This window comes from Pinus tabuliformis, chromosome 6 (assembly GCF_031772625.1).
Source record: "Pinus tabuliformis cultivar Carrire ecotype Pingquan chromosome 6, CPIR1, whole genome shotgun sequence".
Taxonomy (NCBI): domain Eukaryota; kingdom Viridiplantae; phylum Streptophyta; class Pinopsida; order Pinales; family Pinaceae; genus Pinus; species Pinus tabuliformis.
This window is the reverse complement of record NC_142292.1, coordinates 806,677,991-806,822,169: the sequence shown is the minus strand read 5'-3', so window position 1 is coordinate 806,822,169 and position 144,179 is coordinate 806,677,991. Positions and strand designations below refer to the sequence as shown.

The following is a 144,179-nucleotide window of genomic DNA, read 5'->3' as shown; positions in this document are numbered from 1 at the left end:
AAGGAAGGAAGAATGTGAAATTCACCACTCCTATGAAGAATGAACATCAGCAAAAATATACTACTACCAATAGAAATCGGCCCACTAAATCAGCAAGAGAAGAGGCCCACTAACCCACTAAGAGGAGGGGTGAGTCAGTAGAGTGTCTTATTACCAAATTTTTCCTTTTATTTACTTTACTGAATCACACACACTAATTAGCAGCAACTCATTAAACATTTTCAGATCTATGCATAAATCATAAGTAGCAAATAAACCATATGAGCAACATAACCATGAACAAGAACACAAGAAAGCATCAACACATGAGACACAAGATATCTGGTGGAAAACCCTTCTCCGGGAAAAAAACCTCCCTTGTTGTTGTTCTGTTGATTTGAATCTTCTATTAATAAAAATATGTATTTTACATGTATTTGTTGACTCCCATCAGCATGGAGACTCAACCTCATATACAATTAGCTAACTTTGATCAGCTTGGAGACTCAATTCTACTGATCATCATGGAAGACTATTTTCTCCATAGATCTATGGACTACCATCCATTGAAAGCCACCATGATCAATCGATCCTTTCCCAACTCCGATTGGACTATCCAACTACCATTGGATTTAGAAATTGTTCATTTCGATGAAACTTCGCAATCACTACTCCAAGCGAAACTTCGTAATCACTACTCCACATCCATGAAGTCACTTCTCCTCTACTCTATGCAAACCTCATTTCATCTATTTTCATATTGGATCGCAAGACTTTCTTCTCAAACCGATTCAACTCTGCAATACGACCTCTAGCAATAAGATATCATCATTAAAGCAAATAGAAACACCACAAACATATGTGCTCTCCAAACTAGCATATAGTGGCCACAGTAAATCTGAATACTATCAAACCCTCACATCAATATAATGTTTCATAATACAAATAACATCATAAGACATTATGGCTATGTTCCAAATGCATCAGTATCTCCTGCAAAAACAAGTGTGAGAGTCACCAATCAAAAACATTGTCCAGCGACATATAAAATCTCTCCAAATAATCTCTACTATAGCAACTTCAAATATGATCTATTATGCAACATGCTTCAAATCTGCTTACTATGCATCCATTAACACTCATACACTGAAGCATTTATGATCTCCAATAGATTTGAAACATAATCACTCTATGCAGCCTTCTCTTACACACATACACTTAACATCAACATACCATCAACCACCACTAAGCTCCAAAGACAAGAATATAAACATGTAAGGCAAAATTGAGCTTGGGGCTAGGATCAAGGGTGCATAAATTGGACCAAATAAATCCACTAACATCACTACTTGTGCACTTAAGGTGTTTGCATCATTGAAGGACCTTTTCAAACCTTTTCTGACCTTATCCAATTAATTTAGAAGCTTCTAGGAATTACCAAGTCAATTTTTACCCAATCAATGTGAGGAATGCGGGAAAAAATCATTCCATAATGTATACGCTACTCCTGTGAAGTAAACCTATGTATGTACGTAGTTTCTTTGAAGAAAACTAACGTATGCCTAGAAAACTTCAAGTTTTCCACTCTTCTTAGCTCCAAACTTCCTAAAATTGATTCTCTTCTTCTCTAAGCACTTGTACAAACCTCCAAACCTTTGACATAGCTTCTGACACATCTACAAGTGGATCAAACATGTATCCCAAGTGTTATTCACCAAGTTGGCCTAAAATGCCAATAAAAAAGGTTGGCAAGAGTCCCAACAAGTCCTCCATTCTCCAACAATCATCTCCACAAGCCGCAACACCTCTGACAGGCTTGCGATACTTTGTATCAAATCTCCATCATCAACATATGGCCATCACACTGCAACAAGTCATCTCCATGACCATAAACATGAAGACCTAGATGAAGACCTCGTTGTCAACTCAACTAGTGTGCCATCAACCATCGTCAACCATACCAATGTTATCCTCTATCCATTAATACATCACAAGGTTGATATCATAAGGTTGACACCAATGCCAACACAATCAACTCAATCTCAACACAACCAGCTGCAACCACGCTAGAATAAATGGCATCCAAACATCAACTAGACTACATAGGGTTGACATCAATGCCAACATAAGCTAGTTGCCATCATGAACCAATGCCAACATCAACTGACCGGAGCCATGTACACCATAATTCCAACACATTGGACAATAGATAGGAGAGCATCAAGTTTCAGTAATCAAGATGGAAGGTACAGTCATTAACTAACATGTTTTAATTGTAATTGAACCAGGTTCTAATTTTAGTTATATCATCCAAAACTGGCAGAGACATGTGATGTACAAAAGAAAACCCATGAGATATTTTGGTTGGTTCAACTACCCATGGGAACCAAAAGACAAGTGACAGACATGGTGGAGTCGTTCCTCATGACATTAAGTGGCGTGTCTACTTCAGTCACTCTCAACCTTTTACCATTGGGCTCGTATGAAGTTTTAATTAGCATGGATTGTTTAGCAGCCCATAAAACCAAAATTGTTTGCTACAACAATTTGTTGGAGTGCCTCGAGATGATGGTAAGTAAGTGACACTAGAAGGAGATTCCTTATAAATTAGGATAAGTTCCTATAATTTTGGAATCTACCCCTAAAAATTAGGACGAGTTAGGATGCAGTTAATTGATGTGTTGAAATTGAAATTCGAGTTCTTAATTTTCTAGTGTGAATTGATTGAGGAAAAACATAAGTGATTGAGTTTCAAGTTGTGGGATTGAAATAGGATGAGTTGCATGAGAAGCTAACTCATTCTAACTCAATCAATCACAAAAATCATTCCTTAATTAGAAAACTCACTAATTTTAACCATTCAAATTGCCTTTAAAAAGAGGAACTAAGGCACAAGTTTAATCATTGTTTTGGTGAGCACGTGTTGGTGAGACCAAGCAATAGGAAGCACGAGTCTATGTGTGGATCTTGTGAGAGGAAGAGTGTGCAAGAGAAGTTTGTGCATAGGTTGGTAGAGGGCAGCAAAGGTCAACATTCTTGCAAAGGTTTCAAGATTATATCAAGCAAGAAAGACAAGTGCGTCTTTCATATTGAAACAATTGTATTTTGTAAGAGATCAATTGCTCAGTTTTGCTATCAATAAAATTCTCATCAAGCAGAGGGTTTTTCCAATTGGACTCCCAAGACAATTTTGTGTTGTTTAATTGGGTGACTGTAATTTTATTTTTGTTTTTATTCTGTTGTATCTAACAGAGAAATTTTATGTTTATGTGAAAAGAAATTTTATTTCAAATTGCTCATATTAACAGATCATAATTTCGTTACAATATAATAAAAAAATTAATCAACTCACATTTAATAATATATTTTTCTATAAACTCTATCCGCAAGAGAGAATAATGTTGTAACAAACAAGGATGACCCCATCTTTGTAAGAAGCTTATAACTGAACATAATTGCCCACATATCCAAGAGAGAGTAGAGTTATGGGAGTAACCTAGAAGGATGACCCCGCAATCTTTGAACAAGAACTTATGAATAAACATCGTTTTCAAAGTCACCCTTCATGGAGGATATATATATATTCACTCAGGGAGGACCATACATATACACACTCAAATTTCAACTTATTTAGGAATTCAAAAAATAATTTTCTTTAAGATCCCACCATTATGGTTGAATTTGAATCTCTGAACCTTAGATTTTTTATTTATTAAGGTTGTGTTAATCATTTTAATTTTTATTAATTAATTATTGTATATAATTTTGATGTTTAAAAAATCCTAATCTTTACATTTAAGGAATCCAAACTTGTCATGGAAAACATATAAATACATTAATAAAATATCAATTATAAGATCATATATAAATATAATGAAAATAATAATGATATATTTTTTAAAGAAATAAAATAAAATACAAATTATAGGAATTTACAAATATAATGAAAATAATAATAATATATTTTTTAAAGCAATAAAAAGATCACATAATTAACTGAAATAAATTATAAATGTAGTAGAAGTATTTAGATTAAATAGATTACATAACTGAATGAAATAACTTATAGATGTAGTATAAATATTTAGATTAAATATTCTTTGAAGATAAGTGATTTTCAAATACAAATTTAAATCTATAAATTTTTAAAACATAATATAATATTTTCAATGCAATTTATATTTTTGTAAAAAACTATTTTATATATAATAAATAAAAATTGTCTATGGGATCTTGGATAGATGATGATCCAGTGCATTGTTAAGGCACTTTTAGATGTTAAGTCACAAGTTCAATTCCCCGTCTTATTCGAGTGATATTCTTGGATTTGACCATGATATAGCCTCGCCAATACCGAACTTACCAAAAAAAATAGACAAGTTATTATCGACCTATAAAATAATGGACAAAGGTTATTATCAACATATAGAACAAAGCAATATATCTAATTTTTTTAAATAAAATAATTTTATTAACATGGGTTAGCAAGGTTGGAATTTCAAATTAATTATTTTCATCAAAATTAATGGATTAAAGGGGGAATATATAGTTTTGGAGGACAAATACAAAAATCATTTGCACGGATTTTAAGAAAAGCATCACATGCACAACGGTATGCTTTGTGGCAAGGTCTAAACCTAGCTTAAAGCTTTTCAATTCAAAAAATCATATAATAGGGGATTCCACTTATGTTATACATTATAATAGGAGATTATGATTGTGTTATACACTATTTAATCCAAAATCTAACTCCTTTAGACATAAGACTAGTTTAGATCCTCTTGCTCAAAGATTGCAAGGTCATCCTTCTAGGTTACTCCCATAACTCTTAAGAGACTTAAACACCAAGACAAATAGCCTTGCAAAATAAAACAACAAGGAGCAGCTATGGAACCCTGACGATGGATGGATCCATGACCTTCCCCCAATTCCATGACGCCCCCATGACCCCTTGGAACCCAACCCCTCATTGTTCTGACTTGCGACAAAGAGGAAGCAAGAGTGAGCGACCTCCATTCCAATAGAAGTGAAAAACCCTGCTTGGGAAAATCTTTAAGAGATCCGCAACGACATTGACCATCAATAGAGGCTCCATCGAACCTAGGAGAATGGGAAGATAAAAAATGCAAATAAAAAGTCACGTCCGAAACAAAAAGCCTTTGTCCTCCAAACATTATTAAAATAGAAATGTAATATTTTCCTTCTTTTACTGATACAAATTATCCACCATAATAATAATAATTAAAAAATAAAAATAAAAATAACAATCCCAAAATAAAACATTTTTGTTATTTTCTTTATAATATATAACAATCAAAATATCCCATAACATGCATTTTATCATCACAATCCATCCCAACATATATTAGAGAATTAATTTTAAAAGTTAAAAAATAACTTTTAAATTCTAAATATAATTTTTCCTTTAAATATTAATACTTTTGAAAAATATTTTATCAATATTATATTTAGTAAGTATGCATATTACACATATATTATATGTTAAAGTATTTTACTAGTTTTTGTTTTTATTGGCTAATTAATTTTTATTTACTATTTAGATATTCAATTAAAAAAATTAATTACACAAATAAATGAAATTATATTTAATACTTTTGAAATTATTTTATCAATATTATATTTAGTAAATATGCATATTACACCTATATTATATTGTAAAGTAATTTACTTGTTTTTGTTTTTATTTGTTAATTATTTTTATTTACTATTTAAAAATAATAATTACACAAATAGATGAAATTTAGTAAAAAGAATATATTTTTCTTAGTCATGACATGTAAAGGAATGAGATCAACTCCTTGATATCTTGCCAACAAAAAAATATCATTATCTTTTTTTTAACTATTTAAATCATTTATCATAAAGATTTTTTATCCATACTGAGATATTGTTTTCTTTATTAAATTAGATCATGGGTTGGTCTAATGAAATGATGAAGAGATAAATGGAGCTCTACAGCCACTGTGATTTTCTACAGGTACCTCCCCCACAGCAACATCACAACTTCATCTAACATTAATCAGAGATTGAGCTAACCCTATGATGGCTCATATCAACAAACTATGATTTTTCTAAGTGTTCTCACTACTTTTTGTGAGAGTCTGGGGTTTTGTTTTGTCTGGCAGTCATGGGTTTCTAAAGATGGACATCACGATTAGGAGAAAGAGGCCCAAGCAACACCATTTACAGTGAAGAAATCTCGATACCGGAGGGATTACCCATTGATGAATGTTATAGGGATCTTTTTTAGCTTATGGATGAACTTTTGGTTGATTTCTTTGAGTGTTAAGAAATTTACGGTAGAGTGATAAATTATTACTAAGATTTACCCAGATTTACAAAGACGAATAATAAAATAACCAATGAGATCTCATTAGCATTGGCCAAAACACTGGCCAATCCGGCCAAGTAAGCCTTCACCACTCACCTCTAGCCTACATTACAATGAAGTATTCCTAGCCTTTTATAGGCTCCATTACATGTAATACCATGGGTACACTATACCATATTCCCAAAACCACTACTATTTAACCAAATCACCCTTGACTCAAATCCGATTCAAGTTTGCCTAACATTCCCCTTTAAACTTGACTTGGGGTGAGACAACCCTGCTCACTCTAGCCCTTACCCCGTCAAAGTTTTTACCCAGGGTACTCTAGCCCTTACCCCCTCAAAGTTTTTACCCGGGGTATTGTTAACCTAACATCCCCCCTATCACCTAGGTCTAACCCAGACTTTACCGATAATTACCTAAGGGTTCGCATGCCTTATCAAGTCTTACAGCAATATGCCCATTTACATGCAAATTAAAAATTTCACTCCATTATAATAAATAAATAATAAATTGTTTACTACATATGACATCAATGTCCATATAAAAATAACCCATCTACCGAATTACATGGGTCACCACCCGCTATAACCGCCAGTTATCTAGACGTTATTTTCATGTACACGGTTCATCAATTAATTAATCCACGTGCACATATCCTCCTCATCCATTGAATCTATCATGACCCAATAGTGTGCATTTTTCTTTCACAATCTATGGCTTTTGATCCATATCTGCAAGCAAAACTTAATTATCTCTCTATCTACGAGGCCAATACAAACCCTTGGCAACAAAAAACATCCTTCTGAAGCCAACTTAGCTCTGATAACAATTGTTAAGAAATTTACGACAAAGAGATAAAGTATTATAAGATTTACTGAGATTTACAGAGAGGAATAATAAAATAACCAGCAACAATACACATAAATATTATCACATAGTATTTATCCAGGAAAACCCCAAATCTGGGGGAAAACCCAACCCAATGAGATCTCATTAGCATTGGCCAAAACCATGGCCAATCTGGGCAAGTGAACCTTCACCACTCACCTCCGCCTTTTATAGGCTCCATTACAATAAATACCATGGACCATAATACCATGGGTACACTATACCATGTGCCCAAAACAACTACTATTTAACCAGGTCAACCTTGACTCAAAACCAAGTCAAGTTTACCTAACACTGAGGACCCATATGAGGGTTTTTCTATTTTTACCATGCTAGTTGTTAGGTATCAAAATGAGGAGAGGATGCATAATGACAAAGGAGGAACAGAACTAAATGAAAGAGCACCTCCTTAGAGTTGGACATGTAGTGGAAGGCCCTTAATGGATGTCTCCAAGTCTAGGTGATGTGATGGCCCCTTCAGACAGCATGGGTGGAAATGAGGAAATCACCTACCCAAAATCTTGGTCCTCATGAAGTTATACAAGTGGGGTTCTCAACAAGTCATTTTTTGTCCCCTTCCTCTCACTCCCTGGATGGTTCTCAATGGACTAGGCACAGACAGAGGAGAAATTCACACAAATTTTCTCAGCACCCCCACCCCTCACAACCTTAGTTGGCGTTTTTTTCCCTATTCAAAGTCGTGAACTATTCTCCTCCAGAAGCCTCCTTTTAACACAATGGTTTCTGAGACAATTTTTCTTTCTCCAAGTACCATCACATTGGCGAGTCTACATTCTAACAGGGGTTTACAACTTTCATAAAATAATTATCGACAAGCATATCACAATTCAATTTTAGTCTTTCTACCCCCCTTATGTCCATAGGTGTCATTTTTAGATACTCATCTCAACCCTATTATCTCCTTTAAGAACCCCGGGGACCAAGGCACTATTCCATTAGAAAATATTCAGGGGGATGAATAGGGGACTGTGGCCCCCTTTAGATCCCCCACACTTTCTAGCCAAAGGAGGACTAAAGATAAATAAAACCCTTGTCTAAATGAACTAAAAGGGAAATCAGCTATGGTTCTTGGGGATGATGTAGAAATCCATCAAGTGGTGCATATAATAAAAAATTCTTAGGTGGTCTGAATGCGAGGACGATGATTCACTAAATAAAAATCTCGAAGAATGGGTCGACAAGGAATGAAATAATATTATAAAAAAAAAAAAACGGTAGTTCACTCTCTAGTTAAAGGTTGGTTTGCTTTGATTTTTCTAGACAAGGAGGAGGCCTCATGGGTCCTCCAAAGAATCTGGCACATAGATCCAAACAAGGAGACAATGGATAAAATACCTATCTGGGTTCGCCTACCATGCCCCCAATGATGTTCTTGACACAGGGTGATCTTACTGCAATTGGAAACAATATGGGTGATTTGTTGGAATTCGACATGTCCTTCCTCGAATCCAAAGAACTAAAGGTTGCAAGGTTTTTTGTCCTCATGGACATTTGTAGAGGACTATGGAGCAACAAGGAGATCATACACAAAAGAGAGTCTTACATATAAACCCTGGAATATGAAGGCATACACTTCAAATGTATACAATGTCATAAACATAGACACAACACTCTTCGATGTCAGCGTCCATTAAGGGGAAAACAGAGAGCGGAAAGGACACATTTTCCCTCAAAGATTGGATCTTATTTTTTGGACGAAGACAATGGGGGAACGCACAACTCTTAGCTAATGACAAAGGGAAGGGATCTACAAACACGGTCTTGGCTCATTCTTAACGAAATTTCATACAGGTCGAATTTCAGGCACTTAGAGCCAAATATATCATTTTTCTTAAGGACCTTCCACAGCCCATACACCCTCAGGATCAGCTCCTCATCCTGGTACTCCTTCTCATTCAAACATTTTTTCAAATTCAGTTAATAATATTGATGTATTGGGAATGGATCCACGTGTCGATGGGTTATCCTCAATTATGAATTATGTTTAAACAACCCCCATCTGACCAAATCTCCAATATGTTGAATGACCCCTCACTTCCCTTGCATCATTCGACCCCCCTTTTCCCATCACTTCCCTCGATGAATCCTCTTCCCTCTCAAGGTCCTTTGAACCTTGTTATAATTTCCACCTGATAACATTCAACCTTTATTTTACACTCAAAGGCCTTATGCACAATCCCCCTGAAATTGCTACAAGTGAGGGTATCAAAGCTATTCTTAGCCCAAAACAAGGCTCTTGTCGACATGAAAACCAGAAAAAAAAAACTCTCAATAGATGGGGCACTTAGATTAATGACAGGAATCAAGCGAGTTATCCCCTTATTATTCTATCCCTTAACAGTAGGGACCTAGCAAGACCTCCCAAACAACTATCTCTCTAAAGGTTTGTCAAGCTTGAGGGTGGAGTTGTCTTCCTCCTACAAGATATTATGGGTGAAGGGGATTTTATATCAATTTTACTAGAAATACTATTAATCAGATGGAACTTCACCTGTTCTGATGCTCATGGCAATTCGGGAGGCCTGGTGATAGGCTGGAACCCTCATTTCATTAAAGGCCTCAATGGTTGGGGCATGGAATTAGTTATTGGTTTAAACTTTCATTTGTGGAACTAAACTCTAATTTTCTATTTCTCAATATCTACAGGTGACCCCATGATAATATTCCCTTATGGGAGTCTATATCCAAAAAATCTTGTTTTATTGAAGGAAACATCATTATTGGCAAGGACCTAAATTTCTATCTTGGTGCTAAGGAGATCTAGGGCCCCTGAGCACAGGCCAACCCAAATGCGACCTTCTTCACAAGGTTGTTGACTAAACATAACCTCATCGACATCAAGCCTGTAAATCTCAACCCTACATGGAGGAACAAGAGAACAATTGAGGACAAAGTCGACAAACAACTGGGTCATTTATTACTTGTTGAACAGCAAGTGGAACAAATTCCATTATTCAAATAATGGATTGGGGAAGGCAGGGGCTCAAATCACTCCCCTATTTTTCTATAGATCAACGCAATAGGACATAAGCCACCTATCTCCTTCAAACTTAACTTCACCTTATTAAAATATGAATGCTTTTTGGAGCTATTAAGAACAACTTAGTAATCCTACAATCCCCTATTAGATGTTTCCGCTAGAGGCCAATTTGCATTGAACCTAAAATATGTAAAAGAGGCAACCATAAAGTGGTCAGTGAACAAATGGCCAAGGGATACACATTAATCAAAAGTTTTGAATCAAAGGAATCTAAATATAGATTGTTTTTTTTTCCCATGGAAAAAGTCGTAATTTCTATTAATATATAAGAAATTACATTTTGTAGATGCCAAGGCATATGCATATGGAGGCATGTTTGCCTATCAAGATACATGAAGCTGTCTAGATAATGATAAAAGCTTAACTGCTAATCGTTGTTACTCCACGCAAGGAGTCTACTATCAACCATATTGTATCAAAACTTCCCTCAACAGAAGGAGGGAAAAAGGTCCAAAATTGTATCATCTCTGCGCAGAGAGAGATATATTATGTACCGAAACCAATATTGTTGTATATACAGCCGTTAAGATAGATATGAGAAAAACATAATTTATACAATGAGATCAACAAAATATTGGGCTTATAGCCCAATTTGTCCATGTTCTACAAAAGGTCTGTGGTAGTATTGATGGTAAGTACCATCGATTTCCTCCTGAATCAACCAGTCATTGCCCTGTAGATGCACTGCCTCTTTTGAAAGTTGATCAAACTTCGAATTTTGTTCCCTGTAAATATGTCGACAGACAAAGGATTCAAAAGTGGCTATCAATCTACGAGCTTCTCCTAGAATATGCCTCAAAGTATATGCATTGCAGTGTGATGCATTGTTGAGCCAATTACACAATTTTTGAATCACCAAACAATTGAAGATGTCTGCACTGATGTTCTAATGAAAAGTATATGAGATGTTTTGTTGTACAAACTTCAACAAAGTTGTTAGTACCCCTGCCCAGATTTATTTGAATTTTAAACCTGTGTGAATCATTCAGGAAAAGTATGGCTCCCCCACCACATCCTGCTTCCTGAGAAAAACCATCAAAATATGCCCATGGTTTGGATTTGTCTATGATTTCAGGTATGATGGTGCGCGGAGGGGCAATGAAGTCATCCTCAGGAAGGAGATCATAATCAGCGATAGTATGAAGTAGAATGGAAGGCCAGTGAGGGTCCTTGAGATTGAAAATGGAGTGGTTTCTAGCAATCCAAATGGCCCAACAGGCTAGGAGAGGCATATTCCTGGCTTTTCCTTTGTAGGCTTGGCACCAGGAATTCCAGGCCTCATGAATGTTGTTACCATGCCAGGGGTGTAGGGAAGGGTAGTGTGTAGTAATACAGTTCCAAAACTCCTTAGTGGAAGGGCAGTTCAGGAAGAGGTGTTCGGTATTCTCTTCATCAAGTCGACAAAGATGACATCGAAAAGGGCCATGAAAGGTTCTTTTCATCAGATTGGCACCAGTAGGGATCTTGTCAAATAGAATGTTCCACAGTAATAGGCGGGTACGAGGGGCAGCCTTGAGTTTCCAAAAAGATCTCCAGTTCGGGTCAATAGACTGTGGTTTATGGGGGTCCATGAGTCTGATGTATCCTTCTTTAGGGGAATATGTTCCATTTTTTGCGAATGCCCAAATAATTTCATCTGGTTCCTCTGTCAGTCGGATATGTGCCTGTGAGAGAGCTTCAATGTATTGTTTCCAGTCAAGTCTCCATTGCTCAGGGATATCCAAATCATGTGTCGATTTCCAAGCCTGATGAAGAACGGTGGAATTATTACGGTCTCCAATGTGCTTGACGTAGATGATGCCCCTGTAATTTAGGAATCTTATCAAATCAGCTGGCAATCTGTGTGCGTTCCCACATCCCACCCATGGATCCGTGCCAATACGGACTGCATTTCCTTCATTAATTCTCCAGGTGATACCTTGTCGCAATAGAGGAAGCGCGTTCATCATTGCCTTCCATATGTTGGAGATATTATTGTTCGTGGGGTGTGTCTGCCTAAACCAATCCATCAAGTTCATGGGCCATATGTATTTTTCTTGAGCAACTCGAGTCCAGAGACTATTGGAGGTAATGAGTTGCCAGCCAAGTTTAGCAGCCAAGGCTTTTGAAAATAGATCAAGCCTTTTTATGCCCCATCCTCCCCATCGTTTTGGAAATGCTATTCTATCCCATTTGACCCAAGCAAAAATTTTCCCGGGTTGATTACCCTTCCATAAAAATCTGCAACACATACTTTGGAGTCTGTTCAGAATGCCTTTCGGTATCCATGCTAGAGTCATCCAGAAAACAGGTGTGGCCTCGATAACTGCCTTTATGAGAATTAATCTGCCGGCCCGGGAAAGGTATTTATGGTACCAGATCTGTAAGCGTTTTTCCACTTTTGCAATAAGCCACGTCCAATCAGCAATTCTATATCCGAGAGGCTTTAGTCGGAAGCCCAGGTATTTAAGCCCGTCTTCCAGGTTGAGTGCAGAGAAGGGAAAGCGCTGGGTAGTGTAAATGGTCTCATGCTGAGAGAAACCGATTATGGTAATTGTAGATTTAGCCTCATTAATCATCATCTCAATTGGCTATTGAAAGAGTTTGAAAATATTATGCAGAATGGTGGAGTCACCAATGCTACCATTTAAGAAGATCAGGACGTCATCAACAAACAAAAGATGGGTCAAATAGAAGTTCTCCGTAATCTTAATGCCAACCAACTGATTTTTGTTCCGAGCAGCAATGATGGATCTGCTTAGGCCTTCCATTATTAATAAAAAAAGTAGAGGGGAGAGAGGGCAACCCTGCCTGAGCCCTCTCTCAGATAGGAAGAAAGGAGTAGCTTCCCCATTAAGTAAGACATTGTAAGATACATCCTTAATGTAGCTCATAATCCATTTGATGTATGCGAAAGGGAAACCCAGATGAGCCAATATTAATCTGACATACAGCCAATTAGCTCTATCAAAGGCCTTGTAAAGGTCCACCTTTAAGATCATGCCCTTCTGCTTTTTTGTCTACAGGGTGTGGAGCAGTTCTTATGCAGTGGAAATCGCCTCATGTATCTGTCGATGATGTAGAAAAGCAAATTGCTCAGGAGATATATGCCTAGACAGAATGGGCTTCAGGCAATTTGCGATAATCTTAGCAATAATTTTATACAGACAGTTACAAAGGGAGATGGGTCTGAAATCATTAAAGGAGGTAGGGGAATCAGATTTCGGAATGAGGGCAATAAAAGTGGATTTGATGGCCGAGGGGATATTGCCACTTCTTCTACAGTCCTCCACGATCCTGAGTAAATCATCCCCCAAGATGTCAAAGAAAGCAGTATAGAATTCGATGGTCCACCCATCAGGTCCAAGGCTCTTATCTTTCTTAAACCATTTAATGGTGGCCTCGAGTTCTTCCTTCGACACTTCCATCGTTAGATTCTCCGAGTCCTCCTGTTCTACAAATCTAGGAAAGAGTTCTGCCACCCGCATTATCTCCAGGATGTTCACCTCACAAGGCGCCTTGTAGATGGACTTGAAGTGCTCATTGGCGAGCCTAGCCAAACCCTGCTGATCTGATACCACTTGGCCCTGATCGTTTTGAAGCTCCCAGATAGTGTTAATGGCTTTCCTACCATTAGCAAATTTATGATAGAACTTAGTATTGTTGTCACCTTCAGCCAGCCAGATAGCCCTGCTTCTGAGGCACCAGCTCTCCTCTCTTTCCTTCAGAATTTGGGAGCGTTTTGAGACAAGGGTGGTGTATAGGTCCTTGTTTGCTGGTGATAGAAAGGTACCATTTGTCGAGTCCTCATATGTGGCAATGGCTCGTTCTGCTTCCTTCAACATATTATCATCATTTAACCGTTTCTGATGTGCCCAGCTTCTGGAGATCCTCTTAAGTTCAGACAGCTTCCTAATAAAACCAGCAGTGTGATCTTCCCCGTCCAATATGGGATTGGTTCTCCAATATTCAGATACCAGTTGTAGATAGGAGGGGTCCTTGAGCCAGGAGGCATTGAATTTGAAGGGGCTTTTAATCTTCGGGATGTTATCTGACAGTTCCAAAAATATGGGCCGATGGTCAGATATGCCTCCAGAGCCTACCCACTGCCTAATACAGGGGTGGAGGGTAAGGAGGACTTCTTTGATAAGAAATCTGTCTAGCCTTCTGGCAAGACTGTGATCGCCGCTTCTGTTATTTGTCCAGGTATACTGGATTCTGACAGGAGGAATGTCAACCCATTGATGCTCTTCGAGTAAGGTAGAGATCGTGTCGGAGAGGCTGTCCACCTGGGCCAAATGACCCCAGGATTCACAGTATCCCAACGAGAAGTTCAAGTCCCCTCCCAGGATGATATTATCAGCCCGAAATAATTCGGAGTCAAGCAGGGTCCTCCAAAATGTTTCCCTCTCCACACAAGGGCCATATACATTAATGATACAGATATCAGATCCAAGAGAGTGGGCGAATAAGTCCATACCAATAAAACCTCTGCCTCCCCAAGAATTCCGGAGCACCATAGATTTGTTACAAAAACCAATAGCAGTACCTCCCGATCTCCCAGATGCGTCCATGGCATGAAAGGTCCAATTCGGCAGCCAAGAGTTGAGAATAGGAATGAGGGAGGCAGCCGAGCAGAGGGTTTCTTGTAAGAAAATAATATCCAATTCGGTCGAAGTGAGCAGTCTTCTGAGGGCTAGTTTTTTGGGGGGGCTAACAACCCCTCGGCAATTGAAAGATAATAATTTCATGGAGGGTGAGGCTGAGGGCCGTCCCTTGCTCTAAGGGCCCTGTCAATGGTTTGTTGTCGCCCAAGGGCAACTTCTTCATCCGCAGTGTGTCTGGCTTTTGAGAGCTGAGAGGGGCGTCCCCTAGATGATTTATGGGAAGCCGGGGGGCAAACAGGGTCAATACCAATCGCATCTACACCCTTATCCTTAGTTCTGGAGCGGAGAGAGTACCGGGGGGTAATAGGGGGTGAGAGGGGGGGGGATAGAAGGGGAGGAGGAGGAGATCAGGGATGGGATGCAGGGGGATGGAAAGGGGGAGGGAAGGGGAAGGGAGCATAGGAGAGAGGAGGAGGGGATAAAGCCCAGGGAAATCGGGGGCACAGGAAAGATCGATGAAGGAACGGAAGGGGGGGAGGTACCCATGCAAGAGAGAGATGCAATAACATGAGATAATCCAGTGACAGAAGGAGGGGCAGGGAATAACATACCCGCAGTCGAGGTGATGTCCCTTGTTGTACCCGAGCTCGATGGAGGAGGAGGCGAGGAAGGAATGGAGTCCGCTGGTCGCTTGTCCGATGCCGCTTTGTCGGGGGTACTCTGAGTATCCCTTGGTTTTTCAGGTACAAATTCATCCTTGTGCTGAGAGGGGCTCCCTCCCGTCTGCTCAGTCTCCTGTCTCTGCTCAAAACCCCTATTCTTATGCAAGAGAGGGCAATCCTTGTATAAGTGCCCTACTTTATGGCATCTGCAGCAACGATACGGGATGCCTTCATAATCGATGAGCTGCTTTCGGGATGTGTCCCTCCACTGGATGGTGATGAATTCCTGAAGCCCTCCTCTTGTGTCAAGATTGATTAGGATGCGAGCGTATGCCATCATACCCGTGTGAAGGTAGGACTTGTCGTACTCCATGTAGGTGCCAATAGCATTGTCGATCCATCTGAAGATGTCCTCAGACCAGTATTGTAATGGGAGACCCGGAAGCCGAATCCATACAGGCCCTATACCAATCTGTTCAGTCTCAGGATCAAAGAGGGGCGTCCAACGTTTCAGCAGAACCGGGGCATGCTCGAAGTGCCAGTAGGAGGATAGTACCCAATTTGTGTGATCGGCACGAGCGAATCTCAAAGCGAACCATCCCCTCACAAACGTCTGCACGAATGGGATGTCAACCAGATGGTGACCCCATACCTCTGCTGCCCAGGCCTTCAGTCGGGCGGCCGAGTAATTCCTTCCCCTGATGCGACCGACCAAGACTCTGTCCGCAAAATCCATAGCTTCTCCCCACTGAATGTCCTCTTCTAATCTCAGGAAGATGTCGTCTGCCTTAGATTTGAAGCACTTGTACTTCTTCTTGGTCCCTTGAGGGGGAGGTGGATGCAATGCCCTACTAGGAGGAGGGTCCGAAGACTCAAGGGGAGGGCAAGGGTTTGACGAGGAGGGGGGAAGACCATCAGCCGAAATATGTAAGGTACCGACGAGAGGCGGGACAGCGGAAAAACAGCTAGAAGGGGGAGCAAGGGTAGACTGAAAGTGCGAAACGACAGAAACCCCAGTCACCGGTGGGAGAACTTGAGAGATAGAGCCAGTGGTAGGGGGTCTAAACCAGGGTTAGGGTTTAGGCAGGCTGAAACGAACCTGAGTGATGACAGGGATGCCGGAGGGGTAGATAACGATGGCCAGGTAGGAGGATCGTCCGGCAGGACCACAGGGGGCCGGGAGGGTTCAGCCAAAGAGTAGCCAGAGCTGAACAGGCTTGCCGACGTGGGAAAGGAGGAACGCCAGATGGAAACCCCCTCCAACGGGTCTTCGGAGTAATCCACGGCATCTAAATCTTCCATGTCGACAGCTGCACCTTGAAATGGAGGATGCCTCGTAACTGCAGGAAAACGGAGAACAGAAAATCCCGGACCGGTCAACCAGGTACAGGAACAGACCGCGAGAAGAGGCGGTCAGTAACGGAAAAACCCCCGAGAAGCAAATTTAGGACAATAACCACCGGTGAAGTGAAACCGTATTAGGTAGAAAGTTGAAGGTGTAATAAGCGAAAACGACAGAGCAGGTTACAGCGGCCGTTCGTGCAATAACCGCTGCAGAAACGAAACCCTAACCGAAACCCTATCGCGCAGTCTCCATCCTGATAACTCCATCATCCCACCACATGCATGCTATCCAAAGCATGCTAGGAAATAATTGGTGCCTGACCCTGTTACCTCTGAATTAACTAGTTACAATGTGAGTTTCCCTTTATCAATTCTGAACTAACCTGTGAGTGGGTTACCATCAAGGACAACAACTGTCATCTAAATATAGATTGTTACGATTAGAAGAGAAAAGGAAAATCCTTCTGGCAAACATTGAAGCCACCTGGGGACTCGAAAGTAGGGTTATCTAGATGGAGGTTGGAGATGAAAATTCCAAATTTTTCCAAAATTACACTAAAGAGAGGAAAATGTACAATACAATCCTGAAGTTGAATGAATCTGCAGGGAATAGTGTCTCATCCTTCGAGGACTTGGAAGATCTTGGGAAAAACCACTTTGGCAATCTCTTCAAGCAAATACATGGAGTTTCTATTGGTGAGGTGGTTTGATTGGCCCTCTATTTCCCTAGATTTGTTAAAAATGAAAACAACAACCACATTATGGAGGTTGTTACAATGGATGAACTTAAGAAGGTGTTGGGAAGTTTTGGAGGGACAAAAGTCTAGGTCCATATGGGTGGTCTGTTGAATTTCTTCTAGGATGTTCGATTTCCTAAGCGCAAACCTGCTCAAAATTATTTAGGACTCCAAAATGGAGACCACATTCAAGCCTCATTTAACTCCATCTTCATTTGTTTAATCCCCAAAGTGGACTCCAATGTTCGATTAATTCCACCCTATCTCATTATGCGGCTACATTTAGATAGTCATTGCAAACATCATTGCTCAAATACTTAGACCCATTCTCTCCAACTCAATCTCAAAGGAATAGTTTGCTTTCTTGGAAGGGAGACAAATACATAGAGTGATTGATGTGGCAAAAGAAGGTCTCCATAGCCTGAAGCAGCGATGACTAAGGGTACAATACTCAAAATTGATCTCTCCAAAGCCTTTGACCATGTCAGTTGGTTCTACATTCAACTTCTACTCACCCATCTAGGATTTAGGTTGGATTTTGTTAAATGGATCATGAGTTGAATTTCCTATGTTTCCTTTGTTGTACTTATAAACAACTCAACTTCTCCTTTATTCTTGGCGGATGAGGACTAAGACAGGGTTGCCCTCTCTTGCCTCTTATTTTTACACTAGTTGTTAAGGGTCTCAGCAATCCCTACATGAAGCACATAGAAGAAACGGCCTTCAAGGAGTCAAGGAAGATCCTACCTACATATTACCCATCTTCTTTTTGTTGACAATATTCTCATCATTAGTTATGGCACAAGAAGCAATGCAAGAGAAATCAAGGATGTTATAGTCATCTTTGAAGCAACTACAGGCATGCTCACAAATCCTCACTTACCCCCTTTGGACTTACTGATGACGAGCTAAAATTTCATCAAGTCCTCTTTCCTTTTATACTAGACAATATGGAGAACAGCACTAAATACCTGAGATTCCTCCTTAAATCGAACTCTTATACAAATGTTAATTGGTTATGGCTTCTGGCAAAAATTGAATAGCGGCTAAAGTCCTGGAGCATGAGATGGTTATCAAGAGAAGCTCACTTGTTACTTATTAAATCCATCCTTAAGGCCATGTCATCCTATTGAATGTCCCTCTCTTGGACCCCAAAGGGAGTTCCTAAAAATATAATAAATTCCTACTACAATTTTTTATGGTTGAATTATGTTGAACAGTACGCTTTTCCTTGGGTTAAATGGGACAAAATTGCCATGCCAAAGGCCTAGGGGGCTAGGGTCTAATGTTGAAATTTTGGTGGCTCGGGCAGAAATTCCCTCCTTGGGGAAGCTCTTCTCACCCCAATGAGACCCTACTAGCCTTTGGAATAATTTAATTTTCACATGGAAAAATATTACTTTTAATATGGAACTGTGACAACACAAATGTACAAGTCGGCCTGGAAAAGGAAATTTGACCTCCTCAACCACATATAAATACACCTAATGTGACAGCACTTGGAGGCATCACATCGTACATCATTTCTTCCTTTGATGGTTCGATCTAGTCCAAAAATTGCAAGTACAAGTTCACATGTGCGCAGGAGAAAGAGGTAATCTGATTTGACTGCGTTGACTTTTTCTATTTTGGCATCTTTGACCAGCATTGACTTTGGAGGGTTTTACTTATTTTGACTTAGGTTTTGGATATCTTCTTGGACTTTGAATTCAAGAGCGATAAGGTCAAAATTTTATATGCATTTTGACCACATTTGACCGTAGACCTGACGAAGCTTTGACCACAAGTTTGACTTTGACATTAACTGATTTCTTAGGCATATTTTGTGACTATTTTGACCGAGTTTGGATAAGGTAAATGTTGAAAAGTGTAATAGGTTCGGTCTTCATAATGACATGTAATTGTGATTTTATGTAAGAGATGTAAAGAAGAAGAAAAATAAAATTATTGTAATACTTGTATCATGGGTTTCATGAGAAAGAGATTTTATTTTTAGTTAAGGCTCCCAAAGAGATTTTATTTTTAGTTAAGGCTCCCATTGACAGGTCTTAGGGATATTTTCATCTAGTCATAAAAGTTTAAAAGAGATTTTTATGTAATGAAGGCATGTTACACATTGTAAAGAGTCATATTTATCTTTGTATGTAACCCCCCAAGACCGTATCACTATCCCTCCCTCAAGTCGGCTTACAATGTAAGGATGATTGGAGAAAGATCATGTGAGCCTACTCTACAGATCATGTCGGCCTAATGGAGATGGAAAAACAAGTAAATATACCAATTCTCGACCTCATTTTGGATACAATAAATTCGGTGAAGGAAGTCTCTAATAAGAAGTGCACAATATATCTTAAAAGAAGCCTTAAAGCCAATGAACAAGGAAGGAAAGATAGCGAAGGAGAGGGTGATATTTGGAGGATTGTTTTGGGATAAGTCTACCCTAAAACGTGTGAGTATTGTAGGTTTGATGTATATAAAAGAAGATCGAAGGTTGTAGTCACATAAAGGTGACCTTGTTTGGGTGAAGAGCTTCATTGAAGGAAGCTGAGTAAGAGAGGAAAGAATCTCCTTCAAGAAGGAGACTATTCAAGACGCAAATCTGATCTAAGGTTTTTGTTTTCAAGAAAGGATTTGTAGAATGACAAGAAGAGGCGGAAATTCTAAGGGAAGCCGAGAAGGAGAAGAGGAATGGTCATGTTAGAGAGGAGGCTAGTGACTTGATCTTGGGAGGACTCTAGTGTCAAGGGTCCTTGTCATGGTCTTGGTATTTGTTAATTGAATATCTATAAGAAGAATTTCGTTTGGGATTTTCCTGTCAAAGAGTGAGAGGTTTTGGCCCTGGATGACAAGCCTATATAATGTGTCTCTTGTCTCCTTATTGTTCATGATTTGAAAATTTTCTTGATGAAAATAACACAATAATAAATCAAGAAGTAAAAAGTATATCACAAGCAATTATCATAAGTAGATAAATCACCTGACTATTGTTGCCATAGATTTCTCAACATGGGATCAGAGCTAAGTTTCTAAAATCAAGGAGGGGTATCTAATGAAGGAGACACACAAGGATTGAGTTTCAAGAAAGGGATCAAAGAGAGACAAAGAATACCAAAGTAAAATTTCAATATCCACATCATACCAAAACCCTAGATTGAAGAAATCTAAGTCAACAAGAGTCTTGGAATCATCATCAAGGAAGAAGCAAAGAAAAATTCAAAACCCAAGAAGCATTTCTAATCTACACTCATTCACCATCAAATAATTTGAAGTATGTTGAAGCCTAGAAGGCTAAATTCATTGCCATCATCTTATAAAGGTTCCAAGGCAGACTCCCCCTTATTGAAGCAAGGATCTCCTTATCCTTAAAAGAAGAACATCCAAGAAGCATTAAGATATCTTAATCAATCATCATCAACAAAGGGATCAAGTTGAAGATTCTATCTTCACTTAACAAATAAGTAATTTTTTCTTCTACAATCTAATCTTGTAAATTGACTTCATGTTGCAATGAGAACTATAAACTGATTGGGCCATCTAACTTCCTTGCATGGAAAATAATGATAGACATAGTCCTTGAAGTATATGAAGTCATCGATCGTATCCATGGAAAGGTCTCCAAACCATATTAAGATCAAGCACTATCTGAATACATGGAAAGGGATCTAAGGGCTCAAAATATTCTTACAGAATCTATCAAATATCCCCTCATTCCATGTATAGCCGAGTTGGAGACATCAAAAGAGATATATGATAAGCTGGTAGAAATATTCTCTGAAAGTGCAATAAGAAAGATCATATCACTTAGATCTGATCTATATGAATTGAAGGTATCAAAGGATGAAGGGATATCCATGTCTCTCAAAAGAATCTGAAATAAGAACTCAACTACAAGATCTAGGAGAGATGATATTTGATAAAGAAATGATCTCCATTATTCTAAATGCATTAACCGATGAACTCATACCTAATGCACGTAAGGAAGAGGAATTTATCCCATTCAACAACTTGTGGTCTCTATGCAAGACTGAAGAAAATAGGTTGAAGGGAGAAAGTGATGAAGGATCAAGTGAAAGGGGTCAAACAGTGACAAAACGAAAAGGGAAGTTTGGTAAATTTGGTCCTCAAAAGAAAAAGAAGAACATGGCTAAAGTTCAGTGCTATGTAGGTCAAGAATATGGGCACTATAGAAGAGATCGTCCTAAAATTAAAAGGGACAATAACAAGAGAAGCAAGGAAGAAGCCCATATTACCGAAGAAGTGGAATAACCTAAGACAAAGAAACCTAAGAAGGAGGAAGTGAGAGATATCTACTATTACTGAGATAATCTCATTCACTAAAAGGTACTCTTCTATTGTGTAAATTGTAGGAAGCATTGAAAATAAGATAGGATGCATCATATTAGATTATGGCATCATGGTAGAAGCATTAGAAGATCTCGTACCATAGGAAACATGAAGGATGTTTGGAACAAAACCTATGGCAGTCAACTATGTAGTATATAGCTCCTGGAAACCTCATTGAAATCTCAAGTGATACTTATGGAAAAAGGAAGAATTCATATAGGAAAAGGGTCATCATACATCTATCAAAAAGAAACGTTTGTTGATGGGTATACTTTAGATCCTCAAGATTCACTAATGGAATCTTCATTAAGGATCACCAATCATGAAGGGAAGAAAGTGTTTCATCAAGAATTCAAAATTTGTGGAATTCATGGGATGATGGTATGATGACATAACAATGAAGAAGATCAAGGGAATGAATCTCCTTCATTCAAAGGAAGTTATTGTAGGAAGTCTAGATGACCTAAAGGAAAGATGAGGTATGTATTCTTATATTTGATATTATAGAAGTCATGTCATATGATTGCAGGCATCATGGATCATTATTCTATCTTGAGATGCATGATGAAAGAAAGGATCTCCTTCATCAAAAGGATTCAAGAATGCATGGGTCACATATTTACTAAATGAAATCAACATAATATGTCCTCATATGGAGTATGAGGTGGTTTACTACAATTGAGGAAATCTAATTAAAATATAATGTGAATGAAAGATGTGACAAAAGGAAGGAATAAATCATGGAATATGTAACAATGGTAAAGGAAATCAACATTCGAAAGACCAAGAAGATTTGACTATGTTATCTCCCAAAAAGATATGAAGACTCTAATGAAAGTCTGGAAAAGATGGAGACCCTTGACAGTACATATCTTTATGATATGTGTCACAATGTACACTCAATGTTGATGCCTACAATAATATGTCGTGATGAAATACCGTTACAAAGGTAATTATGATTTAAGTGTACATTTCTTATTTGTGAACTAGTATATGGATGGGTGTATGCCAAGCTGCCAAAAGGAAGAACTATAGATGTCTTCCCTGAGAACCATGAAGAAGGTTGTAAGATCATTCCGAAGAGGTTAATATGAATAAGGCAGAATGACATGAAGCAAGGATAGATGAAGACTGATGGATCACTTTCTGATGAAAGTTGTTGAAAATTGCAACAAGAAATGTTAAAAATAGCATCTAGAAATTCTAATTTTATTTGTCCTTGAATTAAATTAGGAATTAAATTGAAATTATACTCATAGAAACTTGTAATAGTTAATTAAGATAAATTGACTTAATTAACTTAGTAAATTGGATTTGGAAGTCTATCTAGAGTCATGTAGAGTGATCACTAAATTTTAGGGGTCCAGGTTGAGTTCTTTTGAGTTGTAATTAGATAACTTAGTCTAACTAAGTTATAGTCAGTTAAACTAGTTCTAATTGTTGGAGGAACTAGTAGGAGTCTAGTAGAGGGGAAGTGCACTAGTGCATCCTCAATGCCACACCATTTAACTGAATATTCATTCATAAATAACTCATGCATGTTAGTTCATATGAAGACCCAATTGAGATTAGAGTTCAGGGATAGTGTACTATCAGTTGTATAATTTTCCAAGTTTTACAAATGGTGCATGCAATTAGTTGAGGGCCTATGGATTGATTGCACAATTATGGAAAGTGGATTTCCAAATTAAATATGAGATAATTCTCTCAAGAATTGCGCAAGGAAGTAGGGGCTTGGCAGGCAGCAAAATTGGTTGAGTGTTGGCTTGAGCTAGTTTGTGAAGAAGAGAGATAGATTGTACTAATGCAGGAATTATTTGGGTGTGAAAAGCATTGTATTTTCTTCTCAAATCTTCTGGTTAATGAAATATAGATAGTTAGGTTTTTTAGGAGTTGCTTTCCCCAGAAAAATATTGTGTTATGTGCGATTGATATTCTTCCTTTTCTTCTTATTGTTTTCATCGATCAATTTTGGTTTCCGTTGAAGAGTAGAATAGATTCTTGTCTTGTGTTTTAGCAAATCACATAAGTTGTTGAATCTACAGTAAAAAAATATACATGGTATTAGAGTTGAAGATAGTATAGAAGAGGAGAATTCGAGTTTTTTATGCAGATGAAATCGAATTTGCAATTTCATACTTCATAGTCAACAATATGTCATTCTATGGCTTGAGACATGAGTATGCCATGGAGGGAAGCACGAATCACATAGCTTAGAAGGATAGGATGGAGGCAGTTCTGGAAGATAATGCCCTCAAGGAATTCATAGATCATGACATTCCTAAGCCTCCAGCATCTGATGCTAAAGATCTGGTTGAATGGAGAAAGTCTGTGGCAAAAGCGAGAAGGATTATCCTGGAAGGAGTTCGAGACCACATTGTCTCGAGTCTCCACAGTAAGGACACTCCATACTTAATGTGGAAGGCATTGATGGACATGTTTAAAAATAGCAGTGACCATAGGAAGTTGGCATTGAAGGAAAAACTCAGAACGATCAAGATGGATAAGGGCGACTCAATTCTAAATTGCTTGACCAAGTTCACCCATTGTCGAGATGAGCTTGGAAGTGCCGGTATTACTATTTCTGAAGACGATATGGTGAGCCTAGCTCATCTAGGACTTCCCAAGAGCTGGCATAGTTACCAGGACTATGTTAATGCGAGAGATAAGCTACTAGATTGGGAGTGGTTGTGGTCGGATTTGGTACAGGAAGAGATTTTGTGGAACACCAGAGATGGGACCTCTTCCAAAGAAGTGGAAGAGGAATTTGCATTAGTGAGCAAAGAAAATAAATCCAATGGAAAGAAGTCCCAAGGTGAGGCGGGTGGAAAGAAGAAGGACTTGTCGAAAGTCAAGTGTTTTCACTGTCACGAGTATGAGCACTATGCCACGTATTTCCCACAGAAGAAAGCAAGCAAGAAGGATCCAGCAGTAATGGAAACAAGTGAAGCTCTAGCTTCACAATTTGAACTTGATTTAACTCTCATTACATGCATGACCATCACTTTAATGGGAAGCGTGTGGTATCTCGATAGTGGTGCCTCGTTCCATATGACGGGGAATATAGATCTCTTCAATGACTTTGAGGAGAAAGACCTCAAGCAGAACATAGAGTTTGGAGATGACGGGAGGTATAGCGCTACCGAGATTGGTATAGTTACCTTTCAAAGGGAGTCTGGCTCCCCTCTTAGAATCACAGATGTGATGTATGTTCCAGGACTAAAGAAGAATCTTGTTTCTGTCACGGTATTGGAAGACCGTGGCTATGATGTGATTTTTAGTAAGGGAAAGGTTTTCCTTAGACACATCGCCACGAGACAAGTGAAACAGATCGGTGTGTGAGTCAAGAACCTATATGCTCTCGAGGTCGAAGATGCATGCAAAGCCTTGAGGAGCAAGGAAAAGGTTAGAGACTTGGTGGTTGAGAGGGAGCATGAATTACCTCTCAACATGCAGCCCCAGAAGCAGCCCCAGAAGCAGCCTCAGAAGCAGTCTCAAGAAGTTGTGGAGCAGCCACAATTAGAGAAGCAGAGAAGATACTGAGTGGAGACATCCACTCAAGCAAAGACCTCCAGTAGGGGGGATTTTGAGCCAAGTGGGTAGAGGGAGCACATGCAGTCATACCTCCAGGTAAGAGGTGGGGACATGTGAAGTAATAGTCCTAAGAGTGCAGAAATTGAGCAGGGTCCATTGAGGTGTGTTTGTCTCATGGATCATTACCTTGCTATGGGAGCCCATAGTACACAGTAGCATGATGGATCAGTGGTGGTTGATGCAGTCAGATGTTAGAGTGACAGAGGTAGATGCTAGCAAAAGTCAAATACTAGGGAGTGCAGAGCAAAGTTGACAGCAGTGCAGATGGCATAGAGGCAGAGTCAATAGAAGCGCAGAGTTTTCAATCGACAAAGTCAAAGCTAGTAGCCGTCAGAGACTCTGGTGACAGATGCATCATTCTGATTCAGTTTGGATGTTTTTTGGTTGCATATGTTGCAGTAGCAACAACAACAGTGACAAGTGTTTCATGCAGAACATTCCAAAGGTACTAGATCGGGATAGACTTGAATTCCTTTCTTGTTGAGAGGGAGTGTTGAAAATTGCAACAAGAAATGTTTAAAATAACATCTAGAAGTTCTAATTTTATTTGTCCTTGAATTAAATTAGGAATTAATTCGAAATTTCATTCTCATAGCAACTTTTAATAGTTAATTAAGTTAAATTGACTTAATTTACTTTGGGAATTCGAGTTGGAAGTCTATCTAGAGTCATGTAGAGTGATCCTTAAATTTTAGGGTCCTGGGTTGAGTTATTTTGAGTTGTAATTAGATAACTCAGCCTAACTGAGTTATAGTCAATTAAACTAGTTCTAAATGTTGGAGGAACTAGTAGGAGTCTAGTAGTGGGGAAGTGCACCAGCACATCCTCAGTTCCACACCAGATAACTAAATATTCACTCATAAATAAATCATGCATGTCAGTTCATATGAAGACCCAGTTGAGATTAGAGTTCAAGGATATTATACTATCAGTTGTATAATTTTCCAAGTTGTACAAATGGTGCATGAAAATAGTTGAGAGCCTATATATGGATTCCGCAATTATGGAGAGTGGATTCCCAAATTAAATATGGGCTAAATCTCTTAGGAATTGCACAAGGAAGTAGGGGCTTGCCAGACAGCATAATTGGCTAAGTGTTTGCTTGAGCTGGTTTGTGAAACAGAGAGATAGATTGTACTAGTCGAGTAATTGTTTGGGTGGGACAAGCATTGAATTTTCTTCTCAGGTCTTCTCGTTAATGCAATATAGATAGTCGGGGTTTTAGCAATTTCTTTCCACAAAAAAAATATTGTGTTATGTGCAATTTATATTCTTCCTTTTCTGCTTATTGTTTTCATCGATCAATTTTGGTTTTCCTTGAAGGGTAGAGTAGATTCTTGTCTTTTGTTTTAGAAAATCACATAAGTTGTTGAATCTATAGTAAAAAATCTACAAAATTATGACATGGATGACTCATGGAATAAAGTGATGGATGGTTTGTACCCTATGAATAAGTCCCAAAAGATGAATACTCTGTGACAAAGAAGAAATTCATGACATCGAAGGAAGGAGTTCCTCAAGCAATTGGTTGTCCCATCATCTCCACCTGAAGAGATGTTGTAGGTCCCTAATTAAGAGGGAGCTTGGAAACAAGTTTCTTACTTGGAAGAATTTTGGAATTCCTAATCCAAGAGGGATATTAGGTACATTCCTTCCGTAGTAATGAGTACATTCCTTTATTGGAAAAGGTATGTCCTCCCTAATTAAGAGGGAGAGATAGACACATCATTGTGGTCTTCACCTGAGAAGACAGAATGGAGGATTGGATAATCATTTGGAATTTTATGCTCTTTGAGGATGAGATAGGGAACCCAAGATAAGAGTAGTCGTAGAGGACCGATATTATTTGAGGATTGGAAATCCAATATAAGAATAGTCCTGATGGAACACACCCTGAGAACTTGGGTGGAGTATGTTCCGGGAGAGACAATGATGAGAGTGTCTATAAATCATTAGTCTCGCCAGCATTGAGCTCAGATCTTGTGGAGAGATAGAGTTGTTAGTCAAGGCCTTGCTATGTAAAAATTTTGGTTGATATGATGCTAAACAAATGGGTTACCAATCTAATTCTTCTTATGAGAAATTATTCAGATTGAGAGTGACCAAGTACCATTATGAATACCTCCCTAGTTAAGAGGGAGTGTTGAAAAGTGTAACTAGGTTTGGTCTTCATAATGATATGTAATTGTGATTTTATGTAAGAGATGTAAAGAAGAAGAAAAATAAAATTATTGTAATGCTTGCATCATGGGTTTCATGAGAAAGAGATTTTATTTTTAGTTAAGGCTCCCATTGAGAACCCTTAGGGATATTTTCATCTATTCATAAAAGTTTAAAAGATCCATTGTCATGTAAAGAAGGCATGTTACACATTGTAAAGAGTCATATTTGTCTTTGTATGTAACCCTCCAAGACTGTGTCACTAGCCCTCACTCAAGTCAGCTTACAATGTAAGGATGATTCAAGAAATATCATGTCAGCGTAATGGAGATGGACAAACAAGTATATATACCCATACCTAGCCTCTTTTTGGATACAATAAATTCAGTGAAGGAAGTCTCTAATAAGAAGTGTGCAATACATCTTTAAAGAATCCTTAAAGAAGGAAGGAAAGATAGGGAAGGAGAGGGTGATCTTTGGAGGAATGTTTTGGGATAAGTCTACCCTCACACATGCAGGAATTGTAGGTCCAGAGTAGATAAGATAAGATCGAGGGTTGTAGTCACATAAAGGTGACCTTGTTTGGGTGAAGAGCTTTGCTGAAGGAAGATGAGTATGAGAGGAAAGAATCTCCTTCAAGAAGGACACTATTCAAGAGGTAACTCTGATCTAGGGCTTCTGTTGTCAAGAAAGGAGTTGCAGAATGACAAGGAGAGGTCAAAATTCTAAAGGAAGTTGAGAAGGAGAAGAGGAAGAGCAGTGTTAGAGAGGAGGCTAGTGACTTGATCTTGGGAGGACTCTAGTGTCAATGGTATTTTTCATGGTTTTGGTATTCATCAATTGAAGATCTATAAGAATAATATCGTTTGGATTTTTCCCCTCAAAGAGTGAGAGGTTTTGGCCCTAGCTGACAAGCCTATATACTGTGTTTCTTGTCTCCTTATTGTTTATGATTTGATAATGGTCTTGATGAAAAGAACACAATAATAACTCAATAAGCGAATATCATAATCAAGAAGTAAAAATTCTATCACAAGCAATTATCATAAGTAGAGAAATAAACCTAACTATTGATGCCTTAGATTTCTCAACAGGAAAGAGGCTAAGTTATTTGTTGCCTTGACGGAATTTTCCGGGGCACTTTGATCGTTGACTGTTGATTGGTTAGGACAACGTTAATTTTTGTTGACTTTGATAGAAAATTTCATAATTGAAGTTTGACTAGATTTTATTGTCTTGCTCATATTTGATTAGATATTAGTTGGTTGATTTGGTTGGTCAAGGCTTTGACCTTTAACTCATTGTTGATGTACTTGGACTATACATCTCTATATTGAACATTTGATGACAATTTAATAGAATAATAATTTGGAAAGAGTTTTCCATCTTGTGGTTTTTTTTCCCTGGTTTTTGGCCAAATCTCTGTGTCTCTCTTGTTCTGGTTTGTCTTCTATTGTGCATTTGGTTTATTGTTCTATCTACAATTTCTTACTAATATTGGCGGTCCATTGAAAAAATACTAGATAATCTATTTCTAATGGAACAAGAATTGATATAAGTGATTCTTACAATTTAGAACACTGGAAAATTAACATGGTATCTAATTTGAGGTGAAGACAAGCCCAAGAAGACAAGAGAAATCACCCCTTGAAGGAATACTATCTGCCAAAGAATGTTTGACTTGTACAGGATGACTACCTCATACTTCAAGATTGAGGAGAAGTTGAATGACTCATAAAACTATATTGTTTATAGAACCAGGTTGGATGTGACTTTGGATGAGAACAATTTATTGGAATATGTTGAAGGAAAGGTACTTGATCCTCCAACATATTCTTTTGTTGTTGTCAAGTCCAAATACAACAATGGTGAGGTCAAAGAAAAGAAAATTATTATTGATTCTTTGAGAGACCATTTGATTATTTATATTTCAAAGTTGAATAAGTCCAAGGAAATGTATGATAAGTTAGTTGGGATGTACAAAGTGAACAACTTGAATCATATTCTATCCTTAAAGAATCAACTCAAGGACGTTGAGATAACAGAGGGGAAATTGAGCAGGAATACTTCGTGAGGATATCCCAACTCAAGGATCAACTGCTATCTGCAAGAGAAATTACATTTGATAGATAGATGGTACTAATTTCTCTAGGAGGTCTTCCTCCAATTTGGGAGACATGTATTACCACCGTTAGCAACAATGACAGGTTTCCCACATTTGATGAGTTATTAGGCAAGTGTTCTCGAGAAGAGATCGGGATGATTTCTAGAGGGAGAATTCAAAAGCATGAAGAGGGAGAACCCACTGCATTTGATGCTCAAGCCAAAAGGAAGAAAGGAAAAGGAGTACCATCAAAATCAAGAAAGTAAGGTTAGGGATTCAAGAACAACAACCAAGGATTCAAGAATAATAATAGAGGATTCAGGAAGGACACATCCAACATCGAATTCTACAATTTTCATAAGTATAGTCAATATGCCTGAGATTGTCCGAAAGAAAGAAGGAACAAGCGAAGAGGAAAGAGAGGAGACCCTCTTGCTCATGAATAAGACCATTGTCCTTAAAAGAGGTCAAGGAACTCAAGGTATGATAATAATGCACTGCTACTCAATATAAATACTTTTTTATTTCTTCTTTTCCTTGCTGCTCTCTTTCGGATTCATTTGATAGTTGGTTAGTGGATAGTGGGGCATCCAGACACTTCAACAGTTATCGAGAAGTCCTCTCAAACCTAGTTGAGAGGGAGACAAATTTGAAGATCATTCTTGGGGATAATTCTACTTATCCGATAAATGGGTTTGGTTTTGTTTCATTTCATTTGTACTATGGTCAAACTATACATCTACAAGATGTTCTATATGTGTGGGGATTTAAAAATAATATCGTGTCTATATTTACCTTGGAGGAAAAATTAATGAAGGTTGTTTTATAAATGGAATGGTCCTTACTTGGCCCATGGAGTCTCACCTAAGGGATGCCTTCAATTTGGGATCAAGAATTGAATTCCTTTATAAAGTCAATGGAAGAATGACTGAGCATTAGTTCATGATAGTAATCATCAATGTGAGTTATGGAACCAAAGATTCGCTCACCTTCATTATGATTCCTTTCCTAAGATGAGGAAGATGGTATCTAGGATGCCTGAGGTTCAAGAAAATCATAATGGAGTTTTTCTGAGATGTGCAAGTGGAAAGAATACAAAGGGACCATTCCCTTCTAACAGGAGCAGGACAAACGAAATACTTCAGTTAATACATTTTGATCTATGTGGAACCATGTCGGTGACATGTCTTAGTGGCTACCTGTACTGTATAATCTTTGTGGATGAATTCTCCCGCAAGACATGGATATTCTTCTTGAAACACAAATACCAAGCATTTGAAATGTTCAAGGACTTCAAAGCACTAATAGAAAAACAAATAGGGAATAGAATCAAAGTATTCAAGTCTGATAATGGATGAGAATTCATTTAAAATGAGTTTAATGAATTTTTCAAGAAAGCAAGAATCAAGAAGGAGACCATCATACCTTATAACCCCAAAAAAAATGGTGTATTTGAGAGGAATAATAGGACTATCATGGAAGTTTCTCGAGCTATGTTGCATGATCAAAAGCTACCAAAGTTTCTATGGGGAGAAGTTGCAAACATTTTTGTTTGTGTTCAAAATAGGACTCCTCTTCAAGCATTGGGTGATAAGATTCCCGAAGAAGTTTTCAAAAGTGTGAAGCCCGATGTTGGACATTTGAGGATCTTTGGATTCCCTGTTTAATTTCATGTACTAAAGGAAAAAAAGAAACATGCTGGAAGATTCAGGAAAGAAAGGTACATTTGTTGGTTACTGTGAAAAATATAAAGCTTATAGAATATATTTACCATGTCAAAGGAGGATAAATTTTAATAGGGATGTGAAATTTTATGAATATATTTCCCTTGGGAAAACAAGGGAATCTCCTCCCCCTAACAATGTTGACAAAAAGGATGATGCCATCGAAGACTCTCCTATGCTTGAGCTAGAGACCGGTATTGGAACCCATGGAATCCATGGAACCCTTGGATCCACCTCCATGTGATCCTCCCACCAGGAAGAAGTATTGTGATGAAATTTTTGCACCGGTTTCCCGTTATACTACCATCTAATATATCATTTCTCTTGTTGCTAGACAGGGATGGACTCTACACTAGATGGATGTGAAGGTTGAGTTTCTACATAGCAAACTCAAGGAAGAAGTATATGTTGAGCAATCTCATGGATTTGAGGAGCACGATAGGAAGACTCATGTATGTAGGCTAAAGAAATCATTCTATGGATTGAACTAGGCCCCCAAGGCTTGGTATTCTTGCATTGATGTCTACATGATGAAGCTTGGATTTATGAGAAGCAATGCTGACCCAAATCTCTACTTCAATGTTGTCCAAGGCATGCCCCTGATTTTAGTATTATATGTTGATGTTTTATTCTTGACAACTGGAGAGCCTCTTATTCTTGAGTGTAAGAGGGAGTTGTGTAGGAATTTACAGGGTAAGTTCCTCAGATAGAACACCAAAGGACACTGCTCACAAACAGATCACAGATCAATACACCAGTATTATTGACGTGGTTAAAACCCTCAAAGAGGGAAACAGTCCACGGCCTGAGCCAATGCGGCCACTTCAGGAAATTTATTAATAAAAGAAAGAAAATTTACATAAGATTCTCTCATGAATGGTCACCTTACAAATGACCCTACATGCTCTTTAAATACAGATCATGGACCAATCGAGTGTTAAGCTATGGATCAAATGTTGGTAATACCGAAGAGAGAATGAATTATCGGATCACTTCATGTCTAGAACATATCGTGACCGTCAGATTGTAAGTTACAAACGTACATATTAAAAAAACATACTTTACCTAACTCTATACTAGACCAAGTTATACTTAACTATTTCATTGTTGCTTCCAAGGATTCCATCTTCTTAAAGCATTTAGATTCTAAGTGGCCATCTTGATTACAAAAGTTGCAATGTCTATCAGTATTCTTCCCTTTGTTTTTATTTTTCTTATCATTTTTTTGAATTTATTTTTCATTTTGAGACTGAAAATGCTTAGGACCCTTGTTTGGTTTAGGACCATTCTTTTTAGGATACTGCTTCTTAGGATTCTTTGAATTTGGTTGCTGCTGGGTGGCTAAGGATTTTGTAGAAGAGTTTCCAATATTAAGAAGACCAAGATGTAGGGTTTTTCTTGTTCTCTTATTAAATAATCACAAAAGGCATCAAAAGAGGGGGACTTGTAGTCTTGTCCTTGAGAAATAAAGGCTTCTCTAGTAGAATGGAAGGTGGAAACAAACACAGAGTAGGTTGGTCCCAACTTAGTAAGGATGGAATAGATAAGGCTACCATATTTTTTCTTAAGCTTAACACCTTCCAAGAGAAGTCTAAGGGTCTTGAACTTGGACAAAAAATCTTCAATGGAAGAAAAATTATTGGGGTCCAACGTAAGCAACTCATTTTCAAGTTGATGGGCTCTAATTTTATTTTTAATTCCAAAAACTTTAGTGAGTTGTTTCATTACTTCATTAGGGGTATCAAGTTCTGCGATATGGAATCTAAAGTCTAGATAAATAGACATCCCTATCAACCCACGTGCTTGATCTTGCCTATTTTCCCATTTGGCTGTCTTATCTTCATCTTTAGGTTTAGTTTCTTGGCCTGAGGCTATTCGGTAAAGACCTTTACTTCTAAGTAAATCCACAATGTAGGACCACCATTGGAAGTAGTTGGTGTTGTCAAGAATAAATTGGCATGGAATTTCCATTTTAACATAAACTGAAGTTGTATATGCTGAAACTAAGTGTTCCAATGGAAAGATCTCGAAAATTTATGCCGATTCAAAAAAACGACTCTGAAAACAGCTTCCAGATGAAGAAGTTATGGTTTTTTTAAGAAAAGTGGTTGAAAATGCCGACAAAGTGCGTGAATGTGCGGAAATGAATGATAATGTTATATTTAAAAAAAAATACCCACCCGCTCACCCCCTCTCCCCTTTCCAAACTTAATCTAATTATCTCACTTTAAAAAGATTTTATGTGACCCACTTTTATAAATAAGTGAAAGTCACTTTTACAATGGTACTTTATGAGCTACTCACTAAATTGTAACTTAAATAGAAGATAAAGAGACTTTAAAATTATAAGTGACTCACTTTTTATAACGGGTGATAACACTTTTACATAAAGTAACTTTAAAACATAAGGTACATGTGCTTTTTGAAAAAGTAACTCAACAAAAAGAAAGACTTGAACTCAAGAGTTTTATTTTCATAAAGTAATTTTGGATCAAGTGAGCTAGTTTAAAAGGTTAGTAATTTTTGGAAAAGGGAAAGGGGTCTTTTTTCTTTTCTTTCTTTTTTTTTTAGTCACTAAAGATTAGATGTGCGTGCTTACTTGAAAATTTTCTTTTTTCCTACAAAACAAAAGAACCACACAACCCAACACGGAGATACAAAAAAGAAAACAAACCTTATGGCTTGAAGTTAGCTTTCGCCAGAACCTAAATATTTTCCTCAGTGTTTTTGATTTTCCAAGATCACACTAAGGCGCAGCGGAAAAGAGCATACGCATGAGAAAAATCCTTCCTTTTGTTTCTGATTTGCCTAGATCACACAAAATCGCAGAGCAAAGAGCATACGTAGAAATAAAAGGTATAGATCCGGTAATAAAAAAATAGAGAGCTAAATAAACCAAAATAAACAGAGAGATGAATAACTAAAACTGCAAATAAAGACTGTGTACCTCCAGATCTTAAAAATGACGTATCTAGGGCTACCGAAAACCTTTTTGTGTGAAACGAAAGGGGTTCCTCACTGGAACATATGCTCCTAACACAATAGAGCAATCCTCTTGACCCGAAAGTAGTCAAAAACAGTAGATCTAGGACATGACAGTCAAATGCAATTATACTGACTTCAGATTTGGATCACCAATGGATGCGGCCCTCAAATAGCTCTGATACCATGTAGGAATTTACAGGGTAAGTTACTCAGATAGAGCACCAAAGGACACCGCTCACAAACAGACCACAGATCAATACACCAGTATTCTTGACGTGGTTAAAACCCTCAAAGAGGGAAACAGTCCACGGCCTAAGCTAACGCGGCCACTTTAGGCAATTTATTAATAAAAGAAAGAAAAATTATATAAGCTTCTCTCATGAATGGTCACCTTACAAATGACCCTCCATGCTCTTTAAATAGAGATCTGTAGGTTTTAACCCTGTACAGAAATTACCTGCATATGAATTCTAAAACACAAAAAATAAACAATGCGAGAGCATAACACATAAAACACATATACACAGAGATTTTCCCCTTGATCCCAAAATCGGGACTACCAACTTGATTTTTCATTATTTTCCTTTCAATGTTACAATACATATTTATACATGCTGAAGCATCCAATACCATGGACCGAAAAAACATCACGTCCAAAACCATGGACCGAAAACCATCGCGTCCAAAACCATGTGCGAAAAACATGCACAAAACCATAGGTAGGTCCGCCCAACCTAACATAGGGTCCAAAATTTTCCAGGGCGCTGCCCCAGACCCTATAGAGTGGGGTTACCTGTACCCCTCTAACCCCCCGGTTAACTACATGGGCTAGTCATGGAAAGAATATAACACAACCAAACATTGTCCCACTTATTGTTTTCTTTCCACAGAGGGCCACAAGAGAGCTTAGTCATTTATCCAGCCCTGCAACGCCCATTATTTCTCTACACCAAGAGAACTTCTCAGAGCTCACAGATTTTGTCAATGCATATGCAATATTCTTCACAGTGTCCACCTTTATCAGCAACACCCTTTTGTCTTCTATCATATCCCTCACAAAGAGATACTAAACATCAATGTGATTTGTCTTTGAATGATATGTAGGGTTCTTTGCCAAGAAAATTGCACTTTGGCTGTCACAATCTATCCTTATAGCTCCCTGTACTAACCCCATACTTGAACACAATCTCTGCAACCAAACTGCTTCCTTGCTTGCATGAGTGGCTGCCATGTATTCTTCCTCTGTAGTTGATAGTTTCACTATAGATTGTTTCTTACTCATCCAACTCACTGCACCTCCAAATAAGTTAAACACATACCCACTTGTAGATCTTCTCTGATCTAGATCTCTAGCCCAGACTGCATCAACAAATCCATGAATATCCAACATTCTGTCCAATATTGGCCTTCCTTGGTAGCACAAACCATAATCACTAGTGCCACGCAAATACCTGAAAACCCGCTTCACTGTTTTTCAATGATCCTTCCCTGGTTTTGACATAAACCTGCTCAATACTCCCACCGCATGTGCAATGTAAGGTCTAGTACATACCATCGCATACATCAGGCTACCGACTGCACTTGCATATGGAACACGGGACATGTCCTCTTCCTCTTCTTGTGTCTTGGGACATTGTTGAGAAGATAACTTTACACCTACAGGAATAGGAACCTTCACCGATTTACTATCTTGCATATTAAACCTCTGCAATATTGTCTCGACATACTTCCTATGATTTAACTAGAGCTTCCTCTTTGTCTGATCTCTTTTAATTTCCATGCACAAAATATAGTTTGCAGCACCAAGATATTTCATGTCGAATTTGGAGGACAAATGGGTCTTCAAATCCTGGATAGTTTCTTTGTCATTTCCAACCAGCAACATATCATCCACATATAAAACCAGATAAATAACACATTCACCAATTAATTTAAAATACACACAGTGATCTACTTTGCTTCTGGTGAAGCCAAGTCCCCGTATAAATGTATCAAATTTTTGATACCACATCCTTAGTGACTGTTTTAACCCATACAGAGACTTCTTTAACTTGCATATTAGTTCTTTCTTACCCTTCACCGCAAAGCCATCAGGTTGCTTCATGTAGATCTCCTCTTCCAGATCCCTGTGAAGAAACGTTGTCTTCACATCCATCTGTTCTACCTCAAAATCAAAAGCAGCAACAACAAATAAAAGTAATCTAATAGAAGTTACCTTGGCAACAGGGGAAAAGATATCACCAAAATCAATTCCCGGCACCTGGGAATAACCTTTTGCTACCAACTAAGCTTTGTATTTCTCCACCTTTCCTTCTGCATTTGTCTTCTTCTTGAACACCCATTTGCTGCCAATGGGTTTCCTTCCAACCGGCAACTCCACCAGATCCCATGCCTCATTTTTGTGCAAAGATGCCATTTCATCAACCATGGCCTCTTTCCAGAGTTTTCCATCCTCTGAATCTACTACTTCCTTCACAGTTCTGGGATCATCATGAGTAATAGATAAAGAAAAATTTGAATAGAAAGCAGATAGACTATACCTTTATGGCTGCCTTCTTTCTTGAACTGATCTTGTCACACCCGGATTTTGTGGCTCTTCATCTTCTGATTCCTCCTCTGTTGTAGAGTCTGATTTTTTCTCCTTTAGCTCAAACTTTATCTTCTTAGGTTCCTTTGGTTGGACTTTATGTTTAATAACATCTTTCACCTCTTTGAACATCACATCTCGATTGTACACAACCTTCCTTGTTACTAGGTTCCAAAGCTTATAACCCTTTAAACCATCCTTATACCCAATAAAGATGCACTTTTCATATTTACTATCCAACTTGGTTCATTTCTCCTTTGGAACATGTACATATGCATCACATCCAAATACCCTCAGATGTGAGAGATGGTTTCTTACCAGTCCATACCTCTTTTGGAGTCTTATCCTCCAACACTGATGAAGGTGGTCTATTGACCAGGTAACATGTTGTCTCCACCACCTCTGCCCATAATTCATGTCCTAACCCGGCACCACTGAACATGCTTCTTTCCCTTTCCATCAACGTCTTATTCATTCTTTCTGCAACTCCATTTTGTTGAGGTGTATATGGAGTAGTCTTCTTCCGTGCTATACCAGACTTCTTACGGAATTCTTCAAATTCCTTACTGAAAAACTCTCCACCGTTATCTGTCCTTAGCACCTTTATCTTCTTCTCTGTCTGGTTTTCCACCAGAGCCTTAAATTCTTTAAACCTGTCAAAGACTTCAGATTTCTTCTTAAGGAAATATATCCATGTATTCCTTGAGAAGTCATCTATAAATGATACATAGTACATAGACTTATCTAGTGATGGAACCTTCACAGGTCCAAACACATCATTGTGCACAAGCTCTAATATTTGTTTCGCCCTCTTACCACTAGAGGGGAAACTCACCCGATTCTGCTTCCCATATACACAATTTTCACAAAAATCAAAATCCAAAGAGCTATTACGCATACATTCTACCATACCTTTACCATGAAGTATTCGAAGGCCCTTCTCTCCAATATGTCGAAGCCTTTGATGTGACAACTTGGTCTTCCTCCAGAGACCACTAGATTTTCTGCTCCACTTTCAGGAACCACAGAACTGTTGCACCAATCAACAACAGTGCTACCTTGCAGCTTGTACAGAGTTCCAATCCAAACTCCCCACATCAATACCAGTGCTCCCCGAACCATCTTGCAGGTATCCTTCTCAAACACTATTTTTACACCTGTATCATCTAGCTTGCTTACAGAAATCAGATTTCGGGCTAATGCATGAATATGCAGAACACCCGAAAGTGTTCTAACCCTTCCACCTTGCAACTTTAACTTTACTTTTCCACGACCAACGATTCTAGCCTTCCTGTCATCCCCCAAGAAGACATCACCACCATCATATCTCTCATACTCGCAGAACCACTCTCTATGGGGAGTGAAGTGAAATGATGCACCTAAGTCAATCAAACATGCCTCATGATCTACATGTGTACTTGAAGAAGCCAAGTACACATCCCACCTTCATCTGAGGTGGTTTTCGCCTCTTCAGAAGGAGCATCATCAGATCTATTTCCTTTATCAGGAGATTTAGATTTATAGTCCCTTTTGTAGTGCCCTTCCTTTCCGCATTTCTAGCACACCACCTTTACAGGTTTTCCTAGAGATTTATATCTCCCACTCGATGACTTATTTTTGTTTATGTTCTGGGACCGTCCTCATACATACAAGGCATCACCATTCTAGCTCTCCATATTTTTCCGTCTCATCTCCTCTGTCAGCAAGGATGAGACTATTTCATCAAACTGTAAGGCAGTTGCATTGCTACCTATTGCAATAACCAGACTATCCCACGAATATAGTAGAGAACACAACAAATTGATGCACTTATCTTCATCTGAAATTTTAATATCAACAAATGCTAACTGACTTACCACAGTATTAAATTCGTTCAGATGCTCTGGCACCGAGTCTTCATCTTTCATCCTCAGGTTATACAGATTTTTCCGTAGGAACAATTTATTCACCAGAGACTTAGATTGGTACAAAGTCCCTAACTTGTCCCACAAAGCCTTCGTCGTAGCTTCCCCTGATACATTCAGCAATACTGAATCTGAGACACACAATGGTATTATGCTCTTTGCCTTCCAATCCAACTTCTTCCATTCTTCATCGGACACTCCCGTTGGTTTAGTCCCTGGATCTACCACGATCCATTCATCTTTATCCACCAACAGATCCTCCATCTTGAGTTTCCACAACTCAAAACTCTAACCATTAAATTTCTTGATCTCTATCTTTCCACTGCTCGCCATCTTTTTTCACTACCAGAAATGATCTCGCAGATCTCCCACTAAACAGGGTCTACCACAGGCCGAGTGAAACCCCTCAGCAAAAAAGGCATCCCCTTGAAGCCAAAACAACTCTGATATCAAATGTAGGTTTTAACCCCGTACAGAAATTACTTGCATAAGAATTCTAAAATACAAAAAATAAACAATGCAAGAGCATAACACATATACACATAGATTTCCCCTGGATCCCAAAATCGGGACTACCAGCTTGATTTTTGATTATTTTCCTTTCAATGTTACAATACATATTTATACATGTCGAAGCATCCAACACCATGGACCGAAAACCATCGTGTCCAAAACCATGTGTGAAAAACATGTACAAAACCATAGGTAGGTCCGCCCAACCTAACATAGGGTCCAAAATTTTCTGGGGCGCTGCCTCGGACCCCAAAGAGTGGGGTTACTGGTACCTCTCAAACCCCCTATAACTCCCCTCGCTACGTAATCAGTACAACAAAGGGGGGGCTCCACCCCCCCTCTAACCCCCTGGTTAACTACGTGGGCTAGTTGTGGAAAGAATATAACACAACCCAACAAGATCATGGACCAATCGGATGTTAAGCCATGGATCAAGTGTTGGTAATACTGAGAAAAGAATGAACCATCGGATCACTTCATGTCTAGAACATATCATGACCTTCGGATTGTAAGTTACAAATGTACATAGTAAAGAAACACACTTTACCTAACTCTACACTAGACCAAGTTATACTTAACTATTTCTTATGTGTCGGAATATCCTAACAAGTTAGCCTCTGAATTCAACATGAAAGACCTTGGTTTGATGCACTACTTCCTAGGCTTAGAGGTGTGGCAGAGACTTGGTGATAGTTTCCTTTCTCAAGGGAATTATGTTTTCAATTTGTTGGAAAGATTTGGCATGGTAGAATGCAATTCCATGGCCGCACCGAAGGAGATGAATTTCAAGAATTTATGTGGAGAAGCCACAAGACCCGATCTGGAAAATCCCTTTGAGTATCAACAGTTGATTGGGAAACTTATGTTATTAGTGAACACTTGACCGGACATACTGCCTGGGCCTCTACATGTACAATGGTTGTTGCTAAGCATGTGCTTAGATACCTGCACGAGACTATCAATCTTGGACTAAGATATATTGTAGGAGACGTGAGATTACATGGATACACTAATGTTGATTGGGCCATGGTGTTGTTTTAGCCTAGGACCACCATGATATCTTGGATGAGCGGGAAGTAGAGGTATGTTCCCCTTAGTACGACCGAGGTTGAGTACATTGCTACTAACATGGCTATTTGTGAGGCTATATGGTTGAGGAAGTTCTTTGGAGAGTTGTTTGAGCGGGTATTGGATACAACAATGATATATTGCAACAAAAAGAGTGGGATCCGACTCTCAGATAATCGTGTTCCATGAAAATTCTAGGCATATTGAGATCAGATATTCATATATCTGGGATATGGTGTAGAGAGGAGTCGTAAGACTCCATCACATTTCGACTAATGAGAAGATAGCAAACATTCTCACCAAGCTTTTGCTAAAACGAAAGTTCTTGGTTTTTAGAGAGCAGTGTGGACTAGTGGATGTGACCCTCCTAAGTCACGGTTGATCATGAACATTGAGTTATTCTCTTCCCCCCTGTTTGAGATCCCACTGAGGGAATAGAGCCGAAGAGCTCCTGGGGTTGAGGGAACTCTACACTATAGGGTTGGAAGATCCTTGTATTCTTAATAAGTTGATCTCCCCTATCACATTTGATACTTGTCAGAGTATATCTCAATATGCATCCTACCTACAAGTTGGGATTGTTGGGACTTCCACTCATCTAGCCAATGAGTGAGGAGGCACTTAGGTCTGCAGCTCTTTACCTATGGTAGACGCGTCTAGCAAATTGATATCCCTAAGTCCAGGATGCATGGTGTTCGACCAATTGGTATTTAATATCAAGTTGGGTGACATAGGGTCGACATATCTTTACCCTTGTGGTAAATTGATATCCCCTACCATCTGGATGGAGTATTTTTATCAACTGGTTGGACATGGGGTCAGTAGATCTTTGTCATTTATGCAAAATTGATCTCCCCTATTATCATTGATATAGAGTTTTCAAATCTTTACGCTCATGGTAAATTGATATCCCCTATGAAGATCCTTCCTATTTAGATCAAGAGTGCTTAGCAGATGAGTAGAGATGAGATATGATATGATACATCAATGATGATGACAAGACGTTCGAGATGAGACTTATGTTGTAGTTGGAAATTCCTCCTTATCTGAGAGGGAGTGTTGAAATATAGGCAACTTAGGGATAAATTCCCTCCTTGGGGAATCCCTTCTCACCCTAAAGAGACCCTACTAGCCCTCGGAAGAATTTAATTTTCACATGGAAAATTAAATTTTAATGTGGAACCATGACAACACAAAAAGTACAAGTCAACTAGGAAGAGGAAATTCGGCCACCTCAACCATATATAAATACACTAATGTAACATCACTTGGAGGCATCACATCGCACATCATTTCTTCCTTGGATGGTTCGATCTAGTCGGAAAATTGTAGGTCTGAGCTCACACGTGCGAAGGACAGAGAGGCAATCTAATTTGACCACGTTGACTTTTTCTATGTTGGCATCTTTGACCATCATTGACTTTGGAGGGTTTGACTTGTTTTGACTTGGGTTATGTTCTTGGAGGCCGAAATTAGGAGAGAGAAGGCCAATAATTTTTGTGCACTTTGGCCACATTTCATTGCAGGCCTGAGGCAGCTTTGACCGCAACATTGACTTTGACATTGACTAATTTGAGACATATTTGTGACTGTTTTGACCAAGTTTTACTAAGGGAAAGAGAATGAATTCTTTGTTTCCTTGACCAAATTTTTTATTGTTTACTGGTTATGTAAGCATTGACTATTGTTGACTTTGACATAAAATTAAATAAATGAAGCTTGACCAAATTTACTTTCTTGCTTATATTTGATTGGATATTGGTTGGTTAATTTGGTTGGTCAAAGATTTGACCTTTGACTTATAGTTGATGTACTTGGACTATGTATCTCTATGATGAAATTTTGATGACAATCTAATAGAAGAAGAATTTGGAAAGGGTTTTCCCCCTTGTGGGGTTTTTCCCTGGTCTTTGACCAAATCTCTGTGTCTCTATTGTCCTTGGTTGTCTTTTATTGTGCATTTGGTTTACTATTTTATCTACAATTACTTACTATTATTGGAAGATTGAAAATACATTGGATACTTTATTTCTATTGGAAGAAGAATTGATATAAGTGATTGTTACAACATAGAACATTGGAAAATTAACATCTAAACTAGCTCCATTTCTTCTCTCAAGCTCCGGTTGTGAAAGGAGTTTGGTGCCTAATCTCCACCCAAAGTTTTTGGACCTCCATGGGTTACAGGAAATATATCTTCCCCCTATCTACTGAAGATTAGATTAGAAGCCACAACAAGAATGGACATAATGTATCCATCATATGGCGGGTTGCCATCACATTCTTCACCCTTATTGAAAATGGCCTAGTCTGGAAGGTAGGGGACAACTCCCAACTTCGATTGGGAGTAGACCCATGGATTTAAAGAAACAATGCCCGCCATTTCCCTGAGGACCTCCTCGCTCTTCTTCATGAAAAAGGGATTTTACACGAAATCATGTTGCAACCCCTCTTCAGAACCTACTTAGAGAACAAGAGTGTCTCACTAGATGACAATTAAACTTTCTTCATGGTTCCAGAGAACATTGGTTTTCCTATATTCGTGCTTTAAGGGATGCCCACATCTGCTTGACTTATGAACCTGATGAATTGGTATGGATGCACTCCCCCTTTTGGAACTATACTCCTAAAGAAGGCTACTCTTTCTTCATAGCTGAATGGATTAGGGAATTACAAAAGGACTAGTGGTGGCATCTCTGAAAGCTAAAATTCCCAACCAAAACCAAATTATTTATGTGGTGTGCATTAGAAAACAAGATACCAACCTGGGATTTTCTACGCAAGAGACAAAAAAAGGAAGGGCTTGGTTGGTGCAGCGTCTGAAAAAACTCTAAATAATTTGTCTCGCACCTACTGATTGAATGCTTATACACGTAGGCCTTATTGTGTTTTCTCTCATCCAACCTCAACCGAGCATGTCCATGGACAGGGGAGAACCTTGGGGAGACCTGGAAATTATGGTACAACAATAGAGAAGTCAAATATTTCATTGCTCTTCCTCTTCTCGCCTGCTGGGGCATCTAGCTTGCAGAGACAAGATCATTTTCAATGATGTTTGATTCCCCCATAAGTCACAACAACTCAAACTCTTGCCATCCTCAATCTTTTTTCCAAACTCAAGGCTGTGAAGCACATTATAATTGTCCTCAACCCCTAGATTGATAGAACCAAACCTTGGGCTTTCTTCAATGGTTTTGCTCAGGGAGATCAGAAAGTTTGTATTAGGGGTGTGGTACAACACATAGATGAAAATCATTATTTTCACATCAAAATGGGTTTAGGAGAGGGAACCAACAATTTTGTTGAATTAATGGCCCTCAAACTTCTACTGCTTTTCGCTATTGAAAAATATGTCCTATCTCTTTAGGTTTATGGGGACTCCTAACTAACCATCATTTGGATAAACAATTCATACATGTGTCACAATCAAAAGATTCTGCCGCTAGTGGATGAAATAATTCATTTTAATTTTTCTCTTACTTTTTTCTCCGCCTCACATGTTTACAAGGAGCACAACACCATTGCAGACACCCTCTATAAAGAGGCACTCTGATGACTCGTGGGACATGGATGATTACAGAAACACAAAATGTCCCTTTCCTATGAATTCTACCATCGACCTTTCATCGAGGAAGTAAATTCAAACTAATCTATTTTTCTTCTTTATTCAGTGTTTCATTATCAGCTCATCTATAGCAGACGGTTTCACATATTTTATTCTAATTTATCACTTATTGGCACATATACAAGTTCTCTTATTGCATCGAGAGTCGGGCTCTAGCCTAGTATGGTAGAAATGTTGTAACATAATGTAATGTAATGTCACGTCATGTAAACATTAACACAATCAAAATAAAATAAATATAAAAATAAAACTACGTTAAACAAAAATTCCATATTATTTTGTTTTTTATTAATTTTGTTTGGCAGTAAGGTAAATTTAACTTGGTCAAGTTACGAGTGGTTTTTGAGCTCCAGGTTTATGATAACCCATGGTATTCATGTGGAATATAACCTTTTAAAGGCGGGGGTTAAACTAGCCTAGATACTTTGCATCTCAAAAAAAACCTAGTATGGTAGAGATGTTGTAAAGTGATGTAATATAATGTAAACATTTTAATTTGTCAAAATAAAATTTAAAAAAAAATAATAACAAACTAAAAATAACCCTATCAAAATAAAATAATAATTAAAATGGCATGTAGTATTGACCCATGGTATTCAGGTGGAATACAACCTATTTAAAGGGAAAATTAAACCAGCCTAGATCCATCATAACTTCCGATCTACCGAGCGCTAAGAGGGATCAAATCTCGTGACATACAAACCTATTTTTGAGTGAAAAGAGATTTGATCCATCTTGATGCTTGGTAGATGGTAGATCCGAAGTTAAGATGGATCTACGTTGGTGATAAGATTTGATCCATCTTGATGCTCAGAGATCCGGAGTTAAGATGGATCTACGTTGGTGACAACACTTTTTCAACAGATATTCATTTTTAACATTTTTGTATGATTGGTATCTTGTCACACTATGGGAAAGATCTATTAAGATATCCCTATCATCAAAGTACATGTTTGACATGTATCAACAAAATGTAATCTTATTTTATTTGATAATAAATTTGTGTTTTTTTCTAAAGGAAAAATAAAAATCATTTATCATAAAAATTATTACAACTCTTTCTTTTTTAATTTATATTTTTTATTTAAAAGGAAAAATTAAAAATCTTTTTTATAGAAATATTATTATTAAAAATAAAATTAATAAAATATTAAAATATTAAGGAAAAAAATTAATTGATTAAATTAACTTCATTAAATTACATCAATTAGTCCATGGGGTCTTTAAGGCACTCCTTGATGTGAATCCACAGGTTCAGCTCCCCCAACCCCGATCGAGGTGATATATTAGACATGATGAAGATATAGCCCTCCCAAACTTACAAAAAAAAATTACATCAATTTAAAAAATGGTTAAATTTTCTTCCTAGATGTTTAATTTTATTGAATTTATAATTTTCTCCTTAAAAAATTAATTTTAAGAAAAATTATTTAAGTATATAAAATTAAGTTAAATTTATATAATTATTTTTTATTTTACATTTTTAATATATTTTATATTATTTTTTTTAAATTTTTAATATTATATATTTATTGGTCCAAGGGGTTTTGGATAGACAGTGGTCTGGTGTGTCATTAAGCCACTCTTAGATGTTCTTCAATTCCCTACCTTTCAAGTGTTATTCTTGGACATGACCATAATGTAGCCTAACCAATGTCGAACTTACAGAAACATTATTATATATTTATTGTGATAAAATTATGATAAAGGTCAAATTTGTGATTTGCACTCAAAGAGATTGTATTAATATCTCGTGACTCATATACACAATTTAATCAAATCTCACCCCATGTTCTCCTCTAAAAGAGGGGTGACAAGTGCTAGGAATCGTATTTCTTACCCAAAGGAATCCTAGAGCATAGTTTTGCATGGTGCCTTTGTGAAATGACAAACAACCAAGAAAAGGCATATGCCCTAGTCCAAGCTATGCCATTGACACATTGTCACCATTGTGGCCTATGAAAGTTACTAGTATTTAGGGATTTCACAATTATCATTAAGCATATGATTCATGGTAGAAATCCAAAGGACAATGATTTGGCTCGGGTTACCTTTCAAATTAGATAACTCGAAGGAAGTATTGAAACACTGCAATGATTCCATGTCCTATGTGCCAACAACAAACAAGACAACGCACAAGCCAATCTTAGCACATATAGAAAGTATGATTAATAATTGATAGACATGAGTATCATCAAGACATTCCATAAACACATGTTTGATTAAAATGGGCTTTTCCTAGTCTAATGGGAAGAAGAATATTTTGTTTAGTATCTTTTATTGTACTTCTTCCTATTGGCCTCAGTGATAACTTTTATATTATAATAAAATTTTCCAAAATTTATGTATGGATGATAAATATCTCATAAAATGTGTTGTCATAAAATTATTATAAATGTCTTATAAAATATTTGTATAATGGAAAAAATTTAATTATTAATAAAAATTATATATTTTTAGAATTTACTCGTAAAATTCAAGTAACAATTCCAAATTTAATAGTCAATGGGACTTATCTCGAATACGGGAAGAATAATTGTTATCTTCCCCACCTAAGTTCAATTGTTATCCTCCCCACCTAAGTTCAATACTCATAGATGGCATGATAAGCTTTGTTGTAATGACTATGAGCCCCTAGTTATTGAGTCTGCCCAACCCAACGTGGATCTAAACATATATTTTCTTCATAGAAAATATAAAGATATTTCTCATGAATAACTAAAAAAATCCTAAAATTATCTATATAATATTTAATATATATATATATATATATATATATATATATATATATATATATATATACATATACATATACATATACATATACATATATAGCGTTACATTTGTGGATTTTTTCACATTATATTTTAGTGAACAAGCCATATCAAACCAAATTCAATCACTACACATTTATTAACACAATTATTATAATTAAATATAATATATTTGATAGCTATATGAAATCTTTGTATGATAAATAAAATGAAAAACAGTTATTAATAATAATAAAAATGTAATTTTTTTTGAGGAAAATTGTTTATTATAATTAAATATAATATATTTGATAGCTATATGAAATCTTTGTATGATAAATAAAATGAAAAACAATTATTAATAATAAAAAATGTAATCTTTTTGAGGAAAATTGTTTACAAAATAAAAGTAGCACCATTCAAAATAATGATAGTGACGAATTTGATGAATTACATTCATAAAATTAAATTAATTAATTTGATATATCATATAATCAAATAACAAGAAACATATGTTTATTTGTTCATTTGCTCTCAACCTTTTCATTGACTTGGTTTAAAGTAGCACTTCAAAATGTCTAATATAGACAATGCTACTTTTGGATCTTATCAAGGACCTCATCCTCGAGTCCTTCTCATAGTTTGTGTTGAAACCATCATCAAATATTTGAAGGATTGGAACCAGACTCAATACAAGGTCCTCAAAAAAAGTAAATCAAAAGATATCAATGGTTGTCATAAGCATTTCAGATGATTACTCGGATCAACTTTAGAACAAGTCAAAATATCCACCTAATGGTTGTCACAAGCATTTCTTAAATTATTAGTTGGATAAACTTTGGAACCTTGAGTCAAAATATGCAACTAATTATTTTGACATGTGGAAAAACCCTTTGTGTAATCAAAATTGATCTCCTTGTTGCTTCCCCTGGGAGGTCTAATCCTAACTCGTGTGTCATTTATAGAGTTGAATTGTAAGCCTTAAATTCTTTGTTAGGAGACAATTTACTATGTCTTATATTTTAATTGAAATTTTGTATGTGATTTGATTGAAACGAATGATATTGTATTTTATTAAAGCCCTACTAGACAAGATTTTTGCATGCACTCACAACACTTCTATTTGATCGCCATTAATTATAGTGCAAGTGTAAAACATAGATCTAGATACCACACTTACACCAACATCTAGATTATTTGGGATACACCATGTGCAAAGAGTGACACACTATCTTCTCAAGCCTCGCCACTCAATATAAACATAGTCGAGAGAGGCATCAGCACAACATTATAGTCGAGGTAGGCCTAGGCACAATGTTGGTTGTGACATGAGGGAGATGACAAAACAATGACACAATGTTGTATAAGTCTCTTACATGACCATTAAAAGACAAATTTTGGACTCTAATTGGTAATTTTTAAAAGCAAACTAAAATTGATGATTGAGTAGATGATTTACCTAACATGGAGTTTTGCAAACAAATAGTGTGGGTACTCTCAAAATTACAAGGATAATCCTTCCCCTAATGCAAGCACAATCCTAATAGAGACCACTTAATCTCTTTAATGTTTGGCACTATCCATTGTAGTTGCATAATGACAACCTTTCTTGACTCATCTTATGGTTTGTATGGCCAAGTGGCACAATAACTTGACACATTCATCTTGTGGTTTGCATGGACAAACCACAACAAATTTGTAAAGATATTGAGCCATTTGTATGCATTTATGCCTTTTTAGACAACTCATAAGGTGGGACATTTTTGTAAACACTTTTATAGCAATAATTTTTTTCCATATTTTACGAAGTTCTTCATGTGAAAGCAATTTGAAGATGTTTTTAAACTGCTCTTCTTCCTTTCACACAAATAAATAGAGTAGACAAAAAAGCAACCAAAAAGCTAATTATTATAATGCAATTGATATACCTTTAAAACTATAATAACACAACTCCACTTATTTGCATTGAGCATATAATTCGCATTCTCAAAATATCTTAGTTCTCTTATTAAAACTAAAGCTTTTTACAACTCGTACCAAAGATCTTCTACAATCTTGATACCCAATTATGCACTAATGATATTAATTTTGGATTAAGAGTGTAAGCCATCTCATTCAAATCACTTAATTTGTTTTATATTCTAATTCCATAGATGTCTCTTACTGAAAGCAAGTTGTGGCAAACCCAAGTAGGTGCATGCATACAATAGAGAAGGGCCAATCTTAGTCCCCAACAAGTGACAGCCTTAAATGTGGTTTGGCAAACCCCTCTTTAAGGGGCATTGTTGGCTCAACATGTTGAAGTTACTATGTGTCTTATATGTTCTAATTCTACAAAGGTCCCACTGGACCAAAGTGGGTGTCACCAACCTTGGCCCCAATGTCATGTCCATGCCTCAAAAAGACAATTCTCATTCCCCAATTGCGGGGTTCTAATCATGTGGAGGTCTCTTAACTACGATAGCAAACCCTTTTTAAGGGGCGTTGTTGGCTCAACATGTTGAAGTTACTATGTGTCTTATATGTTCTAATTCTACAAAGGTCCCACTAGACCAAAGTGGGTGTCACCAACCTTTGCCCCAATGTCATGTCCATGCCTTAAAAAGACAATTCTCATTCCCCAGTTGCGAGGTTCTAATCATGTGGAGGTCTCTTAACTATGATAACTTGTAGATCACCTTCACACAACAAGAGTGAGTAGTTGTTTATGCATTATGAAAAAGATATTATTGTTTACCCAATTAGGTGTGGTTTTAACTTTTCTCTACAGACCATTCCACTTTAATTTAACTTATATTGTATCTCATGCTATACCCCCACGGAGACAAAGCAAGCATAGCTTACCTTAGCCTAACAAGAGTGAGTGGATGCATACATTGGATGGAAAAAGCTAGGTCATGGTCCTAATTGGAGGATGCTAATCCTATGCAAACAATCCCCTTTTTAACAATTCATTGCCTTAAAATGATAAAAGCACCCATTGAAGTTAATGTTGTGTCTCCTATTTCATGTGTTTAATATTTTCTATCATTTGATTAGCATTTCACTATCCACAAAAACAAACAAGATTGGAAACAGATAAATCAAAATCCCACGATAGTCTAGCTATCAAACTTTTACCAAAAGCTTACTAAGATTATTTCTCAAACAATTGAGAAAGAGAAGCAGCATTTGAAGTGGATCCTTGAATGGTAAGAAGACAATATGTTCCACAATGAGTACTCTACTACAAACACATTTGATAAGAGCCTATGGTATGGTTGGTCTACAAACATATTAAGCAAACTTTACAATCTACTCCAATCCATTTGAAAAACATTGTAACCCATACCAACAAAGCACTACACATGGGTGCGCATGGATTTTGGTATTGAGCATGCCATTGCTAGCCTTGAGATTGACACATTTAGAACTCATTTTCAAGTCATTACAAACCAATGGTGCAACTCAAGGCACCAATCAAACTATACCAAAACCCTCGTGCTAAGACTTCAAAATACTCGATTAAGAAAATAGTTTAAGACCATTATCTTCCAAAGAGAAAACATCCCAAACAAAGGGTTAGATCTTAACCATTACCAAACAGTTGAAAACATTACACAAAGAGGAAGCACAAAACCCTATATTTGTGCTAAAGGAAACGTGTTGATTGGGAGCATACCATGGCATTTCACTATCCACAAAAACAAACAAGATTGGAAACAGATAAATCAAAATCCCACGATAGTCTAGCTATCAAACTTTTACCAAAAGCTTACTAAGATTATTTCTCAAACAATTGAGAAAGAGAAGCAGCATTTGAAGTGGATCCTTGAATGGTAAGAAGACAATATGTTCCACAATGAGTACTCTACTACAAACACATTTGATAAGAGCCTATGGTATGGTTGGTCTACAAACATATTAAGCAAACTTTACAATCTACTCCAATCCATTTGAAAAACATTGTAACCCATACCAACAAAGCACTACACATTGGTGCGCATGGATTTTGGTATTGAGCATGCCATTGCTAGCCTTGAGATTGACACATTTAGAACTCATTTTCAAGTCATTACAAACCAATGGTGCAACTCAAGGCACCAATCAAACTATACCAAAACCCTCGTGCTAAGACTTCAAAATACTCGATTAAGAAAATAGTTTAAGACCATTATCTTCCAAAGAGAAAACATCCCAAACAAAGGGTTAGATCTTAACCATTACCAAACAGTTGAAAACATTACACAAAGAGGAAGCACAAAACCCTATATTTGTGCTAAAGGAAACGTGTTGATTGGGAGCATACCATGGCAAATGTAATCAACCAACAATTTGGAAAGTGCTTCGATGAAGAGGGAAAGGTCAATCAATGAGAAGGTACCGAAGAATAAAATTCACGACACCGTCATAACATAGAAACCAAACCCTTGGAGTTTTCCAAGCCATCGAAAAATATAATGTGCTATCAAAGTTTTACTTACTATCATTAGCACAATCTCTAATATTAAGTTGCCAACCACATAAAATTGGAAAACTTGCTCTTGACCACTGACTAGGCCAACTCGCCAACAATATTTCTTTTATTGCTTTTGAAATATAAAATATACATATTAAAGACACACTGCCTTTGGTTTGAGAGTTTGATGTTACTAAATAATAGCATCATGTTTCATGGGTGTGTGACTGGAGGGTGTATCAAAATCAGATTGGGCAAGATCACTATTAAAAAAAATGATTTGGGCAGAGTTTTTTGTTATCAAATACCAAAAATTCACCAAAGTTTAATGTGTTTTGCTTTAAAATATTGCTCTGAACTTTAATGTATAATATAACATGAACTATAACACACATCACCGTAACCTTTAAAATGGGTATACATGACTGTAAACATCAAGAAGATTTCGACTATTGTTTAGCATGACAATAAGTATACAGTGTATATAGTTTTCTTCCATTCCTTCATAACATCATATAACTTGCAATTACTTGTGCCATTCCATAACATCACAGAGCAACCTATCCTGTCTTATACCACATCTTTAAAGCTCCCAATAATTTAAAATTTACCCTTCTAACTCCATTTCCACCCCCACCTCATACACACAATCTCAAGAACTTCAACAACTACAGCAATTTTCAAGAATGCATATACAACCAATATAAATTAAAAAAACAATAATTAAAACGTGGTATGAAAAATGAAATAACTAGAGGCAATTTCCAACCACAAAAATAGAGGGAAAGTACAATCTCGGTAATGTTAATATCTCCTCAAAAGTAACATATGGAGGACACACACCTAGGCATAAAATAAAAATTAATAACAAGTCCAATAAAATTGTTGACCTAACTGTTTTGGTGCTTTCACACAAAATTTGTTTAGTTAAAGATTCAAAATTCATATAACGACATAATACCCCAATCAGATCGTTTCACCTCCGCAAGAAAATTCTTTCCTTGCTAAAATCACACTTATATAGGTTAGAAATCCCAGCCTGTAAACAAAATACATAATGATGGTAAAGCTCCATTCTACTATTTGATCTCACTTGTCCTACAGAAAAAGAACACCACAAAGCACTTTTTCCATGTCTCACAAAGAAACATAACAATGAGTCATGGACATGGACCAGACTCATAAATGACACATGGCATTCTAGTTATAAGTGAGTTATTTCAAAGAATTCCCTACAAAAGAAGTGTTCAAAAAACAAAAAGAAAAAAGAAAGAATACGTGGTTGATGCCAGATTCAGATGCCTCGTCATGCCAAAACATACTAGATTAATGCATGACGAAACCAGATAATATCAATCAACTAATCCATCCACAAATTTCTCAAATCATCGGCTATGGCTGAAATATTGGCAGCTTGGTAGATACATAATGATCATCCCCAGGTCCCCTTATTTGGTATCGCCCTCGTCATACTGATAGCTACCCAGCGAATATCACATGCTGAATACAAATGCTGTACAATTTCAAGAATTGCAACAAGACGTTCTTTCTGCAGCTTTTCCTGGACCTTTTGCAGGGTCTGGTTTGCTGATCTTGATGGTTGGGGGCTGCAACACAACCAAGAATTTTTGTGCCACGCCACTCATTACTACGACTTAAGGAAAAATAATTGTCAGACTACAGATCAACCCAAACAAGAATGCAACAACCTGACATACCTCAACTTTACTATCACTTTCTGCAAGCCTTTGTTTGATATCCCTTGCAATCGTAAAGAAAACTTGTTCTACATTTAAATTTGTTTTGGCACTCTGTAAAACAAATTTAATGTTTTTTCTTCAGCATGTTAGGAAGGAATAAGTTAATCAGGTCCAAAGGTCCACAACTCACAAATCAGAAACATGTTGCTTATTTCAAATGACAAAATGATACAAAAATACAGAAAACATATAAAAAAGTTCACATCTTACAGTTTCAAAAAACTTGATGCCAAACTCATCTGCCAAAGCTTGACCCCGTGCAGTTGTGACAGCCTAACAATTTCCAAGCAACAGTGACTCATCATTAAAGATATATGATATACCAAATAATAATCAACCATATTAATTTTGATAATAGCTGGAGAAATACAGAACAGCTGTGAATGAAATCAACAAACTTACCCTCTTGCTCTCGTCCATGTCAGCTTTGTTGCCTACTAATATTTTATTCACATTGTCGGATGCATGTTGCTCAATGTTTCTAATCCAGTTCCTAATGTCTTGAGAGCAAATGGGTTATGGATGAAACTAAGATATAGAATTTGTTTACCATATTTATATACCCTGTATTGGGAGTTTGAAGGTGCAACATGCTATTACATAATCCTTTTTAAGATGGGATATTTTCCAAATGTCAACTTTAACAATGAAACGGCATAAGAAGAATTTACGACAAAAAGCTAGAACTGAAATTGGAATACAAGTAAACATGAGCTATAGCATATCACATGGATACTGTTGAAAGACGATTCGTCAGTCACATCATAAACCAGAAGAATGCCCATTGCACCACGATAGTATGCTGCAAAGTAATTGTCTATCAGTATGACGTAGAAGTAGAACCCAACATACAAAAATGCCTGAGACCAATAACTAGCCCAACAAGGTTGGCACACAAGTAGAGTCTATTCAAATTCCAATAAGAAATAAAATCAAAATGCTACTTATGGACCTACCTGTTGTAATAGTGCGGAAACGCTCTTGACCAGCAGTATCCCAAATCTGCAATTTGATACGCTTCCCATCAAGCTCAATAGTCCTAATCTTAAAGTCGATCCTGAAAACATGATCTGTGTTAGAAATTATTAATTATCTTCAGGGAAACTTGCACTATGAATGAATGTAGTAATGAATACTACGTAGCTTATAATGTCATACCCTATGGTAGTTATGAAACTGGTGGTGAAAGAGTCATCTGAAAAACGGAGGAGGAGACAACTTTTACCCACACCTGCACAGATTATGGATGTATCAAATTTATAATCAAAATTTAGGAAAACAATTCCTCCTGTATATATGATGCTTTCATCACAGATTCTAAAATTAGATAACGCATAAAATCCATCTTGAAATAGAGGAGTTCAAAAAAACCACAAGATTAAATTAATAATTGACAAGTTAAACAATGTTCTTGTGTTGTCTAAATAACAAGTGTAAGGCTGCAGTTATGCAAAGTATTAAAACTGGAAATGCAATTGATTTAGACACTCCAGTTGCAGTTCTATGCAATGTATTAAAACTGGAAATGCAATTGATTTAATCAATTGATTTAGCCGCTCTAGCTGCAGTTCTATGCAATTGATTTAGCCACTCCAGTTAAGGTAATTACTTTGGTTAATTACAATTATTCTGTTTCCTGTTTGATATTTGGCAAACTGGAAGAATCCAGTTATGAGTTGGTCATCTTTTCAGTTATTCACCTCTAAAGCTCAGTGGACCAAATACTAAAATGAGTCACAAAAAATCTATCCAAGGAGAAAGTCAAAAATCAATCCATCTGCACCCGTATCATTCCAATCAACACGAAATGAAAAATCTTACAAAGTAGTGCATTTTGGGATTCCAAACTTACATTCAACAAATAAAATAATCAGATTCAACAGCATCCATCTCGTTATCATCCATATCTTCTTGAAATATACCACATTCAGTCATTTGTGTGAAATTTCAAATTATGTCGGGATAGTTCATCCTTTCATTTCCTTACAATGAACCAGTCTGGCCCGTTTCAAAACATTGACATAAAATACTGAAGACCAAATTCTTAGAATGATAATGATAAAATCAATCTCTTGCTGTCAAAGAAATTCTAATTTTACCGCAACATAAAGTTTTAGACCCAATCCATTTCAATTGAAAGTTGAAGCACAGCCCCAGAGGATAGCTTAAGCAGTCATGAGCCGGATGTGAGATCTCTCTCCCAGACTTGGGGAGGTCAAAGGTTCAACTTTCTTGATCCCCTTGGACTTTCTGCAAGGTTTTCCTTGAAAAAAAAATAAGTTGAAACACTTTCCTGCGAGGTTTCCTTGAATTAATAGTATTTAAATAAATAAATAAAAATTAAACACTTCACTTGCCAGCAGGAGAAAAAGGTAAGAGAGTAAAGAGCAGGTTGCAACTGGGAAAGGAAGCCTCTATAAATCATGTTTAAGTAAAAAAATCAAATTGGATGGAAGGGGTAAAAACCAAAATATAAAACACACTATACATACAAAAATGTACAAAACCAAACAATTGAATGAAGGTTAACAAAAAGAGATTAATCTCAAATCTACCAAAAGACAAACTCAAGAAAACTCAAAATACAAATTAGAGAGGATTAAAATAAAAGTGAGAAACAAAATAATGAAAATAAAATAAAAAACTTAGTCATGTGGGCAATTGAGTAGTTGAATGCTTTGAGTAGTAAGAGGCCTCAGGGTTGATCCTCCAAATGACTGCCACTGTTGCACACCTCACTCGATGCCCCTACCAGATCAGGTGTGTAATCAGCACCAACAGGTTTACACTAAGTACCATCCGCAAGGTTTTATTTGGAACAAAAAATAAAGAAAAAAAGAAGCAAGGATCATATAAGAAAGCATAAGGGAATAAGAGGGAAGCAACAATAAATAGTCAGAATAAAGACAAACCAAAAAAATAACATATATATGGCCATGGTGAAAGCAAAAATAAGATTACTTCAATAAAGGTCAAAGTCAAACCAAAATAAGATATAAAAATGAATAAAATAGAATAACATAAACATTAGTAAAAATAATGTCAAGTCAGTCTAGCAGAGATTAGTTGAAGACATATTGTTTCAACTGATTCTCTAAGGTGACTCCTTCACCTATCATAGTGCTGCATCTCGTCCATTTGCTGCACCTTACCGTGTAGTACCATCATGTTGCATCATGCATCATCATGCTGCTCCTGCTCTCATCACTATGTTGCCCATACTCATGCTGCTCATGATCTACATCATGTTGTCCATACATCATGTTGCTCATGATATACATCATGTTGTCCACTGCCATTATACATAGTGTGCCTTCCATGCCATGTTATGCCATGCCATGTCAATGAATATGCGGACACAATTCCATTCTAGATTATACCATTGACTGCTATCAACATTACTGCCCATCAAGTCATAGTACCTGAACAGGTCATAATATTGAGCCGCAGATGTATATGTGATCTCAATTATTATGGCAGCGGCTATATGTCAATCCATGAGCAAAGGATGAACATGTCTCTTCTAACTGCATGAACATGTTTCTCATGACAATGATTGTGTGAACATATCTCCCATCACTGCATATTAGTGTCCCTCGTACCAGCATATAAGTTTATCTATATACCAGTGTATAAGTGTCTCTACAACTATGTTAGGATGACATCATTGACAGCATATCTGTCTTCAAGGTCATGAGTCTTCATGACTGCGTATTAGCGTCCCTCATTTGCTGCGGATATGTATCTTCATGATCTGTACATAAAAGTTTCTATAACTGCGTATTAGTGTCATCATGTACAGCATATATGAGACTCATTGATATGCGTATTAGTGTCAACATGTACAGCGTGAACATTGACTGCGTGAATATCTCCGATGACAGTGTGAACATTGACTGCGTGAATATCTCCGATGACAGTGTGAACCTTGACTGCGTGAATATCTCCCATGACTGCATAAACATATTTGTTATGACTGCGTGAAACCAGCGTATAACATCCACAGCGTATCCACTATGAACAGCATATATCATTCACTATGAGCAGCGTATATGTACAGTGTATAAGGTCTCCATGATCTGTGTATAAGAATCTTTATGACCTGCGGCCAGGGCATCATACACTTAGCCCAACTTACTCTTTTGTGTCTCTCCTTCACCAAAAACCCAAGATGTGGAGAGGAGATCACATAAAGAGTGTGTGTGTGTTGCAAAATGACTTCAAGTCCTCTATATTTATACTCAAACGTAGAGGTTGAATAGACATGACCTTTGGGCTTCTTGAGCCTACATAAGTTGCTGGTCGGCTTGATAATAATTCCATAATCAAAATAAATTCATATCTCCATAAATATTTATCGGAATCAGATGATCTTTAGATTAATCCTACACCTCTCGACGAGAGGGATCCAATAAAAATATCAGCTGCCATAAGTAAGCTGAGCCACAAGGAGTTTGGCCCTAGTTTCCAATTTTAACAAATCATCTAGGCAAAAGTTTATATAAGAAGAGGTTGAGCACAGGAGTGAAACCAGAGAGTCTCCTTCATGTACAAGACCAACCATCTCAGATTGATATATATGAGGGTTTGTGCCCCACTAAAGAGACAATGGAACCACCAACCTTGAATCTTATAGTAGATGGGCATCAAAAAATGAAAAGCTTATCTCTCTAGACCTCTCAAAGATGGCATAGCTCACAAATCCTAACCAGTCAAATTAGTGATATGTCTCCACTTAAAATCTATTAGAACACACTTGAAACCTGCCCAAAGGAAATACAAAGAGTATGCACCCAATGGAGTGTGTAAGAAGATTTGGCAATGATTTTATCCCTCACCTCCACATAGTGCTCCACATAGAAAGTCATCTTCAAACAAAGCCCACCCTATGGGTTTGTCTAGGTGGCTATACAAACTGCATGTAAATAAATGACCATTAAAGTAGGTCAATGGGACTGTTGGGTATAATCATACCATTACAAAGCAAACGCGACAAAACAACTCTTGTAAAAAGCAAGATACAAATACTAAAGTATCAACATAATGTTAAAAGTCTGGAAAACTCTAGACTTCGAAAGCTGGAATACAAATAATGATGCAAATGAGTCATGGTGCATCTCTCCTAACATCTAAAGGTTGAATGAACAAACTCAATACAAAAGGTTATCTAGAAGAAGAATTGGAAAATGAATCGTGTTACGTAGTGTGCTACTTTCTAGAAGAGGTCAATGGCCATATGGTCTTAGATGATCCCACATGCCTATTGATATGAGATTTGGACTGGCACTACCATTGGGCCCTTTGGGATGTGAGGACGTCCCTTGGGTTTGATTTATTCTAGGGTATGAAGCCATGTTGTTATCAATTTGTCTCTTAACGCCCCTAGCTGAAGCGATCACTTTGAGAAAGGAAGTAATCCTCCAGGCAAAATTTCATATAAGAGGACGTTGAAGAAGAGGATGGGAGAGAAACCTGAGGGCCTCCTTCATGTACAAGGCCAACCATCTCAAGTTGATATATCTCAGGGTTTGTGCCCCACTATCGAGACAATGGAACCAACCTTGAATCTCATAGTAAATGGGCATCAAAAAATGAAAACCTTGTAGGAATTTACAGGGTAAGTTCCTCAGAAAGAATACCAAAAGGACACCGCTCACAACCAGATCTCAAATCAATACACCAGTATTTTGACGTGGTTAAAACCCTCAGAGTGCAAGGAGGGAAACAGTCCACGGCCTGTCCCAACGTGGGTACAGACAATTTATTAATCAAAGAATGAAAATTTACATAAGCTTCTCTCATGCACGGATTACTCGAACAATGACCCTCCATGCGCTTTAAATAGAACTCATGGACCAATCGGGTGTCAAGCCACGGATCAAGTGTCGGTAATACCGAGGTGAGAGTGAACCGTCGGATCACTACATATCGTGACCGTCGGATTGTAAGTTACAAAATGTACAACGGTAAAGAAACACACTTTACCTAACTCTAACCTAACTCTATGCTAGACCAAGTTGAACTTAACTATATCCTATGTGTCGGAATATCCTAACATCCCCCCTTAAGAACAACTTGGGATAGGATTGAAGGATTTACAAATATGACACAATAGGAGAAGGAAGGAGGCACTAGAGCCTATCCCCCCTTAGTGACAACTTCCTGAACTCCAAGCATATATCGAAGTTTAGTGAACTTCGCCTCTGTGAGAGCCTTTGTGAAGATGTCTGCAACCTGATCATCTGTTGGACAATATTGCACTTCAAGAACATGGTCATGAATGAGCTTTCTGATGAAGTGCATGTGTAGTTCAATGTGTTTGCTGCGCTGATGCTGGACTGGATCTTTGCATAGCTGAATGGCACTTTGATTATCACACCAAAGTGTGGTTGGATGCTGCTGCTCAAAGCCAAACTCTGATAGGATCTGACGAAGCCACAAGGCTTCCTTACTAGCTTCCACGGCACCACGATACTCTGCTTCTGCTGACGAAAGAGAAATGGCAGCCTGTTTCTTACAAGCCCATGTAATAGGTCCTGAACCAAGAGTGAAGACATAACCGGCAGTAGACTTCCGATCATCAAGGTCACCAGCCCAATCAGAATCAGTGAAACCAACTAACAGAGGAGCTGCTTTGGCACTGTAATGAATCCCAAACTGTACTGTACCTCGAACATAACGAAGTATTCTTTTAGCTGCTTTCCAATGACTTTCACGGGGGTTTTGCATAAAACGAGCAACAAGGCCAACAGCAAAGGAAAGATCAGGACGAGTATGGGTTAAATACAAGAGTTTTCCGACAAGTTGACGGTATAAGGTAGCATCAACTTCAGGAGAAGTACAAGAGACTGAAAGTTTGACTCCAGACTGAAAGGGAGAAGGGGCTGGCTTACAGTCTTCCATGTGAAAATGACGAAGAATATCACAAGCATACTTGGACTGGGAAAGGAAAATACCTTCTTGGGATTGCAAGACTTGAAGACCGAGAAAATAGTGTAAGTGTCCTAAGTCTGTCATTTCAAATTTCTTTTTAAGGCTGGACTTCACATGGTTTATAAGGTTGGGATCACTACCAGTAAGAATAAGATCATCAACATAAAGAACAAGGATGATAAGAGAGTTGCCCACTTTCTTGGTGTAGACAGTATTGTCAGAATGACACCTAGAAAAGCCAGATTCTAAAAGAAAGCTATCCATTTTGGCATACCAAGCCCGAGGAGCTTGCTTGAGGCCATAAAGGGATTTCTTAAGTCGACAAACGAGGCTGGAGTCTGTTTGTATGAAGCCAATGGGTTGTTCCATATAGATTTCTTCCTGCAAGTCCCCATGCAAGAAGGCAGATTTAACATCCATTTGATGGACTTCCCATTTTAAAGAGGCAGCAAGGGAAAGAACAAGGCGGATAGAGTTCATTTTGGCAACTGGAGAGAAGGTTTCAGTGTAGTCAATGCCTTCAACCTGTGAAAAGCCCTTAGCAACTAGACGAGCTTTATGTTTATCAACTTTCCCATCTGGTCCATACTTGGTTCTGTAAACCCATTTGCATCTAACAAGTTTGCGTCCCTTTGGTAGAGGAACAAGATCCCATGTATCATTTGTCATCAATGAATGATATTCTTCATTCATAGCTGCTTCCCAATGTGGATGGCCTGAAGCTTCTGCAAAAGTGTCAGGATCATGATTTACTGGAGCTTGAGCCAGTAAAGAAGAGGCTCTTTCAAACTGAGAACGTGTACGTCGCTGATCTGTAGGATCACCGGCAAGATCACCTGCTGCATCCCGAGTAGCACGGACCCATCTTGGAAGTTGAGGATCCTGAGAAGGTGGGGGAGGATTATCATCCTCGCTTTCATCATCAGAAGAAGAAATGTTTTCAAAGATAGAAGAGATAGGAAGAGGTGGCACATCCGCCGGACTAGGCTCGCAGGCCGATTTATTTTCATCAAATTTTACATCTCTTCTAATGATAACATTTTTGGACTTAAATGGAATAAGTCTATAACCTTTTACATCTTCAGAATATCCAACAAAAGTACATTTCTCACTCTTAGGTTCTAAAGCTTTATGCTTTTCATCTGGAATATGGGCCCATGCTTCACTTCCAAACACACGAAAGTGACTTACATCTGGTTTAATGGAACTCCAAGCTTCTTCTGGAGTGATATTCTCTAGAACCTTAGTAGGAGTGCGATTGATTATATAATTTGCACAATTAATTGCTTCGGCCCAAAAACTAAGACTGAGTCCTTTAGATTGCAGCATACAATTAGCCATTTCCTTTAAGGTGCGATTTTTCCTTTCAGCTACACCATTTTGTTGTGGAGTGTATGGAACAGTATGTTGCATTTGAATTCCATTTTCGGTGCAAAAGTTGATGAATGCGTTTTTAACATATTCTCCACCATTATCAGTTCTTAGCTTAAGAATTTGATGTCCAGATTGTTTTTCAACAAATGCTTTGAAGGCCAAAAAAGTGCTAAATACTTCGCTCTTGAGTTTTAAGAAGTATACCCAAGTGCGTCTAGAGAAATCATCAATGAAAGTTAAGAAGTACTTGCAGCCAGAGAATGAAGCAACAGGAAGAGGACCACATAAATCACTGTGCACAAGCTGTAAAGGGGCTGAGGCGTGCCAAGAGGCACGTTTGTCAAAACTGTCCCGATGATGTTTTCCGAGTACACATCCGGAACAAACACCATCTTTGCAAGATACCATAGGAAGACCTGTCACCATATTTTCTTTACATAGATGCTGAAGGGAGCGATAGTTTAAGTGACCAAACCGCTCATGCCAAAGTTTGCTCACTTCATCATTATGAGCAACAAATACTGAGGGAAGATGGGATGACCCAAAGTTGTGAAACTTATACAACCTTTTGGAATCATCAGCAAGACCAGTAGCTAGAATCTGTTTAGGATCTTTTAGATCCTTGATTACAACATCATGAGGTGAAAATTCAACAATTTTACCTTCACCTGAATGAGTTATCTGATAGACAGATAGAAGGTTGCAGGATAAGTTTGGAACACATAATACATCATTGAACTGACCATTGTCTAGATGAACAGTTCCAGTCCCTACAACATTAAGAGATCTATCATCACCAACATATATATTTTTGGTGTTACAATCATTTAAAGAAGAAAACATGGCTTGGTTTTTGGCCATGTGACAAGAGGCTCCAGAATCAATGAGCCACTCATGAGAATGAGAAGAAGAAGAAGATACATTTAATGCATAACCAGACTGAGATGATTGACGATGACATGCAGAAAGTGCCGTTCCGGAAGTTGAAGTTGAAGTAGGCTCCAGATGGATGTTATGTTTCTTCATTGCGGCTTCCAAGGCTTCCATCTTCTTAAAGCATTTAGATTCTAAGTGGCCATCTCGATTACAAAAGTTACAATGTCTGTCAGTCCTCTTCCATTTGTTTTTATTGGTCTTGTCATTTTGCTGAAATGATCTTTCATCTTGAGGCTGAGTTGGTTTAGGACCATTCCTTTGAGGATAAGACTTCTTAGGATTCTTTGAATTTGGTTGCTGCTGGGCGGCTAACGCTTTCGAGGAAGAGTTTCCAAGATTAAGAAGACCAAGGTGTAAGAGTTTTTCTTGTTCTCTTATTAAGGAATCACAAAAGGAGTCAAAGGAAGGGGGTTTGTAGTCTTTGCCTTGACAAATGAAAGCTTCCCTTGTAGAATGGAAAGTGGAAACAAATACAGAGTAGGCTGGTCCCAACTTAGTAAGGATGGAATAAATAAGGTTACCATCTTCTTTCTTAACTTTAACACCTTCCAAGAGATATCTAAGGGTCTTGAATTTGGACAAGAAATCTTCAATGCAAGAAAAATTATTAGGATCCAAAGTAAGCAACTCATTCTCAAGTTGATGGGCTCTAATTTCATTTTTAATCCCAAAAACTTTAGCAAGTTTTTCTAATGCTTCATGAGGAGTTTCAATTTCTGCAATGTGGAATCTAAGATCAGGAGAAACAGACATTCCTATCAAACCACGTGCTTGATCTTGTCTATTTTCCCATTTTTCGGCCTTGTCTTCATCTTTGGGTTTCTTCTCTTGGTCTGTGGCTATTCTGAAGAGACCTTTACTTCTAAGTAAATCTCCCATGTAGGCTACCCATTGGAAGTAGTTAGTGCTGTCAAGAATGACTTGGCATGGACTTTCCATTTTTTGAAAAAAAACTGAAGCTGAAGATGCTGAAAGTAAGTGGTCCAATGGATAGATCTCGAAAAAATAGGCGGTTTTAAAAAAAACGGCTCTGAAAAAGGCTTCCGGATGAAGAAGTTATGGCTTTTTGAAAAAAAAATTGTTGACGTTGCCGGCAAAGTGCGCGAATGTGCGGGAATGAAAAAATCCGCCCCCACAAAATGGAGACTTGAACCCAAGACCTCTACTCTCTTAAAAAGTCTTTGAACCAATTGATCTATACAAAATATTTGAGAGAGAGAGAGAGAGAGAGGGGGAGGCCTCGATTTGCGTGCTTGCCTTGGGAAGGCTCTTTTCCCCTACAAAACACAAAACACAAAACCCAACACGAATATGCAAAGAAAAACGAACCTTACGGCTCAAAGTTAGCTTTAGCCAAAAAACTAGAATTTTAAAAAAAAATCTCAAAGTTAGCTTTTAACCGAAAAACTAAATATTTTTCTCAATGTTTCTGATTTTCCAAGATCACACTAAGGTGCAGGGAAAAGAGCATACGCATGAGAAAAATCCTTTCTTTCTGTTTCTGATTTGCCCAGATCGCACAGAGTCGCAGGGCAAAGAGCATACGCAGAAATGAAAGGTATAGATCCGGGAAAAAAAAAAAAAAAGGCTAAATAAACCGAAACCGAAATAAGCAGAGAGAAAATGACAGTAAACTGCAAAAAAAACACTGTATACCTCCCGATCTGAAAAATGACGCAGCTAGGGCTACCGGAAACCTTTTCGCGTGAAACGAAAGGGGTTCCTCACTGAAATAGATGCTCCGAACGCAACAGAGCAGTCCTCTCGGCCCGAAAGCAGTCAGAAACAGCAGATCTAGGAAACGACAGCCGCATGCAGTTCTACCGGCTTCAGATTTGGATCACCAACGGACGCGGCCCTCAAATAGCTCTGATACCATGTAGGAATTTACAGGGTAAGTTCCTCAGAAAGAATACCAAAAGGACACCGCTCACAACCAGATCTCAAATCAATACACCAGTATTTTGACGTGGTTAAAACCCTCAGAGTGCAAGGAGGGAAACAGTCCACGGCCTGTCCCAACGTGGGTACAGACAATTTATTAATCAAAGAATGAAAATTTACATAAGCTTCTCTCATGCACGGATTACTCGAACAATGACCCTCCATGCGCTTTAAATAGAACTCATGGACCAATCGGGTGTCAAGCCACGGATCAAGTGTCGATAATACCGAGGTGAGAGTGAACCGTCGGATCACTACATATCGTGACCGTCGGATTGTAAGTTACAATATGTACAACGGTAAAGAAACACACTTTACCTAACTCTAACCTAACTCTATGCTAGACCAAGTTGAACTTAACTATATCCTATGTGTCGGAATATCCTAACAAACCTCATCTCTATAGACCTCTCAAAGATGGCATAGCTCGCAAATCCTAACCAGTCAAATTGGTGATGTCTCCCCCATTTTAAGTCTACTAGAACACACTTGAAACCTACCCAAAGGGAATATGAAGAGCATGCAACCAATGGAATGTGTAAGAAGGTCTGGCAATGATTTTATCTCTCACCTCCATATAGTGCTCCACATAGAAAGCCATCTTCAAACAAAGCCCACCCTATGGATTTGTCCAAGTGACTATACAAATCATTTGTAAATATCGCCAGAAATAATCCAATTCAACTCTTTCCTATTCGATGAGAGGTGGCCAGGATCATGCAAAGAGTATCAAAATAAAAAGCTTATCTCTCTAGACCTCTCACAGATGGCATAAGCTCACAAATCCTAACTAGGTCAAATTAGTGATCATGATATGTCTCCACTTGAAAACAAGCAAAACACACACAAAACCTACCCAAAGAAAATATTAAGAGTATGCAACCAATGGAGTGTGTAAGAAGGTTTCGCACAAATTTTATCCCTCACATCCATATAATGTTCCACATAGAAAGCCATCTTCAACAAAGCCCACCCCCCTATGGGTTTGTCCAAGTGACTAAACAAATTGTCTATAAATGCCATTAGAAATAATCCAGTTCAACTCTTGCCTATTCGATGAGAGGTGGTCAGGATCATCCAAAGAGTATCAAAAAGGATGAAGATAGTCCCTCAAAATACTTGCATGTTCAAAAAGATCTATGACCCCACAAATCAATATCAATCCTAATGAAGAGCGCTAGATAAAGCCATAGATTTTGATGAACAATGAGCCAAAAACATATGTCAATCCCCCCCCCTCTGTGAAGTCCACAAAACTCCAAATTTGATGCAAAAGTAAGACAAGGCTACAAAAGGTACCAAGTCAAAAAAGTCTTGGCACCAAACTCTGGAAGTATTGTGGGTTGAGGAACTGTCTATTTACATTTGATGACGTGTCTAGAAGAAGACTTTGTATTCACTATTATAAACATAGTTTTAAAACCCAACCAAGTTGAATTGATACCTTGCCAAACCGACCAATTCATTAGGCTCGAAGGCCAACCCTACCAATGACACTGGTTTGGGCCAAGGAAGACCACGATTTGATACTAGACCGAACATGAACCAACCGGTTTGGTACCAAATACATGAACCAACCGATCCCATCATAACACGATCGATTCATTAACCACTTGCACGTGAGCAACCGCAAACCCACACATGGCAGTTTAGGCTAGTTGTGAGTGGTATTTTTTGAAAACTAAAGGTTGTTTCCCTCAAAAATAGCCCCTCCAAGTCTATAAAACCATTCCCCATCTCATTTGTCTCACATCTCATTTGCAATCTTCATTGTGAGATTGGAGAGTCATAAGTTTTTGCAGGAGCAATGTAATAGCAAAGGGTTTAGGTTGTGTTTGTCATCTTGGAGTTGCTTTGGAGCTGTCTAGTGGAGTTGGCATCTTCAAAAGGAGGCCAAGGCAGCTAGTTTTCATTTTTGTGTAAGGCTTTTCACTTGAAGAAATCCATATCTCATTGTTGTCCATGCTTTTTTTCTCTTTCAAGTTCCAATTTGCAGTTTTCAAGTTTTAAAAATCATCCTATATAGGCTAGATTTTCCCAATTTCTTTTCCCAAATTTATCTTAGGTTTTCCATTTTACTTAGCTACATTTTTTTAATTTGCGAATTTATTTTCTTTACAAATTTCAAGCATCTCATCAACCGCCATGCCACCAAAAGCAAAGGATATGGCATGGCCTCATTGTGGTATGATTGATGGCAAAATGATTTGCAAATATTGCCAAAAATGTGTGTGTGTGTGTGGGAGGGGGCGAGGGGGGGTTTTTCACATGTTGAAACAACACTTGGCTCGGATAAGGACCCAAGTAAAGCTATGTAAAACACCAAATCACCTGATAGGGCCTAATAGGCTAGAATTCCTTGAGAGGTTTGAGAAGGTTATCCAAGAAGAAATTTCAAGGAAGAAGTAACTTGTACAAGCCATGAGAGTAGGTGGTTGCAAAGATTTTGAGATTTAAGACTCCTCTTCTATCCCTTCCACCAATGTCCATGAACCTTTTCATTTTGTTCCTTCTACTACTGGGTCTTGCAATCAAGACCAAAAATCTAAAGGTAAAAAAAGAAGATGAAAATCAAGGGTTATTTCACACCTTCCCCTACCACTGCCTTTACTAATGCAACGTCCTCCCAATCAATTCTAATTCAACCCACTTTAGATAACCATTGGAAAAAGCAATGGAAATAAGTTGCTTTTCAATACAATGTCAAATGACAGTACGACGCAGATATCCCCTTTAATGTTGCCCACTCACCTTATTACCAAGCTATGTGGGACTGCCATATCTACAAGAAAGGGCTTCAAAGGACCTAGTAGGGCCTAATACGCTAGAATTTATTGAGAGGTTTGAGAAGGTTATCCAAGAAGAAATTGCAAGGAAGAAGGAACTTGTACAAGCCATGAGAGTAGGTGGTTGCAAAGATTTTGATATTTAAGACTCCTCTTCTATCCCTTCCACCAATGTCCATGACCCCTGGGAAGTCTATAACAAAAACAGTTTTTTCCCATTGAAGAATGTTTGATTGAGTACAAGCCATGAGAGTAGGTGGTTGCAAAGATTTTGAGTTAAGAGTCAAGACTCCTCTTCTATCCTTTCCACCAATGTCCATGATCCCTTTTGTTATGTTCCTTCTACTCCTAGGTCTTGCATTCAAAACCAACAATCTAAAGGTAAAAAGAAGACGAACATCAAGAGTTATTTCACACCTTCCCCTACCATTGCCTCTGCTAATACCACTTCCTCCCAATCAAGTCTAACTCAACCCACTTTGGATAACCAATTGGAAAAAGAAATGCAAAGAAGTTGTTTTTCAATACATTGTCAAATGGTGGTACGATGCAAATATCCCCTTTAATGTTTCCCACTCACCTTATTACCAGGCTATGTGGCACTGCTATATCTACAAGAAAGGGCTTCAAAGGACCTAGTATGCATGACTTGAGGGGAAGTCTATTGCAAAAACATTTTTTTCCGTTGAAGAATGTTTGATTGAGTATAGAGAGTCATGGACTAAAAGAGGTTGTTCCATCATGTCAAATGGATGGATTGATGGAAAGAACCACACTATCATTAATTTCCTTATTTCTTGCCCCCAAGGAACCATGTCTTTTAAACCAACCAGTGCATCTAATAGGGTGAAGGATGCAAACCTTCTATTTGAGGTTTTGGATTAGATGATTCAATGAGTAAGTAAAATGTTGTGCAGGTCATCCAAGATAATGCATCAAACTATGTTCTTGCTAGCAAGATGCTAGAGTCTAAATATAGGTCCATGTTTTAGACCCCATGTGTTGCACATTGCATAGGCCTTAAGCTTGAGGACATAAGCAAAGGGGAGTAGGTAAAGAACATTATACTGCATGCCAAGGGTATCACAAAATACATCTATGACCACTCATGGGTGTTGAGCCTAATGAGCAAAAACACTGAGAGCAAGGAGCTTGTTATGCCCCCCATTACAAGATTTGCAATTCGCTTGCAATTTCTCAATTCTCATAAACAAAACTTGCAGAAAAAGTTTTTCTTGTGATGAATGGAATTCATCTTGGTGGGCTCTTAGACAAGATGGCAAATACACCAAAAATAAGTCTATAGAGGTTGTGAAAATTGGCGAACCTCTTGTTAAGGCATTACAAGTAGTGTATGGGGAAAAATTGGCCATGGGCTACATCTATGAGGCTATGGATCAAGCAAAGGAGCAAATATAGGGAGCCTACAATGATAAAGTAGATAAATATGGGTCGATTTTAGAGAAATTGACAATAGATGGAACAATCAACTCCATCGTCCAATACATGCAACCAGTCACTTCCTAAACCCAAAGTAACATTATAGAGCTCAGTTAAGAGAATATCGACTTGGGGAGGTCAGCGAAGATTTGTACGACGCTTGAGCACCTGGTCCCTAATGAGTCTGAACAGTTAGAAATGCATAAACATATGTCTTTTCACTAAGGCCTCAAGTACCTCTGGCAAAGATGGCAAGAGATGTGGATCAACCAAGTAAGCAATTCCAATTTGTTTTTTTTTAAGTTCAATTGTTTACTCCCCAATCAGCGTGTTGGAATTCAAGTCAATGGAGAGGACGAGGGGGTGAGTCAACCTCCCCATCACCTCCCATCGCATTTAAGAGGTAATTGTGTGGCTATTCCACCCCATGCAATCACACATGTTAACTAGTATTCATTCCCTTCACAATCATATGGCAACCTGTTCTCTATATGCAAGCTCCTGGCTGGGTAACCTTAGCTCCGTGTTGTTCTAGTGTGTTTACGCATTCCGCGCCACAAGTGGGATATTTCACCCGTGGAGCATGTTATGTGGAGCTTAACTTCTACTATCACAACCCCATGTCATGTGGCATTTCTTGTGATTCAACTCTTCAAAAGAAAGCTCTCTCCCATGGCACTGGCTCAGCTGCATTGCAAGGTGGTTCTAACTCTGAGAACGCTAGCCTTCACTGCATGCACCTAGCGTCGAGCATCCGTGAGAGGAATAAGACAACAATGGCAGAGTAGGCAACCCTTGGGACATTGGTGGTGGCTACGATGAAAGCTCGAGCAAGCGAGGCAATGACCGGCAAAGGCTTGTAATCAACCTGAAGCATTTCCAAGCCTAGCGAACCGACCATTGCTCAATAATTTGTTCTATGACCAACCTATACAACTCCTTCAACTCTTTCAATTTGATAGCTTTTACATGGTGGCTATTGGTTCATTGTCTTCAAAGTGCTTTGGTTATGTGCATTGGTATTGGTATTTTTGGTTTCTTATGGTTGTCAAACCCTGCTTGGAGTCCCTCCATCTCCATTAAATTGTTGTTTCGTCTTGTTAGAGTCCACTCTAAACCTCCCCAGAAGCTAAGTCTTTATTGGGCACCCTTTTTACTCTATATTCTATCTTACGGTCTTCTTGGTTTCTTTGTCTTTATGGGTCATCCTCACTTTGGCCTATTGTGACCCAACGTACCATGCCTTGCCAGAGGATATGTTGTCGCAAGTGATCTAGTGGCAAAGACCCTCAAGGTAGGCAGCAAGCTCAATCCCGGGGACAAAATAATGCAGCTATTTTCCACTCCTACACTCCTCTAGAAATCCAAGAGGAAATCTACCAACTAGAAACCTTGACCACTAGTGATGGCCAAGCTTACTTTGATTCCAAAATCAAAGCTGAAATAGCTTATTGTGTTCCTAACCCTAGGCATATCAGGGAAAGATGAAGGCAACATCTTAAATCCATTACCCTCCACTAGCAAATAAAGATACTCCTAAGCAGGATCCTGAAGGAAAAGCACGAGGACTGCAAAGATGGAGGCAATATCTTAACTCCATTACCCTCCACTGGCAAATAAAGACACTCCTAAGCAAGATCCTGAAGGAAAAGGACAAGGACCACAACAACATCATCTCCTTTCTAAATGATATTCAACAAATTCAACACCAACAGCACACTTGTCTCGTTAGTCTAGATGCTCGGCCAGCTCACATAGAAGGCCATCTCCAATGCGGCCTGAAACCTCCAACCCCAGCAAGTACCAGTACCCGAGATCTTACCCCAATCACTTCATCAAATACTTGATGTCTCATTCAACCTTTTGGCTTATGTTTTTTACTTTTAATAGTTAATCTTATTTCAGTGGTTATGAATTTAGCAATAATAGTTGTTTATAATTTTGATAGACCTGGACCATTGTCCATTGTCAACAGTACTGGTTTCCCTTGTCACAAACTATGACAGGACTTAATTCACATTTCAAACAATGTTATCTAGTTTTGTATTTAGTCATTGTGAGCCATTAGAATCTTAAATCAATAACAACAAAAAACAATTATTTACAATTCAAACTATAAATACTTGCTTTTTTAGCCAAACTTATAATCTACATTGATGTGCGTACTACAATGAACTAACTATAATTTTTGTCTTTGCAAAACATTAGTGGGAGTCATTTTGCAACAATTGCAAAAGTTTGCAATTAGCGTCCTCAACAAAACTTGCAAATGCTTCTAGTTGTTTGCACAAATGGTCCATTTTTTATCGGATTCTCAAGAAGAAGAGAAATTGTTTGGAACAAAAACGATTAAATGATCTCATCTTTGTGTCGTACAACCTTCAACTAACGATAACCAATTGAGGAACAAAAAACCTTAACTATATCCCATTGTAATGGAGGATGTTGATCCAACATCAAAATGGGTGGAGGAGACTCAATCAATTGAGTTTGATCCTAATTTTGATATTAATGCTATGGAGTTAAAGATGGTTGGTCCCAATGCCGATCTGGTAATGCCAATGGAACCAAAACCAGTAGCTAAATCAAGCAAAGAAAAACAACCAATGGAAAGCACTAGTCATGTAGATCAACCAACTTGTGCTTTTTTAGGTCTAGTTTTGTTGCTACTACTACTACTGAGGTTGTAGAGGAGTCTGAGGAGTCCTCAAACTCTAAGACAGATGATGTTTATGTAGCTCTTATTGATGATCCCATGTCTAATAGTGGTAATAAGTTTGATGAAGAGTGATCATGTTGACCACTAATATGTATACTTGTAGTAGGCCAATGGCCCAATAGCTTGTAGCAATGTTTTTGGAATCCTTAGCTTGTAGCAACTAAAATTGGGTACTAGTTGTTTAACCTTCACCACTAGATTCTCACAATTGTGTTGAATACCTTGCCATCTTTTAACATAAACGAGAAGCTTATTTTTCTTTTGGTTCATGACACTTTTGTTTTATGGCAAGAGAAAGTAATTCATGTATAAATCTTCTCAATCAAAATCATGAACCAATTTACCAAAAAAATTATCATAAAAGCAAGCACTATGTTTGTTATTTTTCATATATTTAAGAATCTAGGAGGGAAAAGCCATGCAAATTGTAGCTTGAGTCAATTCTACTTATTACTGCACAAACTAGCAACTTTAGATTAAATTCCAAAGATAGGCCACTAGCCTTGCCAAATTTAGGAGGTTGGCCACTATGACTTCACCGTGCCTTTTAGAGTGAAGAAAAGATTCTTAGAAAAAGGGGGCTTCCCTGTTAGTTACTAGGTTCACTTTGGGCACCCTAAAACATGTCCACACATGTAGAGATTGTACATAAATAAAACCAAAACTTACATAAGCAAGAGACCACATGGAAACGGATCTTGAATGGTGATGGGAGTCAAGGATTTGCAGGCGTTTTAACTAGGTTCTTAGGGTTTTTCACAGAGTGGAGTCAAAAATGATCTCAAATACAGAGTTTAGATATTCCAGAGCAATCACAAACTAATTAGGGCTCCCTCGAAATGGGGTATGGTTACCTCAAGAGGGCATGTATCAGAGGAGCTCCAATCTTCTGGCTAGGTGATACGCGATCATGGGTCAAACTTCAACGATTTCTTACCACAAGCTACTCAAGGTTTTACCCCTCCCCATGTCAATGGCAGAGTTTCAACATCAATAGAGTCACAAGTTTTTAACTTACTAGAACCCCCTTTCCCTGGAGGGCTTATTATTTCTACTCAAGGGGTGCTTTTGGATGGGATTCAAAAAACTGGGTTTGAAAACACTCTGGTTTTTTCTATGGGATAGGTGGACTTACCATTTTTTACTGTGGAAGGGGGTTTTCCCTCGTTGGCCTCGAACCAAGTCTCGGAGGCAGAACAAGTAGCGGAATCCTTTCAACCATCCACAAGTAGTTTTTTAAGGCAATTCTAGAGGAAGTGGATCGAGGTGAAAATTTGGCAAGGCCTTAAGAATGTGGAGAGTAAGTTAAGGAAGGTGGTGGTGAAGAAGACTCACACACCCACTAAAGGAATGTCTGACTCAAGGCTTAAATCAAAGAAGAACAGGGTTTTGAAGAGTGTGAAAAGCCATGTCGCTTACAAACTCAACATGGGGTATAACAGGAAATGGTGCAAGCGGAGACATTGGCAAAGAAGTCTCTGGTCGACGGGCCAATGAGCACAAATTCAACATCGGGACTTTGCAGGAATAGCTTAGAGTCGAGATAAACCCAAAAGTAATAAACCCACCTGAAACTTTCATTTTTGGCAAAAAGGTTGGATTCAAATTAATTTTGGCTCTCACAAGGAGGTAAGACAAATAGCCAAATTTGTATGGTCCATTCACTCAACTCCAATAGTGTTCAAATTTTGGACCATGCTCCTTGATGAAAGCCGAGAGCAACTTGATGTGGACCCTATTTGGGTTCGACTGTCTAGCCTACATTCCCATATGTGGAACAAGAAGAGTTTCAAAGATCTAGGAAAAAAATTATTGGGATTTTACAGGAAGTTGATTACTCGTTCAAAGAGACCAAGGACATGTCAATGGCCAGAAAACTTGTGAGTTTGGACTTACACAATGGTCTTCATTAAACCATCAACATTGGCAAAGGAGTTTAGAGACTTCAAGTACACAATTATGAAGGGATGTCATTTTGGTGTAAGTGTTGTAACAAATATGGGCACAATGTCAGACATTGCAGTCTCCCTTTTAAAAAAGGCTTGGCTCAGGGGTAGGTCAAGAAAAAGTTGAAGGTGGATACTCTGTTAGATCTAGGGGTGAGCTCAAAGGAAGGGGAAGTGAGACAAGGTGGGAGTTAAATGTTGAAGGATCCCTCAAGCTCAAGTCAAATGGAAGCAAGGACAAACTCTCAAGATCAGCGTGTTGGTGACGAGCTATCACCTTTGGCCACTGGCGGGATGTCAACCACGATTTTGCATCCTCCAGATTTTCCTTCATCCCTTCTTAATGTTACTTGCAATTTATTTTTCAAGTTTTGGAAATGATTAGGGTCCTGCTTCTGGGGATCTGGGATTTGAAATATCACATCCAGTTTCTAGGTGTGTTTGAAATATCACAAATTGTCTTGTCATGGCCCCGTCGATGGACCTTTCTTCTCCGAGAGCCTTTATATCTTCGTGTTGTTTTGAGGAACCAGAAGTAGAGGAGATCCTTTATATCTTGTGATCTAAATAGATTTTCCCCTTTGTTGAAGGTCAATCAGGAGCCCTATGACAAACTATGCACAACTCTCTTAGTCCTAAGACATGTAGGAGGAAATCAATTTTGTACAAAGCCACAGAGAAAGCCAGAGAAGAGATGGTTGCAGGTAGATAATTATCCATTACAGGGGTGCTTAGAGCTTTGAATGCCCAAAGGTTAGTTTCCTACTAAAAATTCTATCTTTCAATTGTAGAGGTTTCGCAAGTTCCTCCAAAAAACTTATGCTCAAGAAGTTGATTAGTGTCAAGTGCCTGGATATTATTTTTCTCTAGGAAACCGTAGCAACTAGGGAGGCAGTCTCAAAAACATTGGAGTCTTTATTGGGAAGTTGGTTTTGTATTGTTTCGGATGCTCGTGGTCGTTCAGGGCGTCTTACTGTTGGTTGGGAAAATCGCAATGTTCTTGTACGTAATTTTTGGAGTATGAGTTATGCGATGGGGATCGAAGTTTTCTCTTCGGAGTTGGGGCTCCACTTACTTGCATAAATCTCTATGGGCCTTGTAAAGGCAACATGGATTTCTGGAACAACTTTTTTGGGTTGAAGATAATGGAAGTTGAGAATCTGATTATTGGGGGTGATTTAAACTTCTCCTAATGTGATGTTGAGTCTTAGGGGGGTGAGCCTTGTAAAGGCAACATGGATTTCTGGAACAACTTTTTTGGGTTGAAGATTATGGAAGTTGAGAATCTAATTAATGGAGTAATTTAAACTTCTCCTGATGCAATGTTGAGTCTTAGAGGGGCAATAGAGTTGATAACCTTTCTGATTTCTTTGTCAGTAAGATAGTGGCAAAAAAATGTTGGATGTAGACCTATAAAGCTAAAACCTTCTTGGAGACGCGATTCTATTGGGGAGGATCGAATTGCAAAAATTACAAAAAGGATTGACAAATTTTTCTTTGCAAAAGCGTTGATGGAGTGTTTCAATAACCTTCGACAATGGGGTAAGCTTTGGGGGAAAGTTAGATCACTTGTCATTCTTTTGGAGCTTGAAAATCATGGCCCCAAGCCTGGTAGTCCATTTACGTGGATAAAAGATGAAGAGTTTGTAAAATTTTTCAATGAAGGTTAGATCCCATATGATCCAAATAATGGATCTTCAACTACTCAATTGTTTGAAGAGAACCTCGAGTGGGTCAAGAGTATAGTTGTGGATTGAGATAAGATGAAACGTAGGAGAGAGGAGGAGGAACTCGTTGACATAGAAAGGGAGATTCTTCCTATCTCTAATTCCAAGGAAGGGGGCTTTCTGAATCTGAAATCTAGAGAAACTCTGATTTGTTTGGAATCTCGCAGGAAGGTCATTCTAGAGGGCACAAGAAGCTTCTTGGAGATTGAAAAGCAAAGCCATCTGACTTAAAGGCAAGGATGAGAATACAAAATTCTACGAAGTTTATGCACTAAGGGAAGGAAGTTGTGCAATACAATATGGAATCTTCAAGATGGGGAAGGTAGGGAGGTCTCTAATTTTGAAGGCCTTGCTTCCTTAGGTTGAGATCATTTTCAAAATTTGTTTATGGAGCCTATAAGGGCTAGTATTGCCAAAGTCATCAGGGTTGCCCAATTATTCCCTAGGATTGTGGATGTTGAAGACAATAGAACTCTGTTGGAGGAGGTCTCTTAAGAGAAATTAAAGTTTGTTTTGGCCAGCTTTCAAAAAGACAAAAGTCCAAATCTCGATGGGTGGGGGATAGAGCTTTTTGAAGGGTTTTATGAACTTATTGGCAAGGATCTATTGGGAGTTGTAAATGAATCAAGAAGGAAAGGTAGAGTCATGGCGGCCTTCAACTCTGCTTCCATAGCCCTTATCTGCAAAGTGGACAAGCCTCCTGAAACTTTCGTCCTATTTCTCTTTGCAACTATATCTCCAAGGTCATTGCCAGAAGATTAAAGCTTATTCCGTCAATATCTATATCAAAAGAACAATTTGGTTTTCTTAAAGGGAGACAAACTCATGAAGCCATCGGTGGCCCAACAATGTCTTCATAGTATAAAAACTCTTAGATTAAAATGAGTTGTAATAAAAATTGATCTCTCAAAAGCTTGTGATCATGTTAGTTGGATGTGTATTAGACTCCTACTAACTCACTTGGGTTTTGGTATTTATTTTATTAACTAGGTCATGGGCCACATTCGATCGACCTCTTTTGCAATTTTGATAAATGGGTCAACCTCCCCTTTTTTCCATGCTCAAAGAGGTGTGAGCCAAGGTTGCCCCTATCTCCTTTATTGTTCTTGTTGGTAGTTGAAGGACTCAATCGATTGTTGTAAAATGCTAAACATAGAGGTGATTTCCTCAGTGTAGTTAATACAAATGTTGCTGCAATCACCCATCTATTATTTGTTGATAATATTCTAAATTTTTGTAATGGTTCTTCTAGAGATGTTGCTAAATTATCTATAATTATATTGCTTGGTTTGGGAAAGCCACAGGGATGGTTGTAAATGACAAGAAATCTTCTATCTCTGCTCAAAACCTAGAAGGTCATGAATTGCAAAATCTCAGGAATGTTTTCCCTTTTCACCTGTTAGAGTTGGAAGCAGGTTTAAAATACTTATGTTTTCATTTGAAACCAAATTGTAACAAGGAGGAAGATTAGTCTTGGTTAATTGCAAAACTAGAGAAAAGATTAAAAGGATGGAGCTTAAGGTGGTTGTCAAGAGCATGGAGGTTAGTTATGGTTAAATCGAAGTTGGAAGCCATACCTATGTTCTGGATGTCAATGGCATGGATCCCATAGAAAGTCTTAGAAAGAGCTAGAAGAATTTGTTTCAAATTTTTATGGGTTGGAACTCAATAACATTGTGTTCTCCCTTGGGTTAAATGGGACCATAATGCTTTGCCAAAAATGCTTGGTGGCTAGGATATCAAAAGTCTTTTTATGTTTTCAAAAGCTCTAGCAGTAAAATGTGGATGGAGACTTTTGTCCACTCACAGCCTGTGGACTTTGGTGGTATATCAAAAGTACATTCATCCTTCGTCACCCCAAGGTAGAAATCGTCCAAAGTGTGAGAACCCTCAAGAAATGGCATAGAAATATGTGCAAAGCAACCTCATCACATGGTCCAAGAAGTGGCACACTCAAGTGAAATATGGTCAATCCATGTAGAATGTGCATGCATGATCCCAAGGTAGATGAAATGATGGAAAGACAAATAAACATGAGAACAAATGAGTATCTACATATAAAGGTGAGCAAGGCACGTGTTATCATCATCTCAAAGTAGAAATCCTTTAAAGTGTGAGAAACTCGAGAAATGGCAAAGAAATATGTGCAAAGCAACCTCACCACATGGCCAGATGCTTAAAGGAGCAAAACACTAAAGTGGAATATGCCAAATCATCAAGTCCAAGCACCAACCTTAAATGATGTGTCACTAAATCCTCCAATCAAATGATAAGATGTCATCAAATCATGAATGGGCAAAGTACTCTATGAATTTGAGTGTCTATCCAATAACAGATGTCTTTAAAGCTTCAATAGACACAAGAAACCAAGAACACTCTCATCTTAAAGCACCATATCATCACTCAAATGGCCTAAAGATGACCAAAAAATGGTATCTAGTGCTAGAAATCCATGGTAGGAGCAAGGCATTCACTCAAAATGGTCTCTAATCTATCAAATGTGATAATAGGAGCATGATAGACAGAAGACTAAAAAAATGGTACCAATGCTAGAAATCTATGGTAGAAGCATTTACTCAAAATGGTGTCTACTCTATGAAATGTGATCACAGAAGCATGATAAACATAAGAAAACCAAAAAAAACTTCATCTAGAAAGTCTTAAACCATGATCAAGTTGAAAACCCCATCTGTGCGAAGTCAAATGCTAAAAGTCCCTAGAGAAGGCAGGGCATTCAACCAAGATGGTATCTATTCTATAAAATATGGCCATAGAAACCAAAAAAACAAGATAACTAAGAGCCTTATGTCCAAGATATGTGATCAATTAATCATGCCCAAATACTACCTTAAAACCCTAGGCCAACAAAAAATATGCCAAGGAGGTGAGCACTCACTAGAAAAGTTGTCTATCATGCTAAGTATCACCATAGGAGTAAGATACACACTTCATAAACAATAACGCACAAGAATAAGATCCACCACCAAATCCTAGCCTAATCCCCTAGGGTGCTCCAAAAGGTGATGAAGAAGATAGTGCTCTGGCAAAAAGGTTTTCTAACTAGTTACATATCATCATGGAAGTACAACAGACACTAGAGTTGCCTATACTTGGATCCCAGAATTTTCTCGTGTTTTCACATATATACTCATGTTTCTACTTCACTTCTTGTTCTTTATATAACAGAGTTCTTAGTACTCCTACTTTGTATTGACATCATTGTACTCAACAATCACATTGACCTACTTTAGTGGTTACTTGTTGGACATTAATATAATTATCTTATATTATCTTATCGAGAATATCAAGCAATGTTGCAAACATCGTGATGTTACACAATGTCATGATTTTTACCCCGAGACATTATTATCACAAGTAAACAACATGATATTTTCGTTCTCGAAAATATCGCAATGATATCTTAAAAATACAAATATTATCACAAGATGCATAAAAATATTACCCTACTCGCAGACAAAGGCACACAAAGTATTTTTTTTTTGTTTTTTAATATTCTTATATTTTTTTTAATTTTGTTGATATTTTCCCAGCATTGCCAATATTTTCCTTTTTGGACCCTTGGTAATAATTTCATCGACACGATGTTTGCAAGATTGATATCAAGAACCAAACATCATACAAAGCCCCCCTCAAAGAATCCAAACAAAGCATGAGCAATACCATGAACCAACTAGCATCATCCAAGGAGCATATCACAATGATATCTTAAAAATAGCAATATTATCACGCGATGCATGAAAATATTACCCTACTCGCAAACAAAGGCACACAAAGTAATTTTTTTTGTTTTTTGAATATTCATATATTTTTTAATTTTGTTGATATTTTCCCAGCGTTCCCAATATTTTCCTTTTTGGACCCTTGGCAATATTTTCATCAACGCGATGTTTGCAAGATTGATATCAAGAACAAACATCATCCAAAGCCCCACTCAAAGAATCCAAACAAAGCATGAGCAATACCATGAACCAACTAGCATCATTCCAAGGAGCATGTGATCATCAAGAAAGCAACCAAGACCACCAAAAAGGAATGATCTGCCAAACAAAGACTTCAGCCCTACAAATATGACTTTAACACTCAATGTCAATACGAGCTATAAACGCTACCTTAATCATCTTCTGAACCGAAAAAAATGACAAACTGGTGCTTCTTCTTAACCAAAAAGAAACTGCAAACTAATATATCTTCCATTATCAAACAACTTACTTGCAAAGTCACTGCATTCAAGATTGCCTAAAAATGTCAAGTTCCCTTGAAGCATTCCAATATTTGGGATGGAACAACTTCAACAATATACAATAAAAAAGGTAAATGAACAACAACAAAGAGAATAAGGGTTTGGCACCTACACACCCAATGTTGGAAGGCACCTACAACCACTAAAAAATAGACCACGACATAGTCATATGATTGCAAGGAAACAGTGAAAAGGATAACATTACTATCCAACCGAGACGAGACGAGTGAATACGGAGTGGGCGATGGCGGGGATGGCTGTTACAAGGGTTCACAGAGCGACCGAGCTGCAAGAAAATAGCAGCACAAATGGCCGCAAGAAGCTCACGGCCTCAGCAATGAAGTCCATGGCTTGGATCTATGAACGATTTTCGGGCTCATATAATCCCCTGGGCAAATCGATCCCCATACGGCAAGAAATTCGCGGAGCAACGCAGAGAAGGGAGCCGAAGGGCTGCAGAGAAATTACCCTAAGCGGTTGGATCAACGATAGGCATGTAGGGTTCAATGATGGAGTGACAATGCAGGTTCCTGCCACAACAGTCTTCGCGCCGGCACAGATCCATGGACAAGAGGCCCACGACGACCAAAATACAGAAGCAGACAGGCAATACAACATCAATCTAGACGTAAGGGAAAGAAATCATATCTTATACCTTGTATGCACAAAAGAATTTGGCAGCACTACCCTTGGTTGGATCTGGAATGGATCTGGGATATCTTACCTTGTCATGGAAGATGGCATTATAGGTAGATCTGATATCATACAGCTCAGGCACACAGAGGACGAAAACCCACGCGAAATGCAGATCTGGGTGACCACAAAGGCCACGATACCCCACCTATATGGCACCTGGGGCAATAGCGCTGAAGAAAGAAGGAAAGGCAAGCTGATTGGCGGTGAGTTAAAGACACGGAGCAGAATCTCAGGGTTAGATCTATCGCAGAAAGCTCCACATCTTATAACGTTGGACAGGACAAACCACGCACAGCTGAAAACAAGATCTAGATCCCTGGTAAGAGCCCACAGCTTCCAAGTATTTGTTAAAACCCCGGAGGGAAAATCGAAACTAATTTGGGTAAAAGAGACAGACTCTGTTAAGCAAATGCAGAAAATTATAATGCAACAGCTGGGATACCCCATCAGATCACAAAATCTGATACATGGGGGCAAAGTACTTCAAGACACAAAGTATCTTTGGGAATACAAAATTGCACCCCTGTCAACAATCATTCTCAATCTGAGAATAAGAGGGGGCGCAACCGTCAACAGCAGAAATCCTCACAGGGCTGAAGGAAGTGGCACTGGTACAATAAAATTCACAGGAACACAACAGGGGAAAAAATCAGGTAGTATTTCCTTCAAAAACATTCTACAAGGGAAAAATATAGATGGAGCAGCACCAAATCAATCTGGTATGGACGCAAGGCCATACATTGTGGAACCGCTGAATCATACCCCAGAATACAACATAGATATACCAGAAACAGATGAGCACTGCACTATATATGAAAGACAAGCAATAATATGTAGATTTAATTACTTTTGGCCCAAACTCGCTAATCTATTTCATTGGATCTTCACGAACTGGACCACACAATGTGAAATACATCTCTGTTCTAAGGGTTTCTTCATAGTGAAATTTCTATCGGCGCAGGACAGAGACATAGTAATACAGGAAGGACCTTGGTTCTAGGGATCCACAGGACTCTTCATCACACCATGGTTCCCAGATTTTGATGCAAATACAATGGTTGTCTCTAAGATGCCAGTTTGGGTGCGGCTACACAATCTCCCAATTCATCTCTGGAATCATCAAGTACTAGCTGGAATCAGAAATACTATTGGGCGCTACATCAAAATGGACACCCAACGAGTGGAGGAAAGAATTTATACTTTTGCACGAATATGTGTGGAAGTAGACCTCAGCAAAGGCCTGCCAGACCAAATTCAGCTGAAGCATAGACAGAGGAGTTGGACACACGTTCTAGATTATGAAAATACTGCATTAAAATGCAGAATATGCCAACAAATAGGACACCTACAAAGCACTTGTCTAGCAGCCAAAAAAGACAACCGTAGAAAGAAGAAAACGGGAAAACAAGCAAAGGGGTGGCAATTTCCTCCACCTCTCTCGGATGACGAGGAGGAAGAAGAGGTGGAATATGTAACCCCCAATGAGACCAATCAGATGAACAAAGAATCAAAAGTAGAAGACACAAATCCACAGGAACATATAGACACAGAATTGGCAAGGATATCAGATACTATGGATATGGGCAGAACTAAACGTCAACACATATCAGACACATCAGACTCTGATAAAGACAATCCACAACCTGTGGCTGAAACAGCACTAGCACTTATAACTCCAACAGAGTCACAAGGGGGTTGGAGAAAGGTTGAGAAGAAAAAAGGGAGAAAAGTTTGACTTTTCCCCACCTGTACATTAATATTGTTTTCATGTTTATTTTCCTAAAATCCGTACACCCTACGTGGTGATGGAGGATCTATGCATCATTCTTTGAGCACCATTTTTGAATCTATTTACAGAGATGGCAAAGGGCAAACACAACATATGCCGAAAGGCATCTACAACATGTAATTTTTCAATCATAATGAAAGATTACGGTTTTTCCAGTGGATGAACCAAAAGAAAGAAAACAAATTTATAACAAAACAATTAAAAAAACAAACAATTATAAATTAAAGAAAAAAAAAAGATTTCAAGGAAACTCAAAGCCAGATTAATTAGACCTTAAAACACCTAGTGCATAGTTCCAATCGAAGTCATAGGAAAAATGCATAATATCTTTGAACACATGATTGCCTTCTTATTATACACCTCCATAGACTTTAAAAGTCAAATCATTGCATGGAGGCAAGTCCCTTGTCCTGCAACCAAGGAGATTTTGTAAACCAATTTATGTTTAGATTGGTTGAACATTATAATTAGATTATTATTATAATAAATGACTCTGATACTCCAATGTCTCCAAAAATATCAATCATCAATAACTCATCAAGCTCATACAAACAATGTGGAAATTGAGGCAATCATATATTAGAGGAGCCATCACCTTGATGACTATTTGTTGCAAGAGCCAAGTCATCTCACAGTTAAGGGAGTCTAATACCCATGTAATTGTCAAACACACACATTGATCAATCTCTTAGTGCAAACATTACTAAACATATATATATATATTTTTTAATTACAATATTCCAACCATTGAATTGAGACTTCTGTGATCCATATCAATTTTTTGAAGAATCTTCGGTGAAAATCACATAGAAAAACTTTTGTCGACGCGTTTCGAACCATCTAGTGTGGTTCATCGAACCACACTAGATGGTTCGAAACGCGTCGACAAAAGTTTTTCTATGTGATTTTCAATCTCTTAGTGGTTTAGACAATCATGAATTGAATTGAAAACTCTTGCCAAATCATTCTATTTGTCAGACCACAACACCACACTAGGTCAAGTTCGCTAGGAAACATGGATTTGAGTAGACTACACACCTAAATCGAGTTGGTTTGACTAAAACTAGTTAGACCTAGAGCTAGCACGGTCTAGTAAGACCCATTATAACAACGGTTGACCCAATCACTTCTAAAAAAATCAACTATGTTTGATGAGATAAACCAAAGTCATGACTCGTTTCACATAATAAACATCTATCTTATTATCATTAACATGGGCAACCTAGATGCAACCTCAAAGGGACTACTTAGCAAAGGTTAAGAGGCCGAAGAGCCATTGTATCCAAAAAATAAGTTAACACAATTGGAGCAACACTACACAAAAGCATGAGGGCCTTCTTTGCCACTCATTCCTAAGGTATTATATTTGTTGTGTATTATCATATTTTGAAATATGATTTTGGATTTGACTCTAAATTTTATTTCACAACTTCATGCCATGCTCCCTAGCAATTTTGATGTATGTTGATATGATCCTATGATATTGTTGAATATGTTATTTTTACTTCATACTCTGTGTTATGATGTTTAACCTTCATGTATAATCTAAACAAAGTAAAAAATAATTATTTTTATAAAATTTGTCCTTTTTGTTTTTCTCTATATAGTAAGTCATTGCAAGGCTAATTAGTGAGTCTTTGTCAAGCCTTAAGGCAAGTTTCAATGATGAGAGAAGACAACTTCCAAGTCGAGTCAAGTCTAGAAAATCCAATCAAGAACAATTTCCAATCAAGTGACAATTGGTTCTACCTATAGTTATAGTCTTAATATTTGGCTCTATCCTTACTCCACATAGTACAAATATTTGGGGACTATAACTCTGATAGGGAACGAGTGTCCCTACCTACAATTTTGATCATCCAGCCTCCCATTTGCAATCTTAAATCCACTTAATGATCAATGCTCTAGTCCATCCTCTTAAAAGACATTACAACAATCCTAGCAATCTGCTGAGTCTTCATGATTTCAATTTACAAGCTAGTCATGACAACTTTACATTATACAATGGCAACTCTTGAAGTCTTCACAATCTGCAACAACAACTTCCCCACCTACCACTCAAACCTTCAAGTTCTAATCTCAACGCTCCTACATCCACATACTAGTCAATAGTCACTGCAAATCACTCAACTTGACAACTTGAGGATTGTCATTTTGCAATGGTGATTAATCTGGTGAACCATGAAGCCTAAAAGGATGCAATAATGCAAGTTGCAACACAACAAGGTTTATTTAGTCTTTGGTTTTTCATTGAATCTAAAGAATATAAGTTACAAGGCTAAGTGCATAGGAAATGTGATGCCTCTTTTAAATTGTTACTATTCGATGTTAACAAGGTTCCCCAAGCAAGGTGGCACTAATTAGGAGGCAAAACCTATCAGCTCTAAGGTGTTGGGCGTTTTGATATATCATATATATAAGGACTACAACTAACATGTGACAAAAACCTACAAGCTACAAGTATGTTTAATTTTTATTTACCTCTTTACATTTCATTGGAAACTTGACTCCATTTTAATGGAAAGTAATTATTTTCCAATTTATGTCTCAATGATAAAATATCAATACAAATAATCATGAAAATGCAAAATATTGATCTAGATTAAATGGTTATGGTGCCTCGAAAATTCTTAATTTTAGGTATGTTCTATGCTGAGAGCAAATTTACTTAAATTTTCCATATTAACTCCATATCAATTCCAGATTAGCAATCACATTTAGCATGACAGTAAAATGAAGATAGAACATAAACATAAATCGCAAAAAACAAGCCAAGACAAGAGGAAACAATATGTGAAGCCAACAAGAGGAAACAAGATGTGAAGCCAGCAAGGGACAAACCCCAAGGTAGTTGATCTGAACTCAGGTGAAGGCAAACTGCTTCAACTGATCCTCCAAGGTGATTCCATCACCATGTTGCACCCATCACTGTGTTGCACCTCATCACCATGCTGCACCTCAACATTATGTTGCACCTGTCACTGTACTACACCCAATCACTGAGCTGCTCTCATCACTGTGTTGCTCCCATCACAGAGCTGCTCCCAATCATTGCTATGTTGCATCCATCATGCTGCACTTATCATTATGTTGCACCCAACATACATATGTTGCACTTCATTACACTATGCTGCACTTATCATTATGTTGCACTATGTTGCACCCATCATGCTTATGTTGCACTTCATTACACTATGTTTCACTTATCATAATGTTGCAATATGTTGCACCCATCATGCTTATGTTGCACTTCATTACACTATGTTGCACTTATCGTTATCTTGCACTTCACTGTGTTGCACTCGTCATCTCTATGCTGCACTTCATAGTCATGCTACGCTAGGTTGTACCCTTCATTGCACTAGGTTGTACCCTTCATTGCACTATGTTGCACCTCACAGTCATGTTGCACTAGGTTGTACCCTTCATTGCACTATGCTGCACCCATCATACACTCAATGCATACTGCAATACATCATCATCATGTTGCTATAATACATCATGTTGTTGCTATACATCCATGTTCCTGTAATACTTATGTTGCACTTCATTATGACTGTGTTGTACCATGTTGCACTTCATCGTTGTTGACATCATAGTTTCCTTTATTATCATAACAATTATTGTCATTATTGCTTCCTCATCTTGCACCACTTGACACATCTGGAAACCCTCATCACTGTTATGATACCAAAACTACTACAAAGATATCATTTTGGATCTCCTTCATTGTCAGTATGTCGAGACTCTAGTAATAGTGCTTCTTCTCCTTATGCCGAGACAACGGGATTGTGACTTTGTCTTATTATGAGATCATCGATATGCATATATACCATAGTTTTAAAAAACGGTCGTTTCGAAATGGAAACAGCCGAGTTGGTCCATTCCATTGCCCTCCGGAGTGACTCGATACAAAAAACGGCTCGGTTGGCCGAGTCATGGAATGACTCGGCCGAGTCATGGCTGACTCGGCCAACTCGGCCGTTTCCCACACTGACTCGACCGAGTCACAAACAACGGCCCGTAACCCGCTAAAACAGCGATTTAACATTATTGTAATGAAATTTTAAGGGGTTTTATGATTGGTTTGGACTTCAAGGTGTTTTATGAATTAGCTAAATGTTATTTGGGGTCCATTTCCCCCTCCCAAACCCTATTTAACACACTCAAATGCTCTCTACTATTGATATGCTATTCAAATTTCATGGTAATGTTAAATTCTTAAAGTAAAAGTGACATTCTCCTTAATCTTCATTTTCATCTTTTTACTTAAATTTTTAACATTACCATGAAATGACTCAGAATGTTTGAGAGTGGTTTCGGCCTCATTGGATTTCATATGGAGAAAGTAGAATTTTAGATTTCATTCAAAATCCAACAGACTTATCAGTTTTTCAGGATTTCAGGATTAGAGGATTGCAATGTTTCCATTGAATTTTGTCATGTATTAGGGTATGGAACTCGTATTTAATCAAGAGCACCAATCCCTCTATGTACCTTGATGTTAGTGACATTGGTTGTCGAACTCCTCTGGGATTCGCTCCCAAACCAGGAGCTTCTGAAAATGTCGCTCCCGCTCCCGTTTTCGCTCCTGCTCCCAAGTAACGCAAATAAGAGAAACCGTTTGGATCAAAAACGGTTAAATAATCTAGTTTATGTCCAATACAACCTCCGGCTCAGATGAAACCATTTGCTGAACAAAAGACCTGATTCAGATCCCATTGTGTTGGAAGACATTGATCCAACATCAGATTGGGTAGTGGAGAGTCGTCCAGCAGAGTTTGATCCTGATGAGGATCTTGATTTAGATTTAGATATCGAGACATCAGTTGAACTTGAACATGTTGTTCAGTTGAATGCAGATCCCAATCCACCAACCTCAGTCTCACAGCCAGCAAGGACTCCAGTTGTAGGTGCTTCCTCTGCTCAGCCACGACAGAAGTGCAGCCGCATATCTCCTCTATCTCAGCTTGCATCTGCTGCAGTTGCACAGCCTGCTAGTGGTACCACTTCTACAGCTGCAGTTGGAGATGATGATGATGAGGAGCCATGGGGCCCCCTGTCTGACTCTGATGATGATCCAGAGATTGATCGACATGATCTTGGCTCCTCTGGCAGTAGTTATTAGCCAATAGTTGTAGTACTAGTACTGGAGTCTGGTCACAATTTACTTTTGTTGTAGAGGCCATTTCTAGCCTCCTTGGTTATGTGTTTTTTGTTTTGAGTCTTTGATCATGTATGACAGTTGACTACGTATTGCCATTGGGTACCATTTTGATATAATGGATTGGTTCATGAGCCTACTTTGATCATATGTTGTCTTCCATCTATATTATAATGTTGTGTGTTTGGAAACATGAATGAAAATCTTTAAAATTATGTTTAAAATCTTTAAAATTATGTTTTTTTATTAAAAAAAAATATTTAATGTATTTTTTACAACGACCGAGTCACTGAAATCGAGTCGGCCGAGTCATTACCGTTTCGGAGTCGGAGTTTTAAAACTATGATATATTCAAGATTCTATCACAGTTATGTCGATACTGTTAGGGCTAGTGTAGGATTCGAAAATCCCTTCCTTCCATCAAAAGATAATCATTGTGCTTCCTTTCATTGAGATATGCACCAATGAGGAGGAAAGCACTACCCTCTATATCACTCTAATCATCACCAAGACTTTATGTAATTTATCAATGTGATGATCATCCTCTATTAGGACAACATTTATATAGCTCCTTCCTTGACAGCGAAGAGCCCTCATTATTATCTACAGGCTAGGGTATATCCTCTCATTAGGCCTATGCATGGAAGCCTTTCTAAAACAGTGAATAGGTTTCTTATAGGCCAATGTTTAGGCTTCTCTTGCTGCGTTGAGGAGGCCTCCTTCATAACAGTGTTAAGGTCATGACAGCGTTGAGGGCTCTCTCTTCATGACAGCGTTAGGATCTATGGCATCCTCTAGGGCAGCGTAACATCTTAAGATCTCTCCTCCCACCAAAACCCAAAGATAAGTGGAGAGGAAGAGATTACAAGAGGTGTGTCTAAAATGACTTGCAAGGCACCTCTATTTATACTAAAATGTGGAGGACAAATGAGGGTAATTTGGTTGTTGCCAACCTTGACGAATTGTCACATAACACAAATAAATTCATATCTCCATGAATACTTGTCGGAATCGGGTGATCTTTAGATCAATCCTACACCTCTCGACGAGAGGAAGCCAAGAAATATATCAGCTGCCATGAATAAGAAGACCCACAGGGAGTTTGGCCCTAGTTGCCAATTTTAACACTCCCTCTCAACTAGGGAGAACTCCATCTGCCAGACTGTACTATCTCTGCCATCAGTGCCCTGAACTTCTCTGCTCTGCTCTACTCTGTTGAACTATGAAGAAGAAGAAGTGATTGAGAATGTATCATACCATCCTCTACTGACCCGAAGTCAATCCCATATAAAAGAGAGTGTCTCACACCACTCTTAATGATCTGAAATCAGTTCCAAATAAAGTGAGTGTATCATACCACTCTTATTAATCCAAAGTCAATTCCAATTGATCCCAAATCAATATCATCCAAGCATAGAGAATACGGTAGTAACATGATGCGTCCATCGGTACTATTATGGTCCCTATCCTCATTTCCCTACTCATTGGCCAAATGAGAGGTACTTCCCATGAGTCCCAGACTGCATGGGTAGGATGTCTCAGCAGGAGAGGGATGAACCACTCATCCCGCCTACATGTCGCCAAGGGTATCCCAGGGGAAGGTTGAACCACTCACCCTGTACACAACAAATCATTAGGGGAAGGCTAAACCACTCACCTTGTACACAACAAATCACTAGGGGAAGGCTAAACCACTCATCCTATAGTTGCTCATCGCTCCAAGATGTACCCCAAGCCCCCCAGAACTCCCAGAGCTCAATGTCCATATCATACAGGAGAGAGTCTCTCCACGACTCCTAGTCGTTCTGGAAAAGTCAAGAATTTGACCTTTCCGAGGGGCTTTGATAGAATATCGGCGACCTACACATCAGTCCCAATGTGATGGAGCCTTCGTGCTCCTCGATGTACCATATCCCTAATAAAGTGGTACCTGATGTCTATATGCTTGGAGCGATCATAAAACATGGGATTCCTCAATAATCGAATCCCCCTCTAGTTGTCACAGAAGATCACGATGGTATCCAGCACATGTCCAAACATCTCACTAAAGAGCTTCCTCAACCAGGCAACTTCACACGAGGTCATACTCGTAACTATGTATACAAGCTCGGTGATGCTTAAAGCAACAGACTTCTACTTCCTGCTCATCCAGGATATCGAAGCAGAACCCAAAGAGAACCAACGCCCAGAAGTGCTCTTGCGATCCTCCACATTGCCTACCTAATAATCATGCAGCTTCACATTTCTATAATGTATCTCAATCCATGAGAGGTTGTGCCCTAAAGATATCTCAAATGATTCTTGGCACCAATCGAGTGAGGCTCAACCATATATGAGATCAACATGTTAACTGCAAAACATATATCCAGATGGGAGTTCACCAAGAACATCAATGCTAGTATGAGTTTATGAAACTTAGAGGCATTTCCCAAATCAGGTCTGGCATCACTACCGCATGACTTCTTAAAGTTAGGCTTCATCAAGGTAGTCACGGGCTTGCAGTTACACCATTCCAAATCCGGAATCCAACTCCCTCTTACTTTAGCAAAGGAGAGGGTCTGCACCTGCCAGAAAAAGGTCGTCCTCATAAGGTGCCAGTATGAGAGGTCTATCATCCACAACCTTCAAGCAATGGTTTGGATCAGCTTCACTCCTAGTGAATCTCGATTCTCAGCTTCATCAGATAATTGTCAATCCTCTCATACCAAGCTTAAGGTGCTTGCTTTAAATCATAAAGAGATTTCCTTCACCTAAATACATGAGATTCCCAATCATGAATCCCAAACCCCTCAGGTTGTTCCAAATTTGAGGACTTGCTACATGAGGGGAATGGTCCCCTTGTAAGTTTTCCTTCGGTACATCTCAGACATGTACCTCCATGCTCTTCTTGAATTCAGGCATCCTTGTCACCATCTGAATCACATCGGGTAGGGCCCCATAATGAGCAAACCTCCAGTGCTATAGAAGAGATGTGTCAACTGACATGGTCCCCATTGGACTTCCTGCAACTTGAAACAAATTGCTAACCCTGAACCCAAAAAATTCCTCATCCACACACGTAACTTTCCATTGATGAATGCCACCTTTGTCTTCCATTGCCGAAAGGGACCCCAGGTTCTTCTTGAGATAAAGAACTTCTTGAAAATGAATCGTGCTACCCTCATTCAATTTAAGGGTAGCAGGCCAATCTAAGATAATACTACTTTAGCTTATCAGAAACAACATTTGATTCTTCATACATGAAGTTCCGAGAAGAGTCGGCCATTTCCCTGATGACCTTCATTCCTTTTTCCTTTGCCATTGTACCTATCATTCCTTTGATTATTGAATATGACCCTGGAATGATTGTTATCATCATCAAGTGATGTGTCCCTTCTATTCAGGCACTCCTTCGCATAATGGCCAAATTTATTGCACGCAAGGCATCTACCTTTCCTTCCACCCTTGGTGTACTTGTTCTTTGTAGCTGATGCATTTTATGGCGGCTCAAGGATTTTATCCTTCACTGAGGAACCCATTGAGCCTTTTCATCCTTTCCAACTGTATTCGGTAATTGCTCTTTCACTCTTGCTTGGGCTTTGTCTTCACCTCAACTCTAATACCATGTTAATTTTAGGTATGTTCTATGCTGAGAGCAAATTTACTTAAATTTGCCATATTAGCTCAATATCAATTCCAGATTAGCAATCACATTTAGCATGATAGTAAAATGTAGATAGAACATAAACATAAATCGTAAAAAACAAGCCAAGACAAGAGGACACGAGATGTGGCGCCAACCAGGGACAAACCCCAATGTGGGGAAACCCTTGATCAATTCTTCTTATGTTCTTCAATAGTTCAACTGAGAGAGAGATAGTACATATACATCAGAAGTCAAAATTTTGACTTGTCATAATAAGAGAAAAGATCTTCTCTAAGAAGATGACACATGAGGTAGCTGATCTAAACTCAGGTGAAGGCAAACTGCTTCAACTGGTCCTCCAAGGTGATTCCATCACCATGTTGCACCCATCATTGTTCTACACCTCATCATCATGCTGCACCCATCACTATGCTGCACCCAATCATTACTATGTTGCATCCGCCGCGCTGCACTTATCATTATGTTGCATCCATCACACTGCACCCAACATACTTATGATGCACTTCATTACACTATGTTGCACCCATCATGCCTACGTTGCACTTCATTACACTATGTTGCACTTATCATTATGTTGCACCCATCATTCTTATGTTGCACTTCATTACACTATGTTGCATTATGTTGCACTTCACTGTGTTGCACTCATCCTCACTATGTTGCACTTCATAGTCATGCTGCACTAGGTTGTACACTTCATTGCACTATGCTGCACTAGGTTGAACCCTTCATCGCACTATGTTGCACCCATCATACACTCAATGCATACTGCAATACATCATCATCATGTTGTTGCTATACATCCATGTTGTTGTAATATTTATGTTGCACTTCATTATGACTGCGTTGTACCATGTTGCGCTTTCATTATGCACTTCATTACTGTTGACAGCATAGTTTCCTTTATTATCATAACAATTATTGTCATTACTACTTCCTCGTCTTGCACCACTTGACACATCTAGAAACCCTCATCACTGTTATGATACCGAAACTACTACAGAGATATCATTTTGGATCTCCTTCATTGTCAGTATGTCGAGACTCTAGTAATACTGCTTCTCCTTATGCTGAGGCAGTGGGATTGTGATTGTGTCCTATTATGAGATCACCAAGATGCATACATACAAGTCTGAATCTCACTATGATATATTCAAGATTCTATCACAGTTATGTCGAGACTGTTAGGGCTAGTGTAGGATTCGGAGATCCCTTTCTTCCATCAAAAGATAATCATCGTGCTTCCTTTCGTTGAGATATGCACCACTGAGGAGGAAAGCACTACCCTCTATATCACTTTGATCATCACTGAGACTTTATGTAATTTATCAATGTGATGATCATCCTCTATTAGGACAGCGTTTATATAGCTCCTTCCTTGACAGCGAAGAGCCCTCATTATTATCTACGAGCTAGGGTATATCCTCTCATTAGGACTATGTATGGAAGCCTTTCTAGAACAGTGAATAGGTCTCTTATAGACTAGCGTTTAAGCTTCTCCTGTTGTGTTGAGGAGGCCTCCTTCATAACAGTGTTAAGGTCATGACTACGTTGAGGGCTCTCTCTTCATGACAACGTTAGGATCTAGGGCATCCTCTAGGGAAACGTAACATCTTAAGATCTCTCCTCCCACCAAAACCCAAAGACAAGTGGAGAGGAAGGGATCACAAGAGGTGTGTCTAAAATGACTTGCAAGGCACCTCTATTTATACTAAAACGTGGAGGACAAGTGGGGGTAATTTGGTTGTTGGCCGACCTTGACGAATTGTCACATAACACAAATAAATTCATATCTCCATGAATACTTGTCGAAATCGAATGATCTTTAGATCAATCCTACACCTCTCGACGAGAGGAATCCAAGAAAAGTATCAGCTGCCATGAATAAGAAGACCCACATGGAGTTTGGCCCTAGTTGCCAATTTTAACAAAAATCTAATATTGAGGCATTGAAATATGTAAAGAAAGATGAGGTGGACCTTGAATGATTGTTATGTGAGAAAAATTTCACCAAATCCTTAACAAGAGCAATGGACCAACTTCTTGGTATAATTGATGACAATCAAGGTGGTGTGGAACGATGTCGAGAATCTTTGAAGAGAAGAAAACTATAGTGAATGGAGACTATGATAAGTCAAAAGCAAAAAGGGGAAAAATGGAAATGAAGAGTCAACAAGTTTGGGGAGAGATATGTGTGCCTTATCAACACCCATCACTTCTTTCAACTCAAACATTAACTCTAGTACTTATGTCCGAACAAAAACTAGCAAAACAAAAACATTAAAATCAATTTGAAAACATGCACAAAAGAAATATGTTGATGATGTTATTGCTGAATTATTTTATGCATGTCCAATTCCATTCAATGTGGCTAGAAGTTTGTATTATCAAAAAGGAATTAGAAAGGTTAATGAATTTAGAAAGGGGTATGTTCCTCTTAGATTCAAGGCTCTAAGGACACTTATTTAAATAAAATAATGAAAGGAGTGATAGAAAGGTTAGTTATATTAAAGCGTCTTATAAAATTACAAGTTGCACTTTTCTCAACAATTGTTGGTCCAATTTGTCTCATCAACCATTGATTGGTTTTTGTCCTTAAGGAGTGTTATTTTTTAAAACGATTGATGCCATTGAGCATGAGAAGGCATCATAATATATTTTTAGAGTTATGGATGACACAATTAGGGAAGTTGGGGAGGAAAATGTGGCCTCAATTATCATTTGATTATTATGCCCAAAATTGTGACAATGCATGGAAATTGATTTTGGAGAAGAATAAAACCATTTATTGGACACTTGTGCAACCCATTGCCTAGATTTATTGTTGCATGATCTAACCAAATTTCCATGGATCAATGAAACAATCCAAGAAGAAAAGGCAATGACAAGATTCATTGAGCTTGTTTAGGAAAAATGCATCGAAAGTGTTATTAGCGCCTTATTAAGGTGTAAGAAGGTTTGCCACATGTTACACAACTCTAAAAAGAGTCATTAAGGGAAAAACATACCCAAGTGTTATTTTTTGCAAATTTGCGTACAAGAGATCTTGCCTTTCAAGGTAATCAAAAGGAAAGCAAGAAGAGCGAATAATGTTAGGCACTAATTTTCACGTAAATTCTGAGAAATTTCTAAAAGTGTGTGTTCCAATTGTTGTTATAATTCACATGGTAAATGATGGCAAGACTTGTATGGGTTTTGTTTATGAAATCAAGGATCAAAAGACAATGCAAATGCTTTTGATCATATATTGAATGCTCATTATAGGGAGATATAGGAAGTAGTTGATAGAAGATAGAAGATGATGAAGAGACCTTTGCATACAATAGCAACCTATTTGGGCCCTAGATTGTTTGGGATGCCAAGGCATCAAGATGAAAAAATCATGAGTGATCCTTATAAGGCTACTTACAAGATATATATATATATTGGTCTACAACAACTTTGGTTGGGTGCTAGCTTAGGGCACCAAAGCAATGAAGTATGATAGGCTCAAAAGTGCACCAATAGGATGGTGAGAATTTTATGCATCAAGAGCACTTAAATTGCAACATTTTGCAACTCGTGCTTTGAGCCCAGGATCAAGTCCATTGATGTGTTTTGAAAAGAAATAGGTTATTATCTAGTATGGTGAGAATGTTATGCATCAAGAACACTAAAATTGCAACATTTTGCAATCCCTGCTTTGAGCCAAGGATCAAATCCATTGACATGTGAAAGAAAAGAAATAGGTTATTATCTAGAAAATTAGAAGATCTTGTTTTATGTTCGTAGTAACTTGCAATTTTAAACAATGTTGCTAAAGATTCATCTAATTCTTCTACTCCATGGTTCAAGCATGTTCTGGATGCACTAGGAAAACAAGATGATCTTGACTTTGAGTGTGACACAATGAGTAGTGAATACAATAGTGAGGCACACTGCCTAAAGATCAAAAGACATTGCAAATGCTTTTGATGATATATTGAATGTTCATTACAGGGAGATGTAGGAAGTAGTTGATAGAAGACAGAAGATGATGAAGAGACCTTTGCATACAATAGCAACCTATTTGGACCCTAGATTGTTTGGGATGCCAAGGCGTCGAGATGAAAAAATCATGAGTGAACTTTATAAGGCTATTTACAAGATATATATATTGGTCTAAAACAACTTTGGTTGGATGCTAGCTTAGGGCACCAAAGCAATCAAGTATGATAGGCTCAAAAGTGCAGCAAAAGTATGGTGAGAATTTTATGCATCAAGAGCACTAAAATTGCAACATTTTGCAACTCATGCTTTGGGCCCAGGGTCAAGTCCATTGATGTGTTTTGAAAAGATATAGGTTATTATCTAGTATGGTGAGAAAGTTATGCATCAAGAGCACTAAAATTGCAACATTTTGCAATCTGTGCTTTGAGCCAAGGATCAAGTCCATTGACATGTGAAAGAAAAGAAATAGGTTATTATCTAAAAAATTGAAAATCTTGTTTTATGTTCGTAGTAACTTGCACTAGGAGATCAAGATGATCTTGACTTTGAGTGTGACACAATGAGTAGTGAAAACAATAGTGTTTGTAACTCTAGTGGCTTCACTGCCCCAAGTACTCTTGATGATGTAAAGCCTATTTGATGTAACAAGTAGGCCACAAAGACCACCAAGAATAGAACTTGTGTTCTCAGTTTAGTTTTGTTTTTTGAATTCTCAAATTTGTAAAACATTTTAATGTTTAGTTTGTTGGAAATGTTTCTAAATTTTGTAAATATCATCATGTTTTGAAATATATGTTGAATCATGAATATTACCATGCAAATTTCATTTTTATCATGTGACTATAATGACGCCTTTATCATATTTCATTAATTTTATTATATAAATTTTTTAATTTTGAAAAAATTAAATTTTATAGTTTCTTAAACTTAATGCCAAATTTTACATCAAATTTTATTGCCTAATTTACATTTGTTGAATTTTTGTATGATGCCAATTCATTTTTAAATTTTTATATGATGCCAAGGTCATCAAATTTGAATCTATACTCAAACCAAGTGACTTACCCTAGTACATACATAGACACTAGATGCACACCATCCAGGTCCCACTTGGGTCATTTTGAGTGGGGTCTCACCAACTCCTAATTGAGACCAACCACCATATTCCATGACATACCCTTACAACGGCCGAACACTAAGGAGTATTTCATCTTCTACTACTCCCTTTATTACAAGATCTATGGGAGGATATGCTACCTATTTCAAATCCCCAATGGCTCCCATTCTACTTTCTTCCGTTGTTGAAACCAACAATGTCTTGCTCTCTACATGAAAGAAGCACTCAAACACAAAGCTCAAATACTTCATACCCTACCTTTATTGGAAACCTTCAAGGGGGATAACATCTTTATTCCAAGAGCTCTCTTCTTAATGGAGTCAACAACCACCAAGCAAAGACACAATTAACTTCAATTGCACCTCCAAAAGATACTTTAATTTCTAAAATGGTGAGGCCTCATCTCTCTTGTAGACGACTAACCCTAAGGGAGGACCAATCCCCACAAGACCTTTTTGAAGTTATGGTTTCAAGCCAAGTGTTACACACCACTATAGTTATAGATAGTCCAAACAATCCAATCAACAACTCAGCTCTAGGCGACTCCAAAGTAAAGCCTTCCTCCTACAATGCAACCAAAAGTGCATCCAAACATTCCTTTCCCATGATAGTAGTCAATGTTATTGTGTACTATAGTATTCTACAAAAATATTTTAAATGTTTTTAAATACTCCCATGGATAGGAGAAACAATGAAGAAATGGCATTTCATTGTGCTTCTGTTTCTTGACCATATCTTGGAAAATATCCTGTCATTCCATTTATGTTAGCAGAGTTTGGCCACTTACAGGGTTAAAAAAAAATGACTTTAGTACCCAACAATTGCATGCAAAAAAATTGAAATTTTGCACAACAAATTGAAAACAGAAAATTAAACATAGAAGGTAGCAACAACCTTCAAATTTGACCAGCCCGTTCGGTTATTGCCAATTGCAAATCGTATTATGCAAACAGACACACCGAACACTGCAGTTCAATATGAAAATACAAAATTTTGATCCACAATTCAATATTGGAACCTAAAATGCAAATTTGACTATTTACATGATTGGCATGCATCATGATGCTATTTCAAATTGCCCATATATGATAGGTGAAGTAAATTATCATTCGTGCTCATGGAATATAAAGCTTATAAGTTATAACTACATTCAATGTCCTTTAAAATAAAATCTTTTCTAGAGATGTAATTTTAAAACAAAAAATATCATTGGCTTCAATGTCCTTTAAAATAAAATACTTTCTAGAGATGCAATTTTAAAACAAAAAATATCATTGGCTTCAAAGGTCAAACGTTTATAACAGCAAGTTTTAGAACACTGAATACTTCTAGGAAAAGAATCTTGAAAGACCAAAAATTGGCTTAATAAGATCCTTGGTATAAAAGAACGTGAGATTTATGGTTACAGCAAACAAGATTGCCCGGTGCAAACATTTTTCAGACACAACGTGTTGCATAATTAGATGTAGTGATTCTCATCCTTGCAGCCATCTTAAAACAATCATGTGTGCAAAGCTGTATTCCACACGTTACGACCACCAATAGACTGTGCCATCAATTGCAGAACGACAGACCACAGCGAGAATTGAATCATCGTGAACAGTTTGATATTCCATCAACCTCGTCAGTCAACTAAGGCCTCGGGCAGGATGTTCATTTTTTTATTTGATTACCTTAAGAGATCCCCCCTTCTGCACTATTCCCTTGAACATTTTTCGGATCGTCGCACTTCCACGCCAACTGCACCCTGCAAGGTGCTCCTGTACTGATCTACTGGTAAATCACGATTGTTTTCTCGGAATAATTACATTTTCGTGTCCTCTTTATAATATTAGATCAAGCTTGCGTCAGTTTGGGATAGGATTCAAACTCCGCAAACCGAATGTTGTGGAATACTGAAATTTAGATTGAGCAGCAGGCCAAGATCTTTCCCAGACCATTACGGTGTTCGAAATAGATCTAAATGCCACAGGCAGGCCTAAGTCGTGCCAAAACCACGCATGGGAATAGATCTAACCCTCATTTTACTTCTATGATCTCGGGCTTCCTAAACCTAGATGCAAACCGCTCAATTAAAACCAATTCTCCGATCCAATGGCTTATAAGACCCTCGGGACCCCACTTATTTAAGTTAAATTTAAGTGATCAACAGCGTTTAGCTTGTATTATTTCTCTAATTTCACCGAAAGAAATATGCTTTTGAAACCGTTATTGTAAAATAAACTCTGATTTCAGCAAAATGAAGGACATGTATAGAGAAAAAAGGGTTAAAAACCTACCGCTGTCACCGATCAACAGCAGTTTTATGAGATAGTCATAATCCGCTCGACCTCTCGCCGGTCCCGAAGCCATTCCTGAGACCCTGAGCTACGCTCTAGCAGGCACTCACCCGATCCTTTAAATCCTCTCGTTTCAACCGACCAAATCGGGGGCAGAATCGGACCTTAATAAAACCCTAACCCAAACATACAAACCAGAGCTGGATTGAAGGTAGTAACAGAGCAGCGGATGATATTGCCGATTAAAATATCGCGCTCCTCCTTCCCTCCCTGTGCGAGCCGATCCTCGGATCGAATTCCACGGGATGGCGGAGGCTTTGAGGGCAGACACAAAGGGAAATCTGGATCGTTTCGTTTGAAAACTTTGACGGGGGTTTGATACTGAGACCTATTTGAGAATTTCAATATGAAAAACGACTCCCGTGCAATCTCACCGCTATGACAAAAAAACGATGGAGTATTGGAAGCAAAAAAACGGAGAAAGAGGCCGAGACCTTTTCCTTCGTTCGCATCTAACCCAACCATGCTTAGTTGTTAAACCGTGGTTCAATCCCGAACTAACCCCATTCGCCCCAAAGAATTTGCCAACCCAATTCTTTGCATCGTTCACTGGCAGGGATTTGGCTAAGCATCGAAAGACATCCAACGGTCATGCGACACGGAGAACGGGGAATAATTTAAGATCGTTGGATTTCCTGAAGATGAGTAGTTATAAGTTTGGAATGAAATCTTATTATGTTGAAAAAAAATTCAATCAAGGTATCATGCAATTTGACAAAGCCTTCATTCTACTATTATATTTATTTTTGTACCCTATTAGCTGGAAGGGTTAAGTGGAGTTGAATAATTACAAAATGATTTATTTATTTTTTAAATAACATTTTATTGACTTTTATTTAGTGAAATATATTTAAAATTGATTGAATCATTTTTTTTTAATGTATATGTAAATTTATAAGTATTAAAAACCTTTTCCATAATTAAATTATGAAATTTCCATTTAGATGGTGCTCACTTGGCAACTACACCTTATTAAGTAATTTAATGCTCACATGATCACCATCAATAACTGGCAGCGATGCAACATCACTATACTTGTTTATCAACATGTGAATAGCTTAAGTATTTAGAAGAGTAATCTTGTCCTCTGCATCTACACCCTCTCAATGTTAATTCTCTTGTTCAGCCTCAAACGTAACTTAATGTTCGCCGTCATGTTAACTCCTCTGCTCGATCACCATATCTTGCATTCCTCCTTGCAACCCTTTGAAGCTCAGGGAAGTTGGCTTTACCATGCTCCCATTGTTGTTGTTATCCAAGTCCACGTCCCCAGCATTTATGTTCTCCAGCACACTGTCATGGTGAGGGAACGAGGCCATGCTCAACGCAATGGCAAGGGCAAAGGTCGCCATCTCATCTCTCCATGGCGCGATGACCACATGGTTCTCTTTGACCATGACATCCCTAAGCATATCAGGTGTAATGTAGTTATCCTAGAAGTAGTTGAGAGATGAAGAATTGGTGACACGCTTTTGGTTGTTCATAATATACTGGCTAGGCGTCTCTTGAACATCATGTGGCCGCATCTAACGCCTACGCTAGTCACATCAGAACAACGCTTCGTCGTCTCTCGCGAAACATTGGTATCAATTTTCCTCCCAACATGACATCTTCCACTTCCTCCAACACTTCGGGCAGGTCTACAAAGCAGCAACCAGAAGACTTGCTCTCACGTGAAATCTGCTTTCCCTCTCCTTCCATCATCTTGGCAGGGAATGGGTTTTACAAAAGCAATCTAGGCCATGAGTATTTTTTTGCAGGGATAGGCAGCTCTAAGAGGCCTCCAACCATTCATGTTCAGCATGTTGATCAACAACCCTCTCCCCGCAGCCACAACACCTATGGTTGCCTTGTCGTGGAGGAAACATCTGACATGGACTACCCAAGCAATAAAAGAGGTGACACAACTGACCTCACTCACACTTAGCCAACATATTATGAGCTCAAAGGCAACCAACCAACATGAACAGGTCTTCCACCTTGCTTCTCTCACCCATGTCTCTTGTTCCTCTCCACTCTTATCTCTTTCAACCTCAAATGCAAACTTCTTGATATAGATCTTGTTGTAAATTGTTTGGGTTTTTTCTTTTTTCTTCACCATGACTCATAATCAAACTCTTATTTTGCTTAATAGCCATTCTAGTTTCCCCTATAGGGGCAGATGACAAGGTTCAGTCATCTAGACCCACAATAAATCTTTGGATGTACTCTATGTAACAAAAAAAATTGCTAATATAATGTTCTTTGTTTGCCTAAAAAAAAAATTATGAAATTTCAAAATTTATAATTTTATGATTTCATGAAATAAATTCAACTTAAATCTATCTTAACTCTAGATCTACTAAGCTCTGAGATGGATCAAATCTCTTTTCACTCTCAAAGAAGTTTGCATCTCAAGAGATAGGATCTTTATCAACACTTAGTAGATCTAGAGTTAAGATGGATCTAGGTTGGTTTAATTATTAATTATAAATATATTTAAAATTAAAATTGTGAGACTCTTATTAAAAAAAGTTATGGCCATTTTGGCTCTAGAAAGGAATAAAATGTTAATAGTTTATGTCAAAAAATTAGGAAATAAGTAAACTTGTTATCATGGAATATTTTTCAAGAATATATTTGTTTATATTTTATTAATTAATTTAAAAAATTAATAATGTTTATTTAATGATGATGATGAGGATGATGATGTTATGAGATGGTAGGTGTGAGGCTTATTTTTCACCCCAAAGAACCTATAGAAACATTTTATGTTTGGGGATTGGGACCTAAACCAAACAATCAGGCAAAGGCATATGTGCTTCTTTAAGGCTTATCTCTAACTCATGCTCATAATTTAAATGCTCTAATAGTTATTCTATCCCATATGGTGGTTGACTCTCTCCCAAAAGATAGTAAATTAGAAAATATCTTAAAAAAAAATCAAAGCCTTCCTTCCCAAATTCCAATCTTGTAATATATTTCGTGTTCTCCGACAAAAGAATAAAGAGTGGATAAATTGGCCAATAAAAAGGTTAGTTTGGGAACAAGAATGTTTTGGATCAATGAGCAAGAGTCAATATGCCCTATCCACTAATGCTTCCCCTGCCCCTTAAATGAGTATGTCAGTTAGATTTTGTAAAATTTCAGGTGTCTTTTTTGGAAAGTGTACACCTTTAGATATAATTGGTATGCTTTAGAGGTAGTGTGGCTTTTTTAGAGTATTGGTAGCTAGGAAGATTTCGTTTTAGTTTCAATCTGTCATTTAGTTCTTGCCCTATTTTGATGTAATGTTACGTCCAATCACAAAATTCCTTTTAATACAAATTTCTCATTGCAATTTTAATTCAAAAATATATGATAACGTTTATGTTATAACGTTAAATATTATATTCATAAATGATATTTTTATGTTCTTTAAGAACTGAAGTAGTTACATTTATTTGAGGTCTCCACACAATTTCTAATAACCTTGCAAAAGTCTACAATCCACCACAAGGCATACAATTAGGCAAGGAAATAAGGAGTAAACCTCTAATCATGCTAGGAGATTCCTTGGTGAATATCAAGGCCATGATTAAGTACACCATGCTAATGAAAACAAAGTTAGCCATGATCTTATCCAAGGCCAAAGAAGAAGCAAACAATCTATACAAGGTCTCCCATTGCCATCTACGATAAGAATTCAACCAAATAGCAAATATGAAACAAAAAGGCATCAACCTTACCATTAGGCTCTCTATATCATCCCTTAAGCTATGAATTAATGGCACATAACTCGTTTTTTATTATCTACATAGCTTCTCAACAAGCCAACATTTGTAGTGGTATTGGGACAAGAACTCAAAGGACAAAGGGCACCTCATCTTGCATGTAAATAACACTCCTTACATTAAATATTGAATTTTGTCATTTAATTATGTGCCAACATTATGAGATTAGGCAGTTTGCATCCATTAAAATTCAGAACATATGTGGGTGAATGCACCTAAAGTCAAGTCTTCGGGATAGAGGATTCGAGCAAAAGGTCAAGACTTTTGGGTTATAACAAGATACTAGGGATGCATTTTGCATCGGTTGCATGGAAGGGTGGCATTTTGGGTTATTGATTTCCTTGTTCTCTAATATATTAGTTGTGCCCGTTTGCTTTCAAATCATTCAATGTTTGTGTATCTCTTTATTGTTAATTGGTTTCTTTTGAGCTTATGTTTCATTGTCTCCCTCAAGTAATTTCAAAAAACTAATGAAGGGTATGACCTCTAATGTGGATTAAAGCTTGGGTATTAGTCCTTTCACTTGTTTTATTTAGTTTTCGAGTTGTAATTTCAAACTTTTGGTTGCTTTCCTTAGTTCCATAGTGTTCTTGGTTGCTTCAAGCAATTTAGGTTGTGATAATCTTATCCTAATTGGTCATCCACAAAGGGAATTGGTGACCTTCTCTTTCACATTTATGGGCCAAAGTTATTGTGCAGTTGCAACTATACAAAGCCTAGTTTGGTCTATAGGTTTAAGGAAACGCACAACAATGGATAAAAGGGATGTCATGGAACTTAGGAGATAAGGAGGCATGAGGAACAAATCCAACCCAATAGATCTTTCTTGTTCTTTATCGCCTTCAAGGTGTAAGAGAATGAGCATCATTATGTCACTTAATACACAAATATTATGAATCTGCTAGCATAATGTGGACATCTTGGAAGCCAAATGTAATATGATCTAGAATTTAGTATTAAACCTACATAAGGACTCCTTTTGATCTACATCCAACAATGAGGATTGTGCCAGTCCTGCTTATGTTGAGCAAAAAGATGAAGACATGGTTCATTAACTCAAAGAGCCAACTAAAACCGTAAGTAGCAACACCTCCACTCCTAAAATGTTGGTCAAGAAAAGGTCAACAATTTTCATGCATTTTGTTGAATCATCAATTTATGAATGTTTACAAAGTCATTGAAATCTAAGATCTTTTCGTCAAAATGGCAATGTGTAGAAAAAGTTGAAATGTACTTTTTGAATTTTTTCGTAAGTTATTTCTTGTAAAATAAAAATAAAAACCCACTAACTCAAGGCTTTGAGCTGCTAAAGCAAATGTATACAATATGTTATTAACACTAAATACACCTTTTTAAAGTAATATAATTTTCTCCTATTATACTTAAAACAAACCAAAAAAAGGAAACTTTACATTCATAAATAAATATTGCTATGCAAAAATTTGATAAAAACAAATTATATTTAACATTTAAAAGTATATGTCAAAAGAGGTTGGATCTACTAGTGGAAAGTGAGGAGTTTTTCACTATTGGGCAAGGTTCAATTACCACGGGGACCTAACTTGAAGCCATGGGGGCACCTTGAGGTAGTGGTCGAATGTGTGGTTCCACCAAAAGAAATTATATTAAATGATATTGTGACCCACGCACACATAAGTGGGTCAAGCCCACCCCGTGTTCTTAAAAAAATTATGTCAAATCTCGCTAGTGTAGTTGGATTTCAAAGGTTTCATTTTGTAAATTGACAAATGTTTGAAACTCATAATAGTGAGGAAAAAACACCAAAAAAAAATCTAACCATATTAAAGATTAGTATGACCCAAGCCAAATGTAATCCTTAAATAATTTCAACAACTTAATTACCTTTAAATTACAATTTCTTAAAACATATATTAATTTCACATATTCTAAACACACTGAAAAATAAATAAATATATATATAAACTAATAAAAAAATTTAATAAATAAATATATATATAAACTAATAAAAAATTTAATAAATAAATATATATATAAACTAATAAAAAAATTTAATAAATAAATATATATAAACTAATAAAAAAAATTAAATAAATATATATATATATATATATATAAACTAATAAAAGAAATTCTTAAAATAAGAATTATACTCCATTCCTTAATTTTTTTAATTTTACTTCTCGCAACGGATACTCCGTTCCCGAAGTTTTTGGCTTCTTCCAACTGACGTTTCCTTGACTCTATCTCAGAAGACAAAAAAGTATCCATGTCATTAGTTTTTATATTCTAAAAACAACAACTTGCGCGAGCATAGAACGTTGCGTAAAGTTTACATCAATTGAAATCCGGTGGCACTGCACTTAAAGTGTGAGGTCTTCACTTGACCTTCTTTTGGCTAAGTTTGTGTAATGCAATTATTGGAAGCACTAAAAGTGGGACAAGTTTGAGATCTAAGGAAGGAGGGACATGGAGTGGACCCTTACTCGTTGTTCCCCATGATTATACCAAAACACTTTATGTTGTTCGTGTTTTTTTTTGTGATTGTTTGGGTTTTTAAATTTTGTCCACCAGTGAAATGCTTATTGGATTATTTTATAGCACATTCTATGATTCTAAGCCTCGGAATAAGTAAGAGTAATGGTTAATAGAAAAATATTTGGGAATTTTGAAATATAATTATTTTATTAAAAAATATATTGTTTTTCAGATTCATCATATTATAAGATTTTGTGGACATTTTGAACTATCTAATATATAAAGTATTTGAACGAGTATATTTTGTATAAAAAAGGGTAAAAATATTGATTTTTCTTATTTTTTAAAATATTGTTTTTCAAAAAGGTGATTTTGTAAACAGGGGATTCAAATGGTTAATTGAACATTTTTCTCTTGTTGGTTTTGAAAAATGTGATTTTGTAAATAGGTGATTCAAATGGTTAATTGAATATTTTTCTCTAGTTGGTTTTGAAAAAGGTGATTTTGTATATAGGTGATTCAAATGGTTAATTGAATATTTTTCTCTAATATTTTTTTCTATTTGATTGTTTTGAATTTTAGATTATATATAAATTACATTCAAATCATAAAGTCTTACCATGTTTGTGTTTAGGAATTTAAAAGAACCAATCATCGACTTTTTAATTCCATTAGGTTTCTTTGATGGTATTAGTCAAGGTACCTTTGATACCTATAGAGTAGGGGTTGTCCTTCATTTCGACTCATATCATTATATTACTTTGAAATATGTTGTTGGTCTTAAAACCAATAATAGAATGGAATTATATGCTTTGTGGATTATATGCTAAAAACAACTATAAAATCAAGGTATTAATCATTTAGAAGTGTTAGGTGATTATGAGTTGTTGAGACATTTAGCAATTAACAAGCATCAAATTATAAACCTACCTTTATGATCAATCATGAATAGAGTTCTAGATATGAAAAAATATATTTGTATTCATTTCCTTTTCACATAACTTCAAGGAATTCAACTCAAAAGTTTATTTACTTTCCAAGGCATCTCTCTCTTTGTGTAAGAAGGTATTTTGACAATGGATGAATTTAGAAGGGAAGTACTCTCTTCTAAATCTATCTCACATAGCTTATGAATATCTCAAGTGTTATGGATCAAAGCAATAAATGTTGAGAATGTTTCTTCAAGTTTTTTTTTTTTTTTTTTTTTTTTTTTTTTTTCGGTTGATTTCAAAGGTATTTTATGAAGAGGAAGTCTCGGGAACATGCATTATTCATCAAACAAGTATAATAAGTAGTGTTGGGTAGGATGGAAACATTTTTGGGTGTTGAACTTTGTTTCGAAAAATTATGATGATGTATACTTTGATTTTTAGAATGAAATACTAAATGTATAGATTTTTTTTCATGAACAAATAATTGTTATTATATAAAAAAATATTAAATTGTAATGTAGTAATTCAAATGAAAGTTGTGATACTAATGCAAAGGAAATATATGCTAATACAATGAGACATAAAATTTTCATTAAAAAAATTGTGAATAAGTAATTCACCCTATTCAACTTTTTCTCTATTAATGTGCACACATCCTAACAGTAATTTTAGTACAACTTTCATTCTTAGCACATTGATTTATACATTATGCATTTTTGTTGGGTGTGTTGTTGTTCAAACTCTTGGTGTAGGAAAAGTCCAATCCAAGGAGAAACTGCTACGAAAGCCACCTATGGTCACTTCAATGGCCCTACCTCTCACTTTAAGGCCCCGAGAGAGATCCTAAATCTAAGGGGGGGATCCCTAGATAGTGAAACTAAGTCACAATCACTAGAAATATAGAGAGATGCCACAAGGTTTGTCTTCAAAAAAGTGAATCAACTCACATAACCTTACAATAATGAAAAGGAAGATAAGATGGTAGATGCGCGTAATATGTGGACAAGGCATTGGAAAAATTATGTTTACTTGACCTACATCACAGGCATGTATTAATCTGCTACAAGTTAATTAATCAATTCATTATGCATTACAAACACTTGTAACCGATATTGAAACATGCACAAAGTCCAATTCAAGGTTGCTTACAATTCATGAGAGAAGATATCATGATAAATTTATCTCTTACTCTAGACAAACTATATAATATGACGATGAATCTAAAAAAGTCAAACATGAGTTATACCAACATAAGATGATTTGATACTCATTGTTCTAGGGTTATCATATATCATAAATACTTTTCAAAAGGATACAAAATGTCAACATGCAAAATTCCAACTTGGAATGCAAAAGCATTGACCTTTACTCAACATTCCATAATGATCATTGTTACCACACAATCCAGCAGGGCCCTAAGGAAGGGAAACCTAAGGGACAACTACTAGACTAAGTGACAACAATGGGACAATGACCCATTGTCACCTCAGTCAAGGTCCCCTACTCTTTACGAACTTTCACTGATGGGAGGAGTCCTAGTAGGAAAGGAATCACTTAGGATGGATGGATCAATGATTTAGGTATGAAGTGATTCCACCTAGCTCATTAAAGGAGAGACACAACAATGGCTTGATGCTTCAAGGAAGATAACACACTCTCCAAGAAAATATATAGAAATCAAGACCTAGGGTTTTAGATATGATGATGGTAATAGGCATTCCTAAGGTCAAGACTCTAGGAGATGAGGTAGGACCTTTCAAAGGAGCTATATGTGATGATTTAACACTTCCAAAAGGATCTTTTCTCCCTTTAAAAGAGTAAATAAAGACTCGCGCTAGACCTAGGGTCTAATGAATAAGCGTGGGAAGAAATGCTTCCAAGGTACTCACTAGGTCAATGAAAGGGAAGTGAAATGGTTTCTTGTGATTTATTCCATTGAATATAAAGCACATAAAACCCTTAAGAAAGCCACCTACCCAAGGAAATACAAGCTAGGTTTCCCTTATAGGGCACGCCTAGGGCACGAGAATTTATGGATGAATTACTGTGAGAAATCAACCAAAATTGAAGATGCTCTAGACAAAAACTCAAATAAGAGTTATATCTTAATAGAATTCAAAAATTTCCTCTCTAAAGGATTTCGCTTGATGCCCTAACTAATTATCCTAGGAAAAAGGGACTGAAAATTTAAAGAAGAGAAAAGACAGAGAAAGGAAGAGTTGATCACCTTCTTGGATCGACGCCTAGTCATATGGGCTATGGAGTCTAAGCTGATTCAAAATTGACCAAAACCGTCCTTAAGGAGGCTAAAGATTGATGCATTAGAAACCAACCTTTAACATTTACCCACCCAAGATTTATGGAGTTTCATGGAAGAAAAACAAAATTTCATCCACTAGGAACATTCATCATTTGCCATACAATGAGTAACATATGCAATTGCCCACCAAGAAGCTTTCCAACAATGGTTTTCAATAATTAGGGCGCAATAGCATTAGCCTGGTTGCAACAATTCTATACATTAGACATGTTTCCAAGAAAATATTCAACAAGAAGCATTTACAAGATGAAAATATGATATATCCATCCATAAATCAAGAAGTAGCTCCAAAGAAGATCGAAAATTTGAGCTCCAAATGTCAAAATGCGTCAAAGAGTCTCCAATAATGTTCAAAGAAAAAGTGTGAGTTCTTTTATAAGAGAAGAATCCAAGTGACGAGGATGAGTTATAAAAAAATGAGACTCTCTTCTATTATATGAGTCTCTCTAAATCGATTTAGCTTAATGAGCCCCCAAAATTATAAAATAATGTGCTAGAAACAAGTCTTGGCAACAAGTCAACCAAGTAGTTATCACAAATCATGAATTATCCATCTATAAGTAAGCCAAATTGATGATGTCATGATGATGTAGGGCTATTGGAGCCCCATGTTGAGTCCTTTAAGTGCCATGATGAGAGAGAGGGCTCCAATCAATATGAATTAGGGGATGGCCCCTAATTTTCCATGCAAATCATCACATGGGGCCCCAAAGTGGGTTTGTGGCACATCTGTTGGTCTCATGGACCTCCAAATGAAAGAAAATCTTGTACAATGCTCCAAATGAGGGCTTTGATGATGGTGCATGCCTCCCATGTCTCAATGGTGAGACAATGATCATGCTAAGTCGGTTGGGTCATGTTGGTCCAAGTGAATCATCTTGTGAATAATGTGGGGCAATGAAAACATGATTGAAGGTGATGAGGGTACCCATGGCATGAAATGATGCTCAAACACATGATGGAGTCCCATGGCTCTCAATGCATCCCCTATAAATGTCAATATGATCCTCTGGTGGGCTTGGGCCCCAGTTAAGTTGCCCAACCCATGATGAAACCACCTCATATTTACATATAAGATCCAATGTGCTTCCTCACCATTAGGTACAATAATTCATTAGTGCATCTAAGTGAACCAAGCTTGTTAATCAAGGGCACAAATGAGACTTCATAATGAGTTTCCCTTTCAAAATTGGGTAGTTAAGCTTGTAACAATGTTACCTCCCTAAGCAAGAGTGGCTAATAAACAACCCTATTAAGTGTTCCCAACCCCTAAAGGGAAATACAAGTCCATGGTACGTCCTTCAATTGATAGGGCTCATGTGAATAGTGATGAGGTGGATAGGAACACAAGGGTCTCAAAGCCAAATGCCATGGGCTCAAGGATGGTAATGATGAGGGATGACCACATATTTAGGTGTATAGATGTAAAAGGGAGCAATTGTGGATACATGAGTTACCCCTACTTTTATTTTTCCACCCTTCTTCATTTTCCTTTTTCCTTTTCTTGATTTTTCTTTGTATTACTACTCGGGGATCTAGTGGATGAGAGCATGTTGTGTATGATATAAGTAGTTATTGCTTCCTTAAGGTGGGGCAATTTATCGCCCACCGGGGATTAGGATGTGCATGGGTTTCTTAATGATGTGGGGGCTATTATCACCCCAAGAAACTCTGCTAGGTTGTATCTCGGAGATGCTCGGGAACATTACAAACTCAACAAAATGTTGGAAATGGATGAATGAAAGGAATGATGCATATTCAAGTCAGATAACCACTTCTACTATTCTTAACTCCAAACATGGGTGAACACCCCCAGACTACAAGGCTTTAGACCACCAATTACTCACAGTTTGAGGATTAAGTGAACATGGAGAATACTGACCACACCAGCAGATGCACAAGACCATGTGATGGTCGGCGACAACCAATAAAGAGGTTTGCAAATCTATTTCCTAATGCACAGACAGGATGACAGCTCTCAGTCACTAAGTAAACAGAAACCTGCATAACACATTCAATGATACATACTAGATTCTAACACAAAGGTGGGATGACAGCCCCTCTAATGCTAAACATCAAGAGCACATGAAAAATGCATAACAGGCACAGCCTAGAACAGAGCAGAAATGGAAAGTGAGCAATTAACAACAAAAGAAGCTTGTATTAGCTAAAAATGAAGACCAGACGCTGCAAGTATCACAGTAGTTACAGTCTCCAGAAGTTGAACCTTACATCAAAACAACAACCATCAACCATCATCCCAGATTACATCTATGTTCTAGGTATATATAGAGTTTTATTACAAAAATGCTCTGCTATCCTATATGAGGTGGGGTCATAATGGACCACCAACCACCTTAACTCTTTGATAGAGTCCTTGCTACAATCTGCCTGCTTTAATGAATGAATTTGATCTTTCTGCTGCTCGGTCGTCCTTCCCTGAGCAGGTGGCGTGAAATATGAATGAAACTCCATAACCATTGAATGCATTTAACTGCTCGAGGATGGTTCTTTTCTTCTTGGCCACTTTGTTTGTTGAATGCGGTGGTTGAAGATTTGATACAAATAGTACCGGGACTGGCTATGCTCGTCCTTCAGATGCACAGAAAAATTAAGGAGCTTGGACTTCTTGGTGGGGTGATGAACTGAACTGAGGAACGAGGCTGGCCGTCGGATTGCGTAATTGAACGGTGGAGATTGGTTCGCAGAAGCTATCGAGAGACAACATGAACGGACAAACGTGGTCCGTCGGATCGCGGTCAGGCAGATCCGACGGTGATCGGGGGCAGAAGCTGCATGGGAGATAGCGAGCGGCAGAGGTGAGCGGTAATCATACAGAGGGGCGCGATCCCATTTATCGTGCAACGCGTGGCGAAGGAAAACCGCTTTCCCCGCGGATTAACATGTGGGCATCTCGCAGGATCGGGAGGTGCGAACGCCGTCCGATCGCAGCGAAGTAGATCAGACGGTGCGGAAGCAGCTATGCAGGTTACTCGCAACGGGGACCGTTGGATCGGGCGATGTGCGATCGATGGCTGCAATTGTGGCGGAGGGTTATATGGGCATGGTTTCGTGGGTTAAGCACCCGGGGCTTAAGGAAAAGGGGCTAAAAAGGGATTTGTTGGATTTAGGGGGTTTTAAACGGAAATAAAGAAGTTTTATGGAAGAAAACAGAGATAGCGGGCCTAGGGGAGTGTAAGGGAAATGAAGAAGGAGGGAGGAACAAACTACTGCGATCTGCCTTTTGAGTGTAAACACACGGCGAAGCTAGTATTTGGTCCTCCAAATGCTGAAGTTTGTAGCAGAGCTAACACTGGCTCCTTCTAGGGATGAGATCCTCCTTGTGAGGTCTCAAGAACTGCAGACCAATGCCTTCATACAAAATAAGCTTAAAAACATTGCCTAGTGTTCCATTGGGCATGGAGTCTAATTAAGTCTATGCTAAAACCTGTAAATAAAATGTTTACAATCATTAAGGCTTGAGAACCTTAAACAACATAAATCTTCAAAAACTGGCCATCTGCTGGGCCATCAAAACTGTTTCTCCTCCTCTCGGTCAGTTCATCATAGATCTACAAAATTGGGTTTATTTGATCATCTACCTCAAACAGCTTATGACATTTGACCTTGTCAGGTAGAGATGATCCATACTTCATCCCCTCTCTGTATGCTCTCCTCCTTGGATGTTCCTCATGGGAGCTTTTGTACAACTACTGAATAACCACGGTTACTGTGTACTTGTCTGTGTCCTCTGTTGCTTGCACAATTCGTATGAATGGTCAACCATGGTATTCTTGTGCAGGGGACATAGAGACATCATCTTCTCCTGCATCTTGCTTAGAATAGTCCTCATCCAAAGAGGGGTCCCAAAACTGTGCATCCTCTTCCCCTGTCATCTGACAAACTGCTGTTTCAATCTGTGTGGAAGCCACCTGGGCAGGCATCAGAATATCAAGACTGAAATGATCAGTATCAGCCTTGAGCATTGAATTTTGTCCTGCCTTAGTGTTCAGGGGACAACTTTGAGGAGTTGTCTCTGGAACAGACGAAGAAGCACAAGATGATGGGGAGCTTTCTTTTCCCTTTTTGATCATTGGACTGGGGATGATAGCAGGCTGGCCGATTTGCAGATCTGCATAGTCCTTAGAGGTTGGGCTGGCTTCAGGCTCTTTGAGGATGGTGGGACCTGCTGCTGGTCGTTCTTGTTGATAAGCTTGTTGTTATGCAGCTATAACAAACTCACGAGCAGTGCCTCTGGATAATGATTCTTCATAGGAAGCTCTGGTTAGGAAAGGGGCACTACCCTTATCTTCCAAAACATGGACCTCATCCTCTTCTTCAGATTGCTCTTCCTCCATGACTATACTCTGAAAAAAGGGTTTTCACCCTTTGATCTTCATTTGCATCTTTGTTTCTCTACAAAATCTACAACTGTTCCTTTGCTCCTTTATATGGATCTGAAATTGAAAGAGTAAAGGTATTAGGAGCTCCTGCTCCCTCATAATACTACTCTTAATTTGGAAACTTCAGAGGCTAATAACTCCATCATCCTGGCCATTTTATCAATCTCAGGATCTGAGGATGATGAGGACTCTCCTCCCTGTCTTCTTCTTTCAGCATCACCTTCAAGTCTTTCTACAGCCATGATGTTTGATTCTACTTCAAAGGTTGCATCTTGCATATTAGCCAAGGAAGCACATCTTCTTTCTCTTAAAAGCAGGTAGAACTGAGAATCAAAGGCATTGGCATAAGTGATCATAACAGAAGTAGGGGTAGGTTTTACTTTAGCTGGTATTCTGTTGTACATATGGTTGAATCTGATGTTGAAATCAGACAACAGCTCACCACTCTCCCTCTGCAAGTTCCCAAATTCAGTATGATAATAGAGCAGATCCTTCTTATCCCCCCAATGCTTTAGGAACACATCATCTAAGGCCTCAATGTCTGCTATAGACCTAGGGGGTAATTCTCTGAACCATTTTCTAGCCTCCCCATCTAGGCTTTGGACAAAAACCCTCATCCACACATCCTCTTCATTGATATCTAAGTTATCAGCATAACTATAAAAGGACTCTAGATGCTCTTAAGCTGATACTCCCTCTGCACCAATAAACTTAGGCATAAATTCCTGATAATCTCCTATAGGCATGGCATTCAAAGGGGCAGGCAAGACCAAGGGTCCATGCCTAGCAGCAACGATTCTTTCTATCTTTGTGAGAGCTTGTTGACCTGCCATGACTGAGGTGGGTGGAATGATACTGGTAGACTGAGTGATATGGATCAATGAAATGAATAGCAGAGACAGAGGAATATGATGGACAACATGGGATGCTTTCTTTAGACTGAGATCTAAAAGGGAATGAATAAACGAGAGCTTTATGAATCTCTGAAGGTGATTTCTTCACTAGCAAAGATACATGGGATTTTTTGGGCTTACCTGATCTTGATGCTCCTTTCTATAATGTTTTCTTCTGCTTAACGATCTTCTCAGGGTCAAGCACTGGTTCAGCTGGTGATTTCTGAGGATTTCTTCAAGCATGTCTCACAAACTGAGCCAGGACTATACTGTAGAGTCGCCAAAGGTTGGTCTTCCTCCAGTGGAGTCGCCAGATAGATGATTACAACCAGAAATGTGTCCAAGCCTTGTCTATCATCAACACCTGGAACTGTGTCGTTCTCCCAGGGAAGCTGAGCTTCAATCTCCTCTCCCCGGAAACGACGCCAATTAATGTTATCACTCCAAGAAAATCTCTTAGGTTGTATCTCGGAGATGATCGGGAACATTACAAACTCAACAAAATGTTGGAAATGGATGAATGGAAGGAATGATGCATATTCAAGCCAGATAACCACTTCTACTATGCTGAACTCCAGACATGGGTGAACACCCCCAGACTACAAGGCTTTAGACCACCAATTACTCACAGTTTCAGGATTAAGTGAACATGGAGAATACTGACCATACCAGCAGATGCACAAGACCATGTGATGGCCGACTGCAACCAGTAAAGAGGTTTGCAAATCTATTTCCTAATCCACAGACAGGATGACAGCTCTCTGGCACTAAGTAAACAGAAACCTGCATAACACATTTAATGATACATACTAGATTCTAACACAGAGGTGGGATGACAGCCCCTCTAATGTTAAACATTAAGAGCACATGAAAAATGCATAACAGGCACAGCCTAGAATAGAGCAGAAATGGAAAGTGAGCAATTAACAGCAAAAGAAGCTTGTATTAGCTGAAAATGAAGACCAGACGCTGCAAGTATCACAGTAGTTACAGTCTCCAAAAGTTGAACCTTACATCAAAACAACAACCATCAACCATCATCCTAGATTACATCTCTGTTCTAGATATATATAGAGTTTTATTACAAAAATGCTCTGTTATCCTATACGAGGAGGGGTCATAATGGACCACCAACCACCTTAACTCTTTGATAGAGTTTCTGCTACAATATACCTGCTTTAATGAATGAATATGATCTTTCTGCTGCTCGGTCGTCCTTCCCTGAGCAGGTAGCGTGAAATATGAATGAAACTCCATAACCATTGAATGCATTTAACTGCTCGAGGCTGGTCCTTTTCTTCTCGGCCACTCTGTTTGTTGAATGAGGTGGTTGAAGATTTGATACAAACAGTATTGGGACTGGCTATGCTCGTCCTTCAGATGCACAGAGAAATTAAGGAGCTTGGACTTCTTGGCGGGCGGACGAACTGAACGGAGGAACGAGGTTGGCCGTTGGATTGCGTAATTAAACGGTGGAGATTGGTTCGCAGAATCTATCAAGAGACAACATGAACGAACAAACGTGGGTCGTCGGATTGCGGTCGGGCAGATCCGACGGTGATCGGGGGCGGAAGCTGCATGGGAGATAGCGAGCGGGGAGGGTGGTTTTGGCGGTGGGCAGTATTTATCGCACTACCTTCGGAGGTGAGCGGTAATCGTACAGAGGGGCGTGATCCCATTTATCGCGTGATGCTTGGTGGAGGAAAACCGCTTTCCCTGCGGATTAACGTGTGGGAAGATCGCAGGATCGGGAGGTGCGAACGTCGTCCGATCGCGGCAGAGTAGATCGGATGGTGCGAAAGCAGCTGTGCAGGTTACTCGCGGCGGGGACTGTTGGATCGGGCGATGTGCGATCGACGGCTGCAATTGCGGCGGAGGGTTATATGGGCGCGGTTTCGTGGGTTAAGCGCCCGGTGCTTAAGGAAAAGGGGCTAAAAAGAGCTTTGTTGGATTTAGGGGGTTTTAAACGGAAATGAAGAAGTTTTATGGAAAAAAACAAAGATAGAGGGGCTAGGGGAGTGTAAGGGAAATGAAGGAGGAGGGAGGAACAGACTGCCACGATCTACCTTTTGAGCGTAAACACATGGTGAAGCTGGTATTTGGTCCTCCAAATACTGAAGTTTGTAGTAGAGCTAACAGGGGCACTCATGGGGCCGTAGGAACCAAGGCGATGACCAAAATGATAGAGGGTATCACTCATGTTTGGCTTTTTCCCATGTGTTATTCTAATGTCCCAACCATATTTTTTATTTTATAACATTATTTTCTTTCGTTTCTTGCTTGTGGCCATGATATGATTTTAACTTTATTTTAGCTGCATGAACCTTCAAGGCAACGTTTCCATGTCTAACTCAGACATGTTGATCAGGTGATCAAATTTTAGCTCAAAATGTGAAAGTACCTAGAATGTCTTGAAACTGGCATCAAGTCTAAGTTCCTGTCATTTTGAATCCAACGATGCTTGTTTCACCTTAATCCGACAACATATGCTCAAGTTATTATGTTCTGATCGTTTGGCCCAACAACTAAATAATGAGCAGGGTTGCTGACTAGGCTTCTGTACAACTGACATCAGCTAGGGTGACTGCGCAGGTATGGACCAATCAGGTGCTGACAAGTGGCATCTCTTGGTTTGTTGGTTGGGGTCAAATTTTATTGGTTTAGTGTGGCCTAATCATTGGTTTCCACGTGACACCTCCAGAGCGTAATAAAATTTTGGTATGCTCGGCCAAACGCTGGAAGGATTAAAACCCCTGATCTCTCGGTTAACAGTGCAACACCTTACCACTAGGCTCACGGTGGTTCTTATAATACATGGGACCAAAACCTGTATATAAAGTTTACAATGATGCCCATTTGGCAAAAGGGTTCAGGGTTGGTCGCATTTGACATCATATATCTACGACACAAAAGGATGGGTCCTGGGAACCGGCCCCAGCCCCTGGTCATGATGCTCCCATAGAACTATAGCCAGATTGAAAAGGTGTCGAAGGGAGGAGGCTCGAGTTAAGGCCCTAGCCCAAGGGCATATCACCCGCATAAAACCTCGGCAAAGCACTTACAAAGGGCGCTTACAGAGAGGACCAACCCCTGGTTCTGAAATACAATGTGACCACAATGTGTTTATGACAGGGGCCTGATGGGAAGGACGAGTCGTTGACCCAACCCTCAGTCCCATGGACCCAATATAACCATAACCCGACAGTTAAGGTGTTAAGTCGTCGGGGGTGGGCGTTAACGCCCAACCTCCAGCCACACATGGCCCATGTGGCCCGAGTTTTCGCCCTTAAGGGTTATGGGGCAATTTAATTATCCAAAAAATTACACCGTCGGAGTGTGAAATTATCGCCTCCACAGCGGAAAACATGGCAAATTTGTAGGACAGTTAGACTGTTAGTCCGATTTGTAGGATAGATAACAACAAAACTACATTGAGAGATTGTGGAGCCATATCTTTGTGAGTTTTCAGTGTTTTGGAGTTCAAGAAGAGTCTACCTAGGGGTTTTTGGACATTTTGTATCCAATAGTGACAGAGCACATCTAAAGGAACTTTTTGCAGGTCAAGTTCATGGGTGTATGGATCAATCAGTGTGTTGGAGCAGTTATTGAAGGTGCTTGAGCATGGAGATGGCCTTGTAGGGGTTTTATTATCTTCAGAAGTTTACTGCAGTAGATGTTACTTGCAAGGTTCAACTCTTTTATACTTTTCTCACTATGTATTGTTGAGGAAAGTTCTCGATTTGTCCTTCAATGTGAAATTGAATTGCTATATGCTCATGTATTCTCATTTTCAAATGGAGTATAGGGTTTTTGTAGGAGATGCCTTGTGTTGTTGATGTTTTCATGACGACTATAGGTTATCATGATGTTTTATGTGAGATTTATTTGTAGGAGAACATTTAATTGAAGGGGAAATAACCACATGTTTATCAACAAACTTTTATATACTCCTTTTCCACTGAATATATGGAGTGTCTAGCTATGTTGGCAGGCCCGAAGATGTAGCCCAGGAGGGGTGAACTTCATCACCGAATCCTTTGTTGTGCTCTTCATGTATGGTTGTATGAGTTGTGTGATGTTGTGTTGCTTATTCTTAAGTTTATATGTGAAAACTAACTCATATCTTGAAGAGACCTTTTGGAAAACCTATTTTGTGTTAAGACCCATTTTCCTTGCAAAGCATCGAAGAACGATCCTTGTTTTTGGAGAAGAGGAAATTGACTACCTCCTCCATTTTTAGATCACACGTGGACAATGGTAGGGGGTGTACTAGTGCCTTGTGTACCTAGGGGTCATGTGGACCCAAAGAGGGAAGATGATGAAATAAGGCTTGTAATGTGCGGAGGGGAGTGAAAAATGTGAAATGGGAAAATGAGACCATCCCACCAAAATCGAGGTTTCCCAAGTAGTGCCCTTCCTAAAGCTATAGGCTAATAGGGGAGATCCCACGATATTGGATTGAGGATTTACCCCCACAATTTAAGGTGAGGGAACAAAATTACAAATAAAACCCTTCCTCCTTCCAAGTCACGCAATAATCCATGCCCAATATGCCCAAGGAAAAACAAACATAAGCACCCGATTGCTCATTCAAAAACATAGCTTCAGGGTTGGATGACCCACCTTCAAACACATGCTCTCAATAGGTGGGTGAGGGAACGCATTACTGGCTCAAAGAGTGTAGATCAAATGGAACAATATATCGTCTACATTAGTGGCTATCAGGGGTTGTTGATTGTCGGCTGAAGACAAATCTAGGACAAAAATCCTCCTATGAGGTCACCCACTTTTGGTGGGCAGTCTTTGGCTCCAACTGGTATATGAGCTCACTGTGGATTGCACGAACCATGTACTCAAATGGGAGGTCATGTGAACACCAACAATCCTTTGGGACTGCAAACCTATATCCTGCACATCACAGACAATGTTGGAAGCATGTGTCTTGGGCATACTTTTATCGCCCATGTTTTCATCAAATAATAAAACCATATAGGAAAGAAAATTTATTCTAAGATGCAAATCTAATCTAAATGAACCTATTCTAGCATGAGAACATGATATGATGATAGTAGCTATGCAAAATCAATATGCAATGCATCCTACTCTAACATGCGTGCTACATTATGCAAGTGCTAGGTATAGTCATACAACCAATGTAACCAGCACATGATTAGATTAATATATACTCCCCACTTTATATATATATATATATATGGCACTCATATGCTAGGTTATAAGGGGTGGGAGGTGGAAAAATAATGCGACCGTGAATCATGCACATGAGCCATGGAAAAGTCAATGACCAAGCTCAATAATTCCTTCTTAAAAGTCTCTTTAGCGGTGCAATGCTTCATGGGGTCCTTAGGAACATGATGAGAAAGGTGAAGGGATGGCTGGAATGAAGGATCACAATTAATAAGTTACTTTTCCTCATAATCATATTCAAAAGGGAAAATGACCTAAGTTTATTTTCATTAATGATCATGCATTGAAAAGTGATAAAAGGGTCCATGTAGGGCTTGAATATATTTCTAGGGTCATAAGGAAGGTAGGGAAAGACATGGCCCCTATTGATATCATCATCGGTATCATAGATAGGGTCCTTATCAAAACGATGGCCATCAATCTCCCACTTCCCCTCTTCAATATGCAAGTAATCACCAATATCAACGTTTAGCGGGTTAACGGGGTCATCTTTCTCAAGGTCTTTGATATGCACAATGTCAGGTATAACATCCTCGAAAGAGATTGGGCTATCTTGAACTCTACTTTCCAAGGAACCCTCTTTATCAATATTCTTATCATTCTCATACTCAAGATCTCTCCTCATGTCTTCATCAGTGATCTCATCTTGATGATCTGTAAAAGGCTCCACCTTGTCCTATTTTCTTTCATCATCATTAGTTTTGATATCTTGATGATTATCCCATCTCTTCCTAAAGACATCTTCAAATTTATCAAAATCAATGATGCTCCATGGAGGGAGGTTAGTATACAAATCGATAACATCTCCTTTAAATGTCAATGCAAACAGAATCATAACTACATCTTCTTTATCTTCATTAGGAATCTTAAAATAAATTTTCCATAGAAATTCTCCACATGCCTCTTAGCAATACCACTTCCATCAAACTTGGGTAGCCACTTATGGTGTTTATCAAGTAATTGGTGAGGGGCACCAAAATATGCATCAAGGTCCAATGGTTTGAATGAAATGAGTTCATGGTGGTCAATAGTCCCTTGATCCTCTTCATTATCCTTAGACTAAAAATGTTCTTTCTTGACAACTATATCAGGTGTTTGACCGATATCCTCCATAGGTTGAGATCTTAGTCCTTTGTATGCTAGAAAGTGTTCCGCCAGGATAGAGAAGGAAGGAATGCTCTTTGGTTCACATGATTCCATAAGCCAATCACAATGACTAGGTCCAATAGAGAGAATAAACAAATGCACGAGAACATCTTGATGGACCACATTTGAATTTGAAGTGTGTTATTTGAATGTAGCCACATGATTGACTGCTGCAAATGGATGACCATTAAACTCTAGCCGAAATCTCACATGATTTAACTCATATTTGTTTGGATATTCAGGAATCCATGCTACATCCAAAGTTGGGTATAAATTTTCCCAATTATACATTGCTTCAAGTCTTGCATATTAGTCTTAAGAAGAGTAACTAAGGCCAATTAAAAAATGCCTTGAGAGATGCTTGCTTCACCTTACAGGCACTAACCTTGAGGTTCAATCAAGAACAAGGGCTTTGTTCTTCCAATGGAGTCACCATAAGAGGATCTATATTGTTGTTAAAGGAATCACCTCTTCAAATATTTGACCAAGGAGGTAGAACAAATTCCTTCCTGAAAATGATGGCAAAAATGTTACCACACAATCTAGCAGGGCCCTAAGGAAGGGAAACCCAAAGGAAAACTACTTGACTGAGGTGACAACGGGTCATTGTCCCATTGTTTTCACTTAGCCTAGTAGTTGTCCTTTAGGATTCCCTTCCTTAGGGCCCTGCCAGATTGTTTGGTAACAAGCACTTCATAAACTAGCCATGCAAACACATTTCCAACAAAATAGAAAGTGTTATCATAAAAAAAATATGTGTTTCCTCCTAAGAGGTTACAGGTTCAAATTCAAAAGAGAATAGAGTATGTATGTCTTCGTAGACTATTACAATCACATCGCTACATGAAAGTAGGTCCTTTGTCCCACAAACAAAGTGATCTCTCATACACCAATTTAGTATATGCCTTGGTGGTGACCTTAAAATTGAATTATTATTATTATCAAACATTAACCTCAAGTATCAGGATATATGGGAAACAATAAAGAGGCCATAGGCTTGCAATACTATGATTTAATCACAATGTAAATACATTCAAGTGTTTTCCAACATGTAGAGACAAACCAAAATCACAATAAGCTAATGTATTGACATTCAATTTGTTGGCATGTGCATTTAATTGTATTCAAATTTGAATTATGTCCATAGGAATATATACAAGAGAAACAATCATTGTAACCATAAAACTATGTCCATGAATGACATTAAAGGCCAATCAATTGATTAAGAAACTTTAATGAATAATGTGTTGGCATAAAGCATCAACCACTTCTTGCAATCTTTCAAGGTGAAAGGAAAGGAATGTTGTGCCATGGTGCGATGAATAACATAATTAGTTATCGCAAGGGAGATGACTAGCATTCATGAATTTAACCAATGATGGCAAATAATAAAATGTAATTGAAAATCTCACTAGCATTTTATTAACAAAGTGTCTTAAGGTTTGAAGCATTTGAACAACGTTCAAAATGCCAACCCCAGAAACTATGGGCACAACCAATGTGGAATCAAATGACTTAATCAACAATATTATGTATACCAATTATGGATACAATATGTCATTGTACCATGATCTATTAGTGTGTTTATTGTGTTATTTGCAAAGGAGGGTCTTGTATTGTGTTATGGATTAAGTGTAGCCCAAATCAGACATTACAATTGCTTATTTCATGCCCATACCAAGGATATTTCAAGGAAACATGACAATATTAAGTAGATAAGTAATTTTAATGCTTGACATTATGAAAAAATAAACCAAGAGTTCTAACAATTAAGTAAGATTCACATTATCAACACATTCAAATTACAAGACCTTCAGGAGAGTGTTATGAAACCAGCTCACAAAAAGATAGAAAAGATAGATCAACGACTTCAAAATCAGCCTCTTCGAGGGGGGAACCTCCTTTACATTACACAAATGAACAATTCTTGGATGATACAAATGACAAGGCCTCCTTTCTATATATAGGAGTATAAGGGGTCCCAATACAACCAAAGCCTACATAACAATAATATTGTAGGGACACAACAATAACAATAGTGGGCTTCTATGGGGCATAATAATAACAACATGGGGACTATATGGGCACAATAATACAATAAGGGGGTTGCACTAAAAACGATAAGGGGTTACACTAGTAGTATAGGGACCTAACATACCCCTCTCCTTCAAAAAGTGTTGTCTTCAACGCTTGAGTAGTTCTGGATGCTTTTGTATAAAATTTTCATCCTCCCATGTGGAATCTTCAGCGGGTAAGTTCTTCCACTTGATGAGATACTCTAAAATTGATCGATTTCGTAGCTGTCGATTTCTTGTTTTTGTGACTACTTCCGGTTCCAATATGATTTTTCCTTCCTCTTCAAGTTCTGGCAATATTGTTTGAACTGGGATCTTCTCACCTATAACCTTCTTTAAGCATGAAACATGGAAAATTGGGTGCACTCGGGAAGATGCAGGAAGCTCCAATTTGTATGCCATAGTACCAATCTTTTGTAACACCTTGTACAAACCATAATACTTTGGTGATAATTTATTATCCTTCTTAGCTTGCTTGAGGGACATTTGTTTGTATGGTTGTAGTCGTAGAAATACCCAATCACCTACATCAAAACTTCTTTTGCTGCGATGTTGATATGCCTGTTGTTTCATTCTATTCTGCACCAAAGTGAGGTTATCCTTTAAGAGTTTGAGAACTTGTTGTTGATGCTCGATGTGATCTTCCACTGCTTGAACCTTAGAATTTTCTTTTAAAGATGATGTGATGGACGGTGGATGATATCCATAAAGTGCCATAAATGGGGTCATTTTTGTTGCAGTATGGAAGGAAGTGTTATACCACCATTTAGCCAGAGGCAACCACTTGACCCATTGTGTATGTTTATCAGATACAAAGCAACGAAGATATCCTTCCAAACATTTGTTCGCTATCTTTGTTTGCCCATCAAATTGAGGATGATAAGATGAGTTATGAACTAACTGAGTATCAAAATATTCCACCTCTTGTACTCCAAAGAAACATTTGGAGTTTTTTGCAAATAATTGTTTCTCCTCCAATAGTTTGAGCACCCTATCAACATGTTGAACATGATCCTTCCAAGATTTGTTGTAGATTAGTATATCATCAAAAAATACTAACAAAAATTTTGTAAGGAAGGGTTTGAAAATGGAATTCATCAAACCTTTAAATGTAGAAGGTGCATTGGTAAGGCCAAAAGACATGACCAAAAATTCATAATGACCCTCATGAGTTCTAAATGTTGTTTTTGGAATGTCTTCAGTCTTCATTCTGATTTGATGATATCCTAAACGAAGATCCAACTTGATGAAGTAAATTGATCCATGCAATCCATCCAATAATTCATTAATGACAAGAATAGGAAATTTATCTTTAATAGTGAGCTTGTTGAGCTCCCTATATCCAGACACAGCGCCATGATCCATCCTTCTTGTGCACCAATACTACTGGAGTAGAGAAATAACCTTGACTAGGTTGAATTATACCAACCTCTAGCATTTTTGCAACCATACGTTCAATTCCACTCTTTTCGGCATAGGGATATCTGTAAGGCCTGATGTTTGGAGGAACACTTCCTGGAATCAAATTGTTGGTATTATGATTCAGGTTTGGCGCTATGGCATAGGTGTTGTACTTGATGGCAACTCGCTCAAGTGGCAGATCTCTGTTCAGGCTCTCAAAATCATAGAAAATGAGATACCCACAGGTGATCATAAGAGAAGTTGCGGACCCGCAGGTACACCGACCAAGAAGTGCGGGCATATTCGCAGGTGCTCTGTTCAGAAGGTGCGGACCCCAGTTCACTCACTCCAATGCAGAGAAGCGCGCACACGTGGGGTTTCTTATGTTTGGCCCTTGGTATTTAGCCCGTCGATCATGATCCTATGGTTTTGGTCCGTGGTATAGGATCTAAAGTATTGAACCCCGGTTTGGATCCCTTGTATTGGTTTTCAATGGTTTTGTCCCATGGTGTGAATAAGGGCTTGCCTATAAAAAGGAAAGGAGATCACTTGGCTAGACACTTGTGAAAATTGAATATCTTAAGATCTGAAATTTTGGGTGATCGGTTTTAAAAGCTAGATCTAAATCAAGGTGAATTTTAAGGCGAATCTATTGATAGGTCGTGATCTCTCGGGCGCATGATCAGATCTGTGGATCTGACTGTCTGTGGCACATTGGAGGACTGTTAATTTGGCTCTATTCAGAGGTCCGCAGGCGATCCACAGTGCAGGTGCGGGGGTCCGCAGCGCAGCAGAAGGCGTAGGTGCAGGGATCCGCAGCGCAGCAGAAGGTGCAGGTGCGAGGTACGCAGCGCAGAAGAAGGCACAGTGCAGAGGTATGCAGGGGAACAGAAGGACCAGGTGCGGAGGTACGTTGTCAGGCAGACAGTGCAGATGCGGATCTGAGCAGAGGTACACAAGGCAGCAGAAGGAGTAGGTGCGGAGGTACGCAGAGCAGAAGAAGGACCGAGTGCGGATCTGCGCAGTTTAGACATAGAAGAGCTGCAGATATTCGCAGGCTTGTATTGGTGAAGTTGCGGACCTTTCTTGAAACATTTGTTGGCTATCTTTTATTTATTTCTGAAAAGTTCTGAGTTTAGATTACTGGTATTGTTGATCTGGTTACTGCATTCTAAGAAGTTATTGGTTGATTCATTGGTTGATTGAAAAAGTTGATTGGGTGATTCACATGTACTTGATGATTATTTGATGTTCATGGATCCAGTTTGAAAATTTATGAAAAGTGGTCCTTGGAAGAAAAGAAGTAGGGGGTTGTAGCTCCCTTCCAGGAGAGACTGGAAAACGAGAGAGGGTTGCAGCTCTCTGCAGGTTGCAGCCTGCGTACTGGTAAAGGACTGCACCAATACAAAATCGTTGTAAAAGAAGTTTATAATTGAAAGAAGATAGAGACATATTGCAGCAGGTGGTTTTCACCCACATTGGGTTTCCACCTTATATCTGGTGTTCTTTTGTGTGATTATCTGTTTTTCCTGTTCTTGCTCATTATTATATGGTACTGACATACAAACTAATGAGCTGAAGAATAACTTAAAGTATAAATCTGGAAGATATATTGAAAATAATTTGATAATACTGATTCACCCCCCCTCTCAGTATTATTTCCAACAATGAATAACATGATCATGATCATGAATAGGTGGGAGGCCTTTGGGAGTCTCAAATACCTTGGAATGATTATCCTATACTTTTTGGAGATCTGGAGAAATAGATGATTTCGGTGTGGGAAGCTCTAACGAACATAATTGTGCAATCATGCCTCATTGTTCTTTCTTTAGAAGCTTTGTCATTCCGTTAGAACTGATTATCTTTCCCGGTTGCCCTGTGATACCCCTTAATTCAACTTCCTTTCCTTCCAAAAAAATTTCATGAAAAATTCTTGAAAATGAAAATCTATTGTACCCAAGGATTGTAGCCATTGGACTCCTAGTACAACATCAACACCACCCATTGGAATGGAAAGCATTGGGCTATTCAATACATATTATCCCATGGATAGCTTTATGTTATGGCATTTTCGAGAGCAATTTATGGTTCCTCCACTTGCAACCATCACGTTACACTTTGGTGCTGGATATAGGAAGCAATTCAATTCCTTGGCTATCTTACAATGAATAAAATTATGGGTATTGCCCGAATCAATCAACACTGTTACCTTTTTCTTCTTGATATTTCCTTCTATCTTGATAATTTGAGGAGTGGTAATTCCGACCAATGCATTACAAGATATGGTCAGATTCATTTCTTCTTTCTCTAGGGTTTGTTCTTGGTGTATATCCTCTTGTTTTAACGTTTCTTGTTCCTTTTCTTCCTCCTCTTCACAATCTATGTAAAATAATTTCTTTTTAGCACACTTATGACCTTTAGTGTATTTTCTATCACAACTGTAATAAAGCCCTTTTGCTCTTTTTTCTTCCAATTGTTGTGGTGTCAACCTTGTAGGTTGTGGAAGGCTAGGGGCAACAACACTTCCATCTTTATAGTTGTGAGTGGTAGGCTTCCTTGTTGCCATAATTTTTCTTTCCATTTTTCTTGCCAACCTAAATGCCTTCTCCAATGAATCAAGTTCCCAAAGGCGAACCTCATGTTGGATGTTATCCTTTAAATTCCCTATGAACACATCAATCCTATGCTCCTCTGGAATATCTTTTACCCTTATATTCAATTTTTGGAAGTCCTCAATGTGCTCCATCGTTGAACCCTTTTTTTTGAGATTTATCAATTGGCTAAAAAAGGTGTTGCTTTTGTATCCTCATAATGTGCTATCATTTCTTCCGTAAAAATTGCCCGAGTGGCAATTTGTTTACGAGAGCAAAGCCATCGATACCATACAAACTGATTTGGTTCCAAATATAAAGTTGCAATGCGTACCTTTTGTGTGTTTTTCATATTATGGAGATTGAAATATTGCTCCATCTGTGGTATCCATGTTACGGGATCCTTGCCATCAAACTTCGTCTTATCGATCTTTGGAACATGGTGGGTCTTCAATCCAACGTTAGAGTCTATGAAATCATGATTAACATTTATTTGGTTCTCATCATAAGTTTCCTTTACTACCCTTTCGCCATTAGAAAGCATTTATCGTAGCAACTTTGTCAAATTTGTCTTCAAATCTTCCATGTTTCCTTTAAGTTTTTCTTCTATACCATCCATCTTAGCTTCCACGTCATTCATCTTAGCTTCCACACATTTCTTTAAACCATTCATCTTAGCTTCCATGCCTTTCTCTAAACCATCCATCTTAGCTTTTGTTACTTTTTGTGAGAGTGAATTTTGTTGCACTTGCTCTCGTAATTTTGATATAGCATGTTGCATTTCTTCCTCTTCTTCATGAGTCATGCTAGAACTTTCAGGTTTCTTACTAGGTGTTTCCATTTTCTTTCTTCGGGGCATAAATTAATTATAATTATGCTTCACTACGCCCTTTGAATTCCTTCAAACTAATTTTTCAAACCAAACTTATGCAAAATTTTAAAAAAATTGCACACCTTTTTTTACTTTGTAGGAGCTCAATATTGAATATGTTGTATCTATGTAATTTTGGATCTCCAAAGTCTAAAATTGCATCCTACATTATCCCTCTGAGTCCTCTTTCCAACCTCGCAAGTTTGATCAAGATTGGATTCTCCAAAGAAGAGTTATGCCAACTCTCCCACGATGACCTGATTATAGATTGATTCAGTAGAGTGAACTTGTAAGAAGTGCCACATGTCACTGTTTCGACCTTAGGATCTGAAACCGATACATAGAAAACTACAGGTCGCCCTCTTTCTGTAACTTTTTAAGAGATGCTTAGAGAGAAAGTTATGACGATTTTCCCAAGGTCACCTATTTGGGCTATAATTCGAGAGCCTACAAAAACCCGAAATTCCTTGGACCATATTTCCGAAAATATAGCGAAACAAGATCTAAAATTCAGGTTTGAGCTTCATTAAAATTTCGGATCAAATGGGTTTTAATTTTAGTGTTTGAACCTTCGTAGAAACAAAATTATAACGAAAATTCCACGATGACCTGTTTGAGATGGAATTCTGGAGCTTACAAAAACCCTAAAAACCCTAGATCATATCTCCAAAAATATAGTGAGACAAGATTTGAAATTCAGACTCGAGGTTCAGAACGATTTCGGATCAAATGGGTATTTTTTTTAGCTTGTGAAACTTCGTAGACAAAAAGTTATAGCAAAAATTCCACGATAACCTGTTTGGAGCAGCGAAACCCTAGAATCCAAAGGCTCTGATACCAAATATTATGAAACCAACTCACAAAAAGATAGAAAAGATAGATCAACGACTTCAAAATCAAGCTCTTCGAGGGAGCAACCTCCTTTACATTACACAAATGAACAATTCTTGGATGATACAAATGACAAGACCTCCTTTCTATATATAGGAGTCCAAGGGGTCCTAATAAAATCAGACCCTACATAACAATAATATTGTAGGGGCACAACAATAACAATAGTGGGCTTCTATGGGGCATAATAATAACAACATGGGGACTATATGGGCACAATAATACAATAATGGGGTTGCACTAATAACAATAAGGGGTTACACTATTAGTATAGGGACCTCACATTATAACCATACAACTATGCAAGAGAAACAACCATTGTAACCATAAAACTATTTCCAAAACATATCAACATGAATGACATTAAAGGTCAATCAATTGATTAAAAAACTTTAATGAATAATGTGTTAGCATAAAGCATCAACCACTTCTTGCAATATTTCAAGGTGAAAGGAAAGGAATGTTGTGCCATGGTGCAATGAATAACATAATTAGTTGTCGCAAGGGAGATGGCTAGCAGTCATGAATTTAACCAATGATGACAAACAATAAAAAGTAATTGAAAATCTGACTAGAATTTTATTAACAAAGTGTTTTAGGGTTTGAAGCATTTGGACAACGTTCAAAATGCCAACCCTAGAAACTATGGGCACAACCAATGTGGAATCAAATGACTTAATCAACAATATTATGGATGCAATATGTCATTGTACCATGATCTATTAGTGTGTTTATTGTGTTATTTGCAAAGGAGGGTCTTGTATTGTGTTATGGATTATGTGTATCCCAAATCAAACATTACAATTGCTTATTTCATATCCATAACAAGGATATTTCAAGGAAACAATAAAATATTAAGTAGATAAGTAATTTTAATGCTTGACATTATGAAAAAATAAACCAAGAGTTCTAACAGTTAAGGAAGATTCACATTATCAGCACATACAAATTGCAAGACTTTCAGGAGAGAATAACCATTAAGTAGTATTACCAATTTCTTTTAAAGGACACATGTCACACTTAGAGATAAAAAAAAATGTGAATAACATACCAAAGTCGAGTTGGTTTAACAATGAATAGTTAACCAAAGATATATTGTCATTAATCATAAATAGAAGGGCGGATGTGAAGCACATGTGATCAACGATGTCATTAGATAATTACTTTCATGCATGCAAAGTGTAGAATTAACTCCAAACAAGTGGCTATAACAAGAATTTTCCAAGAACGAGATTCAAGTAACCCAAGTAATATGATAAGTAGATCAAACAAGTCTTGGGTTATCAATTAGGGTTAGATTAAAAGATAAGTTAATGAAATAAGATCTAAAACCCAACATATGTTATCTTCAAATAATAAAACATGATATATTAAAAAGCATAACATGATCTAGTCATATTGATATAGCATGAAAGCATATCAATCTAACAACTTGAAGAAAATGTTCAACGATTAAATGTAGGTGACAAAGCAAACAGAGAAATAATTTTATTATTATTTGGTTATCTATCTATATATATAATTTGGGTTTGCTTTTATATGGTGTTCAAAATCTATTGCTCAGGGTGTTTCAAACAAATGGATCATAGAGAAACAAGGAGGGGGTAAAGGGATGAAGAAGCTATAGTTTTTTGGGGTGGTTGGAGATAATATCAATGCGTTGATGGTTATGAGGTCATTGATGGAGGGTTAAAGATATGATGGTGTTGGTGGGTACTTGAAGGATTACCCATAAGCACTTGAAAGAGATCACAGTTGTGAGGATTAGGATGGGGGATGGAATTATTTAGGATCACACTCAAGCATGATGGAGTGAACTAAAGAAAGGGAGATGCAAGAGGGGCAAGCTATATACTTCAAACCTCGGTGTAAAACCTACTTACCTCTCATGGTTAAGGGAGATCCAAGTGGAGGCCACAAACTAGACTGTCCCTCTCATGGAGCTAGATGCCCTTCTTGAGACATGACTATAACTCTGTCCTCAACAAACTTTTCTGAAGATTACCTATGTTAATCCTTTAAATTTACTAACATTCACAAAGAAAGATAACACAATGTGCTCAAAACCAATTAGAGGAGCCTCTCATTATTCTTTGACTCATTAGAACGAAGGAGACCTCATCCTTATATAGAATGGAGCTCCTCATTCTTTACATTGATTTAGAAAGGTAAGCTTAAAACCATAAGAACTCAACGACTTGCTCAAACCACAAGCTTTAAAAAGATATGAGTTAAATACAACTTAGAATTGCCACTCTTGTAATGATCATAGAGGGGGTTTTACAAATTTAAATTATAAATTCCATTTGAAAAGGGATTACTCGAGAAACGCCAACAATTATGAATCATTTTTCCTCAAATTAGGGCTTTTGATGAGCCAATTGTACAAATTGATTGTTGGGATCAACTTTTGATTCTTCAAATGTTATTCAATGGTGTAGTTGGTTGGAAACAAAGTGTCTAAAGAACCTGCTAACATGGCAATATTCTTGCAATTGTTTCTTTAGATTTCCTTTTGAGATGGTCATTAATGACCTTTGTGGTGATTTAGTGATGCAAACCCCCACAAATCCTCTCGACATCACATAAATAAAATTAATATTTTGAATTGCCTAAGTCTACCATAATACACAATCATAAACCTTCATGCATTAAATCACAACCTAAGACAAAGAGTGTTTCTAGGGAGACTGAGCTAAGGCATGATATATGGTAGTTTATGGCACGGAATGGAAGGGTTCATGACATGACCATCAAGCCATTAGGACAGTTAGGTCTTTCATTTATATCTAGCTTTAGCTAGGATTTTATCAGTAGCCTTTTAAGAGGGAGCATAAAGAATTGAGCAACCATTCCTCGACATCATTTAATGTACCCCCCAATTAATTAGGTGTTTGATTCATTGAACATGTTTGTTTTGTTTTGGTATTCTTTAAAAAGCTAGGAATAGGGGAGAGCCACAAAATGAGATGGCACTTTGCTCAATCTTGATCCTTTTTTACATAACTCTTCACCTCTCTTTAGCCCCTTTATATATTATTTAGACAATCCAAACATAGTTTTTTTCAAATTTAGTATGGTTTAGCTACTATAGCTCAAAATGACATTCCTCTGAGTCTATAAGAGAAGAAGCACATGAAGAAGGTTGAAATGCAAAAAAAAACTTCATGGAAACCTTAAAAAACCTAGGTTTTGCCTCTTCAACACCCCATCAACACTAGAAAGGAGAGTTCCAACACTCCAGAAGATCTATCTAGGAGAGTTTAACACTATGATACCTCAAGCACAAAGTGATAAAGTGGTCAAGGTTACTAATGGACATGTATAAGGGTTGATAGGGTCAAAAAGTGATTAAAAAAAACTCCAGATAAGGATGGAAGGATTAGATCAAACTCAATAAAAGATGTCCAGATTCATCTAATCACTTTGTTAACTCATAGTGAACATAGGTACGTGCTATCAAATTGAGAACTCAGTTCCACCTTAAGATAAGCCAACGATAGTAGTGAGCCTGATTGTGAGATTTGGTAAGAGGAGGAGTTGAAGACAAGGACCTCAAGGAACTACAATTTTATAAGTGTCTTGGTATAATAAGATACATTATCTCCCCCAGAGTATACAAGAAAAATAACACATGAAGAAGGTTGGAATGCATAAACAACTTCATGGAAACCCTTAAAATCCAAGCTTTGCCTCATCAATGCTCCTTGAACACTGGCAAAGAGGGTGCCAACACCCCATATGACTTAACATGGAGAGTTGAATACTTTGATACCTCAAGCATGGAGAATTGGAGTGGCCCATTTCTTTTGGTCCTTTAGTGTCTCATTTGTTTGCTTTCTTTCATTTTTATTTCTTTTGAGTCTTTATTAGCAATTATGGGAGGATCAAGGAATTTTTTTTTCCTAAGAACAGAGATTCCCTCCTACCCAACCTTGAAAAAAGTGTTGTTACCTTATTCAGCACCCCACCTAGGCCATCACAAAGCATTAACCTCTCTATCAAGCCTTTGACAGAGCATTGAAGCACTCCAGGTGGGGTTTTTGTTGGTTTTCTCTAAAAAAATCTTAGCTTTCTTGCATACTCGTGAGCCCAGGACATGGGAAACTATTGTGCCTTATCCACCAGAGTTAATACTCAGTAAATCACCCTCAGATTCACTTCAAATAAGTGGAATTGAAGCCATTTCCAGGACCTTGAATATGGTCTTGGGTTCGATTCCCCACAGAGACATTGGAGTTGAGTACAACTCTGCTACCATTGCCTGTAACCATTCTACTTATGCTTGCTATATTGAGTGTGTTAAGTCATCATATTTACATTTTTAATGCAAGATTACTTCTAGGCAGGGTTTTAGTTTTTGGGTGCATTTTTTGTTGTTGTTCCCTTTGGACTTTCTTTGATTGTTTGTGTGTTTCAAATCAAAGCCGATTGTGAATGTCAAAAGTGATATAGGAGGGTGTGGTAAGGATCTGTGATCATATTTCATTGGAATGATATCACCTTACTTTAGTTGGGTTTCATAGAAAGTGAAAAAATGCATTTTCATATTTTGAATTCCTTTCTTTGAAATCAAGTCAATAACATCATTCAAGTTTCACGTTGTAACCCCTGACTTAATAATAACCACTAAAAAACATTAATGAAATTCATTTGACGTATTTTTATTTTCCTTATAGCATACTCACACTAGCTTAGGATTTTAGGGCCCTGGAATAGGTAGCAGAGTGTAGGTTTTAACCCTATATAGAAATTACCCGCAAACAAATTCTTAAAATGGAAAAATAAAAATGGCGAGAACATGAAATATACACAGATATTTTCTTCTAGAATCCAAACCAGGAAAACCAAATTGATTTGTCATTATATTCCTTTAAATGTTACAATACATTATATACATGTTGAGGCATCCATAAACCGCAATCCATTAACCCTGGATTAGAACATAATCGTTGTTCCCTTGACCGAATCTACAAAATACCATGTGAAAAAACCATCATGCACAAAACCATGGGTAGGTCCACCAATGATCCTTGGGTCCGCCCCCCTGCAAACCCCTTGACAGGGGGCTGCGACCCCCCTGTTGCACGTGGTGCAACATAACAACACCTAGAGCTAGTCGTGGAAAGAATATAACACATACCCAACAAAGAGGACATTTTCCAAGGTTGTAAAACAAACACTAGAATCTTTAGTTAGGAAGCATAAAATCCATTTGCAATCAAACATTGCTTGGGAAGCCCTTCTAATGCAGGGGTCAAGTGTGAGGTCACATTGGGATTGGTGGAGTGATAACCCCACTTCATTTAGTCTTGGTAGTGTGGTCTACGCACATATGGGGGTTTATTTCAGGAAGTTGTGGGCTTGATACCCTACCTTTGTCTGTGGATCTAACCCAAGACTGTTCCCTAAGTTGGTTGGTTATAGGTGGTAACCATAGTAGCTATAATATTAGGTACCTTACATAGGTGATGGAAAGTGGGGCATGCTTACTCTACTTGATACAAACTTTGGTCAATATTCACTTGGATCCCCTGGAGGGTTCCTATGCATAATTAATGGTGATTGCACCATGTGTTTAACCATTAAGTAGGAGGCCAAGGCAACTAACCCTCTCATATCTTCATGGTTGACTTGGGTCATCATTAACCAAGCTCTAATCGAAGGAAGAACCCTTTGGTCCACTTTATTTTCTTACTTGTCTCTTAGATTCGATAGGTGTGTGTTGTTCAATCAAGTCTAGTTGGCCTTAGGTGTTGCTTTATTTTATTGCATACATATTTTATTGTCACCTTAGTTGAGTTTATTCCATGTCATTCTTATCATATCGAGGGCCTTACACCTAAGGAGGAGGGTCCACATATTGATAGATATAGGATTAACCTTGTTATTGACTTATACTTACCTACCTCATTAGCCATTGTTATTGCTTCTCAGGGGGTCAAACCCATAATTCAAGAAATGGTTGGCGAAAATATGCTACCTCCTTCTGATCATCCTGCGACCCATATTACTTCACCCATATTCCTAGGTGGGGGTGTATATTTGACTCGATATTTTTAGTTAAACGGTCTTTGCCAAGAATCTATTGTGGCTAGTGTACACCAGATCGTAGAACCCAATGTGTCAACCCCTAGTGCCATAGGAGTTGCCCCCAAGGAAACTTCAATACCTTCTTATTGTAACACAATATCTATATTCACTGCTCCTTTCTATTGGATCATTATATTATTGTTATCCATCTTGTTGCTTTTAGAGTGGAAAAGTTGGAGGAATAAACTCACAGGACCAATTTTACCAATGGGTCCCAGTTTGGCATTGAGTTATAAACATTTTGAAGGTAGTTTGAGTAATTTCCTGAAAAAAATTAGGGTCTATAAACTTTCACTTGTGCCAGACCCCCTAGCATTGTTCTAAACTCAGATACCTTTCCAAATAAGCAAGAAATATTTCAAACAAAGTTTGTATGCAAAAGTTATTCAACCCATAAATTGACCTTCCTATTTTGATCGTCACGATTCAAGAGGATGTCGCATCATCCCCATTACACATGGAAAATGGGCTAACCACATGAACATGATGAAGAAGTATCTGTAAAGGCCAATATTGTAATTCTAATCAAGAGTTGACAGAGTCAAACTTAACCATTGGTAGGTTATCGGGTTATTCAAGTGAATTTAGTTCCATTTACGAGAAGAGTAGTTGCAAGTGGATAGATAGAGAGAAAAAATAGAGTGTTTGTGGTATATAGCATCCCATGGGCCATAAGTCTCACTTCTTTATACTTGCATCCGTTTCAACATAACAACCTTACCTTCCAACAAGGTTTTCTCCCTAATTTTTTCATAAAGAATATCGTGTCATCATGGTTTGTGAGTGTGTGTTTTTCACTATTCTCTACTTTCCATATTTAATATATTATATGCATAAGGAGAAACAATAATTTAATAAATATAGGGATCTAAGGAAAATTAACCCTCATAAGATAGATTTTGGATTTTTGATATATTTTATCAGATCTATTACAATGAACTGTCCAGTGGAATATCCATGATAGTTTACGGATAAACCACACCTACTCAAACTATCTTATTCTATTAGAAAACTTATCTAGGATCATTGTTCATGCTATTTGGTACATCTAACATGAGTGCATCAACATCATTAACCAAGGTACCCTCGTTCACATCTTGTAGAGGATCTAGTCCCATTATGAGTAGTATACCCATGTTTGTTGTTAAAGGTTCGAACCCTACATCTACATTTGAGTCTTTGGGTCCATCCCTTGGTCCTGATATATCTATAGGGAGTTTGTTCACACCTAATGCTACATTCCCTTTTGATTGGAATGCTAATACAAGTTCCATGTCATTCCCTAGCACAGTCAGGGGCACAAACATTTCTAATGGGTTCACTAATCCACGAGGAAGTCAATTGTTTGGGGGTTCACCTTTTCAAGGGAATACTCAATTTCCTTGGAAATTCTAAGGGGTTGGGGGAAACATCCCTGATAATGCACTCTATCCTTGTGGCACCAACTTATTTGGTCAACCTTTTGGTCCAGAAGGTTTTCTTTTTGGCACACCTTTGGTCTTGGAGGTCAACAACCTTTCAAGAGTCCCTTTTCCACTAGGGGTCCATGCCCTGAGGAAAATAACCCTTATAACACCACCATGGATGCTGGAGCTAACCCCTTTAGTAACAAAACTTACTTAAGAACTCCAAAAACCAAGATATCGAGGGATCATAGAATCCATCTGGGACACAAGGGGCAAAAACTCCTCCTGAAAATTTGTTCAACTCAACTTTCTTGGAAACACTTGCATTGCCCGATTTATCGAAGTTAATGAATGACCCCATTAAGCACAATCCTGCATAGCCTATGGTACCCCTAAGTTTCTTGTAAACATTTCCAAATTCAATGGAAAACTTGGTGAAGACCCTGCAACTCACTTCACAACTTATCATCTATGGTGCTCATCCAAATCATCCATGGATGATGGTATACATTTGTGACTTTTCCAGAGGACTCTTATCGATAATGCCACCAAACGATAGAGTGACCTCGAAAGCACCACTTATGATAACTTATTGTGTTTAGCATATGCATTTTTAAAATCATTATCAATTTCCTATTATGTATGAAAGGGGAACATACATACTTAGCAACTTTCATCAAGACACCCCCACTCACATCTATGATCATATACATGAATGGAGGAGAAGATGAATCTTGTTTAGAACTAAGTTCCCTAATGAGTTTGTTCAGGAATAGTTTACCAAATCTCTATTGCCTAAAGTTGGAGCCCAAACCAAGGAACAAGTGGCTATGTGTGCCCATTAATTTGATTTAATCTATTTTGAATCAGACACTCTCCATGAAATCATTCCCAATGTCCCCTTGTCATGGAATGATGTTTTGAAAGCCAAACCAAGATCCCATGTCGATAGTGTGGTGCATTCCACATCCTTAGGAAGTGTAGGTCAATTATCCACTTAGATGGGTCGGTTGAACATTGATTCTAATTCCATAGATGTTAATCTTGTCGCCTAAACTCCTAGTGCTCCCATCCAAACCTCCTAGGTGAATTTAGTGTAATCCATGCCCTCGAAGAATTGTTAACAACCTAGATGAAAAATGAAGAAGAACAAGTAAAAGAAACATTCTAATAATGAATAGGGGGAAACCTCAGACTTGGTTTCACCCAAACTATATAGGCAAGATGCGACAATGCTAAGGGTGGGGGTTGTCACTCTAATCCATACCCTCTTTGTTCTAGATGTATCCCTAACACAAGATATGGGGGGTAATCTCTATGAAATGTGAAGATGGGAGACTTGTTAGCAACCAACAAGTCCGAGAGACATAACTGAATGGCCTAGCAACTTGGTTGATTCAACAAATTAAGTGATTTGATTAGATTTCTTATAAAGACCAATGCCTTGAATGGAGTAAACTACTTGCTTAAAACAGATTATTACCAAGTTACTGGATGAACAATTGTTGCTTGAGGAATGCTTCACTATCCTAAATGAGATGCAAATCCTACAATCTAGGTGAAATGCAAAATTTTGGTTGATTTTAGATTATATGCCTATTCTAAGTGTGTCATTTCTCTTAACTATTTTGAAGATAGTATCTAGAGTGTTGGGTTGTGTTATATTCTTTCCATGAGTAGCCTACGTAGTTAACTGGGGGGTTAGAGCCCCCCCTTCATTGCGCCGACTGTGCAGCGGGGGGGTCACAGGGGGTTTGAGGGGGGCGGTTAGCCCCCCTCTACGGGGTCCGGGGCAACGCCATTGGGAAATTTTTTTGGGACCCTATATTAGGTTGGGCAGACCTACCTATGGTTTTGGACGCGATGGTTTTCGGTCCATGGTATTGGATGCTTCGGCAAGTATAAATATGTATTGTAACATTGAAATGAACAAAATGAAAAATCAATCTGGTAGTCCTGGTTTTGGGGGGTGTCACAGGGGGTTTGAGGGGGGCGATTAGCCCCCCTCTTCGGGGTCTGGGGTAGTGCCCCGAGGAAATTTTTTTGGGACCCTATATTAGGTTGGGCGGACCTACCTATGGTTTTGTGCATGGTTTTCGCACATGGTTTTGGACGCAATGGTTTTCGGTCCATGGTATTGGATGCTTCGACTTGTATAAATATGTATTGTAAGATTGAAATGAACAAAATGAAAAATCAATCTGGTAGTCCCGGTTTTGGGATCCAGGGGAAAATCTCTGTGTATATGTGTTTTATGTGTTATGCTCTCGCATTGTTTATTTTCTGTGTTTTAGAATTCGTATGTAGGTAATTTCTGTACAGGGTTAAAACCTACATTTGGTATCAGAGTTGTTTTGGCTTTAAGGGGATACCTTTGTTGCTGAGGGGTGTTAGGTCTTGAAAATGTCATTCATTTCCATTACACTTTCACTATTATGTCCATTAGATCACCTCCATTTCACTACTATGTCACCACATTCATCCCACTTTCATTATCATTGGGCCACATTTATGTTGTTCCAAACTTTATTAATTCTAAGCCTTTTCAAGTGAATTTGTGGTTAAAGATTAGAAAATAATGTGCATATGCTTATACCTAACAAGTGGGTTGAGATTGTTGACATGTGTAGGTTGAAAGGAGGCTTCTAGAAGACCTTTATGTGGCACTCTATGGCCAAATTTGAATTTGAGTTGAAAGAATCATGGGATTATGAGGATATGTGTCACATCTCCTAATTGTATTGAAACTCTAAGAAGAGATGTGTCTTATCAGTTCCTATTTTGATTAGGACTCTAGAGGTAGAGAGAGAGATTCATGGACTCCCATTAATGAGATGGCTTCTCATCTTTTTGTATAAATAGGAGATCTCTCTCCTTCATTTGTTAGTCTTAGCTTGCTAGTCTTAGCTTAGCTTGGAGTTTATAGTTCTTCTTTGATGGCTTTGGAAAGCTTTAGAATGCTTTGTTGTACTTTGTAATTTTGAAAAAATTGAATAAAGCTTTGATGTTCTCAACATGGAAGGAAATGTGAAGTAGATGTCATGGAGCATATTAGAATGCAAAGTAGAGTAGATTTTATTTTGTAATTTTGTTTTGATTTCATTTATGTATGTCATTTTATTGCTTTCAAGTTTGATAGTTTAGATTTTTCATTCATGCAATTTTAATTTATGCAAGTGTGTTCAACCGGTTGATTGTAGATTAGTTTTTTTTACATGTTTTTGCATCAAATAATGACATGAGATTTGCCTCTCTGCTGAACTTTTTCTTAAGTTTTTCAATTTCAGTTATGGTTTGATTTCAGTCTTATTTATTTGTTGTTGTTAGTTAGTTTAGATATCAAATTCTTCATGTCATTTGACGTTATCTCCAGAGCCATGGCTTAACCTCAAAAAACTACTTGGCGAGCTATCAGATTATGAGTGAAGTGATTTGATTTTACTTTCATCTCTGCAATTAGATATCAGGTTCTTCATGTTATTGACGTTATCTCCAGAGCCATGGCTTAACCCCGAAAAGCTACTTAGCGAGCTATCGTATTATAAGTGAAGTGACTTGATTTTACTTTCATTTGCAAGTAGGTAATTTAGATATCAATTCTTCATGTTATTGACGTTATCTCCAGAGCCATGGCTTAACCCGGAAAAGCTACTTGGCGAGCTATTAGATTATAAGTGAAGTAAATTGATCTTGCTTTTGTTAGTCTGCAATTTTTGACTTGTTTGAGTGCAATAGTTTAGATTTTATTTCTGTAATTAGATGGGTAGCAGAGACAATGATTTCATGATCAGTATTTCATCTTTTGTTTGATTTAAGTAACTGCATATTTACATTCCTGTTCAAGTACTAATTTTATCAATAGCATGTTTTGAGATCTTTTAAAGTGCTAAGTTTTGGAAGTTACTATAAGGGACATAAACCTTGTCTTGAAATCTACATCCATACTTCACCTTTGAAAGTATTCTTAAGACCTTAGAATAAGATTTCCATTTGCATTAGACATTTTAGGAGATCAACAAGAACAAAACCTCAAAACAAGATAAAAACTATAAAACAACGAAGTAAGAAAAAGGTTAACTAAGCACATATGGTGCACCACACTTCATCAATTTACGATACCCGGATCGATAATTTATGTAGAGCAATTTAAGACGTTAAATTGATTAGACAAGGGGTTTCGTTCGGGCCTGTGGTAGACCCTGTTCAATGGGAGATCTGCGGGATCGATTATGGCGATGAAAGAAGATGGCAAGCAGTGGAAAGATAGAGATTGAGAAATTTAATGGTTAGAGTTTTGAGTTATGGAAACTCAAGATGGAGGATCTGTTGTTGATAAAGATTAGTGGATCGCGGTAGCTCCGGGTACTAAACCAACGGGAGTGTCTGATGAAGAATGGAAGAAGTTGGATCGGAAGGAAAAGAGCACAATACGATTGTGTGTCTCAGATTCAGTATTGCTGAATGTATTAGGGGAAGCTACGACTAAGGCTTTGTGGGACAAGTTAGGGATTTTGCACCAATCTAAGTCTCCAGTGAATAAACTGTTCCTGCAGAAAAAGCTGTATAACCTAAGGATGAAAGATGGAGACTCGGTGACAGAGCATCTAAACGCATTTAATACTATGGTAAGTCAGTTATTGTTTGTTGATATTAAAATTTCAGATGAAGATAAGTGCATTAGTTTGTTGTGTTCTCTACCAGATTCGTGGGATAGTCTGGTTATTGAAATAAGTAGCAATGCAACTGCCTTGTAGTTTGATGAAATAGTCTCATCGTTGCTGACGGAGGAGATGAGACGGAAAAATATGGAGAGCCAGAATGGTGATGCCTTTTTTGTACGAGGACGGTCCCAGAACAGAAACAAAAATAAGTCATTGAGTGGGGGATCTAAATCTCTAGGAAAACTTGTAAAGGTGGTGTGCTGGAAATGCAGAAAGGAAGGGCACTACAAAAGGGACTATAAATCTAAATCTCTTGACAAAGGAAAGGGATCTGATGATGTTCCTTCTGTAGAGGCGAAAACCACCTCAGATGAAGGTGGGGATGTGTACTTGGCTTCTTCAAGTACACATGTAGATCATGAGGCATGGTTGATTGACTCAGGTGCATCCTTTCACTTCACTCCCCATAGAGAGTGGTTCTGCGAGTATTAGAAATACGATGGTGGTGATGTCTTCTTAGGGGATGACAGGAAGGCTAGAATCGTTGGTCGCGGAAAAGTAAAGTTGAATTTGCAAGGTGGAAGGGTTAGAACACTTCCGGGTGTTCTGCATATTCCTGCATTGGCCAGAAGTCTGATTTCCGTAAGCAAACTGGATGATGCAGGTGTAAAAACAGTGTTCGAGAAGGATACTTGGAAGATGGTTCGGGGAGCACTAGTATCGATGCAGGGAGTTCGGATTGGAACTCTGTACAAGCTGCAAGGTAACACTGTTGTTGATGGGTGCAACAGTTCTGTGGTTCCTAAAAGTGGAGCAGAAAATCTAGTGGTCTCTGGAGAGAAGACCATGTTGTGGCATCAAAGGCTTGGACATATTGGAGAGAAGGGTTTTTGAATACTTCATGGTAAAGGTATGGTAGAAGGTATGAGTACTAGCTCTCTGGGTTTTGATTTTTGTGAAAATTGTGTATATGGGAAGTAGAATCGGGTGAGTTTCCCCTCTGGTTGTAAGAGGGCGAAACAAATATTCAAGCTTGTCCACAGTGATATGTTTGGACCTATGAAGGTTCCATCACTGGGTAAGTCTATGTACTATGTATCATTTATAGATGACTTCTCAAGGAATACATGGATATATTTCCTCAAGAAGAAATCTGAAGTCTTTGACAGGTTTAAAGAATTTAAGGCTCTAGTGGAAAACTAGACAGAGAAGAAGATAAAGGTGCTGAGGACAGATAACAATGGAGAGTTTTGCAGTAAGGAATTTGAAGAATTCTGTAAAAATTGTGGTATAGCACGGCAGAAGACTACTCCATACACACCTGAGCAAAATGGAGTTGCAGAAAGAATGAACAAGACATTGATGGAAAGGGAAAGAAACATGCTCAGTGGTGCCGGGTTAGGACAGGAATTCTAGGCAGAGGTGGTGGAGACAACATATTACCTGGTCAACAGATCACCTTTATCAACAATGGAGGATAAGACTCCACAAGACCTATGGACTGGTAAGTAACCCTCTCTTTCACATCTGAGGGTATTTGGATGTGATGCATATGTACATGTTCCAAAGGAGAAAAGAACCAAGTTGGATAGTAAATTTGAAAAGTGCATCTTTATTGGGTATAAGGATAGTTTAAAGGGTTATAAGCTTTGGAACCCAGTGTTGGGTTGTGTTATATTCTTTCCACGTAGTTAATAGGGGTTTTGAAGGGCACCCATAACCCCACTTTATGGGGTCCGGGGCAGCGCCCCGGAAAATTTTGGTTTTGGACCATATGTTAGGTTGGGCGGACCCACCTATGGTTTTGTGCATGATTTTCGCACATGTTTTTTGGACGCGATGGTTTTCAGTCCATGGTATTGGACGCGATGGTTTTTCGGTCCATGGTATTGGATGCTTCGGCATGTATAAATATGTATGGTAACATTGAAAGGAACATAATGAAAAATCAAGCTGGTAGTCCCGGTTTTGGGATCCAGGGAAAAATCTCTGTGCATATGTGCTTTATGGGTTATGCTCTCGCATTGTTTATTTTCTTTGTTTAAGAATTCGTATGCAGGTAATTTCTGTACAGGGTTAAAACCTACACCCAGTACAACCGAGATGTGGTGTTTCAGAGAGGTGAAAGATGTTATTAAACATGAAGTCTAACCAAAGGAACCTGAGAAAATAGAGTTTGAGCTAAAGGAGGAAGAATCAGACTCTACAACAGAGGAGGAATAAGAAGATGAAGAGCCATAAACTCCGGGTGTGAGAAGATCAATTCAAGAATGAAAGTAGCCATAAAGGTATAATCCATCTGCTTTCTGTTCAAATTTTGTTTTATCTGTTACTGATGATGATCCAAGAATTGTGAAGGAAGCAATAGATTCAGAGGATGGCAAACTCTGGAAAGAGGCCATGGTTGATGAAATGACATCTTTGCACAAAAATGAGGCTTGGGATCTAGTGGAGTTTCCGGCTAGAATGAAATCCATTGGCAACAAATGGGTGTTCAAGAAGAAGATGAATGCAGAAGGAAAGGTGGAGAAATACAAAGCTTGGTTGGTAGCAAAAGGTTATTCCCAGGTGCTGGAAATTGATTTTGATGATATTTTTTCTCCTATTACTAAGGTAGCTTCTATTATATTACTTTTATTTGTTGTTGTTGCTTTTGATTTTGAGGTAGATCAGATGGATGTGAAGACAACATTTCTTCACGGGGATCTGGAAGAGGAGATCTACATGAGGCAACCTGAAGGTTTTGCAGTGAAGAGTAAGGAAGAACTGGTATGCAAGTTAAAAAAAGTCTTTGTAGGTGTTAAAACAATCACCAAAGATGTGGTATCAAAAATTCGATACATTTATACGGGGACTTAGCTTCATTAGAAGCAAAGCAGATCACTGTGTGTAATTTAAATTAATTGGTGGCCGTGTTATTTAACTGGTCTTGTATGTGGATGATATGTTGCTAGTTGGAAATGACAAAGAAATTATCAAAGATTTGAAGACCTAATTGCCCTCCAAATTCGACATGAAAGATCTTGGTGCTGCAAACTATATTTTGGGCATGGAAATTAAAAGAGACTGGGAAAAGAGGAAGCTCTTGTTAAACCAGAGGAAGTATGTTGAGATAATACTACAGAGGTTTAATATGCATGATAGTAAACTAGTGAAGGTTCCTATTCCTATAGGTGTAAAGTTATTTGCTGAACAGTGTCCCAAGACACAAGAAGAGGAAGATGACATGTCCCGTATTCCATATGCAAGTGCAGTTGGTAGCCTGATGTATGCAATGGTCTGTACTAGACCAGACATTGCACATGTAGTGAGAGTATTGAGTAGGTTTATGTCAAAACCAAGGAAGGAGCATTGGACAACAGTGAAGTGGGTTTTCAGGTATTTGTGTGGCACTAGTGATTATGGTTTGTGTTACCAAGGAAGACCATGATTTGACAAAGTGTTGGATATTCATGGCTTTGTTGATGCAGACTGGGTTAGAGATCTGGATCAGAGAAGATCTAAAAGTGGGTATGTGTTTAACCTATTTGGAAGTGCAGTCAGTTGGATGAGTAAGAAACAATCTATAGTGGCATTATCAACTATAGAGACAGAATACATGGCAACCATTCATGCAAGCAAGGAAGCAGTTTGGTTGTAGAAATTGTGTTCAAGTATGGGGTTAGTACAAGGAGCTATAAGGATAGACTGTGACAGCTAAAGTACAATTTTCTTGGCAAAGAACCTTGCTTATCATTTAAAGACAAAGCACATTGATGTTTAATATCACTTTGTGAGGGATATGATAGAAGACAAAAAGGTGTTTCTAGTAAAGGTGGACACTTTGAAGAATACTACAGATGCATTGACAAAATCTGTGAGCTCTGAGAAGTTTTCTTGGTGTAGAGAAACAATGGGCGTTTCAGGGTTGGATAAATGACTACGCTCTTATGTGGCCCTCTGTGGAAAGAAAACAACAAGTGGTAGAATGTTGGGTTGTGTTATATTCTTTCCATGACTAGCCTATGTAGTTAATCGGGGGGTTAGAGGGGGGCCGAAGCCCCCCCTTCATTGCGCCGACTGTGCAGCAGCCCCGGGGAATTTTTTTTGGGAACCTATATTAGGTTGGGCAGACCTACCTATGGTTTTCGCACATGGTTTTGGACGTGATGGTTTTCGGTCCATGCTATTGGATGCTTCGACATGTATAAATATGTATTGTAACATTGAAAGGAACAAAATGAAAAATCAATCTGGTAGTCCCGGTTTTGGGATTCAGGGGACTGTTAAGCTTAAACACTTTCTCTTATGGGCACCGTTAAGCTTAAGCACTTTCTCTTATAGTTGAGGTTGTCCATGTTTTAGAATTCATATGCAGGTAATTTTTGTATGGGGTTAAAACCTACATAGAGTAGGTTGTGAGAGAGAAACTGGGGGGAAGCAAGTTGAGGCTTGTTAACATACCTCCCTTGGGGTTCTAACCACCTGATGCCTTCGACACTGCAGAGACCGTGGCTCTGACGACTGCAAGGTCACCATGTTAACCACTAAAGAGGTGCTAAGCTCCTCAAGCTAGATGAGAAAGGTGGTCCTATTTTCCATCGACCAAGCTTAAGCTTGGAAGTAAATTAATCAATGCAAGATAGTAATCCTACTATGCAAGTGCAAAAGATGGGTGAGTACTTTTTGGGTCTTGAAATTGTCATACATTTCCACTACACTTTCACTATTATGTCTATTATATCACCTCCATTTCACCTTCATTTCACTACCATGTCACTACATTCATCTCACTTTCATTATCATTGGGTCACATTTATGTTTTTCTAAATTTTATTAATTCTTAGCCTGTTTTAGTGAATTTGTGGTTAAAAATTAGAAAATAATGTGCATATGCTTATACCTAACAAGTGGGTTGAGATTGTTGACATGTGTAGGTCAAAAGGAGGCTTCTAGAAGACCTTTATGTGACACCCTAAGGCCAAATTCGAATTTGAGTGGAGAGGATCATGGGATCATGAGGATATGTGTCACATTTCCTAATTGTATTGAAACTTTAAGAAGACATGTGTCTTATCATTTCCTATTTTGATTAGGACTCTAGAGGTATAGGGAGAGATTCATGAACTCTCATTAATGAGAT

General features: G+C 38.0%; 1 protein-coding gene across 1 annotated transcript; it reads right to left on the bottom strand.

Moving 5' to 3' along the window:
• Positions 1-52,404: 52,404 nt before the first annotated feature.
• LOC149261256 (ras-related protein RABE1c-like) lies at positions 52,405-98,369 on the bottom strand. The gene is made up of 8 exons (XM_089421916.1): positions 97,898-98,369; positions 54,330-54,402; positions 54,128-54,228; positions 53,908-53,973; positions 53,574-53,671; positions 53,382-53,444; positions 53,130-53,222; positions 52,405-53,018 (listed from the first exon to the last, which is right to left on the bottom strand). Exons 1-8 carry the CDS (start codon positions 97,968-97,970, stop codon positions 52,935-52,937), a joined length of 651 nt encoding a protein of 216 aa, XP_089278042.1. The 5' UTR covers positions 97,971-98,369; the 3' UTR covers positions 52,405-52,934.
• Positions 98,370-144,179: the final 45,810 nt, after the last annotated feature.

What these genes read in the sequence shown, in the direction of transcription:
- LOC149261256 (XM_089421916.1), bottom strand. Translation starts at nt 97,970, where the DNA reads ATGGCTTCGGGACCGGCGAGAGGTCGAGCGGATTATGACTATCTCATA. An exon ending in AGTTTCATAACTACCATAGG is followed by an intron (nt 54,229 to 54,329) that starts GTATGACATTAT and finishes TCATGTTTTCAG; the next exon opens with GATCGACTTTAAGATTAGGA. An exon ending in ACATGGACGAGAGCAAGAGG is followed by an intron (nt 53,445 to 53,573) that starts GTAAGTTTGTTG and finishes GGAAATTGTTAG; the next exon opens with GCTGTCACAACTGCACGGGG.